Consider the following 144,179-nt stretch of genomic DNA (forward strand, 5'->3'; position numbering starts at 1 on the left):
TTTCATCATTTGTCTTTATATGGTGCTGTAGTCTAAAAAATTGTTATCAATTAAGAAGTAATGTCAACGAAATTTGTGATATTTTTTTTTAATTCTTGAATGATTAAAGATCTTTGCTGTGACCATGTAAATTTTTGTTGTTTTCAGTAAGTAATAATAATAATGTCTTAAAATGTACAAGCAAAATGGTACAGTTAGAAAAGTTTATTTCAAAAATATATTTTTAAAAATGATATATATATATATATATATATATATATATATATATATAATATAGAGCTGAAACGGATATATAAGTATTTTGCTGTCAGTAATGGAACGAAGAAAGCGCGAGTATTGGATGTATTTTCACTACAGTCCTGTCTACAGTCAATTCATTTTGTATCTATACTTAATCTATGTATCTATCGTCATAATTTATGCCGAATAAATGTTACATTTACGCATATCGAGACGACTTTTTATTTCCTCTCGCGATGTCCCTTTAAAAGAGCGGAAATCTATGTCGGAAAAAAATAGAAGTATGTAACTCGAGTGATATGGAGATAATTAGGATAGCGTGGCGAAATTATGTACACAGTGAGAAATGGAAATTGCGAGCTGAGAAGTTCGATGAAATTCGTTTAAGTTTAATTGACTACTGTTTCAAAACACTCACGAATAATGAAGGATAACTTCCCAGTTCCGATGGCAAGTTTGCCGGCGCGATAAGTAACTCTCCGTTGGAGAACTTTCCAAACGTAACCAACTTTATCTGTCAGAATTCACGGATCCTCCAGATCTCAGCAAATTAACACACACACACATACTTTGACCTATCTTTTCCTTCGATAAAATATAAATCCATTCATTTTCTAAATGTCTCATTATTCTAAATAATAATATAAAGTTATAATTAAAAAGTATATCAACGCAATATGACTCCAGCAGTGATAAACATATTTTATATTATGCAGACACTGTTGAAAATTATTTTAAATATTTTATAGTTATTTTATAGTTTCGTTTAAATTAATTATTTAAAAATTTATTTAAAAATTTATTTTTCATAAAATTTCGCTTCTAACGAGTCAATCTTTAAACTTTAGTCACGAATAAATTGTATGATAAAATGTTTAGTTACGATGGGTTAAGTATTTCAAAAATATATTAATATCTGAGAAAGGACATCTCGGAAGAGAATTAGAAAAAGTAGTATATGACAAGATTAAAGGTTAATCAATTATGAATTAACACTTTACACGATTACGAAATGATATCGGTATCCATCATTGTGAACGGATGAGCTGTCGCAGCGGCGATGCGAAACTGCTTCCGGTGTTGAAAAGTTTCTAAGTATTTCCGAAGCGTCTCGCTAACGGGTAACACATTTTCGATAGTAACGTCGCATCGGAGTTACTAAACTCGCCGAACTTCTCGATCGGTCGCGGTGCAGTCGGCGCCCGACAACGACATAAAATTCTCCGAAAGTTACCAAGAGTGTGAGGAAATTTGCCGCGAAGAGAGAAACTTATGATCGAGGATAGAGAACTAGCTTTATCCGGCAAAAATCCAATATTAACTTAACGAAAAGGAACGCGTGACGTTGCTATTAGTGTCCTTATTTTAGCACCGCTTTCTCTTTCTCTTGCAAAGCAGATTGAAATTAATTTGAATGTCAGAGAATTTAGCTCGTGCTTGACAGATATATTAAAAATATAAATATGGAGACGTGAGGACGCATTAAGAGGTACAAAGAAATCAATCAATCGCGTTCTCGTTGGAACGAATATTTTATGTAAAATTACGTAAGTTTATATTCCTGGCAAAATAATGTGATATAAATATTAATAAATGCGTGATTATATAATTCCGTAATGACTAATTGGAAAAATATCGATTTTATCTTATAAATCAATTTGCGTATTACGTTAATCATACATATATGTACGGCGTCCGCTTCGAAGCGACGAAATTGATGAGCGAGCGGCGTTTGAAAAACGCGAATAAAATATATGAAGAGAATGTATTCCGGTCACGCGCGTCCACGCGCCTCTAATCGTTCGGACGTTTTCGTAGCGGTGACGAAAAGCAAATTGGATTATAGATTAAACGTACGTACGGTGCCGTATACGTCGTAAATCAGCGATTCAGCACGCAATACCAAAAACATAAATCCGTCCGGAAACTCAACCGATGGGGAGATGAGGGGGGGAAGAATGGATGCGAAATCTACATAACGGCCCCCGAATTTCATCCGGGAGGAACTTTGCATACGCGAAGCCGTCGTGCGCCTTTCGCGAATCCATCGCGATAATGGGAAACGTTCATTTCGAAAAAAAGTCGAGCGTACGAGCGTGTCTAATGTCACAGCCGCCGACCATTCTTTCGGATTTACGTAGACGAATAGCAGCGGTTACGACTCACGTCGGCGATAATGGATTACGATTCCGCGCGCAAACGTTGGCGAGAGAATCGGGAAAGACATAGAAGAATGTCCGTTTCGAAAAAGTACAATGTTATATCGGTTTCGCGTCGTGTTTCCTCTCAATGAGAGATATTAATGTGAGCAACAACATGATTTTTTCAACCTTAAAGCCAAGTTTCGAAGCTTCTGGCAAAATATTAAAAATAACGTAGACGTGTGATTCTGCTTACAGTTGCCGAAGTATATAATTGAAAGTTATATTAAATAAACAACTCTATTTATCAAATAATGCATATTGTAAAGATAAAATAGAGAAACTCTCTATATATTTTATATAAAAAAATGTTAAATCGCATTTTTTAAATATACTATTCAGACCTTTGCGCCTAAAAATTTTCCGTAATCTCAGGGATGTTGCAAACGAAAATCGTAATCGATTCGGCGAGGCAGATTTGCGGTTAAATTTCCTACCGCGTCGTCTGGTATACGATGCCGATAAGATCATCGTTAAATCCGTAATGGGATCTTAACGTGGGTTCTATCGGCGTGAATTATAATTATTACGATGCAATCGTTTCGAGATAAGCCACAATTTAAGACATGGAAAACAGTACCCTGCTTTGCTAAACGTCATATAGATTCCATCCGCGGCGAAAAAGAATTCAAATTTGACAAGATCTTATATAAGCCGTCTCATTATTAATTAATTATTTTTTAGACATTCTCTTAGATGAACCTTAATTTATATATATATATAATAAGTATCAAAATGTTTGATTCAAATTTTGTTTAAGAGAAGATCGACTATAAATTGTAAGGATCCATAGATGAAAAACTACATGAATAAGCCGGGAAAAAATACGGTATATTTACCATCGATATCTGTACATCTCGCGTCGCGAGATGAGCGGAACGTGCGATTACCTGGGTGCAAATCTTTTCCGTATAGTCACTAGTATAAGGAAAATGTTCTCCGCGCACGAGAATGGAAAAGAGCGAGGGATGGGTTGTACAGCATCCAACTCGGTAATTGAACTGTCCAAGTACGAGATGGAAGCGCTTGGCAACACGGTTGCACGATAGGGATCAGTTAGTGAGATATTACGAAATTGCCCGCAGTATTGCAATACTTATCGGCGTGTCGCTCTCTCGCGCGCGCGTGCAAAGTCGTCCCGTGCCGTATAAATCACGTTCAATCTCTTTTGTGCCGAGGTTCACACACGAATGGAGAGACTCTTTCGATCAGGAGGGTGGAATCTCCGTTTTGCAATTTAGATCGGCGACACGGTACGCGAACCTTATTTCGCCTGTACACGGGTCGTCAGACAAGAGGGGGAGGGAAGGGAGAAGAGGATTATTCAATACCGACGTGTTTTTAGGCCGTTTTTTTTCTTTTTCAGAAGAGTTCATACATTCGGGAACCCTTCGAGCAATATTCATCAATTTGAAAAAAAGTACCAAATCGACAGAAACGTATCATATACAATATATACAGCCTCTAACTTTTATCTATTTATTTTTAAAGAAATAGATAATGTAAAGCTATATTGTACTTTTTTGTGAATTTATTCACATAGTTTCTTTCATTTATAATTTATTAATTGAAAAAAGAAGATTAAATCGGTGCCAAACTTCTCACAAAATTAACTAAGATCTCTAAGTTTAATCAACACTCTTCATAGCGACTCACGTATCTAGCTATGTAAATCTAGCACCCGACTTTTTAAAAATTAATTTTTTTAAACGGAAAATGATAGCATTTTGTTTGTAGTTGTTTGTAGTAACAATAATTTCGTTTGTAGTTTTATCAATTAATAAATAAAAAAAATTTTTTTAATGACTCACCCGACATTGAGATATCGCAAATCCGCTTGCGCAGTTTTCTTTAGAATCGTTTGTAGTGATTTTCCTTTCGTTTGTAGTTGAGCGGTTCAAAAGTTATAAACAATTGTTTATAACTTTTGAACCGCTAAACTACAAACGAAAAAAAAATCACTACAAACAACTACAAACGATTCTAAAGAAGACTGCGCAAGCGGATTTGAAAAATTTTAAAAATTGACAAAGTTAGCTCTTGGACGAATAAACAATTGTTTATAACTTTTGAACCGCTCAACTACAAACGAAAGGAAAATCACTACAAACAACTACAAACGATTCTAAAGAAGACTGCGCAAACGGATTTAAAAAATCTTAAAAATTGACAAAGTTAGCTCTTGAACGAATAAACAATTGTTTATAACTTTTGAACCGCTCAACTACAAACGAAAGGAAAATCACTACAAACAACTACAAACGATTCTAAAGAAGACTGCGCAAGCGGATTTGAAAAATTTTAAAAATTGACAAAGTTAGCTCTTGGACGAATAAACAATTGTTTATAACTTTTGAACCGCTCAACTATAAACGAAAGGAAAATCATTACAAACAACTACAAACGATTCTAAAGAAAACTGCGCAAGCGGATTTGCGATATCTCAATGTAGGGTGCGAGTCATTAAAAAAATTTTTTTATTTATTTAATTGATAAAACTACAAACGAAATTATTGTTACTACAAACAACTACAAACGAAATGCTATCATTTTCCGTTTTAAAAAATTAATTTTTAAAAAGTCGGGTGCTAGATTCACATAGCTAAATGATTTTTATTGATCTTTACGATCCTGGTATCGCAAACCTAAGTAGTAAGCCCAGAGATTGGTCAGCCTAATCACACCTACGTAGTCGGAAGTATACGAATACGTTGAGAGCGGCCGCAAGGCAGAGGCGCGTGTAAAAATATTTAAAATAAACGAAATTTATGTAAAATGATCTTTATTGATCTTTACGGTCCTTGTATCGCGAGTCTAAGTAGTAAGGCCACAGATTGATCAGCCTAATACGTTGAGAGCGGACGCGAGGCGGAGACATATGTAAAATATTATTTTAAAAAACGAAATATATATACATATATACATATATATAAAATAATCTTAATTAATCTTTACAGTCCTGCATCGCGACCGTAAGTAGTAAGCCCAAAGATTGGTCAGTCTAATCGCAACTACGTGGTTGGAAATACGCGAATACATTGAGAGCGACCGCGAATCGGAGACACATGTAAAATATTATTTTAAAAAAGCGAAATATATATAAAATGATCTTTACTGATCTTTACGGTCCTGTATCGCGAGTCTAAGTAGTAAGTCCAGAGACTGGTCAGCCTAATCGCATCTACGTGGTCGAAAGTCGCGAATACATTGAAAGCGAGGTGAAAACGCGTGTGAAAATATTATTTAAAAAAACGAAATATATAAAATAATTCTTTATTAATCTTTACGATCCTGTATCGCGAGTCTAAGTAGTAAGTCCAGAGACTGGTCAGCCTAATCGCATCTACGTGGTCGAAAATCGCGAATACGTTGAAAGCGAGATGGAGACGCGTGTGAAAATATTATTTAAAAAAGCGAAATATATAAAATAATTCTTTATTAATCTTTACGATCCTGTATCGCGAGCCTAAGTAGTAAGTCCAGAGACTGGTCAGCCTAATCGCATCTACGTGGTCGAAAGTCGCGAATACATTGAAAGCGAGGTGAAAACGCGTGTGAAAATATTATTTAAAAAAGCGAAATATATAAAATAATTCTTTATTAATCTTTACGATCCTGTATCGCGAGCCTAAGTAGTAAGTCCAGAGACTGGTCAGCCTAATCGCATCTACGTGGTCGAAAGTCACGAATACATTGAAAGCGAGGTGAAAACGCGTGTGAAAATATTATTTAAAAAAGCGAAATATATAAAATAATTCTTTATTAATCTTTACAGCCCTGCATCGCGAGCCTAAGTAGTAAACCCAGAGACTGGTCAGTCTAATCACACCTACGTGATCAAAAGTCGCGAATACATTGAAAGCGAGGTGGAGACGCGCCTAACAATATTATTTAAAAAAACAAAATATATAAAATGATAGCTATGTGAACCTAGCACCCGACTTTTTAAAAATTAATTTTTTAAAACTGAAAATGATAGCATTTCGTTTGTAGTTGTTTGTATATAGTAACAATAATTTCGTTTGTAGTTTTATCAATTAATAAATAAAACAAATTTTAAAAATGTTATAATTGTTTATAACTTTTAAACCGCTCAACTACAAACGAAAGGAAAATCACTACAAACAACTACAAACGATTCTAAAGAAGACTGCGCAAGCGGATTTGCGATATGTCAATGTCGGGTGCGAGTTATTAAAACAATTTTTTTTATTTATTAATTGATAAAACTACAAACGAAATTATTGTTATTACAAATAACTACAAACAAAATGCTATCATTTTCCGTTTTAAAAAATTAATTTTTAAAAAGTCGGGTGCTAGGTTCACACAGCTCACGTATGTGTCTTTCAAGAAAATACGATGAGAAGAAGATTCAATATTAAGTCGAGATATCGATCCAGAACTTAGCGTCTCTAAGTGCTCCGTTTGAGGGGGGTGCGACTGGATACTGAGCAATTTGAATAAACAGTATGCGGCGCCGAGACATCTCCATTAGACGTCGATATTCGGGAAGGTGGGAGTATTAGAAAGGGTGAGTTGTCGGGGGAGGAGTGAGGAGAAAATGGCCGTGAAACGTAAATTGCGGAAGACGAGCTGTAAAACCAGAAAGCGAACGAGATTTTCTTGGACGTTCACATTACATTTTATCGTATTTGACGACCAATTGCTCGATATAGGGTGTCCCGAAAAAGATGGGAATCAATATTAGGAATTTCAACAAACTATAAAAGAATCTTTTATTCACGCAGATTTAATCAACGAAATAGTGGAGAAAATTTTTAGTTTGCAAATGAAAAATTTTTTTATTAATTTTCAGAATTTGAGTTATATTATAAATTAATGGATTATAATAATCCTCAAGAGAGTAGACAGTGTATAAAATAGCATTTCTTTCACAAAATATAAAACTAAAAACTCTAAAGAAGACATAAATTTTCATTGATTAAAAGATTATTCAAATCGATCGTGAATACGCGCTATGGCATTTTTTCCAAAACATCGTACACATAAATAGATAGATGTAAGTAATTAAGCTGATTGGATTTTTTTTTAGTATAAAACGAGTTCAGCGCCATTTGGGCGAATCTGCTTAAGCCTTCTAGAGATTCTAGCTTCTCTCTCCATAGAAGGACGCGCCTGTGCGTTTCATTACGCCGCTCGAACGCTGGATAATGCAAATAAGTCGAAAGCGGTATTACCAGGCGGCTCCAGGCGTTGTCCGAAGCAACAAATTAAAACAACGAGGCAGCGCGCGTGATGCGAAAAAGCCAGAAATGTGCGCGAGATTTAAGGCAGTTGCGACATCCGACTCTCGCTTCGCCCAGCATGCGATAGCCCAACCATCGCACTTAATATTCCCTTAAATTTCGTTCCATTCTTTACATTTCGCATCGTACCACGACATTTTTGCAGATTTAATGGAATGAAACGTATCATATCGCTGTTACATACGAGCTGTATGTTATACTTCCGCGATCTGTGAACGTGAATTTAAAAAAAAATAATAGAAAAGATATAAACATTTCAGGAATTTAGCCGCGGAAGTACAAGACATTCCAGTATTTTTTCGCATTTTGTCGAAGAAATTGCATAATATTAGATGCGTTCTCTAAAATAAAATATTTTTTTATTTAAGACAACTTTCTTGAACTATTAGAATATTTTTTTACGTATTTTTTAGCTCCTTTTTTCTGTTAATTATTATGTAGAATCAATACGGGCAATTTTATATTGGATTCTCTAATGAGATCTTACAAATTTGAATAATCATTAAACAGAATTAAGTATGCGATACCGAGTGCTTAGAAGAAAATAATAAATCAGGCAGGGAAAAAAACGACGAAACGATCGAGAAACGTAAAGAGGAAATTTCACGAGCCATAAAAATTAACGTTTTACACCGTGTGCTTATAATGGAATTCGCCGACCGCAAGGAAAAATTCTCGTAATTACGACTCTCATTGAGTATTCGACGTTGGCTTAATTGTACGTAAAATTACCGCGAAATGATTAATCGATAAACAATTCGTTCCTTTACGACATGGAATCGCAAAATATAAATAAGTACATACGTAATTATTCAATTAATCAATTTTAAAATTTTCGAAGATTAGGCACTTTGTGCCCTCGTGTAAAATCGCATTGAATGAGAAAACAGTTTTCTTTCAACCGATTGATGACAATGTTGGCGCCATTTAGCGTCGATTATCCGGCATAATCGATTCTACGCGCGTTTCGCCCAGCACCCGAAATTTCTAGCGCGGTTGCTCCAGATATACGAGTTATCGACTTCATAATTAACGGCGTCCCCGACAACCGCGCGTTTCGAGACGCAACACACAGGCAAAATTGCGTCGTGCGCGGAATCGGTGAAGGAAACTTTAGCACGGAGAAGTTCCTCCACTCAGGCCGCAACTAAGTCAGGCCGATAATACAGCGGCACGGTGCGTAGAATACGAACAACGTGATAACAATGGCGGACCGAGATATCTTCGCAGCCTCTAAGAGAAGCCGTAAATTGAGCATAAATTGAGCGTATAAGTTGAACGAAATACCCGAATTAAGTACAAACTTAAATCTCAAATTATAAATTTAAGGACAAGAGCACGGAATTATAATTTTACAGCGCAAGAATGAATTGATTATGATATCTTTCTAATCCATTCTCTTTATTCGAGAATTTCTTAAATGTACGATTTAACTGCGCGTGATCCGCTGCTAAAAATATAGCAATAAAGTCGCGAAATTGTTAACGGATGGTTATAGAGAGTATTCGCGAGGGAAGGACGGCAACACACAAAAGAACCGAGAGAGATCCGAGTATGAAATGGACAAAGTGAGAAAAGGAAGGGAGAGGAGAGGGAGATGGATGGAGGAGAGAAGAGACCCCGCGAGAAGGCAGACGGTGAACTGTCAGCAAACTGCATTTACCATTGTTGCTTCAAAGACACGCGCGGCATTGTGCCTTCCACTCAGTCTAACTTTCCTTAACGATCCTGCGGGCCCGCGCCCGTGTTTTCCCTAAATACGACGAAACTCGGAGATAAGTTGAAACCAGTTAAGGCATCATGTGAACCCCCTTCAACCTATCTACTCACCCTCTCTACTTTACCAGGCCAAGAATCGTTTAATCTCGGCGAAAGGAGGCAGTAACGCACGAAGAGAGAATTTGCTAACTCCTCGACCCGTCCGGGATATCCAATTCGCACTCCTTGGTTAATGATCTTTGAGCACTTTATCGTCCCCTGAAACAACGCGTGCGCTTGACCCACTGGTTCTAACCGAAAAACTCTTGGAAAATGTGCCGAACCGCACGATTATTAAATTCTCGTTGTTCTCGAACATGTACTATTATCATTCAGAGTCGAAACATTATTTCTAAAAATTGAGTTTAAGTTTCACAAGTATTTTAAGATTGGAATACTACTGTCGCATTGTTTGTAATCAGCAACCGAGTGATAAGTTAAAATTCTATAAAAAATTTTGAGGATGGGAAGAGATTTCTTTTTCATTGAAGATATAATATTATATAAAAAACTGAACTCTGTAAATATATGTCTAAAATTATTCCTATATTCCAAAAAAAAGATATTGTTTAAATAAAAACTTACATTAATTCTATCGATTATTATATTAATGAAATATAAAAGGATGTGATCTTAAAGATATTTTTTTTTACATTTTTTCTTGAGGGAAAAAAATTCTCTTCTTTCACTAGATCAAACGCAAGGGAAATGTATTCAAGATTTAATGATTCATATTGTGCCTCTTTATAGTCATAAAAAAAGATATAGTATTTATTGTTAATTTATTTTATATCGATAGAATAATGACGTTCCGGTTGAACTCATGCAACTTTGACAGTAAACGAATTAAATGCGAAAGTAAATGCAAGTTCCACGGAAATTAGTGGAATCGCGAAGGGATTACGCCACCGTACCGTTTATTTCCGGTCGTAACTTCCGATGCGAAAGTTCCGCGGCAAGAACATCGTTAAATTAAAAGCACGTTACAATTGGTACACGCATAATAGCGAGCGTTCGATTGAAATCGACTGGGAGATAACTTTCGCGTTCTACATCCTGACTATTCGCAGCTTTATTTATTTTTAACGAAGACTGAGAATTTACTGTCTTTTTTTAGAAAAATCGTGCACATAAAAAATATTAATAAGTAACGAGGGAAAAATGTTTCTTGAAAAAAATCCGCTTTTTATTCCGCATTTCTTTCTACTTTCGCATTCACCTGCATTTGCGGCATGATATTCAGCAGAAGGAGATTGGCACTGGATTCTTTTCGCGAGATTTTTCCAGAATATACAGCGAACTTCATTATGCTTTGCACTACCGTCGCTATCCCGTTTCCCTTTGCCCTTTTTCGTGATCACGCACTACTCTTTCATGTGTATGGACGTACTTTGATGCTATTTCCCTGATTTACAGTGGGAAACGGACCTTCTCCGTCGACCTTCGTTTCGCCTCGTTTTAAACGAAAAGAAAAAGTACTTTGGCTTTTCCGAAACGGCTAGACCGATTACGTAATATCATTTTGCCGACGATTGTAAAGATTACTTCGACGATATTTTTGTATATATACTATATGATATTTGCAATTCAGTTTATACTCTATTTCCAACAATATAATAATAATTGCCAATAAAAAGAGAATCAGACAGTTATATTTAGGCACTGATATTTTAATTCTGAATGAAAAATATTTAAATTGATAAATATTTTTAAATATATTGATATCCTTGCCGCGCAAACATTTATGTTGAAGGATTAGTCTTACGGCGCTTAAGAAAAATTAATTTGAAAAATTCGAATGACCGCTGAGAGACTCTCAGAGCCGCGAACGTGTCATGATGGCGCGAGATTATAGTCGGATGACATTGTAATGGCGTTATATTATGCGTCGCCGTTTGCGCCCCACGCTGCGCGTTTAGAATTCGGCGCGTGGCGCGGCGTGATATCATCCGAGAGAGACAATTAAATTAGTCATTGAAATTGAATTATTTCGAGCTGGCGATGTAGAGAGCTGTGCGCTTTCGCGGCTCGGCCGACCGCATACAAAGTGGCGAGATTTCGGAGATGGCGCCGACGCGTCCGATCGACGTCCGCGTTAATTAGATAAGCGACGCTAGGGCGATCGATAATTATGTGATGCTCATTTAATGAGATCGGAGTCGTTCAAGCGCCCTTTTGCCTCGTGTGTATCGCACACATCCGAGAGATCCGATTTTCATAGGAAATTATATTAGCATGAAACGCATTTTGCCTTTGTCAGACTACTAAAAAACGATTACTTGCAAAGATGTGAAAAATTCACACTATATTAACAGATATAAAATAGAGAATATTTTGCAAGTATTTTAAAGAATATTATAAATTAAATTAAATAAATTATTTTTTCAAAAACTGAATTCTTAACAATGAAAAAAATTTAATGTTTTAAATGAAAATAGCAAAAATTCTAATTATATAATTTACACATATGAATGATTCAAAATATATTTGGAATTTCAGCATTATAGTTGAAATTATTTTTTCGTATATTTAACTTTACATTACTATTGCCAAACAGAAGAGAATAAAAAACATATTTATACTTGAGTATAAATTGAAAAATAATATAGAAATATTAGATAAAATTGCAAACTGTGTATATATTGAATATTTCCAATAACGCTGATATGAAAAATAGGCTATTCTGCATGGTTCTTGCATCTAAGTTTTTCTTCAATATCCTCTTTCGATCTGGCAATAAAATCCCCAGTACCCATCAACTATAACTTCAACTCTCTCACCATCATAACGCAAACATAATTTTTTATCGTTCAGAAAATATTTATTCTTTTTCCTTTCAGAAAATTTGAAATCGAGCAAACTATCTTTCCATTTTAAGAAATAAAAGCGTTTGTAAAAAAAATATTGAATATAAAATCCAGCTGGATGATAAAAAGAAAAAAATCATAGAAAAAAATTAAATTTTCTTTTATATGCTAACGTAAATGAATATTAATCATACTTGAATTAAGTATTGCATTTTCTAAAAATGTTTAAGAGAAAATTACGTGAAGAATCGAATAATTCGATTGTGAAATCGGTTAGCATGATTCACAGCAAATATTCAATAATCTCCGATCGCGTTTTATCGATAAGCCCACGGGAACAGTTGACCTCTCTCTCCGAGGAATGAGGGGTGGGAGTGGCTGTTTACTCAGCTTCCATGGATCTCACTGATCAGAACCATGGATACCGCAAGTGAGAACGAGTGTGTCCCGCCACACTCGAGAATCCACGGTGTGTATGTACATAGAGACGATACGCGCATTTACACAAAGTTATAGATCGGGCGATGGCGTCTCTATTGGGCGAATCCGAATACATTGTACAGACTACAATGGCAGATCTGTTAAAGGACATCGATACTAGCGTGATGAAAGTTCTCTAGGATGATTTTATTTAACGCGCGAGGTATTAAAAACGTAAGAACATCGGTTGTGACAATATTGGTGTAAAATCTACTGATATGCATTCTGATGATGCATTCGGCTACATTTTAATGATGAATGATAACAATATTTTAAGTATTTATGTAGTACACATAACTTAATAAAAATAATTATTATTTGTTTTATTATAATATATTATTTATAAATTTTCGCATACACATTCAATTTTGAATACATTTACAAAGATTATAATGTTGCAATAATTATTTTTCTCTAATTATATTAACGTACATTTTTTATTTTTTTGAGTTAATTAATATATACTGTAATCTATTATCAATATTTTTAAAAATATTCGGTTTTAATCACTGAAGAGCAGCCGAATGTTGTAATGCGAACATGTGAGAAATTTGCACATGAGCCAGGATGAGAAATTTAGCATTTTTTTTTTACTTTCGCCTCAGGGCACGCGAGAAATGGAATCCGCACAGGAGAGAGGAAGGCGATTGCTCAGGCAGAAGAGGTAATGAAAAATCTGCACAATATTACGATAGTACTCTTACATCTTCCGGAAAAGGAAGACCAACGCGATATCAAGGAGGGAAGAACGGATCTTCATTCTTTCGCTCGGTATTCTGCGAATCATACGCACCGAACGATACTTTAATGCTCCAGAAGTATCGGTGCTTCGGATATAAAGCGTCTCGCGGAATGAGTTTTCTCCTACGAGATTTGCAGAAAACTTTAACCACAATTTCTTATTTGTTCAAAACAGAAACTTTAAATTATTGAAGAAATTATATCTTTTCTGTCGTAATTTCATTTATGTGTTTTAAACAATCGTTCCTATTTTATTGTGTACATTTACGGAAAATAAATTTGTTAAAAAATTCGTAAAGACTCTTATTTCTTTTCGATAATTTTTATCTTTAGGAAATATTATTTAAAAAATTTGCTCTGTGCTCTATATACGTATGTATATGCTTTGCAATCTAATATTTATCGGTTGTTAAACAAAGAGAAATTATGCTGCAGCATAAAGTAAAGCGGAGTCTGACTAAATTCCAATGTATCCGAGAAAATCCGCCAAAACGTACGTATGTGAGCCCAGAAAAACTTAAATTCTATGAAAATACACAGAGCATATTATTCTTAATTTTCAAGATATTTAAATAATGAAAATCTCAAAATATTCAAAATAATTGAAAGTAATATAGATGTTTAATGAAAAATTATGACAATAGAAAATAGAAAAATTGTCACTTTATGTTGATGTAGAAAATTAAAAAAAAAACAATTTCTTTTTAATATTACATATTACTAGAACCTTTCAATCTCTTAAATAATACATATATTTATAGTATTGTTTTTTTTATAAAAAGAATAATTTTTTATCCGAAAGAAAAATTCGAGAAACGTTAAATCTTTTTAAGGCTTAAATCGGACAAACAAGCTTGATTATATACATATATATATAAAACGATATGTAGGTATGCTAGATCTTAGTACATAGTCGGTTCTCGAACCGGCGAATCTAAAGCGAATGAACGACGGAGCTTTTCAAAAGCAATTGGCACTCAAATGAAATAGATACTTAAGACGTCTGAAGGATCTTTCCTCGTTCCGCGACGCAGAGCAGAAAACATTCTAGGTAGCACCTTCTCTAAGCACAGAGACTCGCGAAACCGTAGAAACGCTGCCAAATTAAATTCACAATCACTGGTCGGCCGAGAACCAGTAATTGTGAAGTTGTTACTGTAATTTGAAAGGAGGATAATGATTTGTCGAAATGAGGTGCGAGTGAGCCGTCGTTTAACCAGATATATGTATATGCTGCAATTACTACAGTGGTCAAGCTCGAATTATTTCGAGCATAATAATTGTAGGAATTCACGATATAATTCTAATTTGTCATTATTTCATATATCATTGTTAATATTGTATTACAATAAATTGTATCTCATTATACGTATATAGTATAAATTATATTATATTAATAGATTAAACTCTATAAATTATATATAACAAAGTTATTTTCAAAACTAACTTAAAATTTCGAATATATGCTCTTATAAGACTGCATCCAGCGGTCTCTTTGCTTGCCGAATGCACTGGAAAAGCATATCGAGGGACAATATAGTAGCTGTGGTAGTCATACAGAAAATAACGGCTCCCCTAAAGTGCAATACAGCGTCCTCATTTTTGCCTGTGCATACTCGCCCCATTTCACACGAGTTTTATGCAACCGTACGTAAAATGTTCGTCCGTCACGAGCAGAAACAATCCGATGACCTGCTTAATTCCGCCAGTTTAAACACGTTGTCGTATAACTTTGAATATGTTGCTCGCAAGCGAGTTATAAAGAGCTCGCGCAAGCCTCCGCTTGTTTCGCGTACCAAAGTAAATATGTATCTCAATTTTTCAAGCATAAAATATGACATAAAGTTAAACCAGTAATAAAGTACGTTATTGATTTTTTCATCGCATTAAACTTCAATAATATGTTTAATTTTAGATCAATTTTAAGGAGTACGTTTAAGGAAATATTTAAACAATTTTAGATTAAGAAAATTAAAAACAAAATAAGGAGCTAGTTGGATAGAATAAATTTAAAAAATTGTAATATAAAAAATATGACAAGAGATTTTTAATTAAACAATTCCTTATCGCTTTTCTAATATTGTTACGAAAATGTCTAACAGAACACAACTAACTTTCAAGACAGAATTGTGACAAATGCGAATGCAACGGCATGCAATATTCGCGTCAGTGTACTCAAAGCAAGACATACTTTGAGGAAGAGTCTGGGAAGCCTACCTCGCGGAATATTCAGGAATCGCATGATTTCCACGAGAATTTCCATTCTCTTAGGGAGTTCCCGTTCAACGAGACAAAGTCTCTCTCTCGTCGAAAGGTGCCTGGAATTCATTACCGCGTTCGCTCGTTCGCTCACTCGTCTGTTTCGTCCTCGAACTAGCTAGCGCGACCCTTTCAATTTCACGCTGCTGCTTTCTTAAAACCCGTCTCGTTCGCATTCCATCGTGACTTACAGCTGCGATCGGCCGAAAAGGCCGACGTGGCGATATCCCGGATTGATGAAAAAAAAAGAGCGAAGTCCGAAACTTCGTTTGGCTTGTATACACGCTTCGTTTCACGAGATGACTTCCCGGGAGGGAAACCGACGTCCGATAGATTTTATGAAAACTCGCCCGAGCCAATTCGGCTCTTCAAACGAAATATTCGGCCGAGATAAGCGAAAAATATATTCTGATAATTTTATGCTACATATTTATGAGCAGAATGTAAGATGATTTTATGTAAACATATATATATTGCTTGTTATGGCTTGAATGAACAAAATATTGTATCGACAAAAATTATATATATGTATATATGTAACATTACATCAAGATTCATTACTTATTAGAAATAAAGATAAAAAATAATTTATATATAGCACTCACCGATACGATGCGCAGCGGCGTAGTTTGCAGAGCAGATGTCAATCTGTAAAATAAAAATATACCCAAATTATATAAAGCATTGACCATTTTATTATTATTTTAGAAATATAATTATTACATACAGCTAAAATTTTAAATAAAATTTATTGCCTAAATTTTACCGTCTTTAAAATAAATTATATATATATAATTTTCGATTAACTATAATTGGTAAAATATTATCGTGCCAAAAAATTTACATGATTAGTTTTAGAACTCCAAATTAATATATTTAGATAAATTTATAATCAATATATTGGTATGCCTATAATATTTTTCAATAAAATCGAAAAGAACTTGGTAATTAAAATTAAGATTAAAAATTCTGAAATATTCTGTATATATTCTACACTTTCGCACCATTTCTATAATAATACACTAGTTTGAAAAATCTTTCTTTTTTTCTTTATAAATAATAATTCTTTATAAATAAACTTTGCTGTTATACTAAATATTTTTTTCATAATTTTTTTCTATTTTATAATACATGAAAATCTTGCAAAATTACTTTTGCGAGATATAAACAACTAAATAATTCGAATCATGCTTTTATACTTCGTTTAAACTTACATAAAGACACAATCATTAATTTCTACGATCTAAAATTAAAATCTTCAGCATCATACAGCTGCCACAAATAACCGAGGCATAAGCTGAAGAGGTCTAAACTGATTCGATAAAATGCAGTTTTACCAACGAGCCGAAACAGAACGAGAAAGAGACATAACGCATCTCGCCAAACTGTCTCGCGTGCACGCGAATTAATTCCGAGTCGTTGAACGCACGCGTTTGCCAAACTGACGACGAATCAAAGAGAAACATGAGAACGAGTCATCGAAGCGGATCGAGTGCACCCACAAAGTGTGTACGATGTCGCGACGACGAGTGTCTAATCAAATTAGTGATTGTTAACGGGGCGTAACTTCGTCAACCAGTGAACTTCGAGAAAAATACCCTCTCTGTAATATATATATTCAACGTCACATTAAATATTTTTATAATACACATAAATTTGATTTATTTCAATGCTGTAAGATTGTCTGATTCAATCAAAATAAATACTGCATAATGTATAATTAAAAATATTTTTGTGCGTATTATTTATAATATAATACACATTGTGTAATTTAATATATATTATTAATATTTCATATAATCATTACTTCTTAAGTAATCTTCACTGAAATATTGTGTGATATTTTTATTATATATTTCTTAATATAAAATAATTTTCATAATATGAAATTTATATTCTCTTTCATTGCGCATTGATTATTATTATCGTTTCACAATTATATTCGAAAAAAATTGACTGACATTTTAATTGCTGATTAATTTTATTTTGTCAAAACATTAACGCCGAGCGAGAAACACACCCCGACAAAGTTTGCAAACGTAGACGAAATAAATTTCGGCGCGCGGGTTCATCTACGACATAGCGAACAACGATTCCTTCCCTTTAAGGGGCACATTAGCCTCGCGTACCCCGAGGGCAATAGCAAACGGCGTGAACGTTGTTCTCAAGGGAGCGGTGCATCGCCATCGAATACTAGAGGGAACTGTTCTAGATTCTATGGCTGGGTCTGGGAAAAAAGGGCTCCTGCGAGTCTTGGATCGAGGGAGAATAGACGGTGAGTCGCCGTTAGATAAAGAGAGTTACGGTAATTGCCGAGTAAAGACATAAAGGACCTATGGAAAAAGAAGGAATCCCGACGCGAAACGGGTTCGCCGAAGTATAGCGGGCAAGATGTTTCACGAAAGTCGTCCGCTTTTGCTAAAGAGTACGAGAGATACCCTAGAAGTTGAACCGAAAGCAACGGTAAGTTCCTTTAATGTTGGAGGGTATCGATAGCATTTAAATTATAAGAGATAAAGATTAAGAGCGAGATTTCAAGTTTAAATTTAAATTAATTTCAGGAAATATTAAACTTCACGAATGTAGACAGATAGCAAAACTATTAACTTACGAAATTTTACCGGGAATTGGAGATTATATTAAATTCTCTAGGATTTTTTTTTTTATTAAGTTCAGTTAGAGAGTAAAATACACTAGAAATAAATAAAGCTTTATTTAATCAAATTTAAATAAATTCTATTTAATCAGATTTAATTAAATATATGAATATTCGATTATAGACATTACAAATAATCTATTTATCAAAATTAAAGAAACCGTAAAGAGAAACTACCTATAGATTTCAATTGGAAAAAAATATAAAAAATTCCAAATTCCCCGAAGAACAAATTTATTGCCGGAAAAATTCTGCGATGCTCTTGCTACGTTGTGTATATATGCCGATAATATTTTTGCAAGACTTTGTGCGAGCATCTACTAGGTACGCGACTCGTTTTCGATGTACCTGGCGCGCAGTCATAAATTATGAACCAAAAATAACGACGCAGCGTAAGAGGATAGGGGAGAGAAACAGTCAGATAGACAAGCCGGTTGCTCACCTATATAAAGTATGAAACTATTTTCCCGTCACGTTCGAAAACGGCGATACACTCGGGAAGACGCTATACGTGCTCATCGATGATGCCGTGCAACCTCCGATCGTACGCGCGAGAAATTCTCTTTAGCGAGATACTTGCATCTCGTCGCCGACGCCGGGTCCGAAACGTCTCGAGCTCTAAATATTGGAGGGCGTCGAGAAAATTTCAACTTCTTAATTTAGGCCCCCACCTCCTTCCCTACCAGGGGGAATTGATCCGACATCAAACGCGGACGAGTTCCTTTAGTTTTTTGCGAAACGACGACCGGCCGGCGAGTTTTAAAGAGAACCTTTCGCCTCTCACCCTTTCCTTCTTCCTACGAGGACGTAATTTAATTAACGCTTACGGAAAACAAAGTGAGAAAAAGAGTTTTCTCTCTGTTCCTACGCTTTTCTCATTTTCCTCCTTGTCCCATTCCACGGCATCGATTCAGCCACCATCTTTCTCATAGTTCATCACGAAAGAGCGAAAAGGGGTTGAAAGCGAAAAGATAAGAGACCGACGAACTGTTGGTGCAAAGACGTAAATAGGAATCCTTTCAAAGATTTGCGCATACCCGAAAAATATTTGATGCTAAAGATTTTAAGATATTATTGAAATAATTTTATATATTTTGTTTTAGAAATATTCTCTGTTCAATATTAAAATTTCATGAAATAATAAAATTAATTAAAAAATAGTGAGAATTAATTTTGTGGCTGAAAATCAAAATATCGCATAACATTTATCCAATTAATTTGCGAATTATAATAATTGCAATTAACTTGTGTATATTCAATAGAATTCAATATATTGTTTCTGATAAGCAGAATATTATCGCATATATATTGCATCAAAAGAAAAATTTGCTTCGTAAAAGCAATGTTTCGTATGGATCAACTCGCGAGATAACTCGCTTAACAATTTTTCAAGTTTTCATCTCGCTGCGAATACTAGTAAAGTACTTGACGAAAGGCGGCCGACATCATTGAAATAACTCTTACACGGTTCGAACGCGACGGAGCGCAAAGTAGAGCCCGTATGTAAATTCGCAAACGAAAGTCGACGACTGAAACTCGGAGAGGAAAAGAAAGATCGCACCTCCGTAAGGGCTTCTCAAACCTCACAGTGAGTCCTTCTCCTCCTTCTTCGGCTTTGTCGCCGTCTCAGACTCCTCATCTCTCGCATAATGTCTTATTGAAGTTTTAGTCCTCATCAGAATAACGATATTACCATGTCGATAGACTGTAAATTGCTATGCCCTTTCAAAATTATGCTATACAGTATAAACGGCGTAGCAAACTTATCGTACATGATCGTTTAACTCTAAAACAGCAGAATAATTTCATCATTTTTAATCTTATATTTTACATTCATTATTTTTAATTTTATATTTAAAATATTTGAAGAACCAAGAAATTTGTTTCTCTAGAAATAGAATATTTTGCTATGTTTTTTATTAATAACTAAAATATCCAAGTCTTTGTCATATTGTGTTAGAAAGAAGATGACGATGGAAGAATCAATATGTTATCAAATATCTCACACACAATCGTCTTCCGTTTTCTAATAAGAATCCGAAATTCTCAAACCACTAAGCACCATACTGTCTTTATCGAAATTCTCTCGATAGAAAATTTCTGTCCTTATCGAAGGAAGAGAAGAGAAAAATTGCACGAGTACTGCTATACGAGAAATGCCTTTAAGGGGCGGCGCGGCGTCCATAGGACGTCAGGACGACATACCCCAGTCGAAGGAAGTTCTTTGAAAAATCAGCCAGGAAAATAAATTGGCTACCTCGAATATCTCTCGCTCCAACGAGTGCCCGTGTGTAACGTTGTAAGCGTAAAGCGCGTGCTTCCTGCGCGCGCGTCGTATCTCCTACACGTCGTGTACACGTCGGTGCAAACAAACGGAAGAATTCGAGGAACGAGGGGAAGGAAGTGAAGGAGATAGCTACTACGAGGCGACTGGTAAAATGGGTTACTGCGGCAGCATCGCTTTCGAGAGGGATCTTTCGTGAATTTCTTCCGCCCGAGCCTTTCAACATTCGCTCGCTTTTCTTTCCGGCTTTTGCCGCGAATAATCGCTCGCTCGACGTAGCTCGTCAAAGCTGTCGGTCGCAACGATTTATGAGATTTTACAGAAGAAGGCGATAGTAGTCATCAGTCTGTTAATTCAGCCAGAAAATCTGATTGAAATTTATTTCCTCTCAAAATCGCTTTCTTCAGAAGAGTTCCGATATTTTTTTCTCGGTTTCAATATTGAAAAGACATTGAAGTATTCATCAACAAGAATAATCTATAAGAAATTTTATTGTTATCTCGAGTGTGTGTTTTAAAAGACTATACTTTTTTCGAACGCAATTTCACGAAGAAATTCAAGAAAATTATTTGGAGAAAGATGTATGTAAATGTTATTTAAAAGATATAATGAAGCGGAGTAATGAAAAAAATGGAAATACAAATGTTAAATGTGAAGTGCGCGTATAATAGAAAGTGAAAATAAGATTTCCGAGACCTGTTTCTAAAAGTAAAGCAGCTTCAATAAAGTAGACAATAACAAATTCCATTAAAAGAGATCCACGAACAAACAAGCGGAATATTGCATTGTAAGAGCTTCCTCTTTAGACACTGAATAGTAAAGATTGAAGATGAAAGCACAGAGCAAAACGAAAGAAAAGATTGAGAAAGACTTAGAAAAGATGCAATCGTAAAAGGAACATACGCGTCGCTTTTCTGTTTCATCAAAAATAAATAAAATTTGCTAAATTACGTCTATGCGAAAAAATAATCAATAGTAATATCAAATATGTTATTATATTTATAACATAAGTTTTTTTTTTATGTAATATTCATTGTATATACATATATATATATATATATATATATGATCGTTATTTCGTAAATGTACCGAAATTATGTTACAGTCAAAGGAAGAACGTCAAATAGCATCCTGTGGAGATCCTTTTAGTTTGTGTGAATTACGGTGAGATCTGCTTTGGGGATTACGAAGGGAAACAGAAGGACGGATTAACGTGCAACACTAGTTTGTCTTTGTATCATTAGCTTTTGATGTTAGCACCAAAACTGACATGTTTCCAATATTTGCTTATATCAATAGAGTGCGGATTTGCCAACGCAATGTTACACGCACCTGACATGTCGTAATACAAACTATTTGCCAAACTTTATAAATACTGATGATGAGAATAATGAATCTACACATATGTCTTAGCTCGAAAGTCGTGTAATTAATTCTCCCCATATAAATTCGAGAAAAGTTCTTTTTTACAAATTTTATAAAATTAATTTAAAAAATATCCTCTCTATATAAAATATATTGGCTAATTAAATTATGATTATTAATCAAGTTGCGTGACGTTAAGAAAATATTAGTTTCATATTACTATCGATTATTATATCTCTATGATTTTATGGTAACTTTTTCCTATTGCTATTTGATTGATTTTAAATATATTATTTTATACATACAACCGCTGCGTATAAATTATATACTTAAAAAAGCAGTATAAAAAATAGATATTTATATCCAAGTAAAATAAAAGAGGAAAACCAATAGAATATAAGTGTTTTTGAAATAAACGATACTCCGGTTGTATACATGATTTAAAGACACTTCACTGTCGCAATTAGTGCGGGGAATTTATTATTTCGCACGCAACCGATTTGAACACGCGAAGTGGTTACGAGGCGGGACGCGTTGTATACCGAACAATTATCTCTCGGGAGAATCCCGTGGGAGTCGTGGCCAAGCCTGGATCCCGAAATGCGAAAATTCTGCTCGCGAAATTTCCGCTGATTGCTTTTCTCTCTCCCTCTGCTTGTCTTCTCATCCCGTGTTCCGATACAAACGTTTTTACGCCACATTCGTCCGCCAGTAACGTTGGACAATTAAGGCGCTTCACCACTGATTCGGACAGCTCGACAAGGAGAATAAGCAGAATTGAGACGCGACATTGTCCGCCGTTTGTATTATACCGGGTGTTCGCGCAACTACTGGTACAAAGATGATCGACCCGGACGCGATTTTGTTTGAGTGAAAATTTAATGAAAACTTTTGTGAAGTCTTTTCAATTTTCGAAGCTAAACATCCTTGCAAACTGAATTCTAAATTAAGATTTCAGTTTGCTTCACTGAAAATTTGATGAGAATCTTTCTTTATTATTATTTTTTTTATCTTTTTGTAAGATTAAATATTTTTTTGCTTTTGTTTCTCTTTTGTTGCATTAAAATCTAAAGTTGAAACGTTATTTACGATTTTTTTTATTTAATTTTAACATAGAATGGCAGTGAGATTTTAAAACTTCTATCAACCTCGGCAAGTTTGGCAAAAGAGAGAGAGTTTCAATTCTATAATACAATTTTTTAAAATTAAAAACACAAGATAAAATTTTAAATAAGAAATAAATCTGAAAGATATATCGTTCAAGAAATAATATTCATGAAAGAATATTGTATCTATGAAAATAAAAATGTAGGCCACTACTTATATGTAACGTCTCCCTAAAAAACAGTCGAAGATGTTCTTATAACTATATTTATCGCTGAATATAGTCGCGTTCGGTAACAGTCGTGGGTGGCGATGAAACACATTTACCACTGGCGTAAACCAATTTCATCCGTAGATCCTCTCGAAGATCTTTTCTATGTTGTTTCTTTTTCCTCCTTGCCATAATTCGATGTCTGCCGGTTCGTTAGCTTCATGAACTCGCCCCCGAGCGGAATCGAATTTTCCGTGGCTCAACTTGAGATAACAGTCGACAGTAACGACAGAGAGCGCGAGTAATCGGATATACCGCTCCTTTATACCTTAATCCTTCTCTTCATGCCTTTATATCTTAATCGCTTTAACCATTATTCTCGGTAAATTCCTGCGCGCTATGCGTGACACATTGTCTTCAAGTAATTTTTGGCGAAAATGTTTTCGATCTCATTTATTTCGGATAGTAAAAGATGTACAATTTGCAGAAGTGTTTTTTGAACTCATCAAATAAAGACTAATAAGTGTTAAATAAATTGAAAAAATATATATATAATAGTAAGATTAAGTACTATTTTTTTAAATACTATAAAAGTTATACGCGAAATTAAGAAAAAACTTAATTTTTCTCCATTTAATCTTAATATACACGATATTTTTTATTTTTAAATAATTTATATCTTTTTTCAAACTTGTTTAAAGAAGAATGATAAAATTATGCGTGGCTGTACTCCAATGCTAAATATTATACATAATTCATCGCGGCAGATATAAGATCGCCATCGCGCAATGATAAACTTCCGCGATAGTAACCGCGATAGACGACTTCGTATAAGGACGCTACTTCGTACTGTCACCCCGATGTACTCTTCGAGAGTACCGAGTAACTGAAATGTACGCGAGCTACACCTACGAATTTCGTGGACGATCACGAGAGAAGGTGAAAGAGGTATATCGTCGTCCTCTCAAAAGCACGTACATGGCCTCTTTCGAACGTTTCAGCGTTTTACGAGCATGCAGTCAGGAAGCTCGTGGGCCTCTGACTTTTTCATCGTCGCGTCATACCTTTTTCACACGCCTGTGGCTTATACTTATATAGGTTCGCAGCAAACTGCGATGTTTTTAGTCGCGAGATATTGGCGAAGAAATTATGATGCGCGATCGGTATATAATAAACAGTCTTTTACGTGGCAGAGTAACTTATTAATTTTTAAATATCTGGACAACTTGATATAGTTAAAGTCATTCTTTCGCATTCTTGATTTGTACGCATTAATGCTAATTACTCTACAATTATAGACACTGGTCGTACCGTGTGTTACACAATAACGCAACGTCGATGTATGCGGGCACATAGAAATTACAGACGGCACATGGCGACGCCGTATGGTCCAGGGTCCAGGCTCCATTAAGTCTTCGGTTAGCGCACATGCCGCAAGGATCGAGAGGGACCTCACGCAACGCACGCGGATATTGGACGGCATCCGTTGCCCTCTGTGTACCAAAGGCCGTCATTTAGCGGAATTGATGGATTAAGCGGAAGACCGCGTCCAGCGACCGTGAGGGTGCATATTATTGTACGAGGCGAATCGAGAGATTTGTGGGGAAAAAATGGCGCGAGTAAAGTACGATGTAAGATATTAATTTAACATAAAAAATCAGTGAATGTTTTTATATGTACATAATTTTTTTCAAGGTAAATCTATCAAATATTGTCAGTTTTGAGAAAATAAAAATTCTTTTCTCTCAAGAAAAGCACAACGAATATATCAAGCTTATTGATTATTTTTTCATTTATGGCAAATTAATTTCTTTCTTAATCTCTCTCTTTATATATATTTTATACATAATTATATTTATTTATGATTATTTACTTATTATTATTTACTTGTACTGTATATTTACTCATAAAACTTGTTTTATGTAATATATATACAGCCGACATCATTATGAGAGAAATAGAAAATCTCGTCTATCAAGAGATATAGATATTAATTATGTAATATCGAATTTTCTTCCTCTCTTTTTCTCGCGTGCATGACATGATGTGTGAGCCGTAAATCTCTTGGGAAATCGTTGAAAAATTCTGCGATCTCGTCCAATATGATCCTAGTAATCGTATTATCTCGTCGCGCGCTAAAAGAAAAAATAGATCGCTTCGAACGTTATATAGCTTCTACTCGCGCGCGTGCAATGTTATCAAAGGACATTGCGTCCTCGTATAATCCATTCGGAAATAAGTTTCCGGCGCGACGAATTTCCCGAGTTTCATTCCATTCGCGAGGTCTCAAACACGCCAGCAAACTTTCCCTTTCCTTTCATTCTGCCTTCAACGCGAATGCAAAAGAGGATCGGCGTAAATTCGCTCGCAAACAGAGGATCACGGGATCCAAGAGCTCGGTCCTCCAACTCAACGATCTAAGAAGAGACAGCTCATTGGCAAGGATAAAAATAAAATTCATCTTTCGAGATTTCGCAAATCAAATAAAAATCTTTTTTCTTTTAATTTTCAATCATTGAACTTTTTTCGTTATTTAAAAAATTTCTTCTAAAAAAGAATTAAACAGATTCTGAAACAGATTAAGAATTTTTCGTTAGAGTAATTTATTTAAACCGGATAATAATTACCAATGCTGTATCGTTTGCTTTTAAACTTTATACAATTTCCTGCGCGTTGAAAGATCCAAGACATTAGAGTTTCGTGTACATCGAAATAGAAGTTAAGTGAATTCGGCAATATGAGTCACGGAGTCAAAAGAGCTAAGTAGATGCTAGAGAAATAAGATATCGTTATCGCTCTCTCGAATGCAGTGCCGCGGCGTCATTACAAGAAATCCGAGAACGAGGCGTACGAAAGCCGAACAAGTTTGAATAGAGCCCGCATTCCACATCGAATACCCCGAGAAACTCATTAAGTGAGTTGCCCCATCAAGCGAACGAGCGTACAGAGGGGTTGGGGCACAGAACTGAGGGAGGGGTAGAGAGGGAGAGAGAAGATTGACGGGGTATGGGTGGTGTGGCGACGGCTGTTTACTCGACTTCAGACGGTTTACAGGAAAAGTATCTGACTAGTTACGAATCGTGTCTGTTTACGTCGCCCACCTCGCGATGTAAACAATAAATGTGATACGTTGTTCCCGGCTAAACTGCGCTTGGCTTCAAAATTGCCCGAATTAGCATCGAACTTTAATCGTCGAGATAAATTTCTTATGTCTCATATCGTCTCTGCTTCTCTCGGGATTTTTCTGTTTCATCTAGTTCTAATTATTTACGATTAAATTGTTGTGTTTGATAGAAATAGATATGTCAAATTATTTTTATCGAATATATTAATAATAAATTTATTTAAGGAACACATGAAACAAAAAAATAGTATAAGAAAAATATGTGAAAATTTAGAATCAAATTAGATGGCTAGATGAAACAATTAAAATTGAAATGTATTGTCTAGTTTTATATCAATAAAATAGAACATCTGAATTGAATTCGCTTTAATATAGTTTATTGGGTAAAAATTACCGAATGGAAATTGATTCAAATGCTTCAAAGGCGATCAATAGAAATGAAATTACAATAGCTAACAATAATAGCATGTTTTGTTTCCACGGATTGTCGATATCGATAATAATTATTATATATCTGCAGTATTATATAGAATTTATTATATATCATTTTACGATTTTTCTCATGCAGTTAAATAAATGCTCTAATATATACATATATCGAGAGATGGTCTAAGAATATATGTCTAAGATTATTCCTGGAATACACCTTTCAGAATAACAGTTTCTTCCGGCCGCGTATTATAAGGTTAAAAGTGTGAGAAAGTATATTCTTTCTCCATAATCTCCACGAACGAGAAAAAATTACTATTGCCTGTCGCCCACTATTATTATTAATACGTGGCATGCGATGCAAGTGTCTGGTTTCCAATCATCGTGCACCTGCATACGCGGTGATTTCCGGAACCGAATCTGTGACACTGAATGCACACAAACGATATGCTTGCTGATGCAGGTTCTGCGACGTATTAACCGCGTTATCGAAAGACTACAATATTTTATCAGCTGTCAGAACTCGGCAGTGTTTGTTATCGAAATCTTTTTTGTCTCTATTTTTAACGCATTTGTCAAATATCACAAACGTCTTTTTCCAATAAAAACATTGTCTCAGTAAGAACGTTTAAAGTTATAAAGGGTAATCTCTCTGTATAAAATCTAATTAATTTCATTTATCTTAATAATTTCAATAATAAAAAAATAAAAGCGAAAAAATATATTCCTTTTAAGAATATTACGTAAAATATATTAAATTTATATATTTTTTTTCGAAAGTAGGAAACTAAATAATATTCTTATTTATCTGATCATCTATTAAATATTTTTCTATAAATCGATGTGTAATAATGAAGTATTATAAACTCAAATTTAGTTTAATAAAATAAAAATAAAATAATTAACCGCGATTTTCTGAACACTTTTGCAAAAACAAAGCAAACTCTAACGTATAAAACACGATGACAGTGTGAAGCTGAGATCGCCTTACACAAGAACTTTTCCCGCGTGTCAGCAATTTGTATATAGGTGTATAGTTCTCTTGCCAGTAAACGAAAATCACCAGTCGAGAATCAGAGAGAGCTATACACTGAACGCGGCGTAGTTTGAACCCGGTGCAACACTCTCGTGTTCCTGTCAACTGAGTCGGACACAACTGAGAGTGAACTAGCTGACGACCAAAGGCCAGTACGACATTGCCAGATCAAATATCCATTTCCGTTTCTGCCGACGCGAAGCGTACGTCTCTGCATGGCTCGCAGCCGGAAATGACGCGACGTCCTTTGCGATGGAAAAAGAAGGAACACAGAGAAAAAAGTTTTTTCGCCGAGCTAGCTTTTTTTCTAAATTAATAACATCGGATCGTTCTCCTATCGTACCTCATAAAGTAATATGGACTATGCTTCAAAGGACATTCTATACGCGAATTTGTCTCTAATTTGAGATAGCCTAGAGTGAAGTATACTTGTATAAATAAAAGTTTCTAATTTTATATTCAATTAATATATACTAATTATATTATTAATGTTCTATTCTCTCTCCATCTATTTTTTTCATATTGTAAAAAGAATGAAATACAATAATAAGAAATATAATAATAAATATTAAAGCGATTTGAAAAAATTGTTTAAAATAATAGTACGACTAGAGAGCTCACACACATTACATATACATATATATACTTAAATGATATTTATCAATTTCTTCGCGATCTAGACTTTCACGCATGAATAAACACGTGTAACGATCAAGGCTATTTTCTTAGTATTCGTGTCTCAATAAATTAAAAATAATAAAAAAATAATTGAAGCTATATCACAAGATAGAACATGAGAACATTAACACGCGCACGTGCATCAATTCATAGCAGCGGTAGCGAGTATATTTGTACAATGACTAATGACATGTGATATGTTAATCGCGATAAGGAACTGTCTTCTTCGCGCTGAAGTTTACTTTTTCTGAAATGATGAGAAATCAAAAGTAAGAATAGTATTGTAACGCCCAGACAATCATCGTCAATTAATTAATTTTTCTCGCGACGGATTCTACTTATTATTTCAGTTTTTATTTCAGTGATTGTTCTTGCATTCCTCTGAATAGTTCTATTGATTTTAATCTATTTCACTTTTAACATACGAACAAAAGTGTTTAACAATTTATAAGCATATTCGTTATTGATTACAGCAATTTTCTCTTCTCCTTTTCCCCATATAAAATGAAAGTGAATCATCTCCAAAAATTGTGTCCAAATCGAATAAACATAGGTATATATTATTCATTTTTCTAATATATAGTGTGAAATGAAAACTTGTTATACTATCTTATTTTAAGAGATACTCATTTTTTTTCCTGAAATCCGTGAAAATAAAATTGTATGTTCAATAATAATTTCAAATAGATACGTATAATTTTTTTTATCCCTTTCAATCAATATTTAAATTCCAAATATCACTATATTAATAAATTATTAAAAATTGCGAATAAATAAGAAATGATCGTTTCATATTTTTTCTAATTGTAATACGTATGAGACACTTTAGTATATGCATATGATTTTTCGGAGTCGCTGACAACGACCTTAACAGGTGTAACAAAACAAATATCATATGCGTAAAGATAATGCGGCTCCAAAGAAACTCGACTCCACTAATGAGAAACAACTGAGAGGCATCTAACAATTGGATCGTTTGACCTGTTTTTATTGGCAGATTGCGCAAGCAAGAAGCTCACCAGAACGCTATTGTGTTTTACAGTTCGACCGCACGCGTAGAATCGTTTACCGACACCGCTGGTAGCACCGATAAAAAAATGTATATCTGATTCGCTGTCGCGAAGTACATCCACTTTTCTGTTTAAGGCAAATAACGTACGGGAGGCAAGGCGTAGTTGATTTTGTTGCGTACCTGGCGAGAAACGAGATAGCTGCCTAAATTTGCCGCCTTAGGCTTCTATTTTCGTCTTCAAGAAGTGGGACTGACTCTACCACGTCGAGCACAGTCGCCTCTTCAGCTCGTCACGTCGGATATGTTCGCGAGTGACCGTGAAAATGACAAGATCGCTACGATAACCGGTGAGAAAAACCATTTTTGCGTAACGTTCGTAGTGTGTTTAACCCCTCTTTAAATTCGAATCGACTACAGTACAGTGAGAGTGTAATTTAGTGGTGTATATGGAAATAAAAATTTTCGGCTCCTAAAGTTAACAGTTTTCAGATTCTTATCCAGGTGTAATATACCTATATATATCAGAGGAAGATAAAAATTTTAAACAATCGGAAAATATATTTATAAACAATTACTTTATGAGGCTCGTTAGTTTTGTTAGAAAAGTTTTCTAATAGATCTTATTCATAAATATTTATGTATTATTTTTGTATTTTTACTGTAATTATTACGTCGTAGAAACGCGCAATATACATATTTAGTTATTATAATTTATATATAAACAATTGATATATTTTAGGTGAATTTCATATCTGAAAGAAATTGAATTATTTATATGTATAAGTAAATATTTTATTTAAATATTTTTTAAATATTTATCTTCTAACATATTTAAGTCTTATTACTTACATAATGCGCGTAAGTCTTATCACACATTATCATACGAATTATTCATGTAGGTAACGTGGATAAATCGCATTCACTGACAACTCTAAAGCTGCATTATAGTAGTCGCTTTTAAAGCTTAATACTAAAATGTTCTCTTCCTCTAAGTAGATCTTTATACCTGAATTCTATCCATGTCTTCTATATTATAAAACTGTATAATAACACTGTTTATTATACAATCCACAATGTAAACACGAAGCTTTGTAAAGTTACTTGTTTTCAATTTTTTAGACAACTTTAACGACGAACCGGCTGATTTCAATAAAGCCATTTCGACAACTGGTAAAAATTTTTAATCTTATTCAAAATAATATTTTTTATTATTTTTTTACTCGGTCTGTCTTTTTCTATCTATCTATCTATCGTCTCTCTCTTTCTATCTATCTATCTTTTAGGCTATGGAGTGTTTAATGTACTACTGTTACTGGCAACGTTACCAATCGCATGGACCGCTATTTTCGATACTACTTCTAGCGCATTTATCTTGGCATCAGCGGAATGTGATTTGGAGCTCACGTTTTTTCGCAAAGGGGTGCTCGTCGCATTTCCTTACATAGGTACGAAATTTTAAATAAAACGGATTAAGATAACTGTAATATTCGTATAATTCTAATACTGTAGCACTAATAATTATGATAAAATTATATAGCAATCTTCTCTCTCTAAAATTGTCATAACTTGTCATTACAAAATTCTAGAAATCTTAAAAAAACTACCTTAAAAAATCAAGTATTAATAAAATTATCACGCAAACATCATTATAATATAATAATTAATCTATTATTGCAAAATTAATTTGATATTATATGACTTAATATCTTTCAATATCTTTCTTTCTGTTCCCTTATGCAGGGCAATTTATGTTATCAAATATCTTGATACTATTGATCTTTTATAGCTATGACAACGACTGCTTTCATATGGGACTACATAACGCCTTACGTAAGCATGAAAGTATTGTTCATGCTCGCATTATTAATTGATTCGATTTTGAACATCGTGAGCAGTGGAGTACGATCTTATTATATATTTATAATAGTCAAATTTCTCAGTGGAATCCTGTGAGTATTCGTGTTTTCTAAAAAAAAAAAAAAAAAAAAAAACACTAACAATAAAAGAATTGTTTTAGAAATCTCTTAAAATCCAATTAAGCTTGGCTTATATTAAAAAAATATATTTTAAATTTATTCATATTCAACATTGATAAAAAGATAATTAACATTTTCAAATTTTATTATTTAATTATTCTAACTATTAAAACATTCTCAATATTAATTTTCTAATAATAATTAATAGCACAGTATTCTTTATAATCGAAATTTCTTCTCCTAAAAATCTCAAGGAATACAAGTGTATGCTTTTCCGATCTCTCAAAGTTTATCGCAACCTTCTACCCTCGTAATCTTATTCGCCCGATAAAATGTAACACGCGCGCATCTATGATTTACAGTGCAGGCGGCCCGTTAGCGATGGTGATGACGTACCTGACGGAATTCCATTCGACAAGGTACAAGCCGCGTTTCACCACATGGGCGGGATTTCTCTTCGCCGTAGCGAATATCGTGCCAGCAGGTAAACACGCGATCGCGCGATAAATCGTTTAATGCATCGCACTTATCAACAACAACACGTTACTCGCGAAAGTAAATAAATAATGCACGTAAAAATACATTAAAAGAGTTAAATTCGAGAGTGAAGAAAGAATTATAAAATATATAAAAAATGTATACACGATCAACGCACACGCACATATTAATATTATATGATAATGTCTCAGTTATAATTATAGTATCTTTACTTTTAATTATATAAACTATGATATTCTGATAGTGGCTCACGTGTGAAAAAGATCCAGAACCGATCTCATGCGCTGAGAGGTTGGCGAAACTAGTTCGAAATTAGATTACGTGTCACACTATCGCCGCGACCTGTGTGCAATGACCGGTGAACTTTATCTAAGGTGAATCACACTGACACCGAATAGTTTCAGTTGAACGCGCGAGATATTGAAATTACGAGACTTCAAGAAATGAATCAGCTAATTTGAACTTAGAGACTAATTTTATCTGTATAATTAAGACTTCTCTTTATCGCAAAGAAAGTAACGTAAAAAAAATCGTTAAGTCGATTTTGTTGGACTCTTCTCGGAAGAGAGGTTTAATAAAGAGGAGCCACAATATATATATATACGCTCTTATAGATCTTGATAATTAAAGTGTTTGACTCATCAGCTCTAGGCTTTATGATATTGCCGTTGAATTGGCACATCGATATTTTCGGTCAAGACTACAACTCTTGGCGTATATACCTGTTAATCTGCTCAATACCACCTGTCGTCGGCCTCGTTACGGCGACCATGTTGCCGGAAAGCCCTAAGTATCTCATGGCAATTGGCAGATCGGATGCTGCCTTGAAATTACTCAGAAGAATGTACTGTATGAACACCAGACAACCTTCGGAAACGTTTCCGGTAAGTCAAATAACACGGTTCAGTTTTTATTTCAAGTCTTTCTCTCTCTCTCTTTCAGATCTAGCTATTTAATATTTTTTTAAATAAAATATATACAAGTACTTAAATAGAAATATCTAAATCTTTAAAGCTTTTCGAGGTATAATCTTAAAATAATATGTATGATAAAAATAATTTCATTAGTTGATTTTTAAGCCTTTCGATGATTTATAATTCGAAATAGAATTTTATTTATTATTCTATGTGTGTAGTTTATTTATAATTTTATTTTCAATACTTCAATATTTAAAAAGAAAAAAAATAGAGATATATATACAAAATACATATTGCATGATACATACATGCATTAAAATATGCAGTATAAAATTATAAATAGATATTTGCCCTAAATTTTATCATGAATTATAGATTCCCTAAACTTTAATCTATAAAGAAAAAAAATATATATTTATTATAAAATTTGGTAGAATACGGCTGAGAATTTATTAAGATTGAGTTTCAGAGATTAACGATTATCGATTTAAAGAGTGATATCAAACAGTATAAGTCCAAACTCGTTATTTTAGCCGCTTTTTTTGACAGAACACTCTCAAGTAAGATTCATTTTCTGACTCGGGCAACGACGATATTGCATTATTCGGGCGTTATTATCTTTTTACCGGCTTATCGAGCAAAACTCGTTGTTTCGGGCTCTAACAAATGGCTGCGAGATATCCTCCGCGACTTCGTAGCGCTTCTGCTAGATACAAATGACACGTTTTATTTACGACACGTCTGCAGCAACGAGAAAAAGAGAGAGCGAAGTAAAACGGAAACGGAAGTAGAGAAAGACGCAAATCGCATTTTTTAGGTGGATGAAGGCAGAATGTCGACACCGGGTGTCGTATATACCGCATCCCCAAATTTAAATTTTGCATTTCTTCTTGTCATAAAAATCTTAGATAATAAATCCTCCGTTATACACAATTATTTCTTAAAATAATTTGCTGATAATACTTTAATGAAAATACTGATAAATTCAGATCATTTCTGTGTGTGCTCTTTACGTATTATAATATATATATGTGTATATCACATATTTCTTTCTTATCTCTCTCTTATACATTGTATAGCGTCTGCTTTCGTACTTTATACTGCTGCCGGCATTGAATTTAGATAACAGTGCGCACAAATCGGACGCATAATTCACTCGGTGAGCTGAGAAAAGGGCGCCTTTCATCGTCGCCTTTTCCTCGTTGCAGATAAAAGCGCTGCTCGTTCGGCAAAAGACGCAATTGACGCGTCCCGTGCTCGAGGCGAGCCTCGAGAGGATGCGCGTTTCGTTGTACAACACGAAGCTGTTACTGGCAACGACGGCTTACCTGCCCGCCTTTTGCTTCGTAAGTTTCCTCCAATTTGGAAGTATGCTCGGGTAAGTTTGGGTACAAAGTCGCGGCGCTTTTCGACGCGACAATAATCGGCGCGACAGTAATCGACGCGATTTCCTGTTGATTCGATCGCGTAGATTTAATACGATGAGACTGTGGGTGCCGCAACTCTTCATCATCCTCAACAACTTCGATGCGGTGAATTGGGCATCGAAGGATACCAATAGGCAACCAACCATATGCGAGATGTTGGACCCGCACGCGACTCTACCCGCCAGACAATACTTGAACTGCACGAACTTTGACGACGCGTGCTTAAAGGTCGGTGAAATCGGCGCGAAATCGAGAGACACTTCATCGCGATGATTGAATTAACGTATTAGAATATCGATCTTGTCGTACGAAGTGAGATTTAATCGTGAAACACATGTGTCTGTTTAATAGTTTGTAATTGCATCGATAATTTAATTTTGAAACGAAGAGCTTCCGTGTGCTATTATTAAATATTCATTTATAAAACTGCAACATTTTTAATTAACGATAATTCAAACAATTATTGATTGACCATAAACGACGGGCTTTATAAACGAAATTCCCCTATATAAATATTTCGTTTTTTTCTCTAATAATAATTATAACGTCTTACTGTTGTGTTTCAGTGGACAATTAATCCCGTCATTTACCAAAATTCCACCGTTATTGCGTCATCAGCCGTCGTATTCTCATTTCTCGCCGGATTCATAACAACCACCAAGCTTCGAAAACAGATTATAATGCGTAAGATATTATTGTTATTTATTTATTCTGCAGCAAGTATAAATTACCGTCTTTCTCTATACCAAGCAATACCTTACTCAAGAAAATATTTATCAATTAACTTAGATTAACAGCACTAAATGCAATAAATAATAGAATGTATTATTTTTTACACGTACGTTGCAATGAAAAAAATATTTCTTTCTTTTCTCTCGTAAATGTTTTTCTCTCGTAAAATTTTTCACGTGTTTTTATTACGCGGCGTACACAGAGAGAATTTTCTCAGAATTTACTCTGAAAATTATGATAATCGTGGGACAATATGGTATGGAAAGAATTTTATGAGAATTTCTCTCATTAATATTTATCACAATAAAAATAATAATATCTATCACAATAATAAAATATAAAATATGTTTGATTAATTTTACTATGCAATTTAGTAAAATATTAATCAGACATATTTTATATTTTATTGTGATAGATATTATTATTTTTATTGTAATAAAAATCAATCAGAGAAATTCTCATAAAATTCTTTTCATACCATATTGTCCCACGATTACCATGATTTTCAGGATAAATTCTAAGAGAAAATTCTCTCAGTGTAGAAGTAGTTAAGCATTGTCTACGGGACACACAATTATTCCTATACGGCACGGAAATAATCCGTAAATTAACGGATACAACACCATTGTTGCAGTCATGGCCTTCCTGATATCGGTGGCAAGCAGTTTCGGAATAAATTGGGCGCAGTCTCCGCCGTACATGCTGACGCTGGCGTCGGCGGTTATCGTGACGACAAGAATAGCGGGTAATATCGTTACCGCGGTGAATGTCGACGTTATTCCCGTCCCATTAAGGTAATGTAAGCGCGTCTCTTTGACGCGCGCGACCGTATCCTCTCCGCTCTTCTCGCTCGTGTAACCCTGGAGATTAATTGCGACCGCGTGGCAGACGCGCGAATGAGTGAACGGAAGGAGGAGGTGGAGGAGAGGGGAAGGGAAGGGGAGGAAAGAGATTGTGCCTCGAGATTTTATCGGATGCAATTCTCTATTCGTCGCTTTATCATCGTCGTGCGTTAACGCGAGAAAAAGGGGATACGCGCTGCCGCGCGAAATAAATATAATTTCGGTCGGCGAAAATGAATCTTTCGTTACAGAGCCACAAGCACCAGCATCCTCGCCGTCATTGGAAATATCGCTGCCGTTGTGGGAAATTTGATTTTCTCCGCGCTTCTGGGCACCGAGTGCATCGTCGCTTTCATGGGATTGGGATGCCTCTTCTCCGGTACGATTAACGCAACGATTTAATCCTCTCGTATAACGGATCGTATCACCTCGCGGATAAAAGATTTTACCGAATCACTGTTTTACGCGATAGATTCAATCGAATCTTTAATGCGAAATATCTTATTCTCAATGTAATGTTAAATTGAGTGTTGAAAAAAAAAGTTAATATCAAAGTAATACAAATTATAAAGATTCAACGAATCTCATAAGACTTTAAGACTGATCAATTTCATTTCTCAATCAAGTTATCACAAATGCTCTTTAAAGATGATATTCTATAATGCATCATTAAAAATTTTAATTAATTGCTTAAATTAGATGATTAACACCTAATTTTTTATAGAGATTATTATAGAGATAAAAATAATTTTTTAAATATATAATATATTCATGCAGAAATTAATATATATTTCTCTTTTTTACAGTCTGTTTTTGCGTATCTTTATTCTTTCCGCAACCCGTAAGAGAGTCGTCGAAAAAACTTGCTGAAGTTAGCACATCGAAAATGTGAAGAAGATAACAGAAAAACTTTGCAATCACTCATGTATCACTCATTTAGAATTATAAAATTTAGATTAAATGTGTAGCTGTTTGAAAGGGCTCACAATTGAGCTGTGATATTTTTCTAGAACAATTTATCAGAAAGAAAATTGAAGAAAATGTAGCAAGAAATTTAACATTAAATAAATATGCCTCCTGTTCTCTCCTTTTTAGGAGAAGTGAACGCAATATATTTTTTTATAAAACTTAAGTTTCTCTTTTTTTATCCTTTCTCGATATTTTTTATATTAACAATGCTATATAATTAATAATTCACAATAAAAATGCTTTCGACTTTCTCTTTTATGGAAACGTTTTCTATTTACAGAAACCCGACACGATACACGATGGCAATTTTCCTTCGCAAAAGCTTATAGCGTCAGAAACGAAGGTGCGAATGTAATATTATTTCCTACAATTATGAAAATGTCGTTTCACCGAATAATCTTTAATCTCAACAATTATTTGGAATAACCGCACCCTCTATAATATAGATAATAATAAAATGCCTGTATTTCTTGACTAATACAGAGTCTTTTAAGTCTGTTAACAACAAACAATTGAGTGAAATTTCATTCCTTTTCCGCAGATCTTTATATCTTCAGATTCTTTTTTGTTTAACTATAATTACATTAGATTCTAGATTAAACCAAGAATAATCCTATATTTTATCTACATTTTACATCTTCCTATATGTAGATTTTATACCCTTTTGATTAAACTGCTTTCAGTTTCGTCCGCGGAAAGCCGCATTTGAATTGGAAAACATTTTGCGCTTTCAATTCGTTCGGAATTATTCAAAATTCCTCGTCGTCGCCTAGTAACGAAGGACTTACGTCAACCCGCGTGAGGATCGCGCGTTGCAGATAAGCGGCGACAGGTTGATTACGCGTAGCACGTGAGAGCTGCTCGAGTCGCGCGCAATCGCGGGTTATCGAAAGTTATCCGACGTGATAGTTAATTAGCTAGTTGTGCGCGCGAAACTAGCCGACGGGCAAATTCGTCGTAAACTTTGCCTATGCCAAATATGCATGAGGGAACCATATAAGCGCATGCTTATTGCCGTATAGCAAGACGGCGAGGCAAGAGTTACCCCGTTAGAGCTGCACTCCTCCTAGTTTTGCCCGAAGCATAAACATCCGAACTTGTGCGTGGTTTCCCCTGCTTCGGTGCAATTGTGCGATATATAGGGCAGGCCGCCGCCACACCGAGGAATTAACGTAAGCCGTACAGTTATTCGTCACTTAACCCTTTCGGGACTCTAGGGATAACGCGGGCCCAAAGAATGGTTTAATGCTACCCCAGGATTAAAGGCTTTCCGTAGGTTTCCAGCTTACATGAATGTCGGGTGCTGCCTCAAGGACCAAAATTCAGACAATTGTAATATCTCGAAAGAGCAACGTGTATTAACTATATGAAAGCCTTTCTGCAAAGTCCGCTTTAGATGATCTATAATTCGCGATAAAATTCAAGATAGAATTTACAATTTTATGTGCTGTATATTCTAGTATATGTATGTATTCTGTGATATATATTTTATATATGTATATACAATATTTTACTTCTAATGTTTTCTGCACAATAATAATATAAATGAAAATTTCCTTCGAATTTTGTGACAACATCTACATCGTTTAAAACGAGTTTAAGATTTGAGAGAATTATGAAGTAATATTTTGTAACTATATAATTATATAAAAGTTTCAGTGATAGTTCTTTATGTAATTATATCGGTTAATTCTGAAAATTTTTCATGTGCAAACAATCAATTTTGTAAAAAAAAAATAAATAAATAAATATGCAAATTTTTATGAAATTGATATAAACACAAGAATTTCACACAATTTATGTGGTAATTTGTATGCCAAATAACTGTATGGTAGCCAATAATTATATGATTTATTTTGTAGAATTATATACCGTGCGGCGTGACTCAAACATCAACATCATTATTTAAACGAGACCACGCATCGTCGATCACTTCGGCAATTTTATCTCCGATTTAATCTCTGTCGCGTTTAATATGTTATTCATTTTGAAATCATGTAATAGTCATAGTATCTCATTAATATTTTATCACACTAAATATCGCGGTCGCTTTATTAAATGCGTTAATTAAAGGTAAATATCGCAAATGAAGATGTTTGTACGTGCGCACGTCATTCCTCGACTACGATACAAATTAATTAGCATGTAATATTATTGTTTTGCTTTTCACTAAATACACGTATCGATAATTCGTAAATCGTTATACATATTATTCAGTAATTACCATGTCTAACAAACTAGTTTTATAAATTTTAAATTAAAATAATTTTTATTAATTTTTACATTTATTGTACGAGTGAGATAGATGTTAATATCAGAAAATGCATACTCTTGATGCCCTCTCTGATGTGGACCAGATAAAGATGTTGAAATTTATCGAACTTATACTCTATGGATAATATGTATAACACAGACCATCTTGAGTACTGCTACTTTCAAGTATTCACTTTCAAATATAGCTCGATGCCTTTATCGGTCGAGAGAAGTATCGAGTACTGATATTTTATCCACACTAGCTATTTTATCGGCCGCCCTGTATATATACTCATGTTTACTGACTGCGAATGTATATTTCTTTGGATGCATTTCTTGCAAACCAGTTTCCGTCAGATGCATATGCAGAATTAATTTTATCTCATATGGATCAATATTATGAATATAGAACTAGAGAATTAATATATAATTTTAAGAACAATATTAATATTCGACAAAACTTGTCAATTTCCAGTATCATTACTTTATAATAATTATACATAGAAAAAATAAATATAATTATTATGTGGTAATTATATTTTCTATATAAATATATATTTCGTTTCTCGATAACATAGAAAATGCAATTAAATATATATATATGCAGAAAAACTAATTAATATAATTTATTAGAGTATCCATAAAATAAGAGCTTTCGCTTCTGTGTAAAAAGCATTTGTTTTGTGGTAAAAGCGGAATGGTAAGTGGAAATTCCTCGATGATGGAACGAGGGCAAAATACACGCAGAAATTACAGAGCTGTAGAGGAGTGCGCGCATGCGCAAACTACGTTTTAATTTTCGCTGAAACATTCTTCAGAGTAGGATGAACGTACAGCTATTACATTGCGATCTTTTTTTCGTTTCGCCTTGGCATTTTCTTCCACGGAAGAAAGAAAGTTGTAATATAATTTTCAAAGATAAAATGCTGTTTAGCAGTTGCATCAAGTGCCAAGTCGAGTGTCAACCCTTTCGCGTATATCAAACCGCGTATGCCGCAGATGAAAAATAACCCGCCCGTGACGCGACGATTTATTTCGACAGAAATTTTCTGCGAAGAAAAAAGTTATTACAGAAAGGGCAACTTTATCCTCACGATCGAGCTTTCCGCAACTTGTCCGAGAAACTTTGGAGAGTGAGAGAACTCCGAAACTAGTTACGTATAAAATCTTATTCTATGTATTATTTCGCCGATCTTCTTCGAAACCAACTTACTCAATTTATAAAAATTGCATTTTTTTTTAACGCAACAAGTTTGGAAATTCTATAAAATTTTTAATAAAAATGTTTACATATTAATCTTCTCATATTATTTTTAATTAAATAACGGAATTTCCTGAACAAGATTTTCAAAACTTTTGTCTTTAAGATGACATACAATATACTTTTAAAATATTCAGATAATTTTAAAGATTTCATTATATTTCTATTTTTTATTTATTTGCTTCTATTTTCTTATGTTTTTATTTACTATTTGTTATGTTCAGTATTTCATCGCGAAATCGAGGAAAAGAAATAAGTTAGCCGATGGCGAAATGGTGAAACAATTTTCTTTTTATCTGACGAAAACATCTCGATCGCGCTTTAAAGACGCCAGACAAATATATTCGCTCATAAGTTCTTAAAGTTCGTAGTTACAACCCTCTCAGCCGTGAAATGAAGTATGCACTCTTATCCATGATAGAATCAGCGGCATTAAGTTTAGCGCCCCTGCGCTATTTCGCCATGAATAATTCATCGCGCGGAACGGCGCTTGTCCGAAACAGTGCACGCGGATGCCATCGACAAACCTGATCAGCTGATTTCGAGACAAATTAGCATTTTTTTATTTCGCGACTCGTAATGACCCCGATTCTATATTCATCTGCGTAAACCGATCGATTCGTCGTCTCTCTGAACGTAAATATAGTAAAATTCTCTTATAACACGAGGGATCCATCGGGGATATTTCCTGACGACGTGACGTCCTGACGCGCTCGCTGACATTTCGCGTTGGTTATCGCCGATCAATTCTATACGAGCGATTTCATCCCGTATCGTAGCGCGGGTTCCCTTAAGCCCGAATTACATTCGATCTCACACTGTCGTCGGTGGTTATGCTCGCTCGAGTGACACGCGTCACGTTATTATCCAAAGGATATAGCGGACAAACTCGTGATGTTTTAATCACCAAATTCGCGCTTCATGAGATACGACAATTTAAATAATGAAACTGTTATACAGAAAGTATGATAAAAAGATAAAATAATTAATAATTTTCGATAACGCATATAGAGCCGATTTTCAAAGAGACGTAATATCAAGTTAATCATTTTTCTCTTCTACTTTTATTTCTAAAAAAAAAAGCAGCAAATTAATTAACTTGAGGTAATTGATTGATTTTATAGGGAACTGTCTTATAAAAGATGTAACATATTGACTTAAAGTGGAATGTAATAAAAGCCTGATAATAATATCGGAGAATCATTCCGACTGTGAGCGTAATCGAGCGTTTCCCGGTGGCACACTTGCAAAATTCCGAGAATGTCGAGTGGTATGAAAAATTATGATACCGAGGTTCGCAACCCACACGCATCCTTCCGATTATTTCAACACTGCTGACATCTAATTTTGCGAATTATTATCTACCAACAAATCGAACGATATTTCTTTACAGATATTGTCAATTACGTCGTTGAATATCCGAAAATTCCTCTTGGCGCCAGAACAATCGCGAAATTGTATCGAGAGTTCAATCCATGTTAGTATCACAGAGTGACAGTATCATAAACGTGTCCAACATTACAAATCATAAATTAAACTCACGATACTTAAACCACGATCGTTAAAGGTGCAATATCTTTAACTCGTAAACGGCGATAGTGAGAACGGAGCAGCTGGCAATTGATCCTGCTCGCGATAAAGTAAATAACTCGATGTATAAAAGATATTTTGAAAGTATCTCGACGAAAAATGAATGGATTCATCGCGAGCACAATGTTTGGAAACATAACAGCGTTACAAGATATGCATTATTTTTCGAAATGCCGAAGAGGATATATAAAGTATTGAAGAATCATGATACTCAAATCAAAAGAATGGAACATGAAAATACACTATCCGACAATTTCATCTGCATTATATATCTCTTAGGTTTATTCATTTTCGAGATATAGTGCTATTTCTCTGAACGTGAAATTTTCCTTTTTCATCATTTTACATGTCTAGCAGAAATGATTTTTACAAGCGACGACAAATATATGAATTCTCAGTATATTTTATCCCATATATATCATAATTTCGCAATTATATTTCTTTCCGTAGTTTTACATCAAGCTGATTTTACAGGTAAATCTCTTTATGCTCGATGAAAGAAGCTTAATTAAGCTTTAATTCAACTTTAATTTAATTCACTTTGAGAAGATTAAATTGCGATTAGTATTTGAGGTAATTAGATTTGACAATTAATATTTGATAATATAATATAATAATTTCCTGAAAATGTATTTTATATTTATATTTAAGTAAATTTTTTACACATTTAAAAAATTCAGTTAATATACATTAACAATTAAGTTAATATTTAAAAATTGTAATAAAATAATGTAAGTAAAAAAGATTGTGTAGAATTAAAAAGATTAAGCAAGATAATTCTTATAGCTTTTCTAAATAGCAGGATATTTCCCCTTTACTATTATCAAGCATCAAAGAATTAATTTTCCTACTGTGATTGTCGTGAAAAGGATGTGGCAAACTACTTTTCTCGAGGGATGATTCCACCATTCTGACTCATCGGGATTTCCCGGTCCAAACAACAAGAGCGCGCAGCGGAAGCTGAGACATTGTGTCGTATACAGCGAAGCAATAACATTTGACATCTCACAGTATCCTTATAGTTACATCGATAAATCACGGGTTGCCAGTCACAGTCGCAATGCACAAGCGTCATTATTCATCTCATTTGCGTAATCATGCTCAAATCAAATCGAATTTCGGCCAATAAACATAATCATTCATGTACATAATATCGGTAAATTAAACATTTAAACAGTAAATTTCCACGAAATAAATACTCTGAAATCCTGCGAAAGCGGAAAGAAAATTTTTCCGAGCAAAGTAAAATTGCATATTTGCAACATTAATGCAAACAAAATATTGCAAATTAAATACAAACAAAATAAAATAGAAAACAAAAATTGATTTTCTGCGTTTATCTCTGTCATAAAATAAATAATAGTAATTTTTGTCAAAAACACAATTAGACGAAGTTCGTAGAAGAATTAAAGAATTAAATACATCGAAGAGAGTGTCCTGTTTATCAAGCTCTTAGCAAAGAATCGCATAAAACACAGTAATTAGTTCTACCGTGGCAATTAACGTTCCTTGACAATAATTTACATTTAACCCATATATCCGCAGCAACTGAGATTAGTGAGACTAACGATCTCCTGGGTGCTTTTAACGACGCTCAAAAAAATTTACCTGCCTGCAATATATATTTTCGTTCTACTGCATCGATTTAATAATCACGTATCTTTCTCACTCATAAAGTAAGAGAAATTCAGAAATATTATATTATAATATAAAAGCAAAAGACTAAGACAATTCTGTTCTCATCAGAAATATTGTTCAATGCTACGAATAAAAATCGTTGATATCGTTGAAAAGAGCGATTAAAGTACAGAGTAAAGAGGAAAAAGGGGAAACCATTCCTTGGATATCGATTTTTCTAAAGACAATCGAGCAGTCGAATGCATTTGCCGAATGACTCGTGAAAATACATAGCAACCCTTAACGAGCAACCTTTCAGAAATTTCAGATTCGACCATTAAGTACGAGAAACTTTTGCTTCGAAACAAAAGAACTGATGCGATAGAATATATATGTGTATGTTCCATTAGCTGATTTAATATAAATAAAAGTTGTTTCGCAAAAATTTATATATGTACCGTATGTCACGCATTTTCTTCGAATCGTTGCCAGAATCGTAGAAACCAAATGGATTATAATTTAATGGTAAGAAACTAAAAATTCAAGCCAATCAGTATTCTTAATGTACTATTGCTCTCTACTTTTTCAATTAATTTCAAATAAAATTTAATTAATCATAATTTAAATTTGTAAAATAATTCTAAATTTAGAAGAAAAAATAACATTCAAATTTTTGCTAAATAAAACTGCGTTATTTTATATGTATTATACATATATGCATTATTACATTATTGTTCATCCATTATATAAGATTTGTATCATAAGATTTAATCGGAAGAAATATTAATTTCTCTTTGTTTAATTGTGTCCATTAATTATAATCAAGCCCACAGTAGAGAACTAATAACGTCGGTGACCTTAATGGGGAAGCGATTACTCTTCAAGGACATCCGAAGCAAGCGCGCATCGAGACTTCGCGTGCGCCTCGTTATATACGATAATGTTGGTCAACGAACCCTCCTCGCGATAACGGTGGATCAATTGAAATGCACCCCTCGCGCGCGCTATCCCAGACCAGCCATTACTACGGTGCAAGGGGCACTCCATTTTCTTGCTCGGAACGTCCTTTACGAATACAGGACTTCTACGAGTTAAAGCATTCGCGAGTTTATGCACTTTACACGACGCGCAACGCAATCCGAGATGACGTAAACGGGAAAATTTTATATCCCGACCATTACGAAGAGAGTCGAGGAACTTTCCATAATTCTCTTATATTTTTTATAAAAAAAAAAAACTTGCCATAGTATTCCAAAAGATAAAAAAGATTAAGTTAAGATTTATTAAGGATTAAGATCTTAATAAAATTTTTTTGTTGGGAAATTATGGATTTTAAATTCAATTATCGATTTCAATGATTTTCTAACCAGATGATGTTTTCGATAGATTCTGCGTGGAGATAAATTGGAATCCTGACGAGCGATATAACGGCAATAACGAGTCATTGTTTGTGACTTGACCAGCCGTAATACCAGACGGCAAACAATGTTACCATGCTACAATCTATACGTTTATTTCATGGGGTGAATTTTATCGACAGTGCAGTGCGCATATAGATAAAAATTTCATGCTAGGATCGCGTTCCACTCATGGGAAGATAAAAATACGATAGAGTGTATATCGTTCGCACTCTCATCGATGTCGCAACAAATAAAGTATTACGCTCGCTATATCGATTAATGCAACAAGCTTGTCAAGCTTTGGTCGCTAATTCGAAAATATCGTGTTCATAACAGAAAATAATCAACAAGAAGAAAGCCGATTTCTATAATAATGCTTCATTTAAGTACTGAGCACATTAAAATTTTCAAAGTACGATTACGATTCGAAGTAAATTTCTCACTCACCGATACACCAACAGCATAGAGTTGTAGTACACAGCACATTGATCTGAAAACAAAATATTCAAATTATGTATATACATTTATATATAGTATAATAATAAATATAATAATAATAATAAATATAAAAGTCTCTTACATAAAAATCTTAAATATAAGTATAAATTTTAATTATTTATTAATATTATTTATTAAGTATTAATATTATTATTTATTAACATTATTTATTAAATATTTATTAATAAATAATTCTGTATAAATAAGCTATATAATTATATCTATGTAAAAATTTTTATATTTAAAAATCTCAATTATTATAAATATTTTAAGAGAGGATTTAAAATAAAGCTTCTAAGATATTTTATATGCATAAAAATAGTGTATATAATGTAAAACAAATTCCGTGGAGATAAAGCAAATAATTTTACCAGAATTAATAAATTAAATATGTTATAAATTGTATTTATGCATACCTTATAGTTGCCCCGATGTCGCCCGATGCCTCCCCGGGCCTCCTCCTCCTCTCTTGGTCCATGGCAGCACTCGCGAAAATATGAATAATTACGATCGCCCGATACTTTACACGACACTCCCGACACGCGAAACTTTACACGGCACTCCCGACACGACGCGTGAATCGCACTGTGTATCGCAATGCTACCTGTAACAAAATAAAATACATACATATATTAGAGAATAATCTTATTATTTCGCATTATAACATACGCCATACACAATATAAATATGTAAGCTAGAGTTAACGATAAATATACGTTAGACAAGAACTCTAGAAATATTGAAAATAAAATCAGAACTCTCAATTATTTATAATCTGTCATTAAATGATATGCTAGCTCCACACTCAAATATATGTAGAATAGATGCACGAAATCGTATATAAATACGTAATTATGCGATCTGAAGACTCTAATCTCTATTTTGCTTTAATGAGGATCTCGTATATACATATATTGCCAATTATACAGAATGACCATCCATCTAATTATTATATCATTTTTTCCTACAGAGGGTCGCACATCTATATGACATATATCTTTGAAAGTCGCATTTCTTTATATTATTAACTACACACATGGAAAATTAAGTTAAATATTATTATTTCGATGCAGAGATATATCGAGAGATATATGATATATCAATGTATTGTAGAATAAAACAGCTTTTATTGATAATAAAATAAAATTTATTAAAGAATTTCTGATTCAAAAAAGTGCATAACTTCTGAAACATCCTGAATATCTAATTGCACAACGTGTCGTAAATATTCGCGCGAATATCTCGCTAAATATATTTTCATTGGATTAAATTTTTGTATTCATTAATTTAAAGCTTTATGTGTTATGTAATCAGTTTCAGTAAGAATAAATTGAATAACTTAATAAATTGATAAAAATTACAAAGATTGTTTAATATAATTCAAAAGTCGATAGAATAGCAGCTACTGTTCATTAACATTTTCATTAAAAAAACATCAATTTCTTTCTTAATTTTATTTAAAAATTAAATATTTCGATAAATTGAATTTTTCATAAATTTTTGTACTTTCTTCGATTCATCAATATTCATAGTAAAATATATATCGCATACACATATCAAATGTATTAATAAAAGGTCACTGTTGATAACTTTATTGTATAAACCGTAAATCATACGTTGAACATTAGTTTCTTATGCGGCGCGATCGATTTAACTTTTTTCACAAACTTCGCGAGAGCAAAGCGACGGCATACAATATCTTTGCTAAAACATGCATCTCGCAGAGAAAACTGCAATGACGTAAGCGTAAGAAAACTAGAGATAAATATCCCGAGCCTCGTGAACGATATGAAGAAAAAGCTTCTATAACCAATATTCAAATATTTAATAAATTTTAATTTTAATCCTCGAAAAATTCGTCGCTTATCACGCAATATTTTATCTGAAAATACTATTTATTATTTTCTTAAGTGTTTCTAAAATAAATTATCAATAATTATGATTAATATATAATAAAGATCCTAATAACAAAAAAAGCAATATCACATGATAGCTTATGTAACAGGAATTGTAAATTATTTGATAACGAACGGGTTCTCAAAAGTATAAGGACGATACTGAAAAGAAAAAGCATTTAGTTAAGTATATTCGTCGAGATGCTGAGAGACACTAAATCATAAAGATGCTTTCCATCGCGAATGAAATGTCCGCGAAGCTGAAAAAACGCCGGCGTCTAAACGTCGTGCTCTAAATCAAACGTATGTCGCGCGGCTAAGCTTAGAAAAATAAGGGAAAACAGAGCAGTATTCTCCTAACTGCAGACTCAGCATTAAGGACGCACTGCCTTCTATGATTTCACAAGTCCTTGAGTTTAGGAGAGCGAGTGAGAAACGAAGTGAACCGAACGCCGAATCGATGTTCTAATTAAATTAGGAGAAACGGCGAATAATGTAACCTATCACAAGTATAAGATAAAACGCGATCGATGCCAAACCGAATCGGTTTCGCCAGCTGTGCTTTAAAAAAGAAAAAATATTAAAAATAAAATTAAAATAATATAAATATAAAGAATTGGTTCTCAAATGCAGCAAATTCAATAAAGAATCGCGGTAATTTATAAATTGATAAAACTACTTGTTTGAAAAATGACGAGGCATTCTTTTACAGAATATTTAAATACTCCAGATATTTTTTCGACACATAAGTTTATGATAAGTTGTTTGTATTATAATATTTCAATTTAAAAATGTAATTATAGGAATGACATGTAACCTTTAAAATAAATGTAAAATAGAATAGTATCCATATTTTTCTATATAAGAAAAGATTAAATAATCAAATACAAAAATATATCATACTAAATAATAATTTAAATACAAATTAGTTAAATAATACATTAAAAATTAATTAATGCATTAATATTTAAATAAATACATTAAAAATTAAATTTTTTATAAATTATTTTTAAGAAATATAATTTTATAAAATTAATACTGAATAATTTTATATAGAATAATAAAGCAAAAGTAAAAATATATATATATTTAAAATAAAATATATTAAAATATATATTCCTTTTTTTAATTTTTATATAAATTTAACTCAAATCATATGATAAATTCTTTGTAAGAAAATCTGTATTTTTTCAGCACTTATATTAATGTAAAATTTAAATATATTAAGTATATTTTTATATTCATAATTACATTGTCTATATGTAAAACTGTTTATCATTTTATAAAGTAGTTTTTCTAAAAACATTATCTATAAAATATAATTTATTATTTTACTAATTTTAATTATTTTAATTATTATTTAGTTTAATCTATGTTTACTGATCTAATTTGATTTTTTTCTCTTAGAAGAAATATAATTGTTTAAATTTGCGATTACGTTTCTACTTTAAATTGAAACGATCTCCAAACTCGAGCACTCGCACTTTGTAAGATCGTAGAATGAAGTCATTATCGCATATCGAGATGGTAATAATCGGAGTACGAGTGAGAGTCCTGCGTCTACGAACGACGTGCAAAAGAGGAGTCGCGCCTATTCCCAGTGCGGCCATAGGGGATTCCCTCGGCGTTGTCGCCCCGCGTCGCGCCACGCTGCTTCAGCCCCCCAGAGTATCTCGGGGGCGTGTGCGCACGCGTGGAAAAATGTGTCTGATAACGGCGGGCGTCTCGACGTCGTTTTAGTATCGGCCGTAACGCCGTAACGTTGCGACGTCCGGATACGGTTTCTTTTCTCTACGATATTTACGCGTCTGTGAAGAAAACTGTTAAAACGCGAAATCGAAAGATGAGATACCGATTTACCGTAGTAAAGAGTCGTCCTAGACGTCTGAGATCGGCGTCAATACTTCATGTTGCTCCGATTGTCGTTCGACCACTATCAAAAGTATAACAAATTTTGCAAAGAAAAAGGTACGATCGTGTTGGTTCCACAATAATCAGGATTGTTTTCATTATTCATATCGATATTATTTTTTCGTCTCATAATTTTTGCATTAAAAAAAAAATAGTTCTTGTTTTTACAACCGCGAGTGAAAATCAATGATATTGGCAAAATATATAAGGAAATGCCGATATTCCTGGGATAGTACCGATTACTTCGAGTAGAAAATATTTGTACGATATTTATTGAATAAAAGAGAGAAAAACTCTAAAGATTACAACGAAAACTTAATTTTCGTTGGAATCAACGCACCGAAATCCGCGTACGTGCTCCTATAGCCTATGTAATACTTAATCTAAAGATTACTTTATAACTTATATTAATTAATTGAGAATAGAAATAATTGTGTTTGATTTCAAAAGCACAATTGATTAAATGTTTATGTAACAAAGTAATAATATTCTAGCTCTTCTATATTAATTCATCAGTAATAAATAAAAATAAAAATTGAATACAAATTTAAACGAATTCTTTAGTCCGATATAATCACAGTTATTGTCAAAATATAAACATTATTCAATGGAACGTCGTGTATTATTGCATCAAAATAGAGAAAATGCTTCATTCAATTTTCATGAAGATTAATCGCGGTCGCTTTATTTTTTAGTGAGTCTCAAAATATTCACGTTTTGTTACGTAAACAAAATAATAATTATTAGACGCAAATTATAATTTTGACATTATTTTACTTGACAGAAGGACGTATGTAAGGAACGCGGCGGTGCGTTTTCGCGGGACAAAATCTTTACCAAATCGGTGCAGTTTCAAGTCGCAGTGACTACAATGTTAAAGTGATTTTTGCTATTGATCGAGCAACGAACATACGTTATCCATCATGCAGGTCCCTGGATTGCAATTCATGACTTTGCTATTATGCACATTGATGGTGATAAGGATATCAGTAGTCTCAGGTAAGTACAAAGAAATTTTAACAATATAATTAACATTTCACAACATTTCTATGCATTTTCTACAGCGTAAATATAATTTTTCATCGCGATAAATTAAATACATCCGCGAAAGTCTCTTTACATCGTACACAAAAAAAGATTTTAAGATTATTTATATAAAATATCTTGTAAAATATATTTATAAAATAGAAAAGCCGATAATTTCTCTTTATTCTTGCTATGAATATTTTCAAGGCTTATTAATTTTTGATTTTAGAAAATATATTTCTTGTTTCGTTCATAATTTATCAAACAATGGCAAATAAAATCATAATTTATATATTCAATGTGCAATTTATGAGGACGTCAGAAACGCGCTTGCAATTTATGGTTTAATATCGTAACCAATAAATTCGACTAAAACAGAAGTATTTTAACTGTGGACCGCCGCGTAGCTATCATTGAAATATTTCTTATAATATAACACGCGGCGAATATAACAATATATTTTTAGAATAATATTAAATTATATTAACAACAATAATAAATGACAAGTAATAAATGATGACCGATCTTTACGCTACGACATTGTAATCGAACCGTCTAACAATAAGACGTGCCAGATCCATGATTAATTAATTAACTCCCGTCATTGTATGCTAAAGTATCATGTCAAAAGTCCCATTTGCAATCCTATATTGAAACATCGTGCAATATTTCTTAACTGCGTTGGATCAAACGACTAACGAAATATCGTATCGAAAATAATAAGCAAACGCGCTGTTATCAAATCTTGCAAAACTTAGCAGCCATTAAGCATTAATTACGGATATATATCGAAACTCTCCGCGATGAACTTTTTATGGAAACTATCCAATCGATATCTCGTCGATATAATGCGAATACAATTTCGCCGGACGAAAATATATTTCAGCATAAATGTAGCTAACAGTTTATTCCACCATATCATAATTTCTCAAAGTAATATTGATGAAAATCAGAATTTTGAAAAGTTAATGGCAATTATATTATATATTGCACGAATGGATGACTCTAGATGACAGCCAAGTTGACTTAAGATCACCCTACATTAAACCAATCCCTAATTGGTAGAGAGTGGAAATTGAGAGAGGGTGGCTATAGAATTAACCTTTGCACTAGGAACGTAATTCTCCCTGTGGCAGATGCGCCGCGTTTTCCTAATGCATCGATGATGCTCATCCAATTATTTCCGGCTCGCGCCGCTGGTAAATGTCGGTGGTGCAAGCAAAAGGATCCATTTTGCAATTAACTATGTGGTTATAATCTTATAGCCTTAAAGCATATCTTGTAACTTTATTAATTATTTTGTAACGCGTTACGGTTATATAACGTTCTTATCAAGCTTTCAAGCTCTAATTATAACACTAATATAACGACGCGTATATAATGTGATAATAATAATCTTATAATTACAACGTATAAGTTACAAGATTGTATAATATTGTACTGACGTTTTCAACGATGCGCGAAGACTCATATTTAGTTACACGTTTAACAAGTCGACGTTAAATTGTCTTTTCGCACAACACCGAGAGAATATATCTCTCGGTCTAATTCTATTCTTATCCCGTATGCTTTACAGAATATATGTGATTCCCCGGAAAGGAATATACGTCATACAAGACAATGCAAGTTTTGTTAACACGGTAGGCGGTAGGCGCTGTAAACGCCACAAAAGTTACAGACAAGCCCGTTCGTCGGTCTTTGCTCGATTTCTCACACACGCCTACGGGACTATCGATTTCGTGCATGGTGAACGTAATCGCGAGCGCGAAAAAGGGTCTCGGGCAAGGGTGCATTGATAGGGGATGGCGATAACGCGTTCGCGGAACGCAGCTCCAGGTACACTAGTAGGATTGTTTTGCCCTTCGGATACTAGAAATCGCGTCAGGGTCAATATTCAGAACTTATAAAACCGTTCAAGCTCTCACAAAAATTATTAAGACTGGTAAAACATAGTAAGCTCACATTTACAATAAATAAAATTAAATATACATAATATGCGTCTTAATAAATAATTAATTATCAACCAACTCAAAAATTAATAATTTCTCTTACGACTCTATGTTATTAACACAATAATATATCACCTTTAAATTTCAATATTAATATTAATAAAATTAATTATTTCATTATTTATTTAACAATAATCGAATAATAATTTCGAAAGCAAAATTACAAAAGTTCCTTCAGACGCTTTCTCTGTAATATAAGTGTAATTCGATTTTTTATATGAAACATGTGATGCTTTAGAAAAATCGGTGATCATTGAAATCTTAAATCCAGTCTGAGAATATCAGGACAAATGATTTGCATATCGTTTGCGAGCGATTTCGTAATAACGCCACGCGTAGGTTGACATTTGCGCTTGACCATGTAACGACGATCGCAATGTCGCGTGTCGACCGGCTCGTGCACCCTTTCACGTGCACGACGACTTCGATGAACCGCGAGAATCGATACCGGCCTTCCGCATACGACCGTATTTTTCTATCATTCGGGCCAATACGTCACGTGTGACAAGATTGAGCCGTATGACAGTTCTCAGTATAGCCTATCCCGATTATAATCCCTGAAGGACGATCATTTTTCAAGAATAATCTTGACATAATCCCGAAAATAAATGATAGCATTACGAAAAAAACGAAAGCAAGATTTTCAGATTAAATATGATCGAATATTTTAACCTTATAAAGAGTTTATATCTTGAATCTTTGAAAAATTGTTAGGAAGCAATTTAAAAAAAAAATACTTTCTAGAAATAAAATCCAGATCTCTAAAAAAATTAAAATTAAATAATCTTATTATTAATTTTTTTTATATATAATTTTATATTTCAAAATGACAATTGTATGTATTAAAATATTTGGAAATTATTGCCTAAAGTAAAGAAAGCTTTAAAAAAAAAAAACTACGTTTTTAACACATATACTACTGACTGAGAAATTGTCATTACAGTTTAATAATCAAAGCAATTAAATACCTCACAATATTATTATCCATTAAATTCATTGTGAAAAAATCTCGACTGCGCGAGACGCAGGATGAAAGGAGAATTTTTCTTTTGATCAAATTCAATTTCAAAGAGATAGCTTACTATTCGATGCTATTACAGTATCAATAGTATCAATAGCATCTTTCGGTTTGGTATCGACGGTTCCCACAAACGGTTTTTTACTTCTTTTCTTGCCGCGATCCCGACGCATTAACGTAGAGGGAGGATAACGGAGCGAGGGTGAACGCGGAAAGGGTAGGTCCCATCCCCCACAGTTCGCGACGCTGTGCAGAACTCCAGCATGGCAAGACTGCGCCGGTTTTATTGCTCGCGTCACGCTACCGCGTTCGCCAGCCGGCTGGTCAACGAAATTCGGCATCGATTTCGCCGTAGATAGCCGCGTTCTTCATTGACATTGAATGCACCATTCAATAGCAAAACGCGACCTTGGCTGCGTTTCTGCGGCCACGTCGAAGTCGCAGAACTACAATTCAACCCTTCTAAGTTGCTCAATCGTTTGTCGTCGTTATTCTCATCCCGAATATACAATGCTTGAAAATAATTAAAGTTTCATATATACGTCAAAATTCTCGACGAATTAACCGTCGACAGGCATCGCGTCATTTTAAGAAATTAATTACGAGATTGCCGAGGCCCATGCAAACGTGTAATTTAGCAGCGCGAGCACACGCGATCAAAGTGCGCCGGACGACAGGAAGTTAGATGTGCGAAAGCTAATAAAGTTTCGCGAGATAGGGAAACAAAGGTGTATTTTTTAACGCCGGATGCACGAGATAGTGTATCGAGAACTATTGTGCAATTTGTAGCGATGAACTTACGATGTACTACAATGAGAAGGTAAAATTTGTAATGCTCGATTAGTAAATAGCAAGAAATATGAAACTTTAGCATGATACGATACAGAATCACGAAATACAGAAGATACAGATAACCGGACAAATATAAAGTTTCCGGCGTAAAAAAAGATGGGCGTAGATTTGTTTAATCGCGATAAGTTATCGCTGCCAGGGGATAACACGTCTCGTGACGAGGGTAATATTAGCATTTCGCATCGTCTTTCATAATAAAAAAAAATAATAATAATGGCAAAAATAAAGAAGGGTATAATTTCGCGTGACATTCTTCGGCGATCTCGAATTCCGCGAATTCTTAGGTAAAACGACACGCGATACTCGAACCAAAACTAGGACGTTAGATCGCAACCACGGTCCATCGTACAATAGCGTCCACTGTCGACAGAGACCCCTGAAAGAGACCCTTCATGATATTATCGATAAAACCCCGCGCGAAAGGACGATAAATACAAGTCGTCGAGCGGAACCTTTTGAAGCCCGCGCGCGTCACTCGCGACATTTATTACCTGGTCGCAATAATACTCTTTTATTTGCAAACCAAACTATAGCTTGTCGTACCACTGCTACCGATAAGCGAAACTCTGCTATGTCGATGATGAAGCGTCGCGAATGAATATTAATCCGATACCCACCCGCGCACACTCGGTATTTATGCGAGTATTTAATGAATGTTATCGCACGCGGCGATGGGCGATTTTGTGGAATAAAAAGGATATCGTGTGTGCCGAAAACAATAACAGCGTGAATTGCAAAATATGGGGGGATATTCGCAAGTTTTTTTCAAAAGAGAACAATATCGGCAAAAATGTCAACTACATAAAATGAGATTTGCGTATTATAAATCATAATATTCCACGACAATATAATCTGTTTTTATTAATTGATTTATTATCATTTATTATTGGCACTTGTAATATAATTTAGAATGATGTATCTGAGCTATCAAATAATTGCCTACTCTTAGTTTTTCACATAATACTTTTAATTGCTGTAGATTAGTGTAGATATATATTAATATGGTGACAGGTTTTCATGTTTTTAAAATATTAATAATCCAAGATATTAATTGCGCGAGTTTTAAGAACAGAAAATTATATCACGTTTGCCATCTCCACGAGGCACAATGTTTCGCATTCGCGCGTCAAGTCATCGTATACCATGAATAATAATGAGAATGACAAGACTCCTTATTAATGACGCGGCAGAGCACGCAAAACGTCTGGCACGAGTCTTCTGCAAAGTTACGGACTACGTTGTCAGCAATACATTTTACGGCGGCATTATGGTTGCCAGATGCGAGATGAAAAGAACAGTTATTGTTATTTTTATAGGTGAATTAATTTTATAAAATGTGTGATAATTACATGATAAAAAGGCCAATTCCTCTATAATTAAGGCTGTTATTATTATTTATATTATTTTAATATATTTTTAATATTAATATTTATAATATTATTTTAAAGATTATAAATATATTTATATTACTTAATTATTTGATTAAATTCATAATCATATATAATAAGTTTATATATTTATATATACATATAATATTTTATATAAAATATATTAATTAACAAAAATATATAAAAATCACATATTCTTCTCATCTCCTTTTATTGCCACTTTATTGCGTAATGTTATTGATTCATAAATACAATATGCTTTAAAAAGAGTTAACAGTAATCCTTTCTACCGCGCCCGAATTTTGAAATGTAAATTCTCTCGTGTGGTTTGCCAGACAAAATGCAATCGAAAATTAATGTATGTCACAATTCACAGGTCGAAATAGAAAATCAAACATCGCGTGCCGCACTGAAATCGTTAATCAAAGACCGGTTCTAAAAGCAACCCTCACCCTCGTTGCAACCTAATCAAAAAGCACGTGTGCATTTGCGCACGAACGGATCGATTTCCAATGTAAGAAAATACATTACAGTGACTGCAGGGACTCAATTTTTACGTACTGTCTGTGATGTAACATTATATCGAAATTCATTATTAAATAGAAATAAAGACAAACAATAATTTATAAACACTCACCAGTACGATATATAAAACAATGATTAAAGTAATTAAATTTTAGAAACTAATTATTACACACAGCTAAAATTTTGAATAAAATTTAACGCCTAAATTTTACCGCTTTTAAAATAAATATTGTATTAAAATATATATCATAATCATATAATTAACGAAACAATTTATTTCACAGATATATAAAATATATACAGGAAAATTTATTTTTTATAAGTTATTCAGTATCTAAAGAACTATATATAAATCTTCAAAAAACAATGTTGAAATATTTTACATAAATCTAATCTTTTTAATAAAATCATTATTTATAAATATTGTATAATTAATAATATTATAAATATTTTATATTTTAAAATTGCGTTTAAATTCACACAATGCTATTTCTATTTGTAACAAATAGCATATAAATACCGCGCATTTTACGATAATTTAATATCTCTAGTATAAAACACATCAAGTGAATAAATGCGTTTCGAGAAATGATGTAACACAAAACACATTTTTTCGATCGAGTCTTGCCACAAGATTAACAACAAGATATGTAAACTATATGTAAACAATATACATATACACTAAATACGAACGCCGAACAATTATGATACAGTATGTATAACTCCGAACACTATGCAATGTATTATTACGCGTTTCAAGACGTGTAGTAATATACATCGTACTGTAATTTTCGCATTCTTTCATCGAAATATAAAATGAAATACATGTCATATATATTGCAGCATATGTACAAAACGCACTGATGCCAAATTCGAGACACACAGTGCGTCAAATCGTAATGACGGTGATACAAACACAAGCGAAAGCCTCGCACGTGTGAGTTACCTGTCGGCATACTATACTTGTCTCAAATCTGGCATCAGCTGCGCAGCGTTTAGCATACTTTGCTTACGCACGGCGTGATGTGATGTCATTCTTGTTGTCATTCTTGTGGCAAAACTCGATGGAGAAGAAATGCCAGTCCCGTGTCGTATTTTACGAAATTATTTTACGCGATTATTTATTTTATAATGAGATGAATGTTTTATAATGATAAGTGTTTTATAATGAGATATTAAATTGCCATAAAATGTGTTTATATTGTATTTACGTTACGAACAGAGACAACATTGTGTGAATTCGGAGCAATTTTTCGGTGCCAAATTATAGTAACCTAAACTCATTTTCGCGTTCTTCGTCGTAATATAAAATATAATGCACGTTGTGTGCGATCATCGATTAGTATGTAAAGTGGAGCACGATCGTTATATTTTAGTGATCAATATGTGTGCAATATCATAATTAACCATATTTTCGCGAGTGTAAAGTGCCATGAAGAAACAGCAAAGAAAAACAAGAAAAGATAAAAAGGAGGAAAACATTAAGCGATGGGGAAATAATTATAAGATTAGCAATTTGTAATTTTGTTAATTTATTATTTGTTAAAGGTAAAATTAATTACTCACTTATATTTGCAGTAGTGATTAACTTAACATTATTGTGTAATATATGATACGACTTAAATATTTCGAATCTTGGTTTTATATTTTGAAATATAAAAGAAAAGAAATATTTAATATTATTACTTATAAAATATTTATAATTAAAAATTTTATATAGATTTATATAAAATACTTCAACGTTGTTCAAGATTTATAAAAAAAAATTCTTTAAATTGTTTATATAAAAATTAAATTTTTATATATCTCATACACACACATTTGATACAAATTTAATGTGATTGGCACTAATATATCTCACAAACAAAAGTCGGGAAATATAATTTACATATCGAAATTGAAGGAGTTATTAATTGCATTAATATAATTTATTTTTGTATCGATATAAACGCGTTGAATTGTTTTCAATTATTTTCTGACACTTTGCGAGCAATAAATTCTAAATTCGGAATCAAAACATCTGAGAAAAAAATACTGTTGAATCAACAACATTTTTGTAATTAAATTTTATTTTATTAATTCAATGATATTATTAATCTAATCAAATACGTCAGTATTTTTTTCTCAGAATTATCTGAATTTGATTTTTTGAGATGAGAATATCAGATTAATGGAAATAACATAAATGAAACAAGAAATAACATTTTTGCAAGTACGAATTTTTTCGTAATCGCGCGCTATTTTCCTGTCTCAACTGTTCTCTATGAATTATTGCGTGACAACTGTTCTCTCTCTGTTAACTAATGACCAGCAAGACCAAAAAGATTCGAATCCTAGAAAAAGTGCAGAGTATATCGAGTATATCCTACAGAATGTTTTAAATTGTTTCTTTTCTTTCCGCAATACACACATTTATTGTATCTCAATGTGTTCTGTTTGCGTGAATAAATTACCACAAAAATATTTACATCCTGTTGACATACGTGATTATTCGGCATCGCTTTTATATCGTATTTTGCGCAAAGCACGCAAAAAGAACGCGCATTATGTAATGCAAGAATTTACACATAGTAATTTAATTATCCGCTAAGTAAAAACTATATAGTACAATTCCGATGGGCGAGATGTGTGAAATTTAATCAAATTAATAACTTCATCACGGAATGTTAAAAAAAAAACATCTGACAAATTAATTTTCGAACAAAAGTAGGCTAGACTTACTCGTCTGTATTATACAGTTTTAACAAACAAATATTCTTTGTAAAATTATTTCTTTTATCATTATTTCAATGTAACTTAAATATTCCATCACAATTTCTAATTTCTGAAGAAAGTAAAATTGACAAATATACGAATAAATGCAATAAAATTAAACTGCTAGCTGTTTTAAAAATGAAGAGAAATTTAGCGATATTCATCATCATCATATTGAAAATAATGTAACAAGGATACTAAAAAGATATAAAAGAAGAGCTCTTAAAGTGGATAGTATCATTTAGATACGATAAAATATAACATCAAAATGTCGCGTTTTTTAATCTCTATTCTATTTCTTTTTAATTTCATGAATCCTGTACATATATCTGCAAGTTATAAATTGTATATATTTTACTATTTCACATTTAAACAATAAGTCACAATTTAATGAATCAGTATTAATGATACGAGCCGGAAAATAAACTTAATTAAAATCTTAGAAAACAAATTTACAAATTTATTTAATTTGAGTAAATAATTATTTTATGAATATTATTATTTTGTCACTATATAATGCGAACACACATATACATTGATCAATGTATCTGCATTCGCTACGTATGTACATATATGTATATGTACATACCACAAAATACAGTAGAAAATAAAGCTCGAGCTATTGTTTCGAAGCATGCAAGTCTGCCTGGCCTTAACCTCGACCGACTTGTCCTTTACTTTTCCGCGTATTTCTAATCTTTCTTCATCAAATTCTCATCGAAAAAGTCTGACAGGATTATTATTATTATAATTTAGTAGTACTCTGAATCAACAACATAGCCACTTCAATCGTGCACAATCACGGATACAACATCGAGTATTTGTGTAGATTAATCGCGGTATAAAATAATAGTTTCGAAGAAGATTCGCGTACCTTGGCCTTCTCGTGACATTTTACGAAACACAAAACTGTGCCACCCAACGACCATGTATAATATAATATCCATTAAATATAATCGCGAATGCTTATCGTGTGTGACATACGTCACTGGATGTGCTTATGAAATTTAAATATCTCTCGTATTACGAGTATGATTGTAATTTTGATCGCTATCTCTTCTACAAAGACTTCATCTCTCAAAGCTTGTCATACTATACTATTCGAAGAATATTAATGCACGTCACGAGACTGATGACACAAAGACAACGCATTCATTAATTTGATAAAGCTTCGCGAAAGACGAGATATATCCGACAATAGCGTCAGCATCAAAGCAACGAAAAGATTCATGCATAATCGATACGTGCACCTTGCACAATTTTGCAGTTACGCATCTAAATGCAATTCTTATGTATCTTAATTTAATTATATTGTTTAATTATAATTCAATTAATTATTGAATAATTTTCTGACTTTAGTGTTGCAATATTCAATGTTTAATATATATCGTTTAATTATACATGCAATTACTATATATAATTATAAATATAAAAAATAAAAAGTGTAATTTACGTCCAATACACGCGAAAATTTATAATTAATTATATTATAAAAATAATTATTTGTAATTATTATAAAATTAAATAATTATTGAAAAAAATAGCGAGAACATATTTAATATTTAACATGAAACATCTAGTAAGTCTCTAATAATAAGATAATAATCAGAATAATAATCAGAATAATAATAGTCAAAAGAAAATATTAATTTAAAAATTATAAATATGATTAATTGTTTTGTTTGTTCACTCGAGTCTAACTTGTAACACATGAATTTATTATTATTCGTGCGTCAGAGTATAATCTGATAAGTAAAACGACATGAAACCATCAGTAATTTGATATATCTAGAATTGTATCAGCGATAACAAAGTTACACGCGGCATAATTTTTACACAGACCTCTTTGATCTCTAAAGTGCATCAAAAGGAGTGGATACTCGATATCCTCGGCTAATCATCGCTCTTTCCGATATCGACATAGCGTGAACATCGCGAGCGAGCGGTTTCAGGACATTACAGACACGTAAAGTTTTACGGTATCGTTATCGTTCGCTTCATCGCAAAACGGTGCGATCGCCTCACTATAAAATTGGGGGAATACATTTTAGAGATTATTATCACGATCGTCACTCTGTCAGAGGTGCGCGTCTGAATAGAACGTTTTGCGGAAAATTACGCTTATTGTGGCTTTATATCGAAGCACGGCCGACAGGTATAACGACGATTACGTGACTCCATAAGTGAGCATTGTTTGCGTCGCGACGCTCATAATGAATATGATATTATTAACGTGATGTAATGGGACCGCGCGATAATGTAATCGAGGGACTCGCCTCCTCGACACGAACGTCATGCCCGTTACAACGCACGTCGTCGTAATTTAATCTGACTATCGCCGCCCCGCGAAAAAGAGTCAAAGACACATATGTAGGTAAAAATCCATTCTGTGTGTCGGTCCCATAAGAGGGGTGGCTAACGCCACACCCCGTAACCCACATACCGAAAACGCATGTGTGACACACACGGTATGTGCTATGACATCGGCGACCGTTGACATTTGTTATTAATTAACTGTGTACAGTAGAAGATGAATTCACATTAAATTCCCCCCTCCCCCATCTGCAGAAAAATACTAATGTCATTGCTATTGCGTTTTTTATATAGATTAGAAATATGCCGCAGTTTTAAAAACAAATGTTTCTTATTTATTTCTTTTGTCAGAAATTATATCACAAATGAGAAAAAATTATTTGTTTTAAATATTTGTTATTTTAAATAATATTAATAAAAATATTTTTAATATATTCTTATTATATTGTTATAGTTGTATAATTATTTGTAAATAATATTTAGCAAACGCATCGTATAAATATTTATAATACAAAAGAATTTTTGTAAGTAATGATATAAAAAAATATCTTTTGTATAGGCCAAAGCATTAATATATTTTAGATGTATAATATTATGTATGTTTAAAAAATTACATATATGTATATTTTTCTTTTAATATGATAGTTCTTGACTATGATGCATTGCTTATTACGTAATGTATTACTTTGTTTTATAGCATAATGTTAATCTATCTTAAATTTCTTTTACTTGAAATAAAATTTTTTTTCTTAAAGTTATTCAAATAATTTATATAAATATTTGCACAATACGAGCTTTATTTTCTGATATATTAAAGTTTATAAACTCATGATATTTATATTCTTACATATATCAAGTGTGTATGCACGATTACGATAAACGATGTATCTTCTGTTGAGATAAAATTCGAGTGTGGGTCCGATAAATATATATCGCGAAACAGATAAATATTCTACCGTAAAGTTTCTTTTTGCGAAAAATAATCGAGTCACGTACAACTAGGAGTATCTATTTAAATTTTTTCACTCGGAATTTCAGTCAAGCAAAAGTAGACATTGTAAATGGGTGCAGATATCGCACGCGATATATCTCGACTAAAACATCGGTAGAAAATACGGTAACCTTTATTGTCTGGTAACATCTGACCTTTAGCCGAGCAGTCTCTACTTTAAATGGAACGTCGTGGAAATAAGTAGGCAAGTTAAAACGCGACGAGACCACGAAACGAGCAATCGAGTTCTCGCAGACAATCGATAGTCTATGCGAACATTATTTAAATCAGCAGTTAATAAACAATGAAAGTGAACAAATAACAGAAAATGGTTATTTCTTTGCGTGTTTCTCTTTAAAGTATACATCAGATAATATATATTTAATCAAAATAATTAAATTATTAATTAAATAATTAAATTAAACTGCAACAGTTAATGATGACAATAAATGTAATATTCTTGATAAATATAATTCATTGAACTGTTCAAACATGAACGGATTGATTGATAACAATGCATCGTGATTTAAAAAATCATTCTAATCTAAAAATCTGACATGAGTCGAGTTTACAATAACAGAGAAAGTATAAAAATATATACGCTGTATTTTTCACGCGTTGACATCTATGCAAATGCTGAGTCGATTTAAGAAGCAAACAAAATTCTCTTGACAAATATTCCACCTGGCGTTTCTATACAGTGTCAAAAAAAATCTGCATTTAAATGACGACATTCCATTAGTTTTTAAATTAAAACTTATTTTTAATTATATTGCAAATATAATAATTATACATATAAATATTTAAAATTAAAAATTTTTACTGTTTTATATATTATTTAAATAAGCTCCGGAAAAATTGAATTTACTTTTATTTTTTGATCGCCCTATCTTACTCGCGAGTTTTATCTTCGAGAATTTCCACGCTAAATCCGCTTATAAGCCTCGAATGTTCACGATTGTCGAGTGCTTCATAATAGACCATTAATTTCTTCGTTAGGCTTCTTCAGCGTTTCGCTGTTGTGTTCATAACACGCTTATTGCACGGTTTTCCCAGCGGAAATCATCCATTTTCGCGAGATACGCGACACGGCGTGAGTCGTGTATCTCAGCCGACACACACGCGCAGAATGATTAAAAAAGACACTTCAGTGACCTGATACAAGCCGAACAAAGTTTCGCACAATCTGGGTTACCACCAACTACGTAAAATTACAGCAGTATAATAATAGAATAATAATATTGAATAATATATAATATTATCGATATACATATAATCAAAATTTAAAAAATATAATTTTAAAAATTATTCGAGATTTAAATATAAAAATAAATCGAAAATTAAAATTTCTATTAATTCAATAATATTATTAGTAAGATTAATTAATAAAATCACTTGCTTAATCAATCAACAAAAAAATAGTTTAAAAATCATTGTTTAATTTAAAATTTAAATAGATTTTTTCCCTTTTTCGTTTGCATTGAATTTATTTTTCCATAAATTAATAATTCGATAACGCGATAATAATAAAAATTATTAAATCTTTATTGTAAAAAAAAAAGATTTAGTATGCTGACAGAATATTCTCAATGGCAACCCTTTCAGAAGAAAGAATCATCTCCGAAGTGTTAAATCTCATTCCTTTCAATGGGAGGATTTAGTGTGCTGGAAGAATCCGCGATAAGCCGCATATATATTTTCAATGCTCTGTATATGGCGCAAACAATTCGCATCTTTCTAATATTTACGCAGGCGATATCGGAGACAAGAGCGGTAACGTACGTCCGATCGAAGGTCTACTCGTACCACTGACGGCGAAGGGATATTAATCTCGCAATGCGCGGACGAGAGGAGCCGCTGAGAATTAATCTTATTTATAAACACGGATACCGCGAAGAGACAAGTAAACATGAATCACGAGACGTGCAAAAATGTTGGTACTTTTGAACACTGTGCGAAATATACGTATAAATGCTTCGAAAAAAATGCACATCGCGTTTGCATTTTAATAAAATAAATGTGAGATAGAGTAAATATAAAGCCGTGATTTGTGAAGCGTTTCGTATGGAATATTTAATTTCTGGATCTTGCAATTTAAACAATTAAATGTGGTAAAGTATTTGGAATAGGAATGATAAAGTTTTAGTATAAAGTTATTTATTTTTAAAAAATCTTTATAAAATCTTCTATATTTTTTCTTTTTCACTTCTAAAATGTTGCAACTTTTGCATATAATTTTAAACATATCATGTTTAAAATTTAAATTGGAAAATACGTAATAGTAAAAAAGATTAATATTAAATTTATCACGTCGTATACTATTAAATTACGAAAAGACGCCTTGTAATTAAAAAATATCGCCAATTTCAATCGTTGATATATGTATAATGGCTGACAGTTACACTATCAATATACAATCGCTATTAATTATCGACGAGAAAACCGTTAAATTATCGTATCGATAAGTTGTTATTTATGACTTATTGTTAATCGTAAAGAGTATCAAAATGAAACGAATTAAACGAGCCGCGTACTTTCATTAAAAATATAAAAAGATATATAGAGACGTCGTACGATATACTGAATAAAATTGCAAGAATAAAATTATAAAAATTTTATTATAAATATTCATTTTTAGTTTGCATTATTTACGACCGGATTGTTATCCAAAATCTTTCATTTACAAAAAAAATATTTCGCGCCAATTAAAATCTTGGAATAAAATGAAAAGAGGAATAAAATTTTTATCGGTACTTTGGTTTTTATTGCTTTTATTTTTATTGCTGCCGTTCGTTAACGCTAACATTTTTGCTGGTCATTCGCGTTGGAAGAACTTGATTAACTTCATTCGATCCAAGCCGATCGGTGTGTGTTTACACGACGCGAGCATAATACCGGCGAAATTAGCATTGTCGTTGTTGACCGTATCATTTTCGCCGCGCATCCGCAACATTATCGTGCGAAACATATATATACTCGAGCAAACAGAAAACTGTCGCGCGCATACGTTACTCTCCCCCCACATCTGTCAACATCGCTCTGCGACCGTATCCATCCGTCTCGATATAACCACGAAGAGAACAAACGCGTGCACGTCCGGAAACTAAATTCCCCGAACGGACACCGAGCCACACGCTCGTTCACGTTGAAGAATATTCCGCAACGCAAACTTTTACATCCCGAATTGGCTTTTCTCCGCAGATTAATGCATCTCGGTGTCACGATCCTCCTAATTAACAGCGAAATTTCGCATCTCTCTACTAGTTTCTCGATAAAAAAAGAAATGTCGCAAATTTTCCTCTTCATTTTCTTTCGGCTTAATTAAATCAGTCTAATTAAATCGTTAATTGAAAAAAAAAAGATTAGTCACTGCAGTAATTCCCTCCCAGAAAATAAGAAAAAGTTTTTAATGCTTTGCATTTAAGCAAATACATAATTATAAAGATTTTTTTACATATATATATATATATTCAAATTAATTATATTATTCAAAAGTGTTATTATACAATATTGTATTCAAATGAGATATTTCACAATGAAGGTGTAGTTTGCGATTGCAAGACAATGAAAAATGAAGTAATAGGATCAAATTCAAACTTTATTAATTTGCCTTTTTTCAATCTCTCTCGAATTTGTGATGTATAATTTATTTTGTAAATATAGATTAAATTTTAATAATGCAGCATTCGAGCAACAACTCTAACGAGTGTCGGAAAATTCAAACGACGTCGATTGTTTCCATCTGCTATTTTGAGAACAAACATTTTGTTTCTCGACGCCTACATGGTGTCTCGAACAAATAAGATGTTGCGAATGAAAATGGCAAAAATGTTGTTACATTAATGATTGATCGAAGATACTGTATAGATGCCTCTCTCCTCCTCTACCTTTCTCAAGTATTACAAAAATATATTTTAAATATAAAATCTTCTCTGAAAAAGAGAAGTTATATAATATTTTTATATTTTTATAATTTTTCTAATTTTACTTTTTTAATTTTATATTTTTTAAATAGATCGTATAAATAATTTTTCTTTTATAATATATAAATATTTTTTTTATTACTATATTGATTAAAATGCTAGAATTGAAATTATTTTGTTAATAATGAATTTAAAAAAAATATTAATAAAGTAAAAAAAGCAATTTTAAATGAATGTAGAAAATAAAATTAATATTTGAAATAAGAAAATTTATGAGTAACGCAAATAAAATAATGAGAAATTTAATTCGGATTATAAAATAACGAATAGTATTTTCTAATTTAAATATTCTTATAGCAACAATGCTGTACATTTTATATTTCAAATATTATTTTTGATTACGTGTAATCTGCATCAATAAATTATTTTAGGGGAATCTCAATAAGAGATATGATATATAATATAGAGAGAGACACACGGAACATTTGATTTAATAGTCACATCAAGTACACCGGTAGCATAAATATTGTTAAGTACGCGGACTAATTTAAAACACTTATTTCCATTCGGTCTTTAAATAAATAGCTGCTAAATGCATCGTATGTCGACAGAGACGTGAAAAGAGGCAAATTAATCAAATTTTAGACATAGGCAAAATTTAATTAGAAATAGTACGTTGATTGTTCGGAAAATAATGAACAAAATTAATTTGTTTCAGTTGCTAAAATTGATCAGTTTTTTATCATTTATCATAAGATAAGCATTAAATTTGTAAACTAATATTATGTATTGATTAATGAACTCTTATACCTTATTGTCAACATTTCTCATTATTTTATTTGCGTTACTCATAAATTTTCTTATTTCAAATATTAATTTTATTTTCTACATTCATTTAAAATTGCTTTTTTTACTTTATTAATATTTTTTTAAATTCATTATTAACAAAATAATTTCAATTCTAGCATTTTAATCAATATAGTATAATAAAATATTATATACAATTATATATTTTTATTTTCAATATTTCAAAAAATTGTTTTATATTTCTAAATCACATATGTGCAAACGCAATATAATTTTTTTTTATTAGTGTCCTAAAAATAACAATCAATCATTATTTTCCGAACAATTGTAAGTATAACATAAACATATGAAAAATGAACTCACATTGTGTGAATTTCCTAACCTCTCTGCTTTATTATATATTCCACTGCTGTGCTCTGCTAATCCCATATAGTTTGATCGCACATACACTAATCACTGCATTGCTCTTTCCCTATCATTTTATTTTTCCAGTTATTATTTATCACTTTGATACGACGCACACGATACATTCCGAAACGAACGGACGATACGAAAAGAGAAGATCCACGACGCTCGATCGCGCTCGATCCCATTCGCGAGTAACGCGAACAAAATATCCGTTTAAAAAATATTATTTTTCTCACACCGATATCCGATTGCGGAAACGCGGAGTGCCCGAGGATACTACATTCGCGTTCAACCAAACACATGTATATCGCCATCAGCTGATTAATCACATTAAACGCATCGAAATACAGATTGCTCGCGACATCTCCCGAGCTGTCAATTGCATCGCGCCTTCTCGTTATGACGGAGCGACCACTTGCGCGCCACCGACCGTTGCGCGGAATATCTCAGTAGCTCAGTATCTCAAGCAATGGCCGCCACCTCCCCCAAATTCAAATCGCCGACACCGACAAATTCCCGATCCTCGGACACTTTCCTCGACACTCGGCCACTTCTAGATACGCTCGAGCACTCGCCAAGCTCTTCCTCGAGCGAATAATGCCGAAATAGCGCGCAAGAGCCACTGTATATGTCGAAATACGCGACGAAAACGCTATCTCAAGCGAGTAACGTCCCTTCCCCCCCCCCTCTTCCCCTCATCACGCAAATTTCACGAATTCGCGATCCTTTCGACGCCTCCTCCGGGACTCCCGGGTCCCCGTCGACGCCCGGATACTCTTCGAGGCACTGAAGAAAACTCGCGAAGCTCGCGTGGAGAGAAATAGCGTGGAAATAGCGGCGAGAGCGGCGTAACGGAATATGACGACGAAGTTGGCAGGATCGAGCGATCTCGTCGTATATCTGAGGAAACTGGCCGATTGCGCGACCGTGCGAACAATTTGTCGCAAGATTATTCGATCCGCAACGATATTCGACACCCCCGGACTTGCACTCCCGGTTTATTCGCGTGCGAAATCGAGCCGCGACACGGAGCAACCACGACTCGCACTCTGCTCCGCCACTGCTGGACTCGCACTGACCGGTGGTTGAAGTAATCGTGACGTCACGCAGATCGCTACTACCAACTTCACGCTGCTACGCGCGGGACAAGTTTTACGCGCGTAAATAAATATATTTTTGCTGACGCTTAGAGATTTTTTTAACGACGTTAAGCTTTATTGTTTCACTAAAAGAATATAAGTTACAGCGAATTTTAAGATGATCTTATTTATAAGGCACTCGATTCTTTGTTTCAAGAAGTGACGGTACGAAATACTACTACGCCACATTAGGCACTAGTTACTTCGAAGCGTTTAATCGACCAGGATCAAAGGAGGAAAAATCATTTGAATAATTGATCGATCAATCTTGCTTTCGATATTTGAAATGTTAAAAATTGACCGCAATCCTAAAAATCTTTAGCGTATATTAATGCTAAATTTGATCACATAATTTATTTAACTTCTCAACATTCAACTTTTCCAGGTAAGAGATTCTTTAATATTGTAATGTCTTATTTGTAAAAATTTATGAGAATATATTAATTGCTTGAATTATAATTATTAGTTGCTCGCTATTTGCAAGTTAATACACAAAAAATTATCGAATGTGACAAATTTATTTATACAAACAAATAAATATATAAAAATTAATTGAAATAATAATTCTATTGATATTAAATACTATTAATATTAATATTAAAAATAATAGTGAAATTATAATAATATTAATAAATTAAAATAACGTAAAAAATTATGTATGTATAATAATAAAACGATTAAAAATTCGAACTATATACACATATAGAGAGAATTTTCTCTTAGAATTTATTCTGAAAATCATGATAATCGTGGGGCAATATGATATGGAAAGAATTTTATGAGAATTTCTCTGATTAATATTTATCACAATATCTATCACAATAAAATATAAAACATGTTTGATTAATTTTACTTTGCAGTTTAGTAAAATTAATCAAACATATTTTATATTTTATATTGTAATAGATATTATTATTTTTATTGTGATAAATATTAATCAGAGAAATTCTCATAAAATTATTTCTATATTGTCCCACGATTACCATGATTTTCAGGGTAAATTCTAAGAGAAAATTCTCTCATTGTCAGTGTACATACACACATACACGTTAGAAAACAATTCGTCAAATTCAGAGATGTGTGCGTCTTCGGCGAAACGTATTTTCACGAAAAAACGAGAAAAAAATAATTCTTTCATTTGGGGGGGCAATCAATTTCACTATTTCAACACAATCGTTGGGATACGCACGTGTCTGAAAGCATCCTGCGCGTTATCTGATTTCCAAGAAAAGCCGAAACACAGAGAACGTCGCGTTTTAATAACACTCTCCGCGGTGATTGTTTTAGAGTTTCAAATGTCGAAGTCGCATTTTTATCGTATATGCCATACAGGTATTATATTATTTACCTCTCAATATTCTCTGTGCCCGTATTTTTCTATCTACGAATAAAATATATTTTGATATCGTTGACATGTGCTTTAACCATACGTCACACGTATAATATATTTGTGTAATGATATATTTATAGTGCCTTTTGCTTGTTATTATATATTAAATTATTTTATTCCTCAAATTGTTTTCTAATTTGCAAGCAATTCTGTGTGTAGACATATTGAAACATATTATATCTATTAAAACTTACTCGACAAATATTTATAATCATATACATTTTTTTTAATTGATATTTATAATATTTTGAAAAGAAATTGCAATTCGATAAAAATTTTGTTTTCTTATTTTGACTTACTATATTATTCATTCATCTCATATGATTTTATCTGAAACCTTTTGTACATTATTACATAGATATAAAAGTAATTAATAGAAAACCAATTATAATTATAAATTTGTCTTTTTTTCGACGAAAGAGATTGTAAAAATTCAATTGAAATAAATTTTATACAAGTTAGCATTTTTCTCTTTCACAGAAAAAATATATATCTCATTCAAGTTTGTTGTACATAATATAAAAAATACAATTACAATAAAAATTAAATCGAAATGTATTAGCAAGGGTATTTATATAAAAGTATATATCCACACAGAAAGAATTTTCTTTTAGAATTTACTCTGAAAATCATGGTAATCGTGGAACAATATGGTATGGAAAGAATTTTATGAGAATTTCTTTGATAAATATTTATCACAATAAAAATAATAATATCTATCACAATAAAATATAAAATATGTTTGATTAATTTTACTATGCAGTTTAATATTTTAGTTTAGTAATTTTATTATGTTTTTATTTTATTTTATTTAGTTTAGTAATTCTTTCCATACCATATTGTCCCACGATTACCATGATTTTCAAGATAAATTCTAAGAGAAAATTCTCTCCGTGTAGCCTTTACGTGTATTTCAAAATTAACATAAAATCAAATGATATATGAGCGTTAATTAACTGAGTTCATCGGGTGGTGGCCCGAAAATTAAGGAAGCAGTCGCGTGTTAGTCGTGGGGCGATCGCGATATGAAAACCGGGCCATGTTTACCGAGACTTTGATTAAGCCCTCAGCACCTTATTGCCTGTAAAAGCGCGTCGGTCTCTGGGTAAACTTTGTGGCTTAACTGCGAGACCAAGAATGGAACATAAAAGTCGAGTTAAAAGCAATTATATCCCGACCATTAAATAGAGGGACGGGCAAGAAAAAAAAATCGATGATTGTCCAAACTAATCTGCGTTCGTGAATTCTCATTACGAAAATTAACGCGATGTACCGCAATCCGATCGATCCAATTTGAATTGACGCATTTCACGAGAACAATTGTCGTTGTTCATAATTTATTCGGCTAATTTATTTGATCCGGAATGAGAAAGGAACGCAGTGCAAATTAGTTCCACTACCGGGCTTGCAGAAATTACGTCCTCTGCGTTGGTTTGCGTATTTAACGAAGACCGAGACTCGGCTGGCATGTAAGTTTAATCACAAGTTCCTGGCGTAATCATCTTTATTACTGTTAGAAAATAAGGCGATTTAGATTTGGGAACCAGGAATTCTGTTGGCTTAAATAATTCAATTTTTTAAAAATTGTTTTTTCCAAATTTTTACTAATGTTTGCGTTTTTATCTAAACCAATGTCAAGTGCGAAAGAATTATTTTTGCGTTGGCTAGAATCGAATCAACAAGTTAATATTTATTATTTCGGTCTATCTAGAAATTATTTTGTTTTATTTCGATTCTCTCTTTCATTTTATAATACTGGAAATATTTTTAGCACAAACATTTAGTTTTATTTTTAGTTTTATTTGCTTCATTGCCAACAGTGCAAAAAAAGATATAATGGACAACAATATATCACGAAATATATTTTGTAATCTAACTAAAATTGCATCATACGATTTTATCTCGTCGGCTAAAAATAAATGTCGCGAGAAATGGGAGTTGTTGTGCAAAGGGCGGCAAAGGATGGATGAGACGAGATTACAAGGATGAAATGAAAAGGGACAAATTTTCCTTTAATAAATAAAACCAACTCGGAGCGAATACAAAATTGCGCAACACGTTAGGAAAAAAAGGAATTGTATAATCACCATATGTTCATGTTCTGCCAGGAGAGTTTTCGGAGTGCCAGAAGACTCTCGAATTTCTTGTTTATTTCGGGGTAATGATTTTATTATATTCCGCTAGTATATGGAAATTAGGTTCTTGGAGAAGTTTGTTACCGCGAAATGCAGTCAAGCGCGTTGTCGCACTATTATACATATATATATACCACGATTTCCCGTGTACCGTAAAACTTAATGCATATCACGTACAGTAAGCGAATTACTTAGTAAGTTCGGCATTACGATATTGCTTGTAGTATTATTAATTGTAGATGAAAAGCTCGATTAATCGAGCAATGTGAATTAATTAATAACATCCTCTGAGACTTGATTATACCCGGGAGAATGTTGTACGTCAGTAATTGAGATGGCTAATCAATGATAAGACATAATTTACAATATGTTTTATGGTAATTTTTCAAATCAAATAATAATTTTTTATATATTGCACACGGATTTATTAACTTTGAAATTTAAGGTATAATATTTAAGGTATATATGAAATGTGTGTGTGCTCTTCTGTGATTATAGTTTCTCAATTATTTAAAAATAGAATATTTTAAAGAATATATTTGTAAAAACAAATATTTTTACATTATAACGAATATTTTATACAGTATGTAATTTAATGCTGTTATGTAGAAAAATTAATTGTAATATTGAAGTTTTGTTATCAAAATTTCAAAGCAATTATTTTATTAAGAAATAAAAATTTTTAATAAAATTTTATTAAGAAATATCGATTATTGATTTAATATTGTAAGAATGTAATTAAGCAGAAAAATGCGCCGCGTAATTTATAGATCGTTCACATACAATTTCTGGATTAAACTTATTACTTTTTACAATAAATATCACGGATAAATAATAGAAACAAAATTAGTTAGAATCACAAAATAATTCCTCACAATTTTTAAAGAATCTCTCTTTGTCTCTATTAATGGTATTGAAATTTTCTGTACAAAAAGGTTTCCAGAGATCTCTAAAAGATTTTTATATTTACAGTTTACAGATTGTAACATCTTTTTAACATTCTTTTCGATATATATATCACATTCGCGACCAAACCATCGCCATAATGTAATAACCAGTCGAGAATGTTTACGGCTTGATTTTTTTGCCACATATGTTACGAACGCGTTAACGCGCCAGGGTATTAACACGTCGATGCTAACGAGGTCGTAAGTTCGTCTCCTAAAAGATGCGGATGCTCGACGAGCGTGGAGTTTTCCGTACAATCGTGTCGAAGTGTCCTAAATATAGTTAGGCTATTTCGGAGTTCGGAACGAAGAGGTCGACCATCGGGATAAAAGCGGGAAAATGAGGGAAAAGGCGGGATAACAAGCGGCTCTCGTTATTTATTGACGTCGCATACACGCAGGTGTCTCCGTTTGGAGATCTATAGTATTCATATCCGTCTACAGTGTACATACATACTCACTCGACACGTGCATCGCGTCAGGACATCTCCTTACCAAGTGTCACGATAATAGTAGTCCACTTTTTTCCTCAAAACTTGTCGACACACGTCTACACATTAATGTCATCGACTTTAACAGATCGTCAATATTAAATATCGAGATATTTGAAGTGTGTGTCATTTCTGTGATGGCATATTTTTCTCATTTTATGCAAATTATAAAATTCTTCGATAAATATGCAAAACACGTAATAAAACTCTCTTCTTTTTTATTTTTTTAATTTATAGTTTATATATTTATTTTTATAAATTAAAGAAAAATATATTTCTCATTTATAACGAAAACATTTATTATTGATAGCAGAAAAAAAGAATGTTATTTAGTGATACTGGAATTGCGAGTGCATCAGAATGCCAATCAGCATGACTGTGGCAACACGAGGATTCAAGAGGCGATACGTTGTTCGGGATACTAGAGGCGAAAAGGGGCTCTCGAAATCGAAAAACGAGGGCCACGCGGCACGGTTGTACGGCTGCTCATATCGTGTTCACGGTCTCTGTTTTCGGGAATTGTAACTCGATGTGCAAATACAGGGTTTCCACGTATACGTGCGATCGTAACGATCCCGCGTATACATGCGTATGTACGTACGTGCGTATCGCCCGCATGAAATACACGTTATATCGATTAGCTAAGACAGATTCTCGTGCACGTTTCTCTATACTTCTCGTACATAATGCGCAAGGTTTAAGCCGGCTACATCGATTCGATATCCAGCTTCGACATGCCGTAATTACTACTTGCAGTGATCAAACTTTGCAAAGTCGGCTCGTACCAGTCATTAGCCAGATATTACTTGATAATCTGCCGTCGAAATTCGCGTACAGAAACTTATGTAACTCTCCTGTCAGTTCTAAGTTTCATTATAACATCAATTAACGCTTTAACGCCGAGCAATTTAATTTTCCTTGTTTATATTATGATTGATTATAAGACTAACATTTCTTGAATAATTTAATGTCAATTTATCAGTCTGAGAATTTATCTGAAAAGTATTTTTTTTAATCAAATATTTATTTAGATAACGAGATTTTTCTATTATATTTTAATATTATTGTAATTAATAAAATTAATTATATATTCTTATTATAATATTAATAAATAATGTGATATTATATTTAATCGTGAAAAATTATATACAATTTTTTCTCTTAGAATAAAATTAGTGAAAATCTCTTTAAATATAAAGTTTATAACACATCGTCTTTAAATATTTGTATCTCCCATTAAAATTAAGATGAAGATGATGCATCTTTATAGGCGCTCTCTTACTTTATTGTTGTAATATTTATTGTGGCATCTTTATAGCGATACTAGGCGAAACCTGATAAGAGTAGTAAGACAGTAAAGAAGACGAACTGCGAGAACGTTAAGATGTCTCTCACGGGATATACACAATAGAGCGAGATGCTTGAGTGTACAAGAGAAGGTGTTTGTATCCCGCTGTGTTTCCATACGAGAATAAAAAGATTTATTTCAAAAGCATTATCTATTGAATAAAATCTCTCGTGAAATAATATATTAATATTAAATTATATTTATGCACATATTGTATTTTATTTTTATAATAAATGTTATAAGAAGTCAAGCTTCTTTAGAAATTCAATATTTTAAGATAAATAAAAAAAAGTTTCTTTTCCATTTTCTTCTCTTTTTTTCAATTAGAGAATCATTTCAATTTTCAAACTTCCACACATTTTTTATATATTTCCAAAAATGTAAATTATACATCATAAAGTTATGACCTATGGACTTTAGAAATTTTCATATATTAATAATATGAATTTATAAAATGTTTTTTTGAAAATAAATGCATCAATCATACTAAAATACTGAAAAAGGCGAAAAAAATCTTTTGCCAAATCAATAAGAATGAATGTTTGCGCTGCAAACATCAACGCTTAGTATACATTTCATTGGTCTATCGAAAGTCAAAAAATCATACAAACAACTTGACGTTTAACATATATCTTTTCGATGATATGATGATAAAATGTCGTAGTAAAGGAAAATCCTATAAGTAGTATAAGCCTAGCTTATCCGCTGCTTTCAACGCTCGGTGTCGAAAGCCTTAAACGCTTCCGTCTCGTGAGTCATATCGACAGCCCAGCACTTAAGAATATGAGCGCCGCTGTTCTTTTCTGAGCGAAAACTCTTTTAAGAGTAAAAAGTCTTCCACGGATATAATCAGTTTTTCTTATGCTACGATGACATATCATCGTAGACACGTTTAAAGCCAGTAATTTAAGATGTATCATCAGACGTTATTAACGCGCAAAGTTTCATAATATAACTTTGACATCGTAAAAGTTTGATAATACATTTGCTCTCAACCCTCTTTGTAATAATCCTTGAAGAGAAAAATTGGGTACTGTATCATATCTCATTGGTATACGTGCAAAAATATATGTATATATTAAATAGGAAAGTATACATTTATTTTAAAAACTTCTTGTTAATGTTTGAAAAATAATTAATATATAAATATTGCACTGTTATTTCTCTATCTTCGAAATATTATATTTTTTGCAAGTCTTTAAATTTTTAATTGCTCCAATTCAAAGGCTATATATTATAGATATCTCGTCATCTCTCTTACTTAAAGCTTCTTGCTCTACCGTCTGTATGATGGAATGAAATTGCGACCATTCCAAGAGGATAGCTTGCGTAGCAATATACGTAATTCATTTCTAATCCCCGACAAAAGTCAGGTGGATCTCAGTTTTCCGGAACGGGGACGAGCGTGCGACGAGAGGCAGACGGCGCCATGGACATGTCGGATAAAATGGGTTAATAAACGACCCATGGCATCGTTTATGTCGAGGCAGACTCGAAAACGCGGAATAAACAATTCCAGGCATTTTCGTGGAGAATCCCCAAGATTAACGTTCCGACGCCGCACTAATAAAGCCGGGGTTACAGAAGGTCATTAGACAGGCGGCAAAAATACCGCGCACCTACTTCACTTACTAGACACGAGGGACTTTTATTTTCATTGCTACCTCGAAAAATTATGCCGTCGTCAATGCTATTTTTACGACCCCTCGAAACTATATTCGCTTTACCTAAAAAGCGCGGGGCCATTAAAATTGTTCTAACTAAATTTAAGCATTCCTGAATATTGCAAGTAAGTAATAATATTAATAATCAAATTATCGTTAAATCAAATTAACTGTAAAAAATAAAAAGCATGACAAAAAGATTGGTAAAATTTAAAGAGAAATCATAATTATAGAATGCTGTTTATAAAATTAAAATAACATTTGTAATAAAGTTAAGCAATATCCTTGTGAATAGAGATCTTAACGACGCATTGAAATGTAAATTATCGCTCTTAGCTCGCCCAATATTACCAGAAAATGTTAAATCGATCGATTGGACAGGGAGAAACGTGGCATCCGAAGTTCATTAAATTCTGTTCCACAATTATAGGAGAAACCTGTCACGAAATGGCCAGCGCCATTAAGGCTGAATGCGATGTACCGAACGAAATTATACTTAAGCGCGATAACGTCTAGTTATTAATAACCATTCATCAAAGCGGCTTATTTCGTACAACTGATTTCTCAAGATCAGCTGATTTACGACTCGCATAAGCACAAATCGAATCCATCCATCGCGTAAATGACCCTACACGGAATTCCAGCCGTATTCTCGGTAGAAATCGCTTTACTCAAACTATATGTATATAAGACTTGCATTTTTAACGGGCTTGTAAATGGCAACAAGCAAAATTGATATTATCAATATAATAAATCTGCTATCTTCTTTATTCTCATGAAATGAAAAATTTGTTGCTTTCTTTATTATGATATTTCATAATTTATATGTGTGTGTGTGTGTATTATTATATCTTATTTTATTAAATCATATCTCTACGCACACACAGATATCAATATTAATTTTATTTATTAAAAAATTATTATATTTTATTATATAAGTATGCTCAAATATGCGTATAAATACATTGTCCATATTCCAATGAAGCGACCTGACATTCGGTGTCATGAATATGATTATACGAAGAGACACAGAGGGAAGGAGACGTCTGCGAGACGTATCTGCCTTGGCGGCGTTATCTGTTCCTGAATATGCAAACGCTACTCCGTGCGAAGCTTAACACGCGAAGAACTCCCCTACAGTCGATCGCACCTCGGATACCGTACCTGCACCGGGTGTATCTAAATGCATGTGCGATGTTAGAACTTGTTTCGTGATACAGGGGGATTTATCGGACAATAAAGTACTGCAATTCGGTATCCAAGATGCACGAAACATCTTGGAATTAAAACTTGAACTTTTATTTACTATATTTTTCTTTTTTAAGAATCCTTTCTTTAAATTTTATTATTTTTTATATTATTTTACTTTATTCTTTTAGAAACTTACATATAATGATTTTACTGACAAATTCAGTTACTTATTAATATATAATAAATTCACATATGTGCAAAATTACATAGAGTTTCTTCATTATTGATTTCATTAAAATATTTATCTGTATCTTGAAAGAAGAATAGCCAATTTTATTCCACAGCTCGAGAGCATAATGAGAGAAATACTTTACATGAGAATATAGAACATTTGTTCTTTTATCGAGTCGCAGAATTAATTGTCCTCGTTTCAATATATGGGGATAGAAAATTATTATTCAAATTACGGATCAATGTTGAATATATATCTTATAGACGACGTAGTAGGAAGGGAAGAGAACTTTCAAACATATGGTGATCTAAACACATTGCTTACACGTCATTTACATTTGAATAATTTACATTTGAATAGACACATTAAACACGTGTAAAGACATCAACTACTTAGAAAAAGTGCTTTTTGAACGTGGCCATTATCTTCTTTGCTTTTGACATTCAATATTTCATTAAATGTGATATTAAATATTTTGAAAATAAAAATATACCTAAAAATTTTAAGAAATCTATATATTTCAAAAAATATATTATAAACTAAATATTATATACTAAAAAAATTTTTTTAAGAGAAAATTGAGTATAGAATTTAAAATAATCTAAAATTAAAAAAAATATCTACTTGAATTTTAAATATATGAGATCTGAATATTTAATTACTTTGCAGTATAACTTTACGAGACTCTTTGTTTTTAATGAATTCTGGTTTGAAAGTTATTGATTATCTCAACCTTCTAATTGCAAAGAACTCTTCAAAATGTCAATGAAATTAAGCTATCGTTCTAGTGTATTGTCGGTATGCATTGGAAAGATGCTTTTCGAAAGCAGTATATGTCAAGGAACTTGCGTGGGAGGAAGGGTGGGTTGTAAAAGTGCTCGTAATCGTTTCGTCTGTATCAGACCGCACACGCGATCCATGGATTAAAATTAACAGCCGCTCGGCATATATTGATTGCACGCTCACCTTGACACCGAGCAGAAGGTTTGTTTCTCCGCCGACGACGTTGGCCGCACGCGAAGGTTCTGGGGGAGAAAACCTCAGTAACACCCTCCCTTTCTCAACATTGAATCTCTTCGTATCGAAATTAAATGCCGTCTTCCATCGAATAATCGGATCGGTATCTTGGCATTTAACGCGACTTCGCAGCGAGCACTTTGTGGAAATTAAGCCGAAATTCGAAACCCACCACGACTTAGGTTCGGATTGCGACAATTCTTCAGTAATTCTTTAATTAACTTCTATTTGTGGGAAGAAAAACTAAGCGTGTTTAAAATTATATTATACCAAGAAATGTGATATATATATACATTTAATAAATTTATCAAAATTAATGATAAAACTTTTGCAAAAGATTTTTAATCGAGAACATCAAATAATGAGATAAAAATGATATTTTGCAAAATATTTTATGCATTTTTTACATTCTTATTTCATATTATAGAATTTTGTTAATATAAAGTCGCCGTAAAAAATGTAAAGGCGATCTTATTTCTTAAATCCCTTGAGTTTCCTCGACAGTTGCGCTTAGGGGAGTAATATCGTTATTTCGTGAGGATGACAGAATATCTCAGACCGCTCCTAACCCGATCAAATCGATACAAACTCTATCGAATATCCGAACTATCAACGAATGTCTGTTGTACTCAAAATTGGAAACGTTCATTGAATGAGAAGAAGACTGTTCAACCATAAGACTCGAAACTAAAATTAGAACAATTTTTGTAGTTTCTCGCGTGAACACCATTGACAAAATACTGTCTTCTATTTCCGTTATTCTAAAATTATAGGTCTGTTTCAATAGTTATTTTGTATAATATATATAGCTAAACACATTTTTAATTGTATAAAAAATAATAATATATATTTTTATATTTATTTCTTTTATATTCTCTTATATCTATTCTGTAAATACTATAGATACTATGGACAGTTTTAATTTTTCATAAGCCACATTAATTTTTACATCCATATTTCTCGGAAATTTATACGCTTTTAAGATTTTGGACTTTTGGATCTCTTTTGAAACAAATGACTTCCATTCATATTGTTATATTTTCCTGTATCTCGGAAATTGAACGTAAAAAGAATTTTTCTTGTCTCTTCGCGACTCTTATCGTTCTATATAATTTATAACGTGTGACAGAAAGAGCATGTGTGTGAGAGGAAAAGTCTCACGACATAATTTATTCGTCGGACGTGGCGATCTCGAGAGCGCATTCGAAGTAAGTTCGAACGTGGAAGCCGTCAGACGATCGTCTTCGACGTTATATGCTCGTATGCCTCGCGCCAGACGGCCTTTAGATCGTCTTGCGATATATTTTATTCAGTGGAGCACATTTTTGCGGCTGAACACGTTCCAGCCTTTCGAAAACGCAGTACTTGCATGCGCATACTAGAGTCCTTATCCCGGGAAAGCTTATAGAAAGAATCCTTGCGGTATCACGAATGAACGAAGATATGCGATCGCCTTTGCTTCTTCCGGGAAATTGGTTTCGTAATATTTCAGCTGAGGAGAAGAATGGAGGGGAAATGTGTGAAAAACTGTTGTCTGAATATTCGGCAAAAATGCAATTTTTCTTGCAGTTATGAAATATGCATCAAGAAGATAGACTTTTCTGCGATATAATTTATATCCCTGCCCGCAAAACGACAAAATTGGAATCATATTCCGAGAGAGAAAATGGCTTTCGTTTATTTAAACATTAAGCAAGGTTTCGCAGCACTATTGAATTTCCATTTGTGGCCACGGATTTTATTCTCATGTTTTTTACACTTTATGCAACATCAAGCGGACTTGGCCGTGCACGCAAGAAATTCGTAATGCAAATAATATTATAATGAAGTTATTTGTAAAAGAAAATATCTTTCCCGTGCAATATTTCATATAACAATTCCTGCTTCTTGTGACAAAAAAAATGCATATTGCGGACGTTGTTTTTGAAAAGACAAAGCCAAGAAAAATATTTTTTTAAAACACTAGTAATCGTATATTAATTAATACTTTAATAAAAGTCATTTTTAATTTTTTTTTGCTGTTTCGCTGTCATAGTATTTTTGCTCTATATACCTATTAACTTTTAACGCGGCAACGACGCGACGGTAAACAGCTGCGAGTTGTACGTGACATTCCTTTACATTTTACAAATACCAAGTAACCACGACACGTGCTCGCGAAATCGTCAGCAAAATCGGCGAAACTAGAATTATTGCATCGCTATATATACGTGCCATTACTATCACTTGCAATTTCCCGAAATTCGGCCGTACCCTCCCACGTTTCCGGTGAGCCATTGAGTTCGTTTTGCGGAGAATTTATGAACGTAGAGCCATTGTTCTTGAGCGCGACAACTCTCGGGAAACGATATCCGATTGTCAGCCTAAGGCGCAATCCGAAAATCCTGTTCGGAAAAATTGCAGAAGAAGAGACCAGCGATAAGAGAAAGGGACAAATGTATTTTACTCTTTGTTTCATTTCAGGACTCTATTTCCCGCAATCGAATCTCACTCTAAGGTTTCCGTATTTAACTCGAAATGGCACGAAGACTTTACCGGAGGTCAAATTAATCAACCTTAGAACCCTTCGGAACGATTCCATTGTACCGCAAGATGTGAAGTATCAGATTTTCATGTTGCAAGAAAAGTTTGCAACCTACCAGAAAAATATGAGCAAGATCGTGCTGCGAAATCTTCCGCAAAATGGTAGGTGCATCTAAAGAAAATTTTATTGAAATGTGATATCGCAAGGTATATATATGAGCTTACTTAAAATAGTGTTTTTTTAATTAATAAGAAAGTACTATCATCGTCAAAGCGAGCGAGAAAGGTTCCAGCGAAGCGCTACTCGAGATGAAAGTGCAGCCTGTTCCAGTGATGGGAAAAAATATCAATTGTACGCATTACTTGCAGGTAAATTATCACAATAAATTATTTTTTTTCCTTTAAATATTCATGGGGTGCGACCCATTTAACCCATTAACCGTCGCAATCATTATTTAGAATTCATATCAGGCGCATAAATAATTAAAGCCGATCTACATAATGAAAATATTGCATAATAATCTATTTCGCGATAATCGGTGAATATAAAAACGTTATAAATAGTCGTGGAAATTTGCTCGATTTATTCGATTTATTCATATTACGTGAAACATTAAGATAATTGTTCATTAATGGGTTAACGCGTCGAAGTATATTTCATCGAAGCGCGTCGATTTACAAGGTTTCGAGTGTTGCAGGACATGTGCTTCTGGAACACATCAAACTACAAGATTTATGAGAATCAACCAGTTACAATGATTGGCACGTTCGGCCCGGAGGCGTACAGCTATGTGTGTCCCGAGTTTAGCGTCACCAGATATGAATTGTCAAATGGCAAGTATCTCCCGTGACAGCTCAATCCTTTCAAATTGACTTTCGAAGCTACGCAGTTATTTTATTTATTATCAATCGATCTATCTATAAATTCTAAACAAATTTCCAAAGTGTATCTAGCATGGTGATGTAAAATCGATTCGTGAAAAATTGAGATTAATTTTCCTTGTGCTTGAAATTTTCACTTTTGTTAGTTGAAGTGGTCTCGATGAACCGTCGCTTTAGTGACATTCGTCAAATCCTATTTGCAAGAAATAAATCCTTCGTCAAGGATCAAGCATTTTTCACTGACAAAGCCGGGAAAACAGTGAAACGGTGATTAATTGGGATCGTTCGATATAAAATACGAATAAATCCTACTGTCACATGTAGTTAAAGCTGCCGTTAGAGCTGCACAAACTGTCATTAAAATTCGCTGAAGACGTCGTTACCGTCAGTGATGTAATATGTAGTAACGCGAACTTGCAATCCTCTTTGTATGCGACGAGTCATACATCAAAGACCCAAATATCTTTTTAGCGATGGTTTAAATTTTATTTTTCCGTTGTTGAATACAATAGAAGCTACCGAAAAAATGTAGCAAGCGCCATATTTCAAATGTTTTCGTAAAAAAAAGTTTAATCTAGCAGTAATAGGAGAAAAAGAAAAAAAGAGAGAAATATTACTACGAAATTCCTACATAAAAACAAAAATAATAGCTTACATCATATTACTTTTATAATCGTTATATAACCTAAACTTTTTATTAACAATAAGATTATATATTACATACCTATCGAGATCTTTTTTATTGTATAATATCAATAATATCAATGAGTATAAGTTTAATATTAAAATAATATATGTACATAAAAGCGGTATGTTATGAAAGCGTTATTGTCCTATGACTATATTTCCCATTATATACATATATTTGATAAATCTGATAATCTGATAAATTTTGCTCCTTTGTTCTCTCTCTTTCCCGGAATTCCTTCGATTATATGTAAATTTATGCTAATTATATTATGTTAATTATATACATTCAGCTATTATACAGTCTATTTTTGTGAAGAATGTAACTGCTATAATGACATTTAATACTGACCTCAAAGCATACTATAGAAATAATAAAATAAAATTTATTTTTATTTTTTAGGAAGTGATTATTTTCACATAGTTGATGGTAAATTATTTGCGAACGCGTCATTGGACCGAGATATTATTGGTCCTCCGGGAGGGCCTGGACCTCGTGTTCAGATCGAAGTGAAATGTGTCGTTTGGGAGGAAAAGACTGGGATGCAGCACGTGCAGTCGGACGTTCTTACTGTCGACATCCTGGATCAAGATGACAATCCTCCTACAGCGCAAGGCAAAACTTCCATCGCTATAACGCTTCCGGACTTTACCGAGGTAAGTTTGCAGTATCAAAGAGCAAGATCAAACCAATGGTGTAAATTAATGCTCGCTATAACAATTTCGGGTAACTTCCTGATACTAAAGAACTTGCGATTTAAAGGACATTATATTGATATATATCAAAATCCTATCCGGTTGATATATTTTAATTCTATAGATACGTAAATCCATTAATATTTATTTCATTTGTTCTAAAAAAATTAAATTAAGATTAAATTAAACTTTAAATAATTTTTTATAGAAAAATAAATAACAATTAGGAAGTTAAAAATAATAAAATATTCTGTCTAAATTTATATAGTTTTAAAATCTTTTTATTAAAATATTATAAACGAAAAGATCAGCAAAAAATCATTGAATAAAAAGAAATCTCTATTCGTAAAAAATATTTTTTCTCGTTTAATTATTAATAAAAAACCAAAGATTGTCATATTTTTGTACCACAACATTTTGCGCAGATAATTCCAAATGTCCTTATTTTTTTGCATAACATATCCAACGTTTTGCAGTTTGGCAAATTTCAGTGTCTCTCTATGAATGAATCTCATTTTTTAACCGCGACGTCGCCGCGTCGGAAACGAGACTTAATCAAGCGCTCATTGTTCGCGTAATTACCGCGTTGTTTTGCGAGTGACGCGCATAATAAAAAGGAAACACCAAGTGCGATGGGTGCCACAAAAGACATGCGAGAATGATGAGATATATGAGAGAAACAGCCTCTGGGACTGATCCTGATTAAACCCCCGGGGTGTCCTATTCTTCAACGCTCGTCAAATTGCCTTTCCCTTTCCTCACTTTTTTTTTTCTTTACCAAACACCTCTTTTTTCTCTTCTTCCAGCTGTTACTTTTCGTTCATTTCCTCGTTTCTATGAAGAAATGGTTGTTAGGTTTGGATGCCGAAACATCTGAGGAGTTTCAGACGTAATTGAAGACTTTAATGGACAAAGTTCGATCGGTTAATCGAAATTCGGCATTGTTTCGCTAAGTGCAGTGAAAATACTTTAAACTTATTGAAAGAATCTGGCGCTCTAAAAAAACTGCAGAAAGTAATTACGCTAAAAGAATTTTTTCACGTATCTTTTGCACGAAATTTTAAATCTGTAAGAATCTAATAAAAATGAAATTGTACGTTTTTTCCGTGATAACAGCGGAAAATAAATAAGAATAAAAATAAAAATCTACAAAAGAAAATTACTAAGACAGTAAAGATAATAATAAGAAAATAATAATGTGGACATTAAAAATATACATATAATAAAGATATCAATACCAATTATAATATTATATTTTATATTATAAATTATATTATAGATATTCACGTTTTAATGAGGATGAATTATTTTTCTGCGACAGGGCTACAAATTGATAGACGATAACCACGTGATATTGAAGGACGCGGACGCGGTGACTAGTAATAAATACAGCGTTCGTCTGATTGGCGATATTTCCCACGCGTTGAACATCACTTATGATACTTTACCAATCGAGCATCCCCAATACCCCGGCCAGGCGCCTTATACCGCCATTGTTCCTAGTGAGTATTAAATATTCATCCGACGTTGCCTCCATCTCACACTTCAATTCATTTTTAATGAATGTCAGCGCGTATATCTTTCGTACTTGTGTGAAAATTTATCTCCCATTTTCTAGAAATCTACGCCAGAAAGACACTGTTACCGGAATCGCCGTATCACGTAGTTCTTCAAGTTACGGATGAATCTCTTCTCGAAGGATACGGGACAAATTCGGTGAGTCAGTATTGATTCTACGTCGTCGACACTCGTTGGCAAACTGCTTGATACATTCGCTCCATTTGCAAAAGTGTCAAAGGACAGTGGCCAAGTGTCCTAAGTTAACTTAAGTGTCGATTCCGAGTAAAATGGCACAGTAGAGTACTGGCAAACTTTCCTTTCCACTTTAAAGATCAAAGAGTTTTAAATACCTCTACTTGCAATTTTCTAATTGCGAACATTTTGGATTGACTTTTTACTTCGCTCCTTTCTGCTAAATTAATTTAAAGATTCGGAAATTGGATTTTTATTATATAATAAACAATAAGTCAAAAATCCTAATATTTCGAGAAAAAAAATATTTATCGTCTAGCAAAATATTATGATTTATTAAAAATTGATATTAGAGAAAAATCAAATCAGTGCTCTTCGTAATGCACTGGCGATTCATCGAAATGAACAAACAGCATACGAGCTGTATGCTGTGCTGGAAATCTGTTGTCCGATTAAAAAAGTTCACCCCGCTCGCGATAAATTTCGCAATATCGGCAGAGTCCGCCGATATCTCACCGCCGTTTGTCATTTACGAACTGCGCGAGTAAAACTCGGGGCAAAAGTACGCCATACTGATCCCATAACTCGCGAAGAGTGCCTGATCAAATATACGAAAAGACACCAGCCATACCAAAAGGCTAAATATCTCTGAGATGGAACTTTCACCCCTATGAAAGATTATTTTCATTCACACTCAACAAATATAAATATTTTTAATAACCACGATTATTAGATTAATTATTATTGCAAGGTATTTAGCCAGTGAAGAGACATGATAATATTAATTAAACAATTTTTAATTCTTCTCAAAGATCCCTTGTTAAGAGTGGTTCTCAAAAGCACCTCGCTTCTCATTAATTATGAATTAATTGTGATGCACTTTCAAAGGTACGTTGCAATATTTCGATAAATGTAAGCGGTCTCTTAAATTCAAATTTCCTCTCATTTACGACGGGCTCACCTTCCATCGGCACGAAACGAAATTGACCTAGACTTGTATCGAGGAAGTCAAAAGACTCATTAGACGTCATTAGCCATGCATCCGTAATCCTCGCGCGCTTCGCGGTATAATCGGAGGTCATTAAACAATTAGGTGGTGAAATCTCGCCTTGTTAGAGATTCCTTGGGTGCGGCATTGATTTCGTGGAGGCGGTTAATCGCAGATTAAATAGCACCATCTGAAAGTGGCGCGTGGGTGAAGTCACTTATTATCGAGCTTTGTTTCGAATAATGCTATCGTTATTAAAACGCAGCTTTCAAATGTTTTCCGAACTATCAAAACAACGATCTTTCTCCGGAAAGAAGAATCAGATATTATCCCGGATATTGTCCCTGGAAAAACAATTGTTCAATCATTCACATGAAATAATTTGATTGACCGCTCGATGTATGATGAGAGGAAAGTTGAATGAAAATTGCGAACTACAAAATACACGTGTTATAATATGCATGAATAAACGCATCGTTTCGCATTTAAATCGCAAAATATAATTTTCAAATACTTTGTTCGCTGTTTACGTGATACAAATATGTATCAGTAAAATTCATAGCTAATATTTAGACAAGGTATATAATTACAATATATCTTTCTTTCGAAAGAGAAAACCTTTTTATATCTTTGGTGAAGTTTGAAATCACAAAATATATGTCAAAAATTCTTTCTCTTTTTTCTAATAACTTAATTGCGGATTTATTTAATTGCAAGATTATTTATTTAATTATAAAAAAGTGTTAATACATTCTGGTGCTTATAAAATACAATTCTATTCTTCAAATTTATATGAAAAGTAAACGTTGATTGCAATAAATTGCCAATAAAAATATTTAACGTTAAATATTAAAGAATTGCATTTAATTTTCGTTAAAATAAATCAATACATTTATTAGGAAATCTTTTCGATTTAATTGGAATTACCAACATTCTGTAGATGTGTTATTACTATTTAACGTGTTATTACTGTTTGGCGATATTAAACGCCGCGAGTTTTGCGCATAGCGGTTTCATATGCGGGGCGTACATCATTTTGAATATATAATCGGAAAGAGGATAATGATTGTAGAACGCAATCCGCGAACGCGCGGATAATAATCGGGTGGCATTCGTTCTAATTCGAGCCGCGCATGTCGTGCACCTTTAATGGATACCCTACATCATCCGCGTAGCACACGACTAGGTGTTTAAATTGAAACCACATGAGAAAATAAATCTTGACATCGATATTTCCAGCTACCCCGGGCGACCTGCTTCTGATATATGTATATCCTGTAAATCAGGCCGCGCGTCTTAGATATCGATGATCCTCATCTTGTCTTTCCTCGAGAAACGCGATACTGTCTCGCAGTTAAATGATGATCTTCACCTATTCTTGCCTTCGTAAAATTTATGTTGAGATTTATTGGATATTCTATGAACTTGAATTATGTCCGTCATATCTTGTTTTAATTGAAAAGTGTGAATATATTTGTTTCAGAAATTAATTTCAAAATAATTTAATATTACAAATAAATTCGATAAGAGGAGAGTTGCTTACAACAAAATAACGAAGTTAAGCCGGGACATGGATTCATTCGCAGTTCCTACGCGCTGTTTAAGAAAAGATTGGTTTAAGTGCCTTTTCCCGATAGGCGTTCCATGGGTGCACGAAGAATGGACGATAAATTCTAATAAAAACCGTCACGTAGCAATTGCATCCGTAGTGGTCGCGGTCTTTAATATCGATCTTTCGCGTTAAAATATTGTTTGAGTCTCCTTTGAGATCCTTTCTAGTCGTAGCAAATCCTCCAAGTTTCTATTCACGTGACACTCTACCACTCCTTTAAGAATGGCAAAAAATTCTTTTAACGATGTTTAAAAATAATTATATTTTACGATACGAAGAATGACTTAATCAGAATATATACAGCATTATAAGAATTCTTCTGATAAAATTATGCATGGATCAGTTTAATAAAAAAAATATAAGAATTAATAAAAGAAGAATAATTATATCCTACACATGTGTAAATAAAAATAAAATAATAAATATATCACTTCTCTCTTAAAATACTTAAAATCTCATTTGTGAATAGAATTCGCATTTTTTTTTTCTCTTTAGATGAACATCAGTATAACTTTCTCGGGACCGGTACATCAAGCTTCGACTATCGCGACACCATCATCCATCGCGACACGAGAATCAGTCTCATATCCTTCGAGTGTGAAAATAGCCCGGATTTCGCCCAGGTACATGCGCGTGGCAAAACCAACGGCAAAACCCCATCCCTCGATAACTTTCATCCTGCACGGCTCTAGTGCATTCAACGTCACCCGACGGGACGGTATCGTTTACGTGTCCAACGAAACTAAGCTACGATCCGAGCCCGACACCGTTCAGTAAGTTCACCCGTTCTACTATATACCCGTTCTAAATAGCTCAATGTCATGCGAAAGCGAAGCATTTCCGATAATTTCTGTATGAGAAATAGCGAAGCGCTATTACGTTCAGATATTTCCCGGGATATGTCCTAATGCAAGGTTTAAAATGCATAATAAAATTAAAACTTTACTATGGAACTCGCATTTATATTGATTGACAAATACATTCAAACTGACAAAATTTGGACAAATCCTTTCTCGCCTTCAAACGAAGAATGGGTTTAAAATCTCTCATTACTAACAAAAGCGTTCCATAATGATAAGATGGGAAATGTTATTCTTGCTGTGCCTCTTAGAAAATACACCGATGTTAAAATATTGATGATATTTCGCTCGTCATGGTCGTTCGATATACTTTAATTATTATATTATTTAAGCGTTTGTTTAAGTTAAATTTGTATTGAGGAAGACTAAGTAAGTCGAAACGTCTACATGTTAAGAATTTACATGTTATTAATTTTAAGAGCATGATTAAATGAATTTATTATATTATATTATATCTATTTATTTGCTCGTTAGTTGGCCTTTCACTATATTCCATTATTATTATTTATTGCGTTGCATTATACGAGCCTTTTTGTCTTTTTGAAAATTAAAATATCTTGCATCAATTTCATATATAGAAAAAGTTATAAAATGATAATTATATGCATTCAAATGTAAAAATAAAAGTCAGATATTTAGATCTATATTTCGATATATACATATATTATATATTTAAAAGTGAATTAAATATTCAAATACCTGGCATGAATATAGCCCGAACGATTTCTTTCAGTACAACGTACATGAATACTCATATTTATGGAAAGCATTTAGAATGTCTGAACTATATACATATATGTGCTTATACGTATTTCAAATATTTTTACTAAAAATAAAGTCGCTATTTCGATACTGTACGATTTATATATAGAATTTAAATTTTAATAAAATTATGTGTTTATTCTCAGAACTTCTACATTGGTTTTACGAATAAAATTGCGAAAATGAAAAAGCGAGAAAAATTATAAAACTATTGATATGGGAAAATCCCTATTTTAATTAAATTGATGCTATTTCAATGAATATCGACACTTCACTCGTCTAGGGCAACTTTTATTGTTACGTGATCATGATGCGATATCGGATTGTTTGCCAGGTTGAAATTAAAATGGAGCGGAGAAGATCGCACTGCCACGACCAGGACGTTACGAGTAAATCTGGTCAATGTACTATCATCAAAGATTAACACGTGCGAACAATTGGTTCAGGAAGAAATGCATTCGTGCGCGAATGCAGAATCGCGCGAAGATTGCGAGAAGTCCTGCGGAATCGCCAGCGGAGTCTTCAGGTATGTCTAAAAGTCTAAACTATCCGTTCACAATATTTTAGTAGGACAACAGAAAGTTTTTAAACATAACTGCATGTACCTTTGTTAAAATAGATACTAAAAATAAGAATGCTTTATCTCAATTTAAATTTTTATAAGAACTTTAATAGGAATTTCAATAGAAACTTTATTTAAAAAATAAATTTATTTATATAAATATATATAATATTTTTAAAAAAATAATATCAAAATATCTAAGTAAGTATCAGAGCAATTAAATTACGATAATTACGAAGCAACAATTGGTAATCTAATAATATTTAGGGTCTAATTTAAAGTTATAATTATTTTTAATTGTTCGTCATATCCAAAAATTATTATATTTCTGAAACTTTCTTCAAAACATTTTCTTCTTTTGCGCAAGGGAAACATTCCATTTAATTTTCAAGCAGTATAAATCCAATACTAGTAAATTTTAACAACAGAAACGCATTCCGCAGTGCTTTCTATCCAACGAACAAATGTTGCGTGTTACTTTATAATCACGCCACTGGGAATGGTGTAGAATGCTACTTTATTTCTATCAAGAATTTTCTGAAAGTCTTTACACAAGCCTCTTTCTTCCGAAAAGTGTGAAGTCTTATATAAAAAAAGTGAAAAAATATTTAGGTCATTTATGAACTAATGAGTTTTCGAGTATATATATATATATGTAAAAATTATACAACAGTTGAACATTAAAAAACGGCGATTGATAGTCGACTGTAACGTCTTATATAAAGAAAATCTTTTTTGATATCGAGCATTGTGTTTGCTCAAATTGATCTTGAAAGTAGCGGTGATTTTCTACAATGGACTAAAGGGAGAGGCTGTGTCATTACTTTCGTTACTCTTTTCCGGAAAAGTGTCACGAGGCTCAATTTCATTTCGTAACGACTATTTCGGACGGTAGTACGTCCAAGTTTATGGATTCTCTTTCATTCCACTTGACTCGTTTTCGCTGTTCTTTCCGATAACTATCGCTTTTTGATGTGATAAAGTAAAAGGCAGTAATTGACAGTTCGTTTTTATCCTCCCTCTTCTTTTTACTGTTGTTATAAAGAAAATAATGATTATCATTTCTGTTGCATTTTATTGTTCTTCGTTTCTTGAACATGTAATTTAATATTTCAATTTCGAGACATCGTTTATTATTGAAATTTCTTTACCTAAGAGATTTAATTTATTTGTCATTTAATTTATTTTGACATTTAATTTATAATGTCATTTTTTATTTATTGTTTAATTCCTCCCTCTTTTTATTATTTTTATTATTTTAATAAATCAAGCATTTATATTTCGCTTTTCTAATAATCCTTAAAAAAATATTGATTAAATTTAATGTAGTCAGTCAGGTCAATTTAAAGTATAATAAAATAATTTATAACTAATATTAAAGATATGTATAAACTTGTGAGAATTATTTTCTCATCGTACGATATATACATAAAGTGGTCCACATAAAAATTATATCTATAATAATTTCCGAGGAAACAGCTTTACGTAAACCTCGTCATGCGCAATCATAATTAGACTTTAATGAACTTGTGCGTAGCAAGGATAGTTTTGTTGGGCGATGCGTTTGGAGAGGCAACAAGGGAAGCAATCGAACCAATGGCATCTCTCAAATGTCGGAATATTATTCCACCTGTTCGCCGGACTTCACGTACTGTCCGGACAACGAATGTGACGAGCTGGAGCGCAGCGATCCGCGTATATGTCCGCAAGACTGCACCGTTGAATGTGAGTCACATGCATTAATTCGTTGATCACGTTAAGTAAAGTCAGAACTGTCAAAATGTCACAATATCGCTGTTACGTTACATCGCTAGTATCGTAAAAAAAAAAAAAAATTTGCGTGAAAAATATAGTGAAAGATTCACGACGATAATTGAGATGCTTTTAAAGACAAACAAATCTTTTTCTAAAATACTCTCAAAAAGATTTATATTTTATAAATTTTTAAATATTTCTATATATATTTCTAATAAATATCACATACTAGAGATTCGAAATATATATGCTACATGAGAAGATTTTCGCAAGCAATATAATAATGTTAAATCCTTAGTTTTAAGGACAAAAGCTTTCGATTTAAAGGGATTTCGCGTTATCGTCGTCACAATCGCGTCTGATCGAAAGGGATTTAAGGACCATTGAAGAGGGATTACTATGCTTGTCTCTCAGAAGCACTCGATCGATCTGTGCGAGTAATCGTATTCGCGTTTTTCAGCCGACATTCACTTCGGCGAAGTGAACAAGGGTGACCGCGGCATAAAGAGCGGTCTAAGAGTTTGCGCCTGTAACGACGAACTGCAATGCACCTGCGGGATCGATGTTTTTCGACAACAAGGAAACGATGTGCCAGGTGCTAAGGAAGAACGACCTAGAAAATCACGGGATCGGAAAAACGAGATTCTCGTGTCGGGCGCGCGCAAAGGTCTGTCGAAAGTCGCGTGTATTTAAGCAGTATTGAATTATTAAACTATAATAATAAAGAGAGAAGAGCAATGATAAGCACACACACAGTTCATTATTTATAGTAATTGTAGATATCGAAATTGAAAAGTTTAAATTATTGTTTAAAATATTTTAGTTCATTTCAAACTATTTCTTATGACTGAAAGAAAAGCTTGAAAAAAATAACCCCTTTACTACTTATGATTTTACATCAAAGAGCCTGCTTTTTCACTTCATTAAGCATTATTAACCTTTGTCCTTTATGCTTTTATAGCGTCCAGCGGACCATGCGGTCCAACATGCATGATGGGCGTCATTGGAGCTAGTCTGTTTGTTCTGATCGTGATTGTGGGTTCATTCATTACATGGAGATACAGGTAAGAAGTCAGAAAAAATCAATTATATAGGATAACGAAATTATCTTTTTAATACAATTTCAAAATTTTACGCAATATCATCAAAAAATTATCGGATGAACACATTTTTAAGTCATCTAATTAGAAAATTTTCTAAATATATTTTTTATATTCTATTCTTTATTATAAAACTAAATAACACATTTTTTTTCTTTATTTAGAGATATATTCTTAATTATTAAATTAAATTATACGCAATAAAAAAGCTTTCTATTCTAATAATTTAATTATTATTAAAAATTTTAGTATTATAAAAAAAAGATATTATTTGTTTGGAAGAAACCAATAATGTCACGATGCATTAAAATGGTGATACAGGTAAAATTGTGACAATATCTTGTTAGAAATCTTTCAGTCCATATGGATCTTAAAAGGATTTAGTGAACTATCGTTTCTGGGCCAGTGGCTTATGCAAAGCTTATCGGCTCGAGTCTCATGTTTACAAGGAATTAAGGACATTACGAATTTCGTGGTTAACTAGGATTTTGAGCATGATTTACTTAATCTCCGATTTATCAAAATATAGAAAATGCATAGAATTTTGTACAATGTAAACATAAACAGATCGATACATATTTATTAATTTCAGTATAAAAAGAATTAAAGCGTCACATGCAAATATCAGATGCGCTGATAACAGGTCGATAATCCATAAAATTTCGATTGTTGCCTATGAGATAAACTTACCTTTTCCATCTTGTTACAAATTCTATTTGAAAATTTGCATCACTTTCGCATCACTTTAAATATTTGATATATTTTTTAACTTTATAACTTTCTGACGGATAGATAATTTATTGCAGAAATATAGATCGAAAGAATTTTTCACGAGAGGAAAGAATATATTTGCTTAACTTATCAGGAAGTAAAGCTGAACTTGTTGGCGAAAATTCTTGCATAGAACAAAATTGCGGAAGTTTCGACTGATATGCATATTGTATCTGCACGTAACTTTACACATGTTTTCGCAGCTTGCAATCAGCTATCTTTTCTTTTATTTTTTGTGAAATTTAAATATATGTATTTTATGAGATATAGTTATTTTTTACGTTATAACGTTATGTTATTACGTAACATTTGTCATTTAACTTTTGGTATAAAGCAAATTTAAACCTATGAAAATTGATGCATATATATTTATTAATATCAGAATAAAAGGCATTAAAGCGTCATCCAAGCACCGAGAGAGAGAATATATATAACATACGACAATTTAAAATTAAAGATAACTAACTGTGAAGGGGGTACATATATATTCATATATCTAAAAAATTAACACATTCCATTATAATTTAGTATTAGTATTCCATAATAAATTTCTATCGAATTAATGTGAGGAATTACGAATGCTCTGATCTTGTGTAGGCGATTCAAATTCGCTAACCCGTAGTAAGCTCCAAACTTTCGAATTTGGGTCAATGTCTATTAGAATTTCTCTCCTAAAGTAAGTAGTGACCACAATAGTCCAACTTCTGTTTAGCTGCATTAATACATTTTGAAATATCTCAATCGAAACGCGAAAAGAGAAGAGAACACAATATATTTTATCCTGTGATAAAATATAATATACGTGTACAGTAATTTTTTTGTATTCTTTTACTGAAATAATTTATTAATCTAATTTAATAACATAAATAATTATTCTCCGATAGTTTATAATTATTTTTTGTAGAGAATTCTACATTAATTTACGTTTCTATAATTGATAATGGCACAATTAGCCTAAGTTCAAGTTAGCTCATTTCACGCTAGAAACCAAAATGTGGTGGGTCAACATACCTTATCTTCCGCATCGCGATGCTCTGAATTCCAGGATGGCGGCGAAGGGCGCTCGACGAGAATGCAAACACAGAGTGGACGATGCGGCAAATGGTATTGGTATTTTGCCATCCGACTACATCGATCGTGGTGATGGTCTTTTGATTGGTCTGGACACCTTCACGGCGAATCGTCATCTATTGCTGCCCAAGACGTGTCCGGTAAAATATTTATCTTATCGGTTATCTGCAATCATATCAATCAAAAATTCATAAAGATTTCAATGCAAGAAAAAGGTAAAAATATAAATTTATGAATTTATTTTATTTTTGTATTAAATCAATTTTTGATTAAAATTGATATATTTCCAATAGTTTGAGAAATTTCCATGGTATAAAATCGCTACTTACATGCCATAAATATGAAAAATATATATACAAAGAAAATGTTTATTCGTGATAACAGAAGCTTGCTAATCGGCAATATGTACTTTCGTTTTTATGCAAGTGAAAATTGAGCTTGCTGAAATTATTGCGGTTCAACGCTGGTATATTATTCTTTCGATCGACGTTATCTACAAAGTTGCAGAAACTTTCTTATTACTTTAACGTCGACGTTAATCTAGTCGCAGCAGAGAATTTAAACTTTTCAGCAGATGACGCAGGACAAAAAAGATGTTAAGTTCTTAATAGCTCTTTAATATAGTAATAAAATTATTTGGCAGATCAATTTGAACAAGTAGATTATTTTTAATCTTGCAATTTGCAAATTTTCCATCTTAATTTATTAAATATTAGAAAGATGAATTATTTTAATTAGAAACAAATATATTTTCTAGGAAATAATTTTTTCTTTTTGCAAAACACATATTATATATATTTGCTACATTTAAAATAAAAAAAAATTGCGAAACGAACAAAGAGAAGACACTATTCTTTTTAGATATTAATTCAAGAAATAAATTTCTTGATTGTACAATAATTTTTTAATAGGGCTACTCCAAATTACATATATGTATATCAAGTAAGATAATTCTTAACTCTTCAACAAATTTTTTATGAAAGAAAATTTTACTAGAGGAATAAAAATTTATTACTTATTTCTTTAATATAAATTCTCTTTTCATAAAGAAAAATCGTAAAAATTCGCCTCTTGTCTGCACCTGTGTCTTTAATTGCGCAACACGATTTGCGGTTGCCTGCCGCACGTGATATATTATACGTGCGTGCAGCTGCAATAATCCCGCATAAGCAGCGACATACTAAAGCGCGTAAGCTCCCTCAGCTTTCCGCACGAAGAAGCGCGAAACTACGAAGAGGTTGCCTCTCAGAATCTAAACGCAAACTCGAAAACTCGGTCGAACTTACGTACGTAGTGTTCAGGTTCATCCAGAATATTTGTCTCCTAATCCCATTGATCGTTTGATCGTTTCTCTGAGAAACATGGAAGACGAGCGTTTTGCAAAGCCACACATCGTATCTTCTCAAGAGGATCTCGCTCTTGGATATCGCGAGATATCGTGAGAATATAGCGCTCCATGGCGATTGGCGAGAGAAAAGGAATTAAGATTGTTTGAATTTAAAGCTTAATTTAAAGGTCTTCTTTAAGACCTTGGAAATCTTGAAAATTTCAGAGATCTTATAAATCTTAAGAATTTGGAAAATCGTGGACATTATTTTGAAGTGAATGTGACTCTACGGATTCTATGGAACTGTGTCAATAGAGATACGAAAGAAGTTGTCGTTTTACTACTTCTCGAAAGCTAAAAAGCGAATGGTTTCCCATTTCGTCGTTTCTCCCATCGCTGATGATTTAAATTTCGTTATCTCGAACAATCGCGCATTTTATTGCGTGTCTCTCGCGACGAATAGCAACCTTGACACGTAGAGACCAGTAATTTATGTTGAACGAAATATGCAAAAGAGCCTCAACAGCTGCGCTCACTGTTAGTGACGAAAACTTTTTAGGATCGCTCGTTATTTGCTTCGGAAATTACTCCGAAATTAAAGTACAATTCAGCGCATCTCTCCCGCATCTCGGGACAATTCTCGAAATTTTTGGTATAATTAACAACGTTTGAAATTATTAGAGCGAATTACACGAATTACAATTACTGCGAATTTTTCTCAGAGAATCAAAATCTTCTTAAAATCCAAATCTTTACTATACTGATTTTGCTTACTCTGTGAAAAAAACTTACTTAGTTAATAAAGATTTCATTTAAAGAGAATTTTTCTTTCTTTTTTTCTTCAAAGTTGGAAGAAAATGCAGAAGTTTTATTGCATCCTCTTCAAAGATCGCAAGAAACCGATATCAGAAAGAAGAATTACAAAGTACAGATATATTTTAAATAAAATTATATCAAATTTATTTAATATATATATTATATATATCTTATTTATAATTTAATTTATCTAATAATTTTTAAATTTTGAATTCATGAAATATTTCTTACGATAAAGAAAACTTTTTTCTCATCTCTTGTGAATCAACAAAGAGGTGCGAGCGCATTCCTTTGCTTGGAGGCATCCACAATCGAATGAAAGAACGGCAAAAATGTCGATGAAAAAGATAGAAAAGTAGTGAAATGTCGGCTGAGAGAATTCGCGATATTTCTATTCTTTGCGGGATGTGCGTTCTCCTTGAAGCGACACCAACGAGATAAAGTCGTTGCTTTTATTCGATGAAGTCGGAAAGAAGGCGACTTTAACATGGCATGAGCGATTTAGTGAACAGTGGGTTTGTGAGGCACGTGACGTACACCTAAATCCACCTAGCTTCTACGTCATATTAATTTCGTTATCAGACTTTAGGGAAAAATTATTTTATTACTAATAGAATCTGATCGGGGCAAAATTAATCTGTTCCAATTAATAATTAATATATTTTAATTATGAAATTGAGTTTTATGCTTGGTTTGATTAATTGCTTATTGATTATATTATATTCTTGTTTACGTCAATCATAATACACTAAACGATCCTGCTCGAAATCGCTGAATCAAAAAAGCCCAAGTTTAGCTTAAAGTTGAGCCATTTTTCAACGATCTATATTCATACTTATTATTTGTATAGAAAAAGCAGATAATAAGCATAATATTAATAAAAAATTTTGCCGCGAGAAGAAATATGAAAATATCGAAAATAACGCTATTTTCGCGTAAGTGGATTATAAAATTTATGTATCAAAAATACATCGAGAAATATTCTGTATGAAGGAAGTTTGATCATATTGACGCAAGGAAAATCTTCTGATATTGATTCCTTGTGCAAGATGTGAAGCGAAATACGAGAAATACCTATCTCGCGTCGCATTTTCTCGTAAATATGACCTTTTAGCAATTTACGCGTCGTTTATTGATATAAAATCAAATCTCCATAAAATGAATATGGATTAAGAATGTTTAATCACAGGATCTTGTAATGAAATTCTCAGTAAATCTTGTAGCGCGTTAATTCGTGGTAGCTACTAAATTCGAGGCGGTATCTCCTATTATAACCACGTGATCCTATTATCATTATCGAAACATCGTTTAATTGGATATCCACTTGCGTCCTTTGCGAAGCAGCTCGAGCGAAGTAAATACGCAGATATCGTTTGACACAAACGTGAAAACATGTTCCAGCGAGGCGGAACGTCGGATTAGAGAGAGAGCAGAGCTTTTATCGTAACTGGCACGAAAGGATTTATTAATGCTTACACTCGCTATCCTTACTCGAGATCTCTAAAATTGTTCTCCATGTTGTAAAAAGCCATGCGAAAATTAGAACAGAGAAAAACGATATAATCAATTAATGTCATGAAATATAAATAAATTAAAGACGTCTATAGATAGTGCATATCATGTTAAAGTTAAGCTATCAATGTTTGATAATTTGTCTAACAAGAAAAAAAATTAAATCATGTGAAATGTGAAAATTGTTATTTATTAAATCTGATAAGCTTGCGCGTCAAAATTTTTTTAATTAATTGTGGAAATATTCAATTTGAAAATTTTTGTGAAATTTTAAGCCGGATCCAAAATGGGAATTTCCACGCTCGCTCCTGAAAATCGAGCAAGTGCTGGGCGAGGGTGAGTTCGGACGCGTTTTGCGCGCCAAAGCCATGAACATCGGCGGAATGCCTGGTCCCACGACCGTCGCGGTGAAAACGCTAAAGGAGGACGCGTGTGCCTCCGAGCTGGCGGATCTGCTGTCCGAATACCAGCTGCTGAAGGAAGCCCAGCATCCGAACGTGATCCGACTGCTGGGCGCCTGCACGACGCCGCCAGGCTCGCCAGTCTACCTCATCATCGAATTCGCCGAATTCGGCTCCTTACGGTAAGTATGCGCCGTGATATATTCGACGATTGTTCTGACGTTATGTATGACCCTTCCGTTTCACGGGCTTCTGGTCTTATCGATAAGAGACCTACTAATCGACTGGAAGCGATTTAACGCGATTCATGTGACATGAGTATCAAAATTGGTTTAGCTTCATCTCTCATAATTGTAATAATTGTATAATAATCGTATCTTAAACAATTTTTCAAAAAGAGTGGAATTGATTAATGGAATTAAAGGAATTAATTAAATACATATTAAAGTATAGAAAATTATAAAAGGAAACATTTCTCTTTTGTAATTTAAAAGAAAAATTTTCTCTTAAATTACAAGAAGATATGTAAATCAAGAATGATTAAGTAGTGTAATTTTTTAAAATCAAGAATGATTAAATTAGAGCTTATCATACGTTCAGTATTTTTATTGTATATGTTATTCTTCTTATAATTCAACAATCATTGTAAAAATGATAATTACACAATTTTATTTCGTTTATGTCAACGTTGTCTACGATTGCTCACATATACATCCAAATGAATGATGTTACATAACGAAGGTGACCGACTTATAAACGCAGCAATAATTTCGAGAATTTACCGCGTTATGGAATTTCATCGTACGTGGAATTCCACCATTGCCGGGACAATAACCTTTGCGAAACCAGTTGCACTCGGTAATTAAATTTTTCCGCGGATGCAACACATGCCAAGGTTCACCGCCATTGCAATCCAATCTCTCAGGAATGGACAGATTATTGAACAAGTTTTCCAGATATTGCTCGTGGTTTATAGGAAAATTTGTACGAAATTTCAGCAATTATCTGAGGCGCAGCCGGCACTTAGAGTCGGAAAACAGAATTTCCGGTTCGACGTCTCTGCTTTCGTCGATCAACGCCGGCGAGGAATCACGATGCACCGAAAATAATGCATCGAACTGTATTATAACGCCACGTGATATCCTCTCATTCGCTTGGCAAATAAGCAAAGGGATGGCGTATCTCGCCGATATTAAGGTGTGACAAAATTTTTAATTAAAGTATTTAATATTTCAAATTATTTAACTTATTATTTTGGAAAATATTTAAACGTATTTAAGTTATATGTATATAATTGTTGATTATATATAAAAGCCAATAATTTGAAATTTCTGCAACTTCTTCAAGTTACTTTTTATTGTACCTTTGACTGCATTGCTCCGGAAGGAAACGCAAAAGTCACGAAATGTCTCTCAACTTGGTCGAGTCATTAGCAATTGATCAAAATTTCCTCCTTCACTGCAGTTGGTGCATCGGGATCTCGCAGCAAGGAATGTTTTGCTCGCAACCGGCAAAGTCTGCAAGATTTCGGATTTCGGTCTAACTCGCGATGTATACGAGGACGATGCGTACTTGAAACGAAGCAAAGGACGAGGTAGGATCATTCACTAATTAATATTCTCGAAATTCGTAAACTTTTCTTTACATTTTATCACTAAAATATCATTTTGAAGCAACAATTAGCAATGTCTTAACTAACTAATTACATTAATATTTATTCTCTAGAAGATAACAAATATGTGAAGCTTATTAATATAATATACACAAATAATATAATGATAAATTTTTATAACTCACTGGAAAAATGTATAGACAAAATGCGAAATGTGTTATAATTCAGCATTGAAAAGAGTCAGTGCAATAGTGCAAAGGCCGCAAGTAATACCATTTTAACCTGATACTAACGACGCTAATTTAACCGCGACCGAGCGTAATCCGCTCGTTATTCACTCGGCGGATTCGCGAGAAAAAAACCTTTAATGACTCGCCGGACTCGTACTTCGAATTATCCAAGATTTTACGATTGGTGCTCGCAGTGCCCGTAAAATGGATGGCGCCGGAATCCCTGGCCGACCACGTGTATACAAGCAAATCGGACGTTTGGAGCTTCGGTGTGCTCCTGTGGGAGTTGGTCACGTTAGGAAGCTCGCCGTATCCCGGAGTGGACGTACATAATCTCTACAATTTGCTGAAGGTCGGCTACCGTATGGAAAAACCGTCTAACTGCTCGCAGCAATTGTAAGTGTTTAATAACAATCATGCCATTTTTTAAAACTTGTCTAGCATTCTTATAAAAGAGAGACAAAGCAAAAGAGAAAACCACTGTTTTAAATTATTTAAAAAATCTAATTTTCTTTAGATTATATTTAAAATAAAAACGGATTTCTATAACTGTTTCCTGTACAACAATTTTCTTCTATAAAACTTATAAATTTATGTGTACGTTTGTAAACTTATGTTAGTATTTTTCGAGTAAACTTTATATAATTAACTTAGCTATTTCACGTTGATAAAATGAAACCTTAGGACTACATGCGAGAATCATTTATACGATATTCATAACTGAAGGGAATTCGTTTGTAATTATTCTCAAAAGAGCCTTCATAATTATAGCGTGACTTTATTTCATATGTGAAATATTCATCGTCTTCATGAAGATTAGATCAAGGTTGCAAAGAGTCAACCTCAGTACATACCGAGGTATTATTAAATTAATGATACATGTGATAAAATAAATTAGTAATACAAAGTTTTAATTCGCGCACGCGTACAGAGATGATTCGTCCTTGAGTATGATGCGCGCACGGTATTTTCAATTATCGTTGCTAAAGCTACATTTCTGGAAAAATGCCAGCTTAAAATAAAGTAGGTTAATTTCCTCACAGTTTGTCGTAAAAATATATTCTCTTTACCCAAGCGGAACATTAATTTCCTTCTTTATAACTTCTAAAAGAACACTTCTTCAATGTTCGATTGATATACATTTTTTTTTTCTTTTTTTTCAGATATAAATTGATGGTATCTTGTTGGCATCAAGAACCTAGCATGCGACCATCGTTCAAGGAACTAACTAGCCATTGGGAACGTATGCTAGAAGATGGTGTCGAGTATCTCGATCTCAATCCAAGAACCGTCCATAATCAAGTGTACTTTGCATCCCTGCAAGCCTTGGACAGCGCGAGTTGTAAGTGAAATTAATAAAACGATTCGAAATACTACCATCTATATATAATTCGCTATTATAAAGATTAATCATGTTTAAGTCACATTTAAATTACGTCAACTTATATAAATTATGTTTAATAATTTAATTATTAGAAATTGTCATATATAAATTTGAATAATATACTCTGACAATTACAAATTATTTTCAAATATCACCACGTTAATCTTCATAATTTAATCATTGCTAATAATTATTAGTAATATTTAATCGACTTAAGATAATTACGTCGCGATTTTTATTTTATTTTTTTAGGTTCTGATAATGATCAAAAACTGGACAACGGAACTGGCACTATCTTAAAAACAAATACCGTCAACTATCTTGGTCGAATGCCTTCTGAGGCGGTTACTAAATGTGATAAGATAGATAAACTGCGGGCGCTTTGGCACCCATCCGTAGCGTCTTTTCCCGAGGAAACCATGAAGTCGCCGTACGTGAACGATCGACCAGCGAGCATGAACGCTAATCATTACGAGAGCCCGATAAAGCTGCGAAACATTAGTATGACAAGCAACAGCGAAAATGATCTGACAATACCTTCGAACGAACGTCCTCAGTCCTACATCGATATGCAGGGAAAGAAATCGACAGAGACAGAGGACCTTCTGGTATTTAGCAGTATGGAAGATGATAAGAGCGATAATAACGTGACGAACTGATTGACATAATCTTGTGTTGGATATTTGAAACAAATGAGTATGACACAAATGAGAAAATTTTTAAATGAGGAACACGCCAGTTTTCTGATAAGTCTCGATATTTGAATTAGCTTGGAGACTAATATATGACGAATGAAAAAAAGATAAGATAGCCGAATGATGAAATAATTGACGATTCCGAGTCATGCGAGAGAGGAGAATATTTATTTAACGAAGAAACAGGAGAAAAAATTATGTACGAACAATGGATGAAGAAAGGTAATTGTGATTCGCGTGGGATGAGAAATGCTATTTTCGAAGATGTGGATAAGGATGACGATGGTACGATAAATATGAAAATGTGCTGAATAAATGAAAATTCGCTTAAAGTCGCATTTGCAACAACGAGTATCAACTTCACAAAGTTGAAGAAATTGCGAGTTCAGAAATATCGCAGAAGGAATTTTTTAAACGACTGAACGAAACGCTCTATTAAAAATTAAGAGCAAATTATATCACGTAAAGAGTGGTAATTATATCATATATAAATTAATAATTAATTTGACCTATTTTTATGAACTTAAAATCGTACGACTGTCCGTCAATCATCATTGATAATGAACCTTTTATTACTATTAATAATAATAGTTACGCATTATAATTATTCGTGCGATTTCTCGAAAAAAATCGTCAGGTTTTCCAATTTTCAGCATTTAAGAATCTTTTGCATATCGCACTACGCAAGTGTGATGAGATTTAAAAATAGTTGCTTATTAAGAACATTAAGCTTTTTTTGCGATCTAAGAATGCTACAGGGTGTCTTAAACTAAATATAAATTATTTCTTAAGTATTACTACAGTTCTAATTTTTAATTATTAATTCAATGTTATTCAATTTTAAATGGTCTACACTTCAGCAGAAATTTCATTCGTGGTATAATCGCGCGAGATATTAATGTTATAAGAAGTTGAAGATGGTCTTCCATCATATCTTTCTTAATAAATATCCATGGTTGTGAAGTCGTGCGACAGGACACCCTATTCATGGCGCTAACTTAATTATCTAACTTGAAACTTAATCGTCACGCTTCCTTTGAAACGAATTTTTTATTCTCGCACTAGCTTTTGTGGCTTTCGTGTGTCCGACACAAAATAGCAGATCACATGACAAAGTGATACGATCGAAGGATAGAATTTTTACGAGATATATATTCGAGCTCCGATTGACACAAACCGTATCCGTAAGATAAAGATTGTGCTTCGACGTAAACGACGTTACCTCAATGTAAACGAGAAATCGTCCTTTTTGTATTTATGTATAAAACGCAACATTCCATACGATTAGCATAGTTATTTATCGTTTTACGGGTTCGACAACGATTGCGCATAATTTTGATTTGTACCGATTTTTTTTTTATTTACTGTCCGATGTGTTAAGCGACAATGATATCGAACACGCGCCTTACCAGTTAACATTGTGCCATATTATTTTTTTGTGATTAATATATAACGAAATGTATAAAAGATGCTTCCAGATGGAGAATATCTTTACATCATCCTTACCTGGTTTACATTACAACAGCACTTGTTTTCTCAATAATAATCTTTTTAAAAATAAGAAAAATCTAAAAAGAAAGTAAAAAGTTAGGAAGAAGAGAAAGGAGAATAAGGATTAGAGAGAGAGGAAAAGAAAAAAAGAGAGAAAGAGAGAAGTGATTTTCTATATTATTATTTAAAAAAGTTTTCTTTTAAAAATATGTATGTGGCTATAAAAGATAATACACATATAATGGATATAAATTTTAATATTAATATTTATGAATATAATTTTTTTACTTTACAATATAATTATATACATATAAAATTCTATATAAAAAAATATGATTTAAATTTCAGAACGTAGAAACGGGATGAAAATTTCATTCCCACGAGTTACAATAGAAATGAAAAATTATTCTTTATTTAAATCAGCCATTGTCAAATGTATAAAATCAATCGCGGCATATAAAATGAATCTTACAAAGTACTCTTACATGTATAAAAAGAAAGAAAAATCACAAATTCAACTTATCAATGCGAAATTCGCAGTCATTCCTCGTAGAATTGAAATCGGAGGTCTTCTTTTCACCAACTTCACCGAGTAGATTCAATTCATCAATATTTGTCGTGAAAGAGTGAGGTATAACACCACCATCGGACTTATGAACCTCGTTAGATCGATCGATTTTATGATATTTTATACTGGCAGTTTCTTGTATAACAATCGGTGGTAACAAATCGTCTAAAAAAATATTTAGACTGACAAATGCAAAAGTATTGACATCATAATATCAATATAACCATATCACAATTGAGTGCGACAAGTAAAAAAAAAATATAGAAAATTTTTTAGCAATATATCTTGGTATAAAAATCGAGAAAATGCACACAAAAAAGAAGCGAGACGACAGCAAAAACAATTACAATAATAAAATCATCATATTATAATAATAAAATGGATTATTAACCGCGACTTACCGGTCTCGTCGGTGTTGTTCGACGTACAGCTACCCTCGTTCTCAGATACCGTCATCGTGGCGCACTTAATGCTCTCCAATAGCTCGCTATCCGACGTCGCGAGGAATCGCAAGCAACCGATACCATGGATCGTCTTCACAAGCCTTGTGAGATCCTCAGGTAAGTGGAACTTCTTGAAGAGCCGCGCTTCCTCCGGTATACGATCCGGTTTGCAATACGGCAATTGTATCGTGTAATATCTCTTATTTCTTTGCGGATAGTTCTCCTTCAGCAGACACAGCAGGTGATTGTCCACGTGCCGATACACAATCGTTGTGTCGGATTTTGCGGACGACATCGATGGCGATGTCACGACGAGCACGACGTCTGCAGTCTGAAACGCCGCATTGCACCAGAGTCCCGGATCCTATATCAATGTTACAAAGTTATCTTCCCTTCCATTAATTAATTTATTTTATTTGAATCAAACTTTCATTACAAATTAATTTATTAGTTAATTATAATTTATTTTGAAAACAATTGAAATTATAAGACATACCGATTTATTACATTACTTACTTTGTTGGCAGTTTCTGCGATATCAAACACATCTATCATGGCATTAATGTTACAACATTTCAAATATTTTGTCAATTCCGCCATTACATTCACGTGTGCCGGATGTGACGGGGTGTACACCAACAAGCAATTTGGCCTCATTGCTATTCTCTTTAAAACTATTTAATAGATCCGTATAAGAAGAAAAGAATTAAAATAAATGTAGAAAAAAATTAAAATTCTTACCTCTCTTTCTATAAAGCTTGAACGCATGATACAGCGCGTATAATAAGACAGGTGGTATCCATATTAAACTGATTATCATAATCAGCAATTTATGGGATGGGTGTTCTGAGAAATGCGAAATTAACGCTGTTAAAAGAGTCGTTAGAGTTGCAAAAAAAAATGAAAAAAAAGCGTGACGCGTTAAATTATCTTTACTTATGTTAATGTATGATGACGTGCTGTTCGCGCATCCATGTTCGCCGCATTTTGGATGTAACGCTGCGACTTTGATGTAATACACGCCGTCTGGTGCCGAGAAGTTATAGCGCAAGTATTCGTTATTTTTATTCGCGGATATAATCGCCACGCTGACTGTCGATTGCGTGTCGTTATTGATTAACCATACTTTGTACTCTGTCACATTGTATCTTGTCGGGAGCGGTTGTACGTACAACGCTAGATGTGATAAGTCCGACACGTCTATGTATATAAAAGGTGTGAATATTTCGACTTGGATGCCGTCCTCTGAAAGATACGCATAGATATAGTTGAGAATTTATGAACAATGCCGTTAAAGAGACGTGGAAAAAGAGGACCCACCGATCAATTTGTGATGTGGCACGAAGAAGATATATTTTTTGTTGTGCACATGATTTTCCTCGATCGCTCGAACATACTCTAATTGTAAGCGATATGGGGATCCTTCATACGTAGCATCGGAAAATGGACACGATACGTATAAGTTTTTGGGCGCGGGATGACTGGCATTTCCATATAATTGTATGTATCTACACGCGTTTTCATTCTTGTTGGCGATATTTTGATAACGCGTAGTTAACCCTATTTTACAAATAAATTTTTAATGCGCAACGAGAAATATTTAATTAATTAAATATTTATTTTTAATTTAAATATTAAATATTTCAATAGAAAGTGTAATTGCGAACATCTCCTTACTATGAAAATTGATATCTGAGATCGTTAAATTAAATGCGGTCGCTTTATGTTGATCATTGAAGTAATGCACGTACGCATATAAGGCGAAGATTGCGACGTTATCTTGTTTAGATGATTTCTTATCGACTTCGTCAAATTTTAGATTTACGCAATCTAAAAAAAATCATGCAATAGTGAGTGAATTTAATTCATGAAAAAATCTCCGTTTTAATTTATCATTTCGTACTTTCTCCCCTTTGTACTCGCGTTAATACACATTGGAAATCTGGTATTGGTATCAGATTAGTCTAAAAAAATTTTTTAAAAATTATTATAGATATATAGAGAAAAATAAAGTTATAAAATAATGTCATGCTTAGTTATGTTTCTTTTCGGTTAGATTTATTATTGTTATTTATTATTATTGTGCTTTCTGAGAGGATATCTTCTTGTTGTCGATTAATTATATATTTTGAAAATAGCAAAAGATCGTCTCTTATAAGAACAGATAATGGCAGAAAAAAGAACCGAAATCGATTGCGCCGTCTCGCTTGAATATCGTTCGCAAAGATACTTTCTTTTAAATAAATCTAAGTATGAGAAATAAAGGAACAGAGTGACTCTTTAATTAAATTCACAAACCCGTATATCCTGTATAAATATAGAGTATTTGTCTGTATATATATATATATATATATATATAAATGTTGATGATTAATCAATTCGAGGTAGAAGAAGATAATACTGATAGAATAAAAAGCAAAGATAATTTTATTTTTATTCTTATTATCAGTTGCTTATATAATGCAAAAATAGTGTTTGCTAATATCTCTGTGCGATCACATAAATGCCTTACGAGCAATTTAAATCATATCTATATGAATAGCCACGTAACCTAATCATATATGTATAATTTACATGTTGTTTCAAGGATATAACACTCTGACATTATTAGAAGTTACATTAAAAAATAATCTTAAGTTATAAAATGATTTTAAAAAATGTATTCACGTCTAATTTTCACTTTTGGATGAATATTTCATCGACAAATAGACATGTAAAAAAAAGCGCGCAATTTCTTGAGATACTCTGTATGTACATACGTCATGTGACATTGCTGGTGATTTAAAATTTAAGCATGTGTTGTGTGTGTATGGATGTGTTCTATTGTGCTGTGCGTGTGATTAGAAGAAGATATAATACTTACCAGATTTTGACAGTAGTGTGGATAACAATACGAGGCTAAGACGCGTTCAGTCAAAAAACACAGAACGATCACGAAGAAGAAGCTGTGAATTGTTACGTGCATTTTTAGGTTACCCATTATTTGACAATACACAGCATTTGATAGACACAGCACGTGTCATCGATCTCAACATGTCAATTGTCTTGAAGTTTGTCGAGAACTCCGATTTTTACGGAACCGATGTTATCTCATGCTCCGATTTACATGCTCCACCTTGATTAGATTTAAACAACGCAAAATACTCTATTGTGTACTCTATACTGTACACGACAGCGTCAACTTTCTATCAGACGTGAGGTCAAACTGCGTATTGACGCGAGAAGACTCTGCTGGGAATGACAAGTACTGCTTATATAGCCTGGAGTCGACAAAGACGATCTCTACAAGGCAAATCATCAATGATTCAAGCCATTTAAAGTAATCAGACAGTGAAAAAAAATTACACTACACGCACTAGGTAAATTAGAAAAAAAAACCAAAAGAGAAAAACTGTATGTCATTAGATTTTTTCTTAATGTTGAAATATATTTTCGAATTATAACGCAACTGTAACACGTATTTGCAAAGCACAAATGTGAAAGTTTGATTGATGAAAGAAAGAAGATAAATTTTCTGAGATTTTGATAAAATAAAAGATAAAGGTATTGCATTAAAACAATATTGGTAATTTAAAAACTATAAGAAATTAAATATAAGATAGAATTGAATTAAGAAGAATAAAAAAGCATTATTTTTAATTTTATAACTAACTTTCATTTTGTAATTTTTGCAGAAAATAAGATACATGTTAAAAGAAACGCTTGATGCATGTTAAATAGAAGGATCACTTAAATAACAAAATTATTACGTGTTAAGAGGAAGGATCATTTAAATTATTATGTGCCTTGCGACATAAAAAATAGTATGATTTATGTTTCTTCACAATTGGTTGATTTCATAAACGTCAGATTTTAGATAAGATAAAATTTATTGCAGACTGTGCCAGTAGAAATAAAAATTGCTTATAATTATAACATATATTGCAATCTTAAATGACTATATTTTTAAACTGTTACATAAAACGTTTCAGTTTTCCAATGAATTTGTTGATTAATCATAATTAAAAATTCTGTTATTAATCTTATCTTCAACATTAAAATATCTGGAATAATTTAATTAAGATTATATGTTTTCTTTTCAAAATGCGCTTTTTTAAACTTTAAGCGCTTTCCATTTAAAGTATAATCACGCTGGTCTTTTTATAATTGAAAATATATTCAGAATTCTGAATACGTTTGCTCCAAAACGCTTTGCTATTAAAAAAGTTTCAGACACCGTATGTAGTACACCACATCTTTATCTAACATACTTTCGTCAAATTGCATTGATCATGAATGCCGACGTGAGTCTTGGTAGGAGGTAAATACGATTAAAAGTTCTTTGCACTCTTCGTGCGGACGCGATATTGTCGATGTAGCGAATTCATTATCAATTTGCAACTGCACGCACTAGATAACTTCGTAGATTTGCACGATATCTTTTGGACACAACACGCTATGAAAAAATTTCTTAGAGGAGAGAAAGATTATAACGAGATTCAACAAAATAGGTACAACTGTATAAAAAGATATTTAAAAGGCTCTTGAGATGATACAGTCATTTTAGTGAAAGGGAAAATGCGCTCTGTTGAAAAGAGAAAGGCTTTCTTTCTCATCAAAATAAATCATAAAATCAAATAAAGAGCGTAAACGTACGTTATTTAAAAATTATGGTCTTAACATAAACACGTTGTTGATAATATTGATCGCCGCATTTAAATGATTCTGACCGGCTTAATTGGCGACAGGATCAAAGTGCTTCTGTAGACCCTGCCAGCATTCGTAGTAGTTGTCATCTAGCTTATTACAGAGCTTACTGGCCCATTCCGCCACGGCCATGCTATACGAGGTCTCAAACATAAACGCCTGCGTACCATCGGCAATCCGCTCCGGTACTAGTTCGTTTTTGGTCGCGGCCTCAAAGCACTGTCTATCAGGACCATGCGGAGTCATGAGAGAATGTAACGACGCACCACCGGCGGAGAAACCATCCTCCTTCGCCTCGTAACGACCCTTTATCAACCCCATAAATTCGCTCATGCAGTTTCCTAAGAATTAAACAGCAAGGTTTTGTCAAGAGAGTGTATTTTTTTTAATAATTTACCTATATAAGATATATTAAGATTAACTAACTTGTGGAAGAATCCCATTAAATAATAATACAATTTTAGTAATTTTAAATAAAGAGCCACGCGCTGTAGACTGTGCGCAGTAAGTTCTGTTTAAAATGCTTATTTATTATTCGTTTCGACTGATGCTGATACATACATAAGTGACACCACTGTTTAATAATATAAACAGTAAAGGGGTAGCATATATTAACATAAATTATTATAAAACAAGACTGAAGAAAAAAATTAAGTATAAAAAACAAACATTACATACGTTATCTCTTTTAAACATAAATTATTCCCACTAATGATATTTCAAAAAAGCCTCTATCAAATCACTTGCTTAACTATGTAAATTATCTCGAGAAATATAGCGGAATCCAATCCAAACTCCACATCGCTAATAAAATTCTTCCTCGTTAAACATAATGATTTAATTTCTTTAATGCCTGATATTTGACAGAAATTGTCGCGAAATCCGACATGTTGACAAATGTCGAATAAATCATTTAAATAATGAATCGACCCGTCTTCGTTGATTTTCATCATTGACTGGTATCATTGAAAAGCCGGCATGCGAAATATAGCGGCGAAGCGCACATATAGCGCGTCATAACGATTCGCGATCGCGCAACGAGACGCACCGACAGAATCTGCAATGGAAATTCCGCGTATTTTGCATATTATCGCTCTCCACGCGCTGCCGACTTATTCATTAACGTGGGGAATGGCCCGCATTGAAAACACGCTGCTATACTGGTTATCAAATCTCGGAGAAAGCAGCGAGCGGCTACTCTTACTGATGCTCGCCATTTTGAGACGCGTATTATATTTTTCATATTGCATAGTTTCGTATTTGCGAAATAAAAAAATTGTATAAATATCTGTCAATGTGTAATGTATACATTCCATAGAAAAATATTTAATAAAATTCACTAGTTTAGGGAAAAAAAAATGAAGTTATTTTAGAGAAGCAAGGAAATTATAATTATTAGTTTCAAATGTCATCGAAATATTTCACAAAATAATTCAATAATAATTTTAATTGATAATTATTTTTTGTGATTATGTGTTTTTAATTTTATGTTAGTGAAGAATTTTAATACCAATTTTTTCTTGTTGTTATTTTTATTTTTTATTTGCTTTCTTAAAATAATTCCTTTTTTTCCTAAATTAATTTATTTATCAAATCTTTTTTTATAGAATGTATATAGTATTGCATATTAATTATTTATGACAAATAATTATTTGACAAAATATTAATATTTTTCAAGATGTAATTTCCAATCATCTTTTCGTAATAATTTTTTACCTATTTCACACGATTTCACATGCTATTATTTATTAAATAAATATGCATGATTTTTTAAAATATTTATAATTTATAGTTTCGATATTCGACGACAAAAATAATAATTACTTTCTCCATAGCAAGCAAAAATTCGTTGTCGTAGGCTTGTAATAAAATCCTTGATAATAATCAATATTAATTTCACGATCAGAAAATACCATCACGCGTTTAGTTCATCGTGATAGTTATTCCAATTTCAATCCTATAATTTCGCGTGTAATTTCTATACAGCGGAACGGACGCTCTCGAGACTCTAATAATGGTCGCTTCTTGTAGTTTTCAATTACTTAATCCGTAAGGATGCGTTCTCGTCGATAAACATTGTGCCTATATGTCTTTCTCTTTGCACGCAACTTTCTCAATAAGAGCACAATAATACAGCGAGATACAACTACAACCATGACGACAAGGACGAATGCGACATCAAACGAAAGTGGTCCGTTCCGTCTTGTAATCGATCGGATCGTGATAGAAAATCGGTGAAACGACTCATCGAAGAAAAAGACATTGTACTACGATCGGTCGCCGGGAAAAATTTCGAGTTTTCTCTGTGCCAACTCGGTTGCACAATTTTCAGGAGCGCTCTTCCGGAACGAAGACGCTACCGAGTCGAGTTCGGCGAAATACTCGCTTGAACTCTTGCCGTATGTACTCGACCCAAGAGATCAGAACAGATCTTGCAATTTTAATATACCGTATATTCAGTATATTAAACATGTTACAAACTGATAAAGTAGAGTTCAAACATCGTACAAATGATTATCAAGTAACACAAAAATCCAAAGAATGATTAAAAGAGAAATTTAAAAAGGAACGAAATCTAATTGTAAGACATCTTTTGATGTTTTATATATTTATATATTTATCTAAAGCCACTACTTGTTAAACCTATATTCTTTTTGTTTAAATGAAAGTTTAAATGCGATATTAGAAATCGCGACACTAGCACAAATAGTGTTTTAATAATTCTTGTCAGACATCCTATGTAATTTATTTTATACAATTATTAATTTGTATAAAAAGAAATTGTAATACGCATGCCAAGCCTCTTGTCCTTATTTCGTCGGCACGTGTATAAACGCAAAAGGAATATTAATAAGGAATATATTTTCTACTTACGATGATAGTAAGGAGGTCGGAAAGTGTGCTCCTGCACGGACCATCGGGGTGGAAAGATCACGAAGTCAGCAGCGGCGGTTCCAGGCTTGTTAGTGGGACACGTTAGCACAGTGAAGATGGACGGGTCCTGTAAAATTAATTAAATTATTCATTCCGAGAGTGTCATGATCGAATTTGAAGGTTATATAAAAATCTTATTTGCTATACATATATTTATATTGATTTACTATACATATATATTTATATTATATTAATATTAAACGCAAAAATTTGAATTTCATATTTAAAAAGGATTTTAAAAAAATTGGAAAGAAGAAATTTAACGCATCGGTGAAGATAATATTCAATTACCCTTCCTGTATTGTATACATATAGAAATTTTAGCTAACATATATGAGAAATTTTACACATGTAGAAATTTCTTTTCAGATCTTAGAACTTTCTTGGATACTCATGAAGAGATCTACTCACGCAGTGGTCAAAGGAGACCGAGTTGATGACCATAAATCTATCGAGATCATATTTGTAAGGTACGTAATTGCCATGCCATGCGACTACGTCGAAGGGACTGTGACCTTGATCAGCCGTAAACAGCTTTCCCTGATATTTGCATACGATCTCGTAATCGATCTCGCGATCCTCGTACCAAGCCACCGGTGTCTGAAAGTCTCTCGGACTCGCCAGGCCGTTCGCTCCTACGCGTTAGCCTCGCTCATTAATTCGCTCGTTAAAGAACCATTAATTTATCGAGTTTTCAATCAAAGAAATTTAATTTTCTTCAATCCGATTAAGAGAAGAATCGCGTGTCATATTATTTTTCATGAATTTTCCATCTCGAAAATAAAATACAAAGAGTTCAGTGGTCGGACATTAAGAGTTATAAATTTACATTAATTTTCTCCAAGTCTAAAAAAATATAGACTGCAGCTTCTACGCGCGATCGTTCGAATTTCGACGATTACCTATTGGTCCCAATTCCGGCAGCTGAAAGTGATTGTCAAAGACCTCGAGAATATAACCTCTGGATGGACCGAAGACGGTCACGGAGAATCGCATTCCCTGCTGAATGACGCATATCTCATTCGGCTCGCATCGCATCTTACCGAACTCGGTAGTGATTTGCAGAGCGCCTAATTGCGGCACTGCAATCACAATCAGAATTTCGCTTTAATAATGTATGTTTTTCTTTTTCTTAAAAAAGATACAACATCGTCTTCCTACTATTGCCTACCGATGAGAAAATCACCATCGGCGTTATAGAAAGCCCTGTCTTTCATAGAAGCATTGCACAAGTACACATGTATCGCGACGCCCTGACGCATTCTAGGATCGCCCGCACCGCACAGAGTGTGAAGACCCTCGATAAAATCGACTTCAGGATCTCGTCGACTCGGGACATCGAAAGGCTTCCATCTTAGCTGAAACGCGAGCGGTTAGCTTCAAAGAAACTATTCTTTTAAGTTTCAATGGTTAAATTGAAGATTTCAGTGCAATAGATAGATTGACTTTGTTTCTTTTATATTGAAAAAAAAATAATCTCAAAATTAAAAAACTAGATTTAGAATTTAATTGTTCAGTTAAGTCATTATTATGAGACTAAACTCTTGAATTCGATATCGCGGAAATTTACCTGATTGGGATTCGGATATGTCTTATTCCAGTTGTCCACTATGTAAGATTCGATACCGCAGGCTCGAATAAAGGGCTTGAACGGTTTATGAACAACAGACGGTTTTATCCGATAGAGCCACGATCTTTTATTTTGATTTCGTGGAACTAAGAAATAAAAATAATAGCGCTTCCAAAGAATAATATATATAATGCATAATAAATGTACATAACAATATTATATTAGCGACGAATAAAAAATTATTTAAACAACTAATTCAAAACTATAATGATATTGCTGCAAAATAGTGTTACAGTTTTAATCCTTCTCTTATCAGTCTGATAAGAATGGCACATGACAAGAATCGCGATAAGAATCTAATTGTTCTAAATTAAATTTAACTTCCTCAAACCAAGACAAAACTTTCTATTTTATTTCACCATTTAAAATTTTATAAAACGACATTTTTTTTACTCTAGTTAATAAACTTTGAGCTTGATTTTAAGACACTAATTTTCTGAATTTTGATTTCAGATTTTATGACAGTCGTATGATAAGATGAAAACATATGGAGAGTATCGAATTCGAAATACATAATTGAAGTAAGAAATAATCTTTAAAAAAGGATACATTGCTCCAAAAATGTCGATAGAATTACACAAATGAAACGCGCGATTTTACTCACCGGTGAATGCTGTTCCCGACAATTGTTCGGCATAAAGATTGTATGGACATTTCTGCGGATTATTCTGTCCAATGGGCAGTGCCCCTGGACAGCGCACATCCTCACTAGAAAACTCGCAGCCGAAACCCGTAAGATACTAAAAGATACATATCACATCTTGATAGAAAACTAATTTTTCTTATTAGATCAATATACGAACTTTCACTGTATCAAGTTTTCTTTTTAAATTTTCGCAGATTTTTCTTTATCAAAATTGTGTTCCAATAATTGTATATTTTCGCATATTTATTTAAAATAGAATAATGCTATTTTAAATTCTAAAAATATCATATTATACGAAAAAATTTGAACTATTCGCAGAATTAAAAAATTATTAATTTATATAGACAATTTCCCAGCTATTATTTTCGCAAAAGAAAGATAGTAATTTTCGATATGACAAGAATAAAAACTACAAATTGAAATTTTCGTAAAAACTGCAGAATCGATATCGAAATCAATAGCTTCGCTACCTTTAGCTCGTCCTTCATCATCGCCAGCAACAAAATTCTTTTCTCGGGGGGCAACGGCGCCTCTTTCGTTAACGCGAAATACGGAGATTTCCGCGGCACTCCTCCGTTTTATATAAACGCAGTTGTCCTTAAGCGACGCAATAACGATGAGATCAATGCTATACAAAAAACATGTTTATCTACTTGTGGACCAATCAGGCGCAACTATCCACGTAGGCACGACTACGTTTTAACAGGCTTGGCTGCCTCTGATAACCAGTCAAAGAGCCAGAAATTCCACATCACGTTACGGAATTTATCGTCGAGCCTCTCGCCGCCTAGACGAGCCCCTCGCAACCGTGGCTCATCGATTTACCAATCGTCGTATGATTTTTTTATTGACCCGTATTCAAATCAGTCTCTAACATCGCCAAGTATTCTCTATAAAATTGTGACAAATATATAAATCTTTTATTTAATTATAATATTCAAAATTGTGCTAAATATATAAATCTTTATTTCGTTATAATATTCAAAATTGAGTCTCTGGAATTTATTATTAACAAAATTCAATAATTTTCACAGTTTTGAGATAACACTGACGACATAGAAATGTTCTATACTATGCATAGATTTTCCTTCAAATAACTATGTGTCTATTGCATATTGATCAAATACCTAATTAGCATCGTATTTATTGAAAAGAATTCTCATATTTTCTGAAAAGATTTACGAGCAAAATAGACGTGTACGACTTGGAAAATATCACTCCCATGTTGATTGCTTAACGTCATTTTAAAATTTACGTCTTGTTTGCTATGATTAATATCGTATCAGAGTACGCATGCTTGCGCTTTAATTATCATATTCTTTTATTAATAATTAAATTGAATGAGTTATATTGCCACAGCGGTAATTTTTTCAAATTATCAATCAATCTGAATTATTTTAAGGCAGCAAACAAATATTTTTTTCTATAATTTATAATTTATAATTAATGTAATATAATACATACAATATTACATCAATTATAATATAAACATTTAAAAACAAGAAATAATTTAGATTACATAGAGTACTGAAAAATACATATTTATAAAGTTACTCCGAATTTTCTCTTTTATCATAATATGCTTTATCTCACAGATTCGTATAGATATAAATAGATATAGATTGTAATGTAGAGATTAATAAGAATCTTAGAAATACTCATATCTTCATCCTGATAAGAATAATAATGCTACAGTAGCGGGAATTGATTTTGTTTTATCGAATTTGATCAATTATCTTGCAATCCCGGAAGTATTAATCCGCAGCATTACATGCTTCCTTCATAGAAACGTGATCAGAAAAATTTATAAATTGATCTAATTATTTTTACCTTAATGATTACTTATCGGTTTTCGCGAGAAGTTTGTTGACCGCGAGAAAGTTTCACGTCACGCCGAACGAGTACGCCTCCTCGCATCTTTAGCGTAATTACACGCGAGTTTCCATCAATCATGATTGCAACAAAGACGTTTATTTTGCTGTGATTCAAGTCAAAGAAAGAAATCGTTTTAATTTCAGAATTCGATAACTGATGTTATTGACAATCTCATAATACTTTTCATAATTGTTAAGAAAAAAGAGGGGAAAAATGATATATATTATATTATGTTATAGTAATTATAAATAATATTAATATATATTTTTTATTGCATTATATTAGAATATATTTTATATGTGTTGCAATATAAAATATATTATATTTATACGCGATGAGATCAAATAATTTTCTACCACTTTATGTAAAATTATATTTGCATCACTTGATAATTGGAAACATTCGTATTAGTTTAAGATTTAAGCTAATTCGAGTAGCAACGATTGCAATGCAGAAAATATAACGTTCACCATAAACAAGACATTTGTTATAATTGTGCTCTATATTTTCAAACTTTCACCGCGAGAAGGATCAGTTATTTACTGATGACACATAATGACAAGCCAATCACGTTCACTTACAAAAGTTTTTAGTTTTTACAACATGAACAGGATCGTACCAACAAAACGCTTTTTAAGTATCGGTCACGATGTGAGCGAGTGATTGCGACGGATTTAATTAAGATGCGTAGCGAATTTGCATACGATCACGTGTTGTTTTCGTGAACGACGATCACGTAGAAAAAGAGGAATTTATAATAATTACAGCATTTGCTGTAGCTGTAGACAGCTTTATGAGTCGCTGTTGCATCGAGAATAAATCGACAGAGGCGACAGAACGTGACAATCTCACGACACGATAATTATAGCAGTACAAATAGAATAATTCGCGAAAGTGCAACATTGTAGCAGTAAGATAGTTCCTATGTCACATCAGGAATCGTCTATTTTAATATATTTATGATAATAATTAAACTTTAATTTAATATACATTTCAAAAAACAAATTTTTGCATTCCTTGCAAAAATAAAATGTATTGCAACTTATTTATTTATTTTAACTTATTTTATATTTGCTTATGTTAAAAAATTTATTCATTGTTTATTAATGTGCGTTCATAAAATTCTTATATGTTTATCGCAAAATTATTAGTCGCATTTATGCTGAAATAAATATCTATTTATATCCATATGTATTTATATAAATCAATTTGACTACCAAATTTTACTCTATGTTGTAAAAACAAATTATAGTTGTGTCGGGAAAACGACGAATCACTTTAATGCATTTTACACATTATACAACACCTAAATGATTTTCGAATGGACAAAAACCGAAGTGATAGTGCAGAATTTATTAAAATTACGTAAAATAACGATTTTATATATATATATCGGAAAAATTCAAATTTTTGAAGTGTTGAGTCGGAACGGCTTAAACTACTTTTACTCCGAAAAATGCCAAGTTGCTTAAAAGATAATCCCTTTTCTAAAAAGTGCATGTTAAGTCGATTCTCGCAAGTATTGTTGCCTCTTTTCCGCGATGCTGATTGGTTATCTCGATGTGTGCTGCGTTGTACATTACTTCATATTGATAAAAGCCTGTCAAGGTTGAGCGACGCATTTTGACAGTTCAAATGTATATACGCATTTTGACAGTTCAAATGTATATATTGAGAGGTTAATAGTGTATTCAATTTGTGAATGCAATTATTGTGGTTTATATTATGATATACATGATATTATGTGTACATATCATTAAATTAAATTAAAGAAAATATAGATAAAGAAGACGAAGAAAGGAGGAAGAGGAAGTAGGAAAGAATAGAGAGAAAGGTATGTGTAGTAAAGTATATATATTTTATAAATGTAATAAATAAAGCATTATTTAATGCAATTTACATTATTTTATCAAGAGTTTTATGCGTTATTGTTGTGTAGATATTATTAATAAAGTACTATAGTTAAATATTATTAATGTTATTTAATTTTATTGATAATTAATATTATTTAATTTAATTATAGAATATTAAAATATTAAAATATTACTAAATTATATATTACTTCGTTAATGTTTAAATATTATAAGTTTTAATAAATTTTTTTATGTTTTATCTAAAGTTATAGAAAAGACCAATTATTTTTTTAGTTCTATGCGACGCAATCTTATTCTATGTATATCAAGTTAAAACAATTGTACGCTGGTGTCTGTTTGGTACCAAATGATTCTGTAATCAATGTACTATTAAAATGTATAATCGATAAATTTTTGGCTCGTCTTAAAATATTAGAAATCGATACATTTTTACCGCTGACCCTACGCGACGCAACATTATTTTATGTATATCAAGTTAAAAAATTTGTACGCTGGTGTCTGTTTGGTACCAGAAGATTCTGTAATCAATGTACTATTAAAATGTATAATCGATGAATTTTAGACTCGTCTTAAAATATTAGAAATCGATACTTTTTACCGCTGACCCTGTGCGACGCATTCTTATTTTATGTTTATCGTATTAAAAAATTTGTACGCTGTTGTCTGCTTGGTACCAAAAGATTCTGTAATCAATGTACTATTAAAATGTATAATCGATGAATTTTTGGCTCGTCTTAAAATATTAGAAATTGATACTTTTTTGACGCGGACCCTGTGCAACGCATCTTCATTTTATGTATAGCAAATGAAAAAGTTTGTACGCTGTTGTCTGCTTGGTACCAAATGATTCTGTAATAAATGTACTATTAAAATGTATAATCGATGAATTTTTGGCTCGTCTTAAAATATTAGAAATTGATACTTTTTTACCGCTGACCCTATGCGACGAAACATTATTTTATGTTTATCGTATTAAAAAATTTGTACGCTGGTGTCTGCAAGGTACCAAAAGATTCTGTAATCAATGTACTATTAAAATGTATAATCGATGAATTTTTGGCTCGTCTTAAAATATTGGAAATCGATACTGTTTTGACGCGGACCCTGTGCGACGCATACTTAATTTATGTTTATCGAATTAAAAAATTTGTACGCTGGTGTCTGTTTGGTACCAAATGATTCTGTAATCAATGTACTATTAAAATGTATAATCGATGAATGTTTGGCTCGTCTTAAAATATTAGAAATCGATACTTTTTTACCGCTGACCCTATGCGACGCAACATTATTTTATGTATATCAAGTTAAAAAATTTGTACGCTGTTGTCTGGTTGGTACCAAAAGATTCTGTAATCAATGTACTATTAAAATGTATAATCGATGAATTTTTGGCTCGTCTTAAAATATTGGAAATCGATACTGTTTTGACGCGGACCCTGTGCGACGCATACTTAATTTATGTTTATCGAATTAAAAAATTTGTACGCTGGTGTCTGTTTGGTACCAAATGATTCTGTAATCAATGTACTATTAAAATGTATAATCGATGAATGTTTGGCTCGTCTTAAAATATTTGAAATCGATACTTTTTTACCGCTGACCCTATGCGACGCAACATTATTTTATGTTTATCGTATTAAAAAATTTGTACGCTGGTGTCTGCATGGTACCAGAAGATTCTGTAATCAATGTACTATTAAAATGTATAATCGATGAATTTTTGGCTCGTCCTAAAATATTGGAAATCGATACTTTTTAACGCTGACCCTATGCGACGAAACATTATTTTAAGTATATCAAGTTAAAAAATTTGTACGCTGGTGTCTGTTTGGTACCAAATGATTCTGTAATCAATGTACTATTAAAATGTATAATCGATGAATTTTTGGCTCGTCTTAAAATATTAGAAATCGATTCTTTTTTGACGCGGACTCTGTGCGACGCATACTTATTTTATGATTATCGTATTAAAAAATTTGTACGCTGTTGTCTGCTTGGTACCAAAAGATTATGTAATAAATGTACTATTAAAATGTATAATCGATGAATTTTTGGCTCGTCTTAAAATATTGGAAATCGATACTTTTTACCGCTGACCCTGTGCGACGCACACTTATTTTATGTTTATCGTATTAAAAATGTTGTACGCTGGTGTCTGCATGGTACCAAAAGATTCTGTAATCAATGTACTATTAAAATGTATAATCGATGAATTTTTGGCTCGTCTTAAAATATTAGAAATCGATACTTTTTTGACGCGGACCCTGTGCGACGCATCCTTATTTTATGTTTAACGTATTAAAAAATTTGTACGCTGTTGTCTGCTTGGTACCAAAAGATTCTGTAATCAATGTACTATTAAAATGTATAATCGATGAATTTTTGGCTCGTCTTAAAATATTGGAAATCGATACTTTTTACCGCTGACCCTATGCGACGCAACATTATTTTAAGTATATCAAGTTAAAAAATTTGTACGCTGGTGTCTGTTTGGTACCAAATGATTCTGTAATCAATGTACTATTAAAATGTATAATCGATGAATTTTTGGCTCGTCTTAAAATATTAGAAATCGATACTTTTTTACCGCTGACCCTATGCGACGCAACATTATTTTATGTATATCAAGTTAAAAAATTTGTACGCTGGTGTCTGTTTGGTACCAGAAGATTCTGTAATCAACGTACTATTAAAATGTATAATCGATGAATTTTTGGCTCGTCTTAAAATATTAGAAATCGATACTTTTTTGACGCGGACCCTGTGCGACGCATCCTTATTTTATGTTTATCGTATTAAAAAATTTGTACGCTGTTGTCTGCTTGGTACCAAAAGATTCTGTAATAAATGTACTATTAAAATGTATAATCGATGAATTTTTGGCTCGTCTTAAATTATTAGAAATCGATTCTTTTTTGCTGCGGACCCTGTGCGACGCATCCTTATTTTATGTTTATCGTATTAAAAAATTTGTACGCTGTTGTCTGCTTGGTACCAAAAGATTATGTAATAAATGCACTATTAAAATGTATAATCGATGAATTTTTGGCTCGTCTTAAAATATTGGAAATCGATACTTTTTACCGCTGACCCTGTGCGAAGCACACTTATTTTATGTTTATCGTATTAAAAAATTTGTACGCTGTTGTCTGCTTGGTACCAAAAGATTCTGTAATCAATGTACTATTAAAATGTATAATCGATGAATTTTTGGCTCGTCTTAAAATATTGGAAATCGATACTTTTTACCGCTGACCCTATGCGACGCAACATTATTTTAAGTATATCAAGTTAAAAAATTTGTACGCTGGTGTCTGTTTGGTACAAAATGATTCTGTAGTCAATGTACTATTAAATGTATAATCGATGAATTTTTGGCTCGTCTTAAAATATTAGAAATTGATACTTTTTTGACGCGGACCCTGTGCAACGCATCTTCATTTTATGTATAGCAAATGAAAAAGTTTGTACGCTGTTGTCTGCTTGGTACCAAATGATTCTGTAATAAATGTACTATTAAAATGTATAATCGATAAATTTTTGGCTCGTCTTAAAATATTAGAAATTAATACTTTTTTACCGCTGACCCTATGCGACGCAACATTATTTTATGTTTATCGTATTAAAAAATTTGTACGCTGGTGTCTGCATGGTACCAAAAGATTCTGTAATCAATGTACTATTAAAATGTATAATCGATGAATTTTTGGCTCGTCTTAAAATATTGGAAATCGATACTTTTTACCGCTGACCCTATGCGACGAAACATTATTTTAAGTATATCAAGTTAAAAAATTTGTACGCTGGTGTCTGTTTGGTACCAAATGATTCTGTAATCAATGTACTATTAAAATGTATAATCGATGAATTTTTGGCTCGTCTTAAAATATTAGAAATCAATTCATTTTTGACGCGGACTCTGTGCGACGCATCCTTATTTTATGTTTATCGTATTAAAAAATTTGTACGCTGTTGTCTGCTTGGTACCAAAAGATTATGTAATAAATGTACTATTAAAATGTATAATCGATGAATTTTTGGCTCGTCTTAAAATATTGGAAATCGATACTTTTTACCGCTGACCCTGTGCGACGCACACTTATTTTATGTTTATCGTATTAAAAAATTTGTACGCTGGTGTCTGGTTGGTACCAAAAGATTCTGTAATCAATGTACTATTAAAATGTATAATCGATGAATTTTTGGCTCGTCTTAAAATATTGGAAATCGATACTTTTTACCGCTGACCCTATGCGACGCAACATTATTTTAAGTATATCAAGTTAAAAAATTTGTACGCTGGTGTCTGTTTGGTACAAAATGATTCTGTAGTCAATGTACTATTAAAATGTATAATCGATGAATTTTTGGCTCGTCTTAAAATATTAGAAATTGATACTTTTTTGACGCGGACCCTGTGCAACGCACCTTCATTTTATGTATAGCAAATGAAAAAGTTTGTACGCTGTTGTCTGCTTGGTACCAAATGATTCTGTAATAAATGTACTATTAAAATGTATAATCGATGAATTTTTGGCTCGTCTTAAAATATTAGAAATTAATACTTTTTTACCGCTGACCCTATGCGACGCAACATTATTTTATGTTTATCGTATTAAAAAATTTGTACGCTGGTGTCTGCATGGTACCAAAAGATTCTGTAATCAATGTACTATTAAAATGTATAATCGATGAATTTTTGGCTCGTCTTAAAATATTGGAAATCGATACTTTTTACCGCTGACCCTGTGCGACGCACACTTATTTTATGTTTATCGTATTAAAAAATTTGTACGCTGGTGTCTGGTTGGTACCAAAAGATTCTGTAATCAATGTACTATTAAAATGTATAATCGATGAATTTTTGGCTCGTCTTAAAAAATTGGAAATCGATACTTTTTACCGCTGACCCTGTGCGACGCTACCTTATTTTAAGTATATCAAGTTAAAAAATTTGTACGCTGGTGTCTGTTTGGTACCAAATGATTCTGTAATCAATGTACTATTAAAATGTATAATCGATGAATTTTTGGCTTGTCTTAAAATATTAGAAATCGATTCTTTTTTGACGCGGACTCTGTGCGACGCATCCTTATTTTATGTATATCAAAAAATTTGTACGCTGTTGTCTGCTTGGTACCAAAAGATTATGTAATAAATGTACTATTAAAATGTATAATCGATGAATTTTTGGCTCGTCTTAAAATATTAGAAATCGATACTTTTTTACCGCTGACCCTATGCGACGCAACATTATTTTATGTATATCAAGTTAAAAAATTTGTATGCTGTTGTCTGGTTGGTACCAAAAGATTCTGTAATCAATGTACTATTAAAATGTATAATCGATGAATTTTTGGCTCGTCTTAAAATATTGGAAATCGATACTGTTTTGACGCGGACCCTGTGCGACGCATACTTAATTTATGTTTATCGAATTAAAAAATTTGTACGCTGGTGTCTGTTTGGTACCAAATGATTCTGTAATCAATGTACTATTAAAATGTATAATCGATGAATTTTTGGCTCGTCTTAAAATATTAGAAATCGATACTTTTTACCGCTGACCCTATGCGACGCAACATTATTTTATGTATATCAAGTTAAAAAATTTGTACGCTGGTGTCTGTTTGGTACCAGAAGATTCTGTAATCAATGTACTATTAAAATGTATAATCGATGAATTTTTGGCTCGTCTTAAAATATTAGAAATCGATTCTTTTTTGACGCGGACCCTGTGCGACGCATCCTTATTTTATGTTTATCGTATTAAAAAATTTGTACGCTGTTGTCTGCTTGGTACCAAAAGATTCTGTAATCAATGTACTATTAAAATGTATAATCGATGAATTTTTGGCTCGTCTTAAAATATTGGAAATCGATACTTTTTACCGCTGGCCCTATGCGACGCAACATTATTTTAAGTATATCAAGTTAAAAAATTTGTACGCAGGTGTCTGTTTGGTACCAAATGATTCTGTAATCAATGTACTATTAAAATGTATAATCGATTAATGTTTGGCTCGTCTTAAAATATTAGAAATTCATACTTTTTTACCGCTGACCCTATGCGACGCAAAATTATTTTATGTTTATCGTATTAAAAAATTTGTACGCTGGTGTCTGCATGGTACCAGAAGATTCTGTAATCAATGTACTATTAAAATGTATAATCGATGAATTTTTGGCTCGTCCTAAAATATTGGAAATCGATACTTTTTACCGCTGACCCTATGCGACAAAACATTATTTTAAGTATATCAAGTTAAAAAATTTGTACGCTGGTGTCTGTTTGGTACCAAATGATTCTGTAATCAATGTACTATTAAAATGTATAATCGATGAATTTTTGGCTCGTCTTAAAATATTAGAAATCGATTCTTTTTTGACGCGGACTCTGTGCGACGCATCCTTATTTTATGATTATCGTATTAAAAAATTTGTACGCTGTTGTCTGCTTGGTACCAAAAGATTATGTAATAAATGTACTATTAAAATGTATAATCGATGAATTTTTGGCTCGTCTTAAAATATTGGAAATCGATACTTTTTACCGCTGACCCTATGCGACGCAACATTATTTTAAGTATATCAAGTTAAAAAATTTGTACGCTGGTGTCTGTTTGGTACCAAATGATTCTGTAATCAATGTACTATTAAAATGTATAATCGATGAATTTTTGGCTCGTCTTAAAATATTAGAAATCGATACTTTTTTACCGCTGACCCTATGCGACGCAACATTATTTTATGTATATCAAGTTAAAAAATTTGTACGCTGGTGTCTGTTTGGTACCAGAAGATTCTGTAATCAACGTACTATTAAAATGTATAATCGATGAATTTTTGGCTCGTCTTAAAATATTGGAAATCGATACTTTTTTGACGCGGACCCTGTGCGACGCATCCTTATTTTATGTTTATCGTATTAAAAAATTTGTACGCTGTTGTCTGCTTGGTACCAAAAGATTCTGTAATAAATGTACTATTAAAATGTATAATCGATGAATTTTTGGCTCGTCTTAAATTATTAGAAATCGATTCTTTTTTGCTGCGGACCCTGTGCGACGCATCCTTATTTTATGTTTATCGTATTAAAAAATTTGTACGCTGTTGTCTGCTTGGTACCAAAAGATTATGTAATAAATGCACTATTAAAATGTATAATCGATGAATTTTTGGCTCGTCTTAAAATATTGGAAATCAATACTTTTTACCGCTGACCCTGTGCGAAGCACACTTATTTTATGTTTATCGTATTAAAAAATTTGTACGCTGTTGTCTGCTTGGTACCAAAAGATTCTGTAATCAATGTACTATTAAAATGTATAATCGATGAATTTTTGGCTCGTCTTAAAATATTGGAAATCGATACTTTTTTGACGCGGACCCTGTGCGACGCATCCTTATTTTGTTTATCGTATTAAAAAATTTGTACGCTGTTGTCTGCTTGGTACCAAAAGATTCTGTAATAAATGTACTATTAAAATGTATAATCGATGAATTTTTGGCTCGTCTTAAAATATTAGAAATCGATTCTTTTTTGACGCGGACCCTGTGCGACGCATCCTTATTTTATGTTTATCGTATTAAAAAATTTGTACGCTGTTGTCTGCTTGGTACCAAAAGATTATGTAATAAATGCACTATTAAAATGTATAATCGATGAATTTTTGGCTCGTCTTAAAATATTGGAAATCGATACTTTTTACCGCTGACCCTGTGCGAAGCACACTTATTTTATGTTTATCGTATTAAAAAATTTGTACGCTGGTGTCTGCATGGTACCAAAAGATTCTGTAATCAATGTACTATTAAAATGTATAATCGATTAATTTTTGGCTCGTCTTAAAATATTAGAAATCGATACTTTTTTGACGCGGACCCTATGCGACGCAACATTATTTTATGTATATCAAGTTAAAAAATTTGTACGCTGGTGTCTGTTTGGTACCAGAAGATTCTGTAATCAACGTACTATTAAAGTGTATAATCGATGAATTTTTGGCTCGTCTTAAAATATTAGAAATCGATACATTTTTACCGCTGACCCTATGCGACGCAACATTATTTTATGTATATCAAGTTAAAAAATTTGTACGCTGGTGTCTGTTTGGTACCAGAAGATTCTGTAATCAACGTACTATTAAAATGTATAATCGATGAATTTTTGGCTCGTCTTAAAATATTAGAAATCGATACTTTTTTACCGCTGACCCTATGCGACGCAACATTATTTTATGTATATCAAGTTAAAAAATTTGTACGCTGGTGTCTGTTTGGTACCAGAAGATTCTGTAATCAACGTACTATTAAAATGTATAATCGATGAATTTTTGGCTCGTCTTAAAATATTAGAAATCGATACTTTTTTACCGCTGACCCTATGCGACGCAACATTATTTTATGTATATCAAGTTAAAAAATTTGTACGCTGGTGTCTGTTTGGTACCAGAAGATTCTGTAATCAATGTACTATTAAAATGTATAATCGATGAATTTTTGGCTCGTCTTAAAATATTAGAAATCGATACTTTTTTGACGCGGACCCTGTGCGACGCATCCTTATTTTATGTTTATCGTATTAAAAAATTTGTACGCTGTTGTCTGCTTGGTACCAAAAGATTCTGTAATAAATGTACTATTAAAATGTATAATCGATGAATTTTTGGCTCATCTTAAAATATTGGAAATCGATACTTTTTACCGCTGACACTATGCGACGCAACCTTATTTTAAGTATATCAAGTTAAAAAATTTGTACGCTGGTGTCTGTTTGGTATCAAATGATTCTGTAATCAATGTACTATTAAAATGTATAATCGATGAATTTTTGGCTCGTCTTAAAATATTAGAAATCGATACTTTTTTACCGCTGACCCTATGCGACGCAACATTATTTTATGTATATCAAGTTAAAAAATTTGTACGCTGTTGTCTGGTTGGTACCAAAAGATTCTGTAATCAATGTACTATTAAAATGTATAATCGATGAATTTTTGGCTCGTCTTAAAATATTGGAAATCGATACTTTTTTGACGCGGACCCTGTGCGACGCATCCTTATTTTGTTTATCGTATTAAAAAATTTGTACGCTGTTGTCTGCTTGGTACCAAAAGATTCTGTAATAAATGTACTATTAAAATGTATAATCGATGAATTTTTGGCTCGTCTTAAAATATTAGAAATCGATTCTTTTTTGACGCGGACCCTGTGCGACGCATCCTTATTTTATGTTTATCGTATTAAAAAATTTGTACGCTGTTGTCTGCTTGGTACCAAAAGATTATGTAATAAATGCACTATTAAAATGTATAATCGATGAATTTTTGGCTCGTCTTAAAATATTGGAAATCGATACTTTTTAACGCTGACCCTGTGCGAAGCACACTTATTTTATGTTTATCGTATTAAAAAATTTGTACGCTGGTGTCTGCATGGTACCAAAAGATTCTGTAATCAATGTACTATTAAAATGTATAATCGATGAATTTTTGGCGCGTCTTAAAATATTAGAAATCGATACTTTTTTGACGCGGACCCTATGCGACGCAACATTATTTTATGTATATCAAGTTAAAAAATTTGTACGCCGGTGTCTGTTTGGTACCAGAAGATTCTGTAATCAACGTACTATTAAAATGTATAATCGATGAATTTTTGGCTCGTCTTAAAATATTAGAAATCGATACATTTTTACCGCTGACCCTATGCGACGCAACATTATTTTATGTATATCAAGTTAAAAAATTTGTACGCTGGTGTCTGTTTGGTACCAGAAGATTCTGTAATCAACGTACTATTAAAATGTATAATCGATGAATTTTTGGCTCGTCTTAAAATATTAGAAATCGATACTTTTTTACCGCTGACCCTATGCGACGCAACATTATTTTATGTATATCAAGTTAAAAAATTTGTACGCTGGTGTCTGTTTGGTACCAGAAGATTCTGTAATCAACGTACTATTAAAATGTATAATCGATGAATTTTTGGCTCGTCTTAAAATATTAGAAATCGATACTTTTTTACCGCTGACCCTATGCGACGCAACATTATTTTATGTATATCAAGTTAAAAAATTTGTACGCTGGTGTCTGTTTGGTACCAGAAGATTCTGTAATCAATGTACTATTAAAATGTATAATCGATGAATTTTTGGCTCGTCTTAAAATATTAGAAATCGATACTTTTTTGACGCGGACCCTGTGCGACGCATCCTTATTTTATGTTTATCGTATTAAAAAATTTGTACGCTGTTGTCTGCTTGGTACCAAAAGATTCTGTAATAAATGTACTATTAAAATGTATAATCGATGAATTTTTGGCTCGTCTTAAAATATTGGAAATCGATACTTTTTACCGCTGACACTATGCGACGCAACCTTATTTTAAGTATATCAAGTTAAAAAATTTGTACGCTGGTGTCTGTTTGGTATCAAATGATTCTGTAATCAATGTACTATTAAAATGTATAATCGATGAATTTTTGGCTCGTCTTAAAATATTAGAAATCGATACTTTTTTACCGCTGACCCTATGCGACGCAACATTATTTTATGTATATCAAGTTAAAAAATTTGTACGCTGTTGTCTGGTTGGTACCAAAAGATTCTGTAATCAATGTACTATTAAAATGTATAATCGATGAATTTTTGGCTCGTCTTAAAATATTGGAAATCGATACTTTTTTGACGCGGACCCTGTGCGACGCATCCTTATTTTGTTTATCGTATTAAAAAATTTGTACGCTGTTGTCTGCTTGGTACCAAAAGATTCTGTAATAAATGTACTATTAAAATGTATAATCGATGAATTTTTGGCTCGTCTTAAAATATTAGAAATCGATTCTTTTTTGACGCGGACCCTGTGCGACGCATCCTTATTTTATGTTTATCGTATTAAAAAATTTGTACGCTGTTGTCTGCTTGGTACCAAAAGATTATGTAATAAATGCACTATTAAAATGTATAATCGATGAATTTTTGGCTCGTCTTAAAATATTAGAAATCGATACATTTTTACCGCTGACCCTATGCGACGCAACATTATTTTATGTATATCAAGTTAAAAAATTTGTACGCTGGTGCCTGTTTGGTACCAGGAGATTCTGTAATCAATGTACTATTAAAATGTATAATCGATGAATTTTTGGCTCGTCTTTAAATATTAGAAAACGATACTTTTTTACCGCTGACACTATGCGACGCAACCTTATTTTAAGTATATCAAGTTAAAAAATTTGTACGCTGGTGTCTGTTTGGTATCAAATGATTCTGTAATCAATGTACTATTAAAATGTATAATCGATGAATTTTTGGCTCGTCTTAAAATATTAGAAATCGATACTTTTTTACCGCTGACCCTATGCGACGCAACATTATTTTATGTATATCAAGTTAAAAAATTTGTACGCTGTTGTCTGGTTGGTACCAAAAGATTCTGTAATCAACGTACTATTAAAATGTATAATCGATGAATTTTTGGCTCGTCTTAAAATATTAGAAATCGATACTTTTTTACCGCTGACCCTATGCGACGCAACATTATTTTATGTATATCAAGTTAAAAAATTTGTACGCTGGTGTCTGTTTGGTACCAGAAGATTCTGTAATCAACGTACTATTAAAATGTATAATCGATGAATGTTTGGCTCGTCTTAAAATATTAGAAATTCATACTTTTTTACCGCTGACCCTATGCGACGCAACATTATTTTATGTATATCAAGTTAAAAAATTTGTACGCTGGTGTCTGTTTGGTACCAGAAGATTCTGTAACCAATGTACTATTAAAATGTATAATCGATGAATTTTTGGCTCGTCTTAAAATATTAGAAATCGATACTTTTTTGACGCGGACCCTGTGCGACGCATCCTTATTTTATGTTTATCGTATTAAAAAATTTGTACGCTGTTGTCTGCTTGGTACCAAAAGATTCTGTAATAAATGTACTATTAAAATGTATAATCGATGAATTTTTGGCTCGTCTTAAAATATTGGAAATCGATACTTTTTACCGCTGACCCTGTGCGACGCAACCTTATTTTAAGTATATCAAGTTAAAAAATTTGTACGCTGGTGTCTGTTTGGTACCAAATGATTCTGTAATCAATGTACTATTAAAATGTATAATCGATGAATTTTTGGCTCGTCTTAAAATATTTGAAATCGATACTTTTTTACCGCTGACCCTATGCAACGCAACATTATTTTATGTATATCAAGTTAAAAAATTTGTACGCTGTTGTCTGGTTGGTACCAAAAGATTCTGTAATCAATGTACTATTAAAATGTATAATCGATGAATTTTTGGCTCGTCTTAAAATATTGAAAATCGATACTTTTTTGACGCGGACCCTGTGCGACGCATACTTAATTTATGTTTATCGTATTAAAAAATTTGTACGCTGGTGTCTGTTTGGTACCAAATGATTCTGTAATCAATGTACTATTAAAATGTATAATCGATGAATTTTTGGCTCGTCTTAAAATATTAGAAATCGATACTTTTTTACCGCTGACCCTATGCGACGCAACATTATTTTATGTATATCAAGTTAAAAAATTTGTACGCTGGTGTCTGTTTGGTACCAGAAGATTCTGTAATCAATGTACTATTAAAATGTATAATCGATGAATTTTTGGCTCGTCTTAAAATATTAGAAATCGATACTTTTTTGACGCGGACCCTGTGCGACGCATCCTCATTTTATGTTTATCGTATTAAAAAATTTGTACGCTGTTGTCTGCTTGGTACCAAAAGATTCTGTAATAAATGTACTATTAAAATGTATAATCGATGAATTTTTGGCTCGTCTTAAAATATTGGAAATCGATACTTTTTACCGCTGACCCTGTGCGACGCATTCTTATTTTATGTATATCGTATTAAAAAATTTGTACGCTGTTGTCTGCTTGGTACCAAAAGATTCTGTAATCAATGTACTATTAAAATGTATAATCGATGAATTTTTGGCTCGTCTTAAAATATTAGAAATTGATACTTTTTTGACGCGGACCCTGTGCAACGCATCTTCATTTTATGTATAGCAAATGAAAAAGTTTGTACGCTGTTGTCTGCTTGGTACCAAATGATTCTGTAATAAATGTACTATTAAAATGTATAATCGATGAATTTTTGGCTCGTCTTAAAATATTAGAAATTAATACTTTTTTACCGCTGACCCTATGCGACGCAACATTATTTTATGTTTATCGTATTAAAAAATTTGTACGCTGGTGTCTGCATGGTACCAAAAGATTCTGTAATCAATGTACTATTAAAATGTATAATCGATGAATTTTTGGCTCGTCTTAAAATATTGGAAATCGATACTTTTTACCGCTGACCCTATGCGACGAAACATTATTTTAATTATATCAAGTTAAAAAATTTGTACGCTGGTGTCTGTTTGGTACCAAATGATTCTGTAATCAATGTACTATTAAAATGTATAATCGATGAATTTTTGGCTCGTCTTAAAATATTAGAAATTGATACTTTTTTACCGCTGACCCTATGCGACGCAACATTATTTTATGTATATCAAGTTAAAAAATTTGTACGCTGGTGTCTGTTTGGTACCAGAAGATTCTGTAATCAATGTACTATTAAAATGTATAATCGATGAATTTTTGGCTCGTCTTAAAATATTAGAAATCGATACTTTTTTGACGCGGACCCTGTGCGACGCATCCTTATTTTGTTTATCGTATTAAAAAATTTGTACGCTGTTGTCTGCTTGGTACCAAAAGATTCTGTAATAAATGTACTATTAAAATGTATAATCGATGAATTTTTGGCTCGTCTTAAAATATTAGAAATCGATTCTTTTTTGACGCGGACCCTGTGCGACGCATCCTTATTTTATGTTTATCGTATTAAAAAATTTGTACGCTGTTGTCTGCTTGGTACCAAAAGATTATGTAATAAATGCACTATTAAAATGTATAATCGATGAATTTTTGGCTCGTCTTAAAATATTGGAAATCGATACTTTTTACCGCTGACCCTGTGCGAAGCACACTTATTTTATGTTTATCGTATTAAAAAATTTGTACGCTGGTGTCTGCATGGTACCAAAAGATTCTGTAATCAATGTACTATTAAAATGTATAATCGATGAATTTTTGGCTCGTCTTAAAATATTAGAAATCGATACTTTTTTGACGCGGACCCTATGCGACGCAACATTATTTTATGTATATCAAGTTAAAAAATTTGTACGCTGGTGTCTGTTTGGTACCAGAAGATTCTGTAATCAACGTACTATTAAAATGTATAATCGATGAATTTTTGGCTCGTCTTAAAATATTAGAAATCGATACTTTTATACCGCTGACCCTATGCGACGCAACATTATTTTATGTATATCAAGTTAAAAAATTTGTACGCTGGTGTCTGTTTGGTACCAGAAGATTCTGTAATCAACGTACTATTAAAATGTATAATCGATGAATTTTTGGCTCGTCTTAAAATATTAGAAATCGATACTTTTTTACCGCTGACCCTATGCGACGCAACATTATTTTATGTATATCAAGTTAAAAAATTTGTACGCTGGTGTCTGTTTGGTACCAGAAGATTCTGTAATCAATGTACTATTAAAATGTATAATCGATGAATTTTTGGCTCGTCTTAAAATATTAGAAATCGATACTTTTTTGACGCGGACCCTGTGCGACGCATCCTTATTTTATGTTTATCGTATTAAAAAATTTGTACGCTGTTGTCTGCTTGGTACCAAAAGATTCTGTAATAAATGTACTATTAAAATGTATAATCGATGAATTTTTGGCTCGTCTTAAATTATTAGAAATCGATTCTTTTTTGACGCGGACCCTGTGCGACGCATCCTTATTTTATGTTTATCGTATTAAAAAATTTGTACGCTGTTGTCTGCTTGGTACCAAAAGATTATGTAATAAATGCACTATTAAAATGTATAATCGATGAATTTTTGGCTCGTCTTAAAATATTGGAAATCGATACTTTTTACCGCTGACTCTGTGCGAAGAACACTTATTTTATGTTTATCGTATTAAAAAATTTGTACGCTGTTGTCTGCTTGGTACCAAAAGATTCTGTAATCAATGTACTATTAAAATGTATAATCGATGAATTTTTGGCTCGTCTTAAAATATTGGAAATCGATACTTTTTTGACGCGGACCCTGTGCGACGCATCCTTATTTTGTTTATCGTATTAAAAAATTTGTACGCTGTTGTCTGCTTGGTACCAAAAGATTCTGTAATAAATGTACTATTAAAATGTATAATCGATGAATTTTTGGCTCGTCTTAAAATATTAGAAATCGATTCTTTTTTGACGCGGACCCTGTGCGACGCATCCTTATTTTATGTTTATCGTATTAAAAAATTTGTACGCTGTTGTCTGCTTGGTACCAAAAGATTATGTAATAAATGCACTATTAAAATGTATAATCTATGAATTTTTGGCTCGTCTTAAAATATTGGAAATCGATACTTTTTACCGCTGACCCTGTGCGAAGCACACTTATTTTATGTTTATCGTATTAAAAAATTTGTACGCTGGTGTCTGCATGGTACCAAAAGATTCTGTAATCAATGTACTATTAAAATGTATAATCGATGAATTTTTGGCTCGTCTTAAAATATTAGAAATCGATACTTTTTTGACGCGGACCCTATGCGACGCAACATTATTTTATGTATATCAAGTTAAAAAATTTGTACGCTGGTGTCTGTTTGGTACCAGAAGATTCTGTAATCAATGTACTATTAAAATGTATAATCGATGAATTTTTGGCTCGTCTTAAAATATTAGAAATCGATACTTTTTTGACGCGGACCCTGTGCGACGCATCCTCATTTTATGTTTATCGTATTAAAAAATTTGTACGCTGTTGTCTGCTTGGTACCAAAAGATTCTGTAATAAATGTACTATTAAAATGTATAATCGATGAATTTTTGGCTCGTCTTAAAATATTGGAAATCGATACTTTTTACCGCTGACCCTGTGCGACGCATTCTTATTTTATGTATATCGTATTAAAAAATTTGTACGCTGTTGTCTGCTTGGTACCAAAAGATTCTGTAATCAATGTACTATTAAAATGTATAATCGATGAATTTTTGGCTCGTCTTAAAATATTAGAAATTGATACTTTTTTGACGCGGACCCTGTGCAACGCATCTTCATTTTATGTATAGCAAATGAAAAAGTTTGTACGCTGTTGTCTGCTTGGTACCAAATGATTCTGTAATAAATGTACTATTAAAATGTATAATCGATGAATTTTTGGCTCGTCTTAAAATATTAGAAATTAATACTTTTTTACCGCTGACCCTATGCGACGCAACATTATTTTATGTTTATCGTATTAAAAAATTTGTACGCTGATGTCTGCATGGTACCAAAAGATTCTGTAATCAATGTACTATTAAAATGTATAATCGATGAATTTTTGGCTCGTCTTAAAATATTGGAAATCGATACTTTTTACCGCTGACCCTATGCGACGAAACATTATTTTAAGTATATCAAGTTAAAAAATTTGTACGCTGGTGTCTGTTTGGTACCAAATGATTCTGTAATCAATGTACTATTAAAATGTATAATCGATGAATTTTTGGCTCGTCTTAAAATATTAGAAATCGATACTTTTTTACCGCTGACCCTATGCGACGCAACATTATTTTATGTATATCAAGTTAAAAAATTTGTACGCTGGTGTCTGTTTGGTACCAGAAGATTCTGTAATCAATGTACTATTAAAATGTATAATCGATGAATTTTTGGCTCGTCTTAAAATATTAGAAATCGATACTTTTTTGACGCGGACCCTGTGCGACGCATCCTTATTTTATGTTTATCGTATTAAAAAATTTGTACGCTGTTGTCTGCTTGGTACCAAAAGATTCTGTAATAAATGTACTATTAAAATGTATAATCGATGAATTTTTGGCTCGTCTTAAATTATTAGAAATCGATTCTTTTTTGACGCGGACCCTGTGCGACGCATCCTTATTTTATGTTTATCGTATTAAAAAATTTGTACGCTGTTGTCTGCTTGGTACCAAAAGATTATGTAATAAATGCACTATTAAAATGTATAATCGATGAATTTTTGGCTCGTCTTAAAATATTGGAAATCGATACTTTTTACCGCTGACCCTGTGCGAAGAACACTTATTTTATGTTTATCGTATTAAAAAATTTGTACGCTGTTGTCTGCTTGGTACCAAAAGATTCTGTAATCAATGTACTATTAAAATGTATAATCGATGAATTTTTGGCTCGTCTTAAAATATTGGAAATCGATACTTTTTACCGCTGACCCTATGCGACGCAACATTATTTTAAGTATATCAAGTTAAAAAATTTGTACGCTGGTGTCTGTTTGGTACAAAATGATTCTGTAGTCAATGTACTATTAAAATGTATAATCGATGAATTTTTGGCTCGTCTTAAAATATTAGAAATTGATACTTTTTTGACGCGGACCCTGTGCAACGCATCTTCATTTTATGTATAGCAAATGAAAAAGTTTGTACGCTGTTGTCTGCTTGGTACCAAATGATTCTGTAATAAATGTACTATTAAAATGTATAATCGATGAATTTTTGGCTCGTCTTAAAATATTGGAAATCGATACTTTTTACCGCTGACCCTGTGCGACGCACACTTATTTAATGTTTATCGTATTAAAAAATTTGTACGCTGGTGTCTGCATGGTACCAAAAGATTCTGTAATCAATGTACTATTAAAATGTATAATCGATGAATTTTTGGCTCGTCTTGAAATATTGGAAATCGATACTTTTTACCGCTGACCCTATGCGACGAAACATTATTTTAATTATATCAAGTTAAAAAATTTGTACGCTGGTGTCTGTTTGGTACAAAATGATTCTGTAGTCAATGTACTATTAAAATGTATAATCGATGAATTTTTTGCTCGTCTTAAAATATTAGAAATTGATACTTTTTTAACGCGGACCCTGAGCAACGCATCTTCATTTTATGTATAGCAAATGAAAAAGTTTGTACGCTGTTGTCTGCTTGGTACCAAAAGATTATGTAATAAATGTACTATTAAAATGTATAATCGATGAATTTTTGGCTCGTCTTAAAATATTGGAAATCGATACTTTTTACCGCTGACCCTGTGCGACGCACACTTATTTAATGTTTATCGTATTAAAAAATTTGTACGCTGTTGTCTGCTTGGTACCAAAAGATTCTGTAATCAATGTACTAATAAAATGTATAATCGATGAATTTTTGGCTCGTCTTAAAATATTAGAAATCGATACTTTTTTACCGCTGACCCTATGCGACGCAACATTATTTTATGTATATCAAGTTAAAAAATTTGTACGCTGGTGTCTGTTTGGTACCAGAAGATTCTGTAATCAATGTACTATTAAAATGTATAATCGATGAATTTTTGGCTCGTCTTAAAATATTAGAAATCGATAGTTTTTTGACGAGGACCCTGTGCGACGCATCCTTATTTTATGTTTATCGTATTAAAAAATTTGTACGCTGTTGTCTGCTTGGTACCAAAAGATTCTGTAATAAATGTACTATTAAAATGTATAATCGATGAATTTTTGGCTCGTCTTAAAATATTGGAAATCGATACTTTTTACCGCTGACACTATGCGACGCAACCTTATTTTAAGTATATCAAGTTAAAAAATTTGTACGCTGGTGTCTGTTTGGTATCAAATGATTCTGTAATCAATGTACTATTAAAATGTATAATCGATGAATTTTTGGCTCGTCTTAAAATATTAGAAATCGATACTTTTTTACCGCTGACCCTATGCGACGCAACATTATTTTATGTATATCAAGTTAAAAAATTTGTACGCTGTTGTCTGGTTGGTACCAAAAGATTCTGTAATCAATGTACTATTAAAATGTATAATCGATGAATTTTTGGCTCGTCTTAAAATATTGGAAATCGATACTTTTTTGACGCGGACCCTGTGCGACGCATCCTTATTTTGTTTATCGTATTAAAAAATTTGTACGCTGTTGTCTGCTTGGTACCAAAAGATTCTGTAATAAATGTACTATTAAAATGTATAATCGATGAATTTTTGGCTCGTCTTAAAATATTAGAAATCGATTCTTTTTTGACGCGGACCCTGTGCGACGCATCCTTATTTTATGTTTATCGTATTAAAAAATTTGTACGCTGTTGTCTGCTTGGTACCAAAAGATTATGTAATAAATGCACTATTAAAATGTATAATCGATGAATTTTTGGCTCGTCTTAAAATATTGGAAATCGATACTTTTTACTGCTGACCCTGTGCGAAGCACACTTATTTTATGTTTATCGTATTAAAAAATTTGTACGCTGGTGTCTGCATGGTACCAAAAGATTCTGTAATCAATGTACTATTAAAATGTATAATCGATGAATTTTTGGCTCGTCTTAAAATATTAGAAATCGATACTTTTTTGACGCGGACCCTATGCGACGCAACATTATTTTATGTATATCAAGTTAAAAAATTTGTACGCTGGTGTCTGTTTGGTACCAGAAGATTCTGTAATCAACGTACTATTAAAATGAATAATCGATGAATTTTTGGCTCGTCTTAAAATATTAGAAATCGATACATTTTTACCGCTGACCCTATGCGACGCAACATTATTTTATGTATATCAAGTTAAAAAATTTGTACGCTGGTGTCTGTTTGGTACCAGAAGATTCTGTAATCAACGTACTATTAAAATGTATAATCGATGAATTTTTGGCTCGTCTTAAAATATTAGAAATCGATACATTTTTACCGCTGACCCTATGCGACGCAACATTATTTTATGTATATCAAGTTAAAAAATTTGTACGCTGGTGTCTGTTTGGTACCAGAAGATTCTGTAATCAACGTACTATTAAAATGTATAATCGATGAATTTTTGGCTCGTCTTAAAATATTAGAAATCGATACTTTTTTACCGCTGACCCTATGCGACGCAACATTATTTTATGTATATCAAGTTAAAAAATTTGTACGCTGGTGTCTGTTTGGTACCAGAAGATTCTGTAATCAACGTACTATTAAAATGTATAATCGATGAATTTTTGGCTCGTCTTAAAATATTAGAAATCGATACTTTTTTACCGCTGACCCTATGCGACGCAACATTATTTTATGTATATCAAGTTAAAAAATTTGTACGCTGGTGTCTGTTTGGTACCAGAAGATTCTGTAATCAATGTACTATTAAAATGTATAATCGATGAATTTTTGGCTCGTCTTAAAATATTAGAAATCGATACTTTTTTGACGCGGACCCTGTGCAACGCATCCTTATTTTATGTTTATCGTATTAAAAAATTTGTACGCTGTTGTCTGCTTGGTACCAAAAGATTCTGTAATAAATGTACTATTAAAATGTATAATCGATGAATTTTTGGCTCGTCTTAAAATATTGGAAATCGATACTTTTTACCGCTGACACTATGCGACGCAACCTTATTTTAAGTATATCAAGTTAAAAAATTTGTACGCTGGTGTCTGTTTGGTATCAAATGATTCTGTAATCAATGTACTATTAAAATGTATAATCGATGAATTTTTGGCTCGTCTTAAAATATTAGAAATCGATACTTTTTTACCGCTGACCCTATGCGACGCAACATTATTTTATGTATATCAAGTTAAAAAATTTGTACGCTGTTGTCTGGTTGGTACCAAAAGATTCTGTAATCAATGTACTATTAAAATGTATAATCGATGAATTTTTGGCTCGTCTTAAAATATTGGAAATCGATACTTTTTTGACGCGGACCCTGTGCGACGCATCCTTATTTTGTTTATCGTATTAAAAAATTTGTACGCTGTTGTCTGCTTGGTACCAAAAGATTCTGTAATAAATGTACTATTAAAATGTATAATCGATGAATTTTTGGCTCGTCTTAAAATATTAGAAATCGATTCTTTTTTGACGCGGACCCTGTGCGACGCATCCTTATTTTATGTTTATCGTATTAAAAAATTTGTACGCTGTTGTCTGCTTGGTACCAAAAGATTATGTAATAAATGCACTATTAAAATGTATAATCGATGAATTTTTGGCTCGTCTTAAAATATTGGAAATCGATACTTTTTACCGCTGACCCTGTGCGAAGCACACTTATTTTATGTTTATCGTATTAAAAAATTTGTACGCTGGTGTCTGTTTGGTACCAGAAGATTCTGTAATCAATGTACTATTAAAATGTATAATCGATGAATTTTTGGCTCGTCTTAAAATATTAGAAATCGATACTTTTTTGACGCGGACCCTGTGCGACGCATCCTCATTTTATGTTTATCGTATTAAAAAATTTGTACGCTGTTGTCTGCTTGGTACCAAAAGATTCTGTAATAAATGTACTATTAAAATGTATAATCGATGAATTTTTGGCTCGTCTTAAAATATTGGAAATCGATACTTTTTACCGCTGACCCTGTGCGACGCATTCTTATTTTATGTATATCGTATTAAAAAATTTGTACGCTGTTGTCTGCTTGGTACCAAAAGATTCTGTAATCAATGTACTATTAAAATGTATAATCGATGAATTTTTGGCTCGTCTTAAAATATTAGAAATTGATACTTTTTTGACGCGGACCCTGTGCAACGCATCTTCATTTTATGTATAGCAAATGAAAAAGTTTGTACGCTGTTGTCTGCTTGGTACCAAATGATTCTGTAATAAATGTACTATTAAAATGTATAATCGATGAATTTTTGGCTCGTCTTAAAATATTAGAAATTAATACTTTTTTACCGCTGACCCTATGCGACGCAACATTATTTTATGTTTATCGTATTAAAAAATTTGTACGCTGATGTCTGCATGGTACCAAAAGATTCTGTAATCAATGTACTATTAAAATGTATAATCGATGAATTTTTGGCTCGTCTTAAAATATTGGAAATCGATACTTTTTACCGCTGACCCTATGCGACGAAACATTATTTTAAGTATATCAAGTTAAAAAATTTGTACGCTGGTGTCTGTTTGGTACCAAATGATTCTGTAATCAATGTACTATTAAAATGTATAATCGATGAATTTTTGGCTCGTCTTAAAATATTAGAAATCGATACTTTTTTACCGCTGACCCTATGCGACGCAACATTATTTTATGTATATCAAGTTAAAAAATTTGTACGCTGGTGTCTGTTTGGTACCAGAAGATTCTGTAATCAATGTACTATTAAAATGTATAATCGATGAATTTTTGGCTCGTCTTAAAATATTAGAAATCGATACTTTTTTGACGCGGACCCTGTGCGACGCATCCTTATTTTATGTTTATCGTATTAAAAAATTTGTACGCTGTTGTCTGCTTGGTACCAAAAGATTCTGTAATAAATGCACTATTAAAATGTATAATCGATGAATTTTTGGCTCGTCTTAAAATATTGGAAATCGATACTTTTTACCGCTGACCCTATGCGACGCAACATTATTTTAAGTATATCAAGTTAAAAAATTTGTACGCTGGTGTCTGTTTGGTACAAAATGATTCTGTAGTCAATGTACTATTAAAATGTATAATCGATGAATTTTTGGCTCGTCTTAAAATATTAGAAATTGATACTTTTTTGACGCGGACCCTGTGCGACGCATTCTTATTTTATGTTTATCGTATTAAAAAATTTGTACGCTGTTGTCTGCTTGGTACCAAAAGATTCTGTAATCAATGTACTAATAAAATGTATAATCGATGAATTTTTGGCTCGTCTTAAAATATTAGAAATTGATACTTTTTTGACGCGGACTCTGTGCAACGCATCTTCATTTTATGTATAGCAAATGAAAAAGTTTGTACGCTGTTGTCTGCTTGGTACCAAATGATTCTGTAATAAATGTACTATTAAAATGTATAATCGATGAATTTTTGGCTCGTCTTAAAATATTAGAAATTGATACTTTTTTACCGCTGACCCTATGCGACGCAACATTATTTTATGTATATCAAGTTAAAAAATTTGTACGCTGGTGTCTGTTTGGTACCAGAAGATTCTGTAATCAATGTACTATTAAAATGTATAATCGATGAATTTTTGGCTCGTCTTAAAATATTAGAAATCGATACTTTTTTGACGCGGACCCTGTGCGACGCATCCTTATTTTGTTTATCGTATTAAAAAATTTGTACGCTGTTGTCTGCTTGGTACCAAAAGATTCTGTAATAAATGTACTATTAAAATGTATAATCGATGAATTTTTGGCTCGTCTTAAAATATTAGAAATCGATTCTTTTTTGACGCGGACCCTGTGCGACGCATCCTTATTTTATGTTTATCGTATTAAAAAATTTGTACGCTGTTGTCTGCTTGGTACCAAAAGATTATGTAATAAATGCACTATTAAAATGTATAATCGATGAATTTTTGGCTCGTCTTAAAATATTGGAAATCGATACTTTTTACCGCTGACCCTGTGCGAAGCACACTTATTTTATGTTTATCGTATTAAAAAATTTGTACGCTGGTGTCTGCATGGTACCAAAAGATTCTGTAATCAATGTACTATTAAAATGTATAATCGATGAATTTTTGGCTCGTCTTAAAATATTAGAAATCGATACTTTTTTGACGCGGACCCTATGCGACGCAACATTATTTTATGTATATCAAGTTAAAAAATTTGTACGCTGGTGTCTGTTTGGTACCAGAAGATTCTGTAATCAACGTACTATTAAAATGTATAATCGATGAATTTTTGGCTCGTCTTAAAATATTAGAAATCGATACATTTTTACCGCTGACCCTATGCGACGCAACATTATTTTATGTATATCAAGTTAAAAAATTTGTACGCTGGTGTCTGTTTGGTACCAGAAGATTCTGTAATCAACGTACTATTAAAATGTATAATCGATGAATTTTTGGCTCGTCTTAAAATATTAGAAATCGATACTTTTTTACCGCTGACCCTATGCGACGCAACATTATTTTATGTATATCAAGTTAAAAAATTTGTACGCTGGTGTCTGTTTGGTACCAGAAGATTCTGTAATCAATGTACTATTAAAATGTATAATCGATGAATTTTTGGCTCGTCTTAAAATATTAGAAATCGATACTTTTTTGACGCGGACCCTGTGCGACGCATCCTTATTTTATGTTTATCGTATTAAAAAATTTGTACGCTGTTGTCTGCTTGGTACCAAAAGATTCTGTAATAAATGTACTATTAAAATGTATAATCGATGAATTTTTGGCTCGTCTTAAAATATTGGAAATCGATACTTTTTACCGCTGACACTATGCGACGCAACCTTATTTTAAGTATATCAAGTTAAAAAATTTGTACGCTGGTGTCTGTTTGGTATCAAATGATTCTGTAATCAATGTACTATTAAAATGTATAATCGATGAATTTTTGGCTCGTCTTAAAATATTAGAAATCGATACTTTTTTACCGCTGACCCTATGCGACGCAACATTATTTTATGTATATCAAGTTAAAAAATTTGTACGCTGTTGTCTGGTTGGTACCAAAAGATTCTGTAATCAATGTACTATTAAAATGTATAATCGATGAATTTTTGGCTCGTCTTAAAATATTGGAAATCGATACTTTTTTGACGCGGACCCTGTGCGACGCATCCTTATTTTGTTTATCGTATTAAAAAATTTGTACGCTGTTGTCTGCTTGGTACCAAAAGATTCTGTAATAAATGTACTATTAAAATGTATAATCGATGAATTTTTGGCTCGTCTTAAAATATTAGAAATCGATTCTTTTTTGACGCGGACCCTGTGCGACGCATCCTTATTTTATGTTTATCGTATTAAAAAATTTGTACGCTGTTGTCTGCTTGGTACCAAAAGATTATGTAATAAATGCACTATTAAAATGTATAATCGATGAATTTTTGGCTCGTCTTAAAATATTAGAAATCGATACATTTTTACCGCTGACCCTATGCGACGCAACATTATTTTATGTATATCAAGTTAAAAAATTTGTACGCTGGTGCCTGTTTGGTACCAGGAGATTCTGTA

At 32.7% G+C, this 144,179-nt stretch overlaps 5 protein-coding genes across 7 annotated transcripts in view; 3 read left to right on the forward strand and 2 right to left on the reverse strand.

Annotated features, from left to right (window-relative positions):
- Nucleotides 1-437, forward strand: part of LOC145943683 (uncharacterized) — a 46,234-nt gene extending 45,797 nt beyond the window's left edge. Inside the window, exon 5 of the mRNA XM_083051428.1 lies at nt 1-437. This exon is cut by the window's left edge and continues 9,362 nt beyond it. The gene's annotated coding sequence lies outside the window, so the exon portion shown is untranslated.
- A 28,696-nt stretch (nt 438-29,133) lies between these two features.
- LOC145943846 (uncharacterized) lies at nt 29,134-37,179 on the forward strand. Of its 2 annotated transcripts, none has more exons than XM_083051716.1 (13): nt 29,134-29,196; nt 29,790-30,002; nt 30,775-30,825; nt 30,939-31,100; nt 31,442-31,604; nt 31,994-32,115; nt 32,775-33,013; nt 34,255-34,424; nt 34,518-34,701; nt 35,040-35,157; nt 35,840-35,999; nt 36,299-36,426; nt 36,854-37,179. In XM_083051716.1, the coding sequence occupies exons 2-13, from the start codon at nt 29,957-29,959 to the stop codon at nt 36,937-36,939; spliced, it is 1,629 nt and encodes a 542-aa protein (XP_082907842.1). In that variant the 5' UTR covers nt 29,134-29,196; nt 29,790-29,956; the 3' UTR covers nt 36,940-37,179. The 2 variants fall into 2 exon arrangements, with proteins under 2 accessions (XP_082907842.1, XP_082907843.1); XM_083051717.1 differs by lacking the exon at nt 29,134-29,196 and adding an exon at nt 29,611-29,723.
- A 12,106-nt stretch (nt 37,180-49,285) lies between these two features.
- Nucleotides 49,286-104,715, forward strand: Ret (protein kinase receptor Ret oncogene). The gene is made up of 20 exons (XM_083051382.1): nt 49,286-49,498; nt 50,226-50,440; nt 81,473-81,694; nt 81,786-81,901; nt 82,231-82,370; nt 83,509-83,758; nt 85,119-85,299; nt 85,416-85,513; nt 88,645-88,922; nt 90,106-90,297; nt 91,871-92,058; nt 92,549-92,755; nt 93,050-93,152; nt 95,005-95,170; nt 98,961-99,268; nt 100,085-100,283; nt 100,551-100,680; nt 101,123-101,324; nt 102,092-102,270; nt 102,565-104,715. Exons 2-20 carry the CDS (start codon nt 50,365-50,367, stop codon nt 102,969-102,971), a joined length of 3,642 nt encoding a protein of 1,213 aa, XP_082907508.1. The 5' UTR covers nt 49,286-49,498; nt 50,226-50,364; the 3' UTR covers nt 102,972-104,715.
- A 108-nt stretch (nt 104,716-104,823) lies between these two features.
- On the reverse strand, nt 104,824-108,835 carry LOC145943670 (uncharacterized). Its single transcript, XM_083051391.1, has 9 exons — nt 108,373-108,835; nt 107,413-107,473; nt 107,187-107,339; nt 106,830-107,069; nt 106,446-106,754; nt 106,251-106,355; nt 106,026-106,183; nt 105,468-105,873; nt 104,824-105,231 (listed from the first exon to the last, which is right to left on the reverse strand). Exons 1-9 carry the CDS (start codon nt 108,487-108,489, stop codon nt 105,005-105,007), a joined length of 1,776 nt encoding a protein of 591 aa, XP_082907517.1. The 5' UTR covers nt 108,490-108,835; the 3' UTR covers nt 104,824-105,004.
- A 551-nt stretch (nt 108,836-109,386) lies between these two features.
- On the reverse strand, nt 109,387-116,004 carry Hgo (homogentisate 1,2-dioxygenase). Of its 2 annotated transcripts, none has more exons than XM_083051402.1 (8): nt 115,876-116,004; nt 115,364-115,499; nt 114,700-114,845; nt 114,301-114,487; nt 114,032-114,211; nt 113,541-113,764; nt 113,070-113,196; nt 109,387-110,536 (listed from the first exon to the last, which is right to left on the reverse strand). In XM_083051402.1, the coding sequence occupies exons 1-8, from the start codon at nt 115,894-115,896 to the stop codon at nt 110,223-110,225; spliced, it is 1,335 nt and encodes a 444-aa protein (XP_082907528.1). In that variant the 5' UTR covers nt 115,897-116,004; the 3' UTR covers nt 109,387-110,222. The 2 variants fall into 2 exon arrangements, with proteins under 2 accessions (XP_082907528.1, XP_082907529.1); XM_083051403.1 differs by lacking the exon at nt 109,387-110,536 and adding an exon at nt 110,584-111,252.
- Nucleotides 116,005-144,179: the final 28,175 nt, after the last annotated feature.

This window comes from Prenolepis imparis, unplaced genomic scaffold (genome assembly GCF_030444845.1).
Source record: "Prenolepis imparis isolate NDT839.2.m4 unplaced genomic scaffold, iyPreImpa1.0 SCAF_12, whole genome shotgun sequence".
Classification (NCBI taxonomy): domain Eukaryota; kingdom Metazoa; phylum Arthropoda; class Insecta; order Hymenoptera; family Formicidae; genus Prenolepis; species Prenolepis imparis.

Coding starts and splice junctions, on each gene's coding strand:
- LOC145943846 (XM_083051716.1), top strand. CDS start 29,957: ATGTTCGCGAGTGACCGTGAAAATGACAAGATCGCTACGATAACCG. Junction 35,158..35,839: donor TCGAAAACAGATTATAATGC/GTAAGATATTAT, acceptor CCATTGTTGCAG/TCATGGCCTTCCTGATATCG. Junction 36,427..36,853: donor ATTGGGATGCCTCTTCTCCG/GTACGATTAACG, acceptor TCTTTTTTACAG/TCTGTTTTTGCGTATCTTTA.
- Ret (XM_083051382.1), top strand. CDS start 50,365: ATGCAGGTCCCTGGATTGCAATTCATGACTTTGCTATTATGCACATTG. Junction 50,441..81,472: donor AAGGATATCAGTAGTCTCAG/GTAAGTACAAAG, acceptor GTTTCATTTCAG/GACTCTATTTCCCGCAATCG. Junction 88,923..90,105: donor TCCGAGCCCGACACCGTTCA/GTAAGTTCACCC, acceptor ATTGTTTGCCAG/GTTGAAATTAAAATGGAGCG.
- LOC145943670 (XM_083051391.1), bottom strand. CDS start 108,489: ATGGGTAACCTAAAAATGCACGTAACAATTCACAGCTTCTTCTTCGTG. Junction 106,356..106,445: donor GTCATCATACATTAACATAA/GTAAAGATAATT, acceptor CGCATTTCTCAG/AACACCCATCCCATAAATTG. Junction 105,874..106,025: donor TCGCAGAAACTGCCAACAAA/GTAAGTAATGTA, acceptor ACATTGATATAG/GATCCGGGACTCTGGTGCAA.
- Hgo (XM_083051402.1), bottom strand. CDS start 115,896: ATGATGAAGGACGAGCTAAAG. Junction 115,500..115,875: donor TGATGAAGGACGAGCTAAAG/GTAGCGAAGCTA, acceptor TGTATCTTTTAG/TATCTTACGGGTTTCGGCTG. Junction 110,537..113,069: donor CCGACCTCCTTACTATCATC/GTAAGTAGAAAA, acceptor TTTAATTCTTAG/GAAACTGCATGAGCGAATTT.